General features: G+C 38.9%; 1 long non-coding RNA gene across 11 annotated transcripts; it reads left to right on the top strand.

Annotated features, from left to right (window-relative positions):
- The first annotated feature begins 11,812 nt into the window (after nt 1-11,812).
- LOC129657650 (uncharacterized) lies at nt 11,813-64,381 on the top strand. Of its 11 annotated transcripts, XR_008716936.1 has the most exons (8): nt 12,107-12,720; nt 15,133-15,234; nt 39,770-39,912; nt 46,183-46,338; nt 52,893-52,983; nt 53,797-54,038; nt 55,255-55,303; nt 63,951-64,381. It is a non-coding gene; the product is annotated as an uncharacterized LOC129657650 (long non-coding RNA). The 11 variants fall into 11 exon arrangements; XR_008716941.1 differs by lacking the exon at nt 52,893-52,983 and having other exon boundaries at nt 12,113-12,720; XR_008716940.1 differs by lacking the exon at nt 39,770-39,912 and having other exon boundaries at nt 12,115-12,720.
- Nucleotides 64,382-144,179: the final 79,798 nt, after the last annotated feature.

Genomic DNA, 144,179 nt, shown 5'->3' on the forward strand with positions numbered 1-144,179 from the left:
TTATGGCAGAAAGCAAAGAAGAACTAAAGAGCCTCTTGATGAAAGTGAAAGAGAAGAGTGAAAAAGTTGGCTTAAAGCTCAACATTCAGAAAACTAAGATCATGGCATCTGGTCCCATCACTTTATGGCAAATAGATGGGGAAATAGTGGAAACAGTGTCAGACTTTATTTTTTTGGGCTCCAAAATCACTGCAGATGGTGACTGCAGCCATGAAATTAAAGGATGCTTACTCCTTGGAAGGAAAGTTATGACCAAACAAGACAGCATATTAAAGAGCAGAGACATTACTTTGTCAACAAAGGTCCATCTAGTCAAGGCTGTGGTTTTTCCTGTGGTCATGTATGGATGTGAGAGTTGGACTGTAAAGAAAGCTGAGTGTGGAAGAATTGATGCTTTTGAACTGTGGGGTTGGAGAAGACTCTTGAGAGTCCCTTGGACTGCAAGGAGATCCAACCAGTCCATCCTAAAGGAAATCAGTCCTGAGTGTTCATTGGAAGGAGTGATGTTGAAGCTGAAACTCCAATACTTTGGCCACCTGGTGTGAAGAACTGACTCATTGGAAAAGACTCTGATGCTGGGAAAGATTGAAGGTGGGGGAAGAAGGGGACGACAGAGGATGAGGTGGTTGGATGGCATCACCGAATAAATGGACATGAGTTTGAGTAAACTCCGGGAGTTGGTGATGGACATGGAGGCCTGGCGTGCTGCAGTCCATGGGGTCACAAAGAGTTGGACACGACTGAGTGGCCGAACTGAACTGAACTGATGAATAAGTAATATAAACAGAAGGTTAAAACCTAGAGTTACTGAATTCTATTGACAATCAAATCCTCCTGAAGTTTCCCCAGGGCCCCTGAGATCATGAATTATATTTCAGATATTGGTCCATTGAAAAACAGTGACAACATGTTAAAACAGATTTTCAGTGGTGATCCCTAGGGATCAACAAAGACTGATTTTAGGGTGATGAATATGTCACTGACAGAACACCGTAATTCTTCTTCATCTAATAAGATAAGGGGCATACTCAAGAGTGCATAAATCTCTTTTTGGCTGTTTCATTTTTATTATATCTCCTAGGATAGAAGTAACTTGGACAGTGTTTATGTCAACCAAAGTAAGTATTACAGTAATTAAATTATGAAAGGGAATATTTATTTGACAAAAGGAAGGTATTAACTTATAATAAACTATTATCAAATGCAAACTCCAAATGGTTTTTGGAATTAGAAAAATCAGTAAGATAGAAAATAACATTAAAAATTTACTCATAATACATGCCTAATATTGCTTACAATGTGGCAGAGTAAATATAGTAAAAGAAAATTGTTTCATATTCTGCTGCTGCTGCTGCTGCTAAGTCGTTTCAGTCGTGTCCGACTCTGTGCGACCCCACAGACAGCAGCCCACCAGGCTCCCCCGTCCCTGGGATTCTCCGGGCAAGAACACTAGAGTGGGTTGCCATTTCCTTCTCCAGTGCATGAAAGTGAAAAGCGAAAGTGAAGTTGCTCAGTCGTGTCCGATTGGCAGCGACCCCACGGACTGCAGCCTACCAGGCTCCTCTGTCCAGGGATTTGCCAGGCAAGAGTACTGGAGTGGGGTGCCATTGCCTTCTCCGTTTCATATTCTAGCTGTTCTAAATGTACCAAGAGTAATATTCTCATCAGATAATGTAATAGCATTGAGAAATTCATTTATTTTCTCTGGGTGGAAAGTTTAAATTATGTTCTCTGTATTACATATGCAATCAAAGATTAGAAATTAATGGATTCCATGACAATTTATTTGGAACTGTAAATTAAGTATGTTTTCTTTTCCTCTTTTCTTTTTCTTTAATTAGACTTCTTTCCTTTGGTTAACATACTCACTGGAGATTAGTTTTAAAGCTGTTATGGTAACTACTGAATAGAAAGAGATTCACTGTAAAAAGTATCTTATGTCTGATAAAGAAGTCATGTAGATTGATTAGCACTTTAAAAAGGGCATTTGGAAAATTTACCTTGTTGATTTACTATGTTGATTATTTAATCTGTCCTGCATATTTACAAATACTTGGCATTATTTGTATAAATAATTTCATGATTCTTCTAAAAAATAATTAATCCCCCTATCTGTTTACTTTTGACTATTCTATAGTCACTCTAGAATTATTTATATTCTTAAGTATGTTTGATAAGTGCTTAATAAGCCAATATTTAATTAGTGAAAATTATACTTGGAAATATTGTAAGGAATCTTCTGTATTCAGATTTTAACTTTCTTATTTTAATAAGAATTTTATCAGTTGATGGAAATAATTTTTACCTATATTCAAAGTCAGGAAATAAAGTGCTTTTCTTCTGTACCAAAATTTTGTTAAAGAAAACCTGATTCTATAATTATTATAGTAATTTTTGCAATCTGTAAGAAATCTGTAATTTGTGAGAATATATCCTTTATCTTCATTATACATCTTTTTCCAAGGGTGGATTGTAAGTACAACATAGTTTTATGGGAAACTATTGTTGACAGCAAGTTTAAAAGCCAGGAGTAAGAAAAATTACACAGCACTAAATTATTCTGAAATTTTGTGTCAACATGGTGCAATTAAATATACATAAATGTATGGTAGCTACATATCTTTGCCATAAACAGATTATTACTGTACATAACTCTGGTTTCAGTTTGGTTCAGTCACTCAGTGGTGTCTGACTCTGACTCCATGGACTGCAGCACGCCAGGCTTCCCTGCCCATCACCAACCCCTCAGAGATTGCTCAAACTCATGTCCATCAAGTCAGTGATGCCATCCAACCATCTCATCCTCTGTCATCCCCTTCTCCTCCTGCCCACAATCTTCCCCAGCATCAGGGTCTTTTTGAATGAGTCAACTCTTTGCATGAGGTGGCCAAAGTATTAGAGTTTCAGCTTCAACATCAGTCCTTCCAATGAACACCCAGGACTGATTTCCTTTAGGATGGACTGGTTGGATCTCCTTGCAGTCCAAGGGACTCTCAAGAGTCTTCTCCAACCCCACAGTTCAAAAGCATCAATTCTTTGGCACTCAGCATTCTTTATAGTCCTGGCCTCTTTTTCTTTGGAGACCAGTGGGATTTGATTACAGAACTTCCACAGGACTAGGGAAACAGACTCTTGCAGGGCACCAACAAAATCTTGTGTGCACCAGGAGCTGGGAGAAAGGAGCAGTGTCCCCACAAGAGACTGAGCCAGACTTGCCTGTGCATCCAGGAGTGTCAGGTGGTACACATACTAGTATATGTATGTATACTCATAAATGTATACACATATATTTAAATGTATCTATATCTCTGTATCTGTTAAACTAAACATACATTTGTATTGACATGTCTGATTCTAATGCAGAACTTTCATATATATTTTAGCATTTTATGGTACTTTATTGTAAAAAAGAAAACTGGCTTCCATCTGCAATATTTTTTTAAATACTATTTGAACCATATTATACATATAAAGTAGAATCAGAATTGCTAAATCGTAGCCCTGTGATGAATAACTTTTCCAACTAGAGTACAAATTTTGCTCATAGTATTTTATGTTTTTAACCTTATAATACCTGAGAAAACTTTTCCAGAGTTGTGTAGTTTAGCTTATTTACTCTCCATCCACTTCTGTGAGGTTATGTTGTATATTTGCAATAGGGTTAAATTTATTTGTCACAATCTGCATTCCATCCTGCCTTCCCTACATCCTGATTTTTTTTTTCATTTTATATACTGTAAACGTCACTCTTTGGGGCTTCCCTGATGGCTCAGCAGGTAAAGAATCTACCTGCAATGCAAGAGAAACACGAGAAACACAGGTTCGAGCTCTGGGTTGGGAAGATCCCCTGCAGAAGGAAATGGCAACCCACTCTAGCATTCTTGCCTGTAAAATCCCATGGACAGAGGAGCCTGGTGGGCTATGGTCAATGGGGTCACAAAGATTTGGACACGACTGAGCAACTAAGCATGCAGGGCTTCCCTGGTAGCTCAGTGGTAAAGAATTTGTCTGCCAATGCCAGAGACAGGATTTCGATCCCTGATCCAGGAAGATCCCACATGCCCTGGAACAAATAAGCCTGTGTACCATAATTACTAAGCCTGTGTTCCAGAACCCAGGAACAACAACTACTGAGCCCACATGCCCCAAGTGCCACACCTCCTGAAGCCCATGCCCTAGAGCCTGTGTTCTGTAACAAGAGAAGCCACCAAGATGAGAAGCCCACACATCAAAACTAGAGAGCAGCCCCTGCTCTCTTTAACTGGAGAAAAGCCTGCACAGCAAGGAAGACACAGTACAGCCAAAAAAACAAAAAACAAAAAACAGAGAGAGAGAGAGAAAAAGTCACTGTTTATAGTGTACAGCTCTATGGGTTTTGAATGACGAACCATCATACATCCATAGAGTAATATAATGGATAGTCCCCAAACCCTACAAATTTCATTTTGAGCCCACCTTGCATAGATATAATCACTTTCCCCCACCCCTTGGAAACCCCTTATATATTTCCTTTTCCTGCATTTCTGCCTTTTCTAAAAGGCCACATGAATGAAACAATATAATATGTAGTATTTGGGGTGTTTATAATTCTTGTCTAAACTTGCAAATTTTAGGGAAGTTAGACAAAAAGCGAACTGAACTTCTAGGCTACTGTACATTCAGGACATCATCTTGCCTACATCATCTGTTTTTGATCAGAATTTTCTTTCTACTCTCATTCTACTATCTCTTCTTTTTTCAAAAAAGTTGTGATAGTCAGCATGTTGCAGGAAGTTAAGTTTCTGTTTGACATGTATGCTGTTGAGATGAGATTAGAGGTGATGAAAAATGGCACAAATTAATTTTTTCCAAGCAATTTTGTGCATCTTCTCAGAAATTTCAAAACCAGAATGAATTTTTTTCCTAAAACTTTGATAAAATTGGGATTTCTTTCCACTTTCAAAATTTTGATCATCATGGATGATCTTCTACTAGTAGCAGAGGTCACATTTTCTTATCTCATATTTTCAATCAACCAGAGTTTAAGAGTTTGTAAGATAAGTCCCACCAAGTGATGGTAATATTCTAATTAATGAGCTAACTGAACAAATGAGCCAAACAAGTGGGTGCTGCTCAATTAATGAGGCTTCTCTGTTTCTAATTGAACTAGAGGCTGTGCTGGCTACAGTGGTTTAGAAGAATGCCATGTTCCTATACACCCTTCTATTATGTACCCCTCCCACCAAGTTCAGGCCTCCTAGTCTGTGGGGAGTCTGGACACAAGGCTCTGAGTGTCAGAGGAAAACCTGTGATAGTATTCCTGAGCTGTTAGCTCCCAGGGGAAATAGATTGGGGATCATGCCCTTTTATCTAAGTGACTTCTTTCAATTTCCTGTTTTTTCATTATTATGTTTTCCTTTGGTTGTAGATGTTATGTAGTACCATATTGGCTGTTGACCTTTTCTGTTCTTAAGAACCATGTTCTGTTCACAGTTTTAACTCCCTGTGTGTCACCCTCTCTTGACTGCTCCTCAAACCGTAACTTTCTGTCTTCTGGTGATTAAGTAACACCTCCTGGCCTCCTGGCTAGGCTACCATCCTCAGATATCAATAAGCCCAGCTCTGTGTTCACCTCTGCTGCTACTAACACATGTCTATAGAGGATCCAATAAGCATCTCAGTGATGTTAGTGTTCCTCTCACTGTACATTCCTGATGGCCTTCATTGAGTAGCGCTTTGTCCAGCCCTCAGATGGAACACAATTCACTGGTGGGTGTTCTGGCCTCAGATTCACCCCAGCACAGCAATCCCATCTCCTTCAACCTCTTTAGTTCCTTCTCTGAATCTGCCAGAGCAACCTAGGTATTCCCACTTGACTGAACATTCAGTTCAGTTCAATTCAGTCGCTCAGTCGTGTCTGACTCTTTGTGACCCCATGGACAGCAGTACACCAGGCTTCCCTGTTCATCACCAACTCCCAGAGCTTGCTCAAACTCAGTCCATCAAGTCAGTGATGCCATCCAAGCATCTCATCTTCTGTCGTCCCCTTTTCCTCCTGTCTTCAAGCTTTTCCAGCTTCAGGGTCTCTTCCAATGAGTCAGTTCTTTGCATCAGGTGGCCAAAGTATTGGAGTTTCAGCTTTAGCATCATTCCTTCCAATAAACATTCAGGACTGATGTCATTGAGGATTGACTGATTTGATCTCCTTGCAGTCCAAGGGACTCTCAAGAGTCTTCTCCAACATGATAGTTTAAAAGCATCAATTCTTCAATGCTCAGCTTTAGTCATCACTTTCTAAGAGACATGCTAGCAATGAGTTCACCTCTCCCCTTGGGTTCTTCCTAGGATGGTAAATCTTATGTCCCAAGAAACTGCCTCCACGTCAATGAATTCTTATTCGGTCTTAGATGTTTTGGCCGCCGTGATCAAGCACCTGGATGAACTCACTTGGCTTCTGCCTGTTGATGCTGATTCTTTCAATTCCTCTAGTCTTTCAAATCAGGTGCAACATGCCTCTTTCAGGTTATGGTGGGATTTATTCTGAGATAAGGGCCTTTACAGCCAAAACAGTAGGTGAGTGAAACTTCTAAAGGGGTACACGTTCACTGGTAGAGGAGAGACTCTGCAGTATTTTCCAGTAGAGGTGAAGCATACTATCTTTTCTTTCAAAAGGGAGGACTTCCCTCACAGCTCAGTTGGTAAAGAATCCACCTGCAATGCAGGAGACCATAGTTGGATTCCTGGGACAGGATGATCTGTCAGAAAACTGATAGGCTACCCACTCCAGTATTCTTGGGCTTCCCGTGTGGCTCAGCTGGTAAAGAATCTATCTGCAATGTGGGAGACCTGTGTTTGATCCCTGAGTTGGGAAGATCCCCTGGAGAAGGGAAAGACTACCCACTTCAGTATTCTGGCCTAGAGATTTCCATGGACTATATAGTCCATGGGGTCACAAAGAGTCAGACAGGATTGAGCAACTTTCACTTTTCACACATGGTGGTGGGCACCTTTGTAAGATCTGAGGGTCCAGGTGGTTTACAAAGCCAATATCCTCAGGAGCAACCATCTACATTTCAGGATCTATATTTGAGGATCCCCAATTTTTTCCCCTCCTGGTACCCTAATACAGACATGCAGTGGCTAAGATTTAAACATCTCTGTGTCATTTCAGTATTCTTGCCTTGAGAACCCCATGAAAAGTATGAAAAGGCAAAATGATAGGATAATGAAAGAGGAACTCTCCAGGTCGGTAAGTGCCCAATATGCTACTGGAGATCAGTGGGGAAATAACTCCAGAAAGAATGAAGGGATGGAGCCAAAGCAAAACAATACCCAGTTGTGGATGTGACTGGTCATAGAAGCAAGGTCCGATGCTGTAAAGAGCAATATTGCATAGGAACCTGGAATGTCAGGTCCATGAATCAAGGCAAATTGGAAGTGGTCAAACAAGAGATGGCAAGAGTGACATTGACATTCTAGGAATCAGCAAACTAAAATGGACTGGAATGGGTGAATTTAACTCAGATGACCATTATATCTACTACTGCGGGCAGGAATCACTCAGAAGAAATGGAGTAGCTATCATGGTCAACAAAAGAGTCCAAAATGCAGTACTTGGATGCAATCTCAACAATGACAGAATGGTCTCTGTTCGTTTCCAAAGCAAACCAATCAATATCATGTTAACCCAAACCTATGCCCCAACCAGTAACACTGAAGAAGCTGAAGTTGAACGGTTCTATGAAGACCTATAAGAACTTTTAGAACTAACACCCAAGAAAGATGTCCTTTTCATTATAGGGGACTGGAATGCAAAAGTAGGAAGTCAAGAAACACCTGGAGTAACAGGCAAATTTGGCCCTGGTGTATGGAATGAAGCAGGGCAAAGGCTAATAGATTTTTACCAAGAGAACACACTGGTCATAGCAAACACCCTTTTCCAACAACCCAAGAGAGGACTCTACACATGGACATCACCATATGGTCAACACCAAAATCAGATTGATTATATTCTTTACAGTCAAAGAAGGAGAAGCTCTATACAGTCAGCAAAAGCAAGACTGGGGGCTGACTGTGGCTCAGATCATGAACTCCTTATTGCCAAATTCAGACATAAATTGAAGAAAGTAGGGAAAACCACTAGACCATTCAGTTATGACTTAAATCAAATCCCTTATGATTATACAGTGGAAGTAAGAAGTAGATTTAAGGAAATAGATCTGATAGAGTGCGTGATGAATTATGGATGGAGGTTCTTGACATTGTACAGGAGACGGGGATCAAGACCATCCCCTTGAAAAAGAAATGCAAAAAAGCAAAATGGCTGTCTGAGGAGGCCTTACAAATAGCTGTGAAAAGAAGAGGAGCGAAAAACAAAGGAGAAAAGGAAAGATATAAGCATATGAATGCAGGGTTCCAAAGAATAGCAAGAAGAGATAAGAAAGCCTTCCTCAGTGATCAATGCAAAGGAATAGAGGAAAACAATAGAATGGGAAAGACTAGAGATCTCTTCAAGAAAATTAGAGAAAGCAAGGGAACATTTCATGCAAAGATAGGCTCAATAAAGTACAGAAATGGTATGGACCTAACAGAAGCAGAAGATATTAAGAAGAGGTGGCAAGAATACACAGAAGAACTGTATAAAAAAGATCTTCAAAACGCAGATAATCACAATGGTGTGATCACTCACCTAGAGCCAGATATCCTGGAATGTGAAGTCAAGTGGGCCTTAGAAAGCATCACTACGAGCAAAGCTAGTGGAGGTGATGGAATTCCAGTTGAGCTATTTCAAATCCTAAAAGATGCTGCTGTGAAAGTGTTGTACTCAATGGCCACAGGACTGGAAAAGGTCAGTTTGCATTCCAATCCCAAAGAAAGGCAATGCCAAAGAATGCTCAAACTACCACACAATTGTACTCATCTCACATGCTAGTAAACTAATGCTCAAAATTCTCCAAGCCAGGCTTCAGCAATATGTGAACCGTGAACTTCCAGGTGTTCAACCTGGTTTTAGAAAAGGCAGAGGAACCAGAGATCAAATTGCCAACATCCGCTGGATCATGGAAAAAGCAAGCAAGTTCCAGAAAAACATCTATTTCTGCTTTATTGACTATGCCAAAGCCTTTGACTGTGTGGATCACAAGAAACGGTGGAAATTCTGAAAGAGATGGGAATACCAGACCACATGACCTGCCTCTTGAGAAACCTGTATGCAGGTCAGGAAGCAACAGTTAGAACTGGACATGGAACAATAGACTGGTTCCAAATAGGAAAAGGAGTACATCAAGGCTGTATATTGTCACCCTGCTTATTTAACTTATATGCAGTGTACATCCGAGAAGGCAATGGCACCCCACTCTAATACTCTTGCCTGAAAAAGCCCATGGATGGAGGAACCTGGTAGGCTGCAGTCCATGGGGTCGCTAAGAGTTGGACACGACTGAGCAACTTCACTTTCACTTTCCACTTTCCACTTTCATGCATTGGAGAAGGAAATGGCAACCCACTCCAGTGTTCTTGCCTGGAAAATCCCATGGACGTTGGAGCCTGAAGGGCTGCCATCTATGGGGTCACACAGAGTCAGACACGACTGAAGCGACACAGCGGCAGCAGCAGTGTACATCATGGGAAATGCTAGGCTGGAAGAATCACAAGCTGGAATCAAGATTGCCGGGAGAAATATTAATAACCTCAGATATGCAGATGACACCATCTTTATTGCAGAAAGTGAAGAGGAAGTAAAAAGTCTCTTTGAAAGCGAAAGAGTAGAGTGAAAATGTTGGCTTAAAGCTCAACATTCAGAAAATGAAGATCATGGCATCTGGTCCCATCACTTCATGGGAAATAGATCGGGAAACAGTAGAAACAGTGTCAGACTTTATTTGTGGGGGCTCCAAAATCACTGCAGATGGTAACTGTAGCCATGAAATTAAAAGACGCTTACTCCTTCGAAGGGAAGTTATGACCAACCTAGGTAGCATATTAAAAAGCAGAGACATTACTTTGCCAACAAATGTCTGTCTAGTCAAGGCTATGGTTTTCCCAGTGGTCGTGTATGGATGTAAGAGTTGGACTGGGAAGAAAGCTGAGCACCGAAGAATTGATGCTTTTGAACTGTGGTGTTGGAGAAGACTCTTGAGAGTCCCTTGAACTGCAAGGAGATCCAGCCAGTCCATTCTAAAGGAGACCAGTCCTGGGTGTTCATTGGAAGGACTGATGCTAAAGCTGAAACTCCAGTACTTTGGCCACCTCATGCGAAGAGTTGACTCATTGGAAAAAACCCTGATGCTGGGAGGGATTGGGGGCAGGAGGAGAATGGGACGACAGAGGATGAGATGGCTGGATGGCATCACCAACTCGATGGGCATGAGTTTGGGTAAACTCCGAGTGTTAATGGACAGGGAGGCCTGGGGTGCTGCCATTCATCGGGTCGCAAAGAGTTGGACATGACTGAGCGACTGAACTGAACTGAACTGGTGTGACTTTAATTTGTAGGGCATACAGAGTTCCAGAACTAAATGTTTGTATTTAATATCCCAGACTTGGAACATATTAGTATCTCTGAAATAATCCCTATTACTAGGAAAACTAGGTACTTCCACTGAACAGGTCAGGGTCATGTGCACTGGCGTCAGAACAGTAGTTAGCATCACTTGAAGCATATATGCAGAGAGCGGGGGATGAGTCCTTATTTCCAAGGAAAATCTAGATATTGTTTCCATAAAAGGAGGTTAGTGCTAAGCAGCAAACCTACAAATGTCAAAAGAAAACCTTACCGCAGGTTGATTCCTATTTATTAAATATTTATACCTTCAGAGTTATTTGGAATCAAAATGAGAATTAAAAAAAGAAAGATGCCTAATGAAGCACAAATCTGGGGCAGCAAAACCTCATGTTTTAGATCCAAAAATGTTTTTTCAGTTGCAGTCCTTCCACTTATCTTCTAGAGCCTGGAACACCTGACTCTTCAGGAAACTGGAGAATAGAGGGAAGAGCCTCATTTATAGACAGACTCTCACCAGTGGTTCATCCATTAATTCACGGCGACCATCAGCTCTGAGCCTACAATGGGATGGCGGTGCAGAGCTCAATTGGTACATCTAAACTCACCTCAGTCCCAATCCTGGTGGAGCTCTCAGCCTGTCCAGAAGTTGTGCACGAGGAAAGAAAAGGTCCAGAAAGGAAGTGAAAGCAGACAGGAGGCAGTAATTAAGGATAAATTATGCCGAGACCAAGTGACAGAATCTCTATACTGTGCTGCTAATTGTTACATTACATGAAGCATAGGAGTAATTGTGACTATCCCACCCACTGTGCTGAGGAGCTAGGTGGGAGTAGATATCCTTGTATGTGAACAACTTTGGAGCCCTCCGAAAAGCCGCCCTTCATCGTCTGAGACTCGCACCCACTTTCCAGGAGGCGAGACCTGGCTTTTACTTCGCGGCCACCACCAACATGCCTGCAATCTGGTCGGATCCCGCAGGCCAGAGTGGGACGCCCGCGACCCGACACCCAGGCTGGAGACAGGAGGATCGGCGGGGCTAACCCGGGTGGGAGGCTTGGGAGGATGGAGGCGCCCCCCGACTGCCGCCTCCTCCCCTTCCCCGGGTGGGCGGGCGCGCGCGGGCCTGGAGCGGGGAGGCGGCGTGAGGGCAGCAGCGTCGCGGGCGGGCGGGTTCCGGGGCCGCGGAGCGCGTCGGGCGCTCCCGCCGCGATCGCCCCGCGGCCGCTCCTGCCCGGCGCCGCCCAGGCTCCCGGACCCGCGAGGCGCCCGTCAGTGGCGGCCGCGGGGACCCGGGCGCGCGAGGGGAAGGGCCGCCCGCGCGTCGCCCCCGCCCGGATCATGGCCCTGCGTGGCCCCCGAGCGCCGCCCTGACGGGGCTACCGCGAGGAGCCGCGGAGGCCGAGGACCCGGGAAGCAGGATCCCGCGGACGCCCGCAGCCCGAGGGAATCGCCAGAGACCAGGCGGTCCTCGCCCAGACACCCTCCCCCTGAGACTTGGAACGCGGACACCAGAGGCGGCGCGCAAGGTCAGGACAAGTTTCTCGCGGTTTAAAGGGGTCCTGAGACTGACTCTCATTAAGCTTTTCCTTTCTTGTTTAAATAATTCTGTTTAGACCAAGAGGAAATGCTTCCTTGAAGTATTTTGGGTTGAAAACATTGTCCTGAAAGTTTTTGTTTGTTGAGGTTGTGTATGTATGTTTGTTAACTTTCTATGTAATAAAAACCCTTAAAATATTAAAGGCACATTACAGCATCACTGTGGCGCTTGGGCATCTTCTTAGCAAGTTAGGCCTTCTCTTTCCAGGTGTGGGATCAAAGCCAGTCCCTCACGGAAAGGTTTTGCTTGTTAGCTTCTGGGCCCTGAGTCTCACCAGGTGCTTGAACCTCGTGTGGCTGATTTTAGTAACATATTACCTCGAGGTTCTGGGGTCCCGTGGAGCTGCTTGTGAACTTTGTTTCCAAAGGGCCTAGGCCGGTGGGGGCGGATAGTGCAGCTGTCTGCTCTGTTTTGCATGGCTTACAATTTACTAAAGTGCCAGTATCAGCTGCGTGAAGTTTAGCTTCAATTGCGTGCTAAGTCTCTACAGTCCTGTCCGACTCTTTGCGATCTCATGGACTGTAGCCTGCCAGACGCCTCTGTTCATAGGATTCTCCAGGCAAGAATTCTGGAGTGGGTTGCCATTCCTTTCTCTAGGGCATCGTACCGACCCAGGGATCACATCCGAGTCTCGTAGGTCGTAAGTGTGCCCATTTATTTGGTCTTTCCAATAGTAATGACTAGTAAGCATGTTAACTTTTGAAAGAAGTGGAGTACCTGTGTTTTTCTTGTTTAGTTACTGAGACAATTTCCAAGTTGACCAAATAGCTAATCCTGTTCTCTTAGTTGAAATAGTTTAAATTACATCAAACAAAATAAAACAAACACCTCTTATCTTAGTGAATTATCTGTAAGTTTCTCTTTTTGCACCATTCCAGCCTTGTGAAGAGGGAGGACCCCCTTTTAATTAAGAGCTTTGTCAAAAACTTGTAATTATCCCTTAATAAGTTTGTTAAACTAAGTCCTCTGCCACTTGAGGGTCTCGAGCTGTGTAACAGATACCAAGGATTCCTGCTTGACACTGCATTTTAAAATCTTTTTCAATTAGTTCCTCTTACAGGGAACTCATTTGAATCTCAAATTTAGTTAGGACTGAACTTCTACTTCTCTTTTTATAAACAATTGTAATATAGCAACATATGCAGTCTGGAAGGATTTTGAGGAAAGTACTTTTAAAAATTGGAAATCAGATCAGATCAGTCGCACAGTCGTATCTGACTCTTTGCGACCCCATGAATACCAGCACTCCAGGCCTCCCTGTCCATCACCAACTCCCGGAGTTCACTGAGACTCATGTCCATTAAGTCAGTGATGCCATCCAGCCATCTCATCCTCTGTCGTCCCCTTCTCCTCTTGCCCCCAATTCCTCCCAGCATCAGAGTCTTTTCCAATGAGTCAACTCTTCCATGAGGTGGCCAAAGTACTGGAGTTTCAGCTTTAGCATCATTCCTTCCAAAGAAATCCCAGGGCTAATCTTCAGAATGGACTGGTTGGATCTCCTTGTAGTCCAAGGGACTCTCAAGAGTCTTCTCCAACACCACAGTTCAAAAGCATCAATTCTTCAGTGCTCAGCCTTCTTTACAGTCCAACTCTCACATCCATACATGACCACAGGAAAAACCATAGCCTTGACCAGACGAACCTTTGTTGGCAAAGAAATGTCTCTGCTTTTGAATATGCTATCTAGGTTGGTCATAACTTTCCTTCCAAGGAGTAAGCGTCTTTTAATTTCATGGCTGCAGTCACCATCTGCAGTGATTTTGGAGCCCAGAAAAATAAAGTCTGACACTGTTTCCACTGTTTCTCCATCTATTTCCCATGAAGTGATGGGACCGGATGCCATGATCTTTGTTTTCTGAATGTTGAGCTTTAAGCCAACTTTTTCACTCTCCACTTTCACTTTCATCAAGAGGCTTTTTAGTTCCTCTTCACTTTCTGCCATAAGGGTGGTGTCATCTGCATATCTGAGGTTATTGATATTTTTCCCGGCAATCTTGATTCCAGCTTGTGTTTCTTCCAGCCCAGCGTTTCTCATGATGTACTCTGCAGATAAGTTAAATAAGGAGGGTGACAATATACAGCCTTGACGAACTCCTTTTCCTGTTTGGAACCAGTCTGTTGTTCCATGTCCAGTTCTAACTGTTGCTTCCTGACCTGCATACAAATTTCTCGAGAGGCAGATCAGGTGGTCTGGTATTCCCATCTCTTGAAGAATTTTCCACAGTTTATTGTGATCCACACAGTCAAAGGCTTTGACATAGTCAATAAAGCAGAAATAGATGTTTTTCTTATGTTAAAATGCTAATACTTAAATATTGAGACAAATGAAACTGATCACAAACATTCTTTCTTTGCCCTAAGCAAGCCATACTATAATAGAATATTTTTTAAGAGGATTTCCCAAAAGTCTACATAAAACATGCATGTTCACCTTTCCTGGACTTCAAATATGAAATAGATATCCTTAAAAATAAGATTATGCCAAGAGGCTTCTCTACCAGAAATCTCTTTTATTCCCGTATTCTTAGAGTATCTACCTTCCCCATGATATGCTTATTATTTGTCTTAAAAACATTTAACAACAACAACAAAAAAGAATAGGCTCTCTTCTCAAGTATGTAAAATCTTGACTCAGAACTCAAAAAGTATTTAAAACTTTTATTTGGCTTGTTTAAAAAGAAGGAATCTTAAAATAATAAAATATCTTAGGAGAGCACTTGTGTTTTGTGAAGGGATTTGTTATTATTTAATTTTGCTGATTTACAATATTGCATTTTCTTTTAGCTATTTCCTGGGAGTGGGAAGTAGTATTTCTGAGAACTATAGCAAATACCTGAGTAATTTTGATAAAATTAATAGCGAGTTTTAATGATAGTTGGGAAAGTATTTTAATTTTTTTCCTGGACCACATGTCATACAGATGAAGTTTATGATGAATTGGAATTGAAATATCCAATGGTTGATGTCATTTTGGGGAAATTGTAACTTTAGTTGTTTTTTTTTTTTTTTTTTTTTAATTAGGGGATTGTTTGACTTTATAACTTTCTTGCAGTTGCACTGTGCCTTAGCAGCCCTTTGGTGCTGAAGACCAATAACTTACAGCTGCAATTCTTCTGACACCCACTCCACAAACAAACTTCAGGTCTTTCTCAAGGTAAATTGCTGTTTTTGTTCCAGTATTTGTGTGTGCCAGTTAATTAATGTGTTTAATTATTTAGTGTGATGCTATATTTGGTTCCTAGCTTTACTTTTTTTTGTTTATTTGTCACTAACAAAGTTTCTGAGTGATGTTTGCCAAACTCCATGTTTCCCATAGGCCTTGTAGTTTATATTGCAAGATTTTGTAGTTTGATGATTTTTTTTTTTTTTTTTTAGCATTGCATGTGTCAGATTCTGGCAGAACTGACTGTATATGTTTACACAGGTACTTTATATGATCTGAAATATATAATTTGTGGAATAAATGATGTAATTATACCCATTGTAATGCTGAAATGTAATATCTGTTTTAGTTAGCATTGTATATCAAACAATCCTAGAACTTGGTAGCTAAAATTAAATTAAAAGTAAATGAAAAGCTTAGTAGCTTTCAGTATCTCCTGGTTCAGTGGCTTGGCTGGGCTCAGCTGGGCAGTTCTGCTGCTGCTCTCCCTTGGGATCTCATATGGTTATAATCAGATGGTAGCTGGGGCTGGAGGCATCTGAGGGCAGCCGGCAGGTTATAATGACAGTGTGTTCCTCTTTCTCTCTAAGTAGCCCACGGGCCTTTTCTGTCCGTCCTGTGTTTCCCTGTGTTACCCTTGACAGAGTAGCCACATTTCTTACTCAGGGTAATCAAGAAGCTACAGAAATGGGAAATGGCAGGCATTCTTAAGCCTTAGACCTTGGATCAGCACAGCATAACTTTCCCCACCTCAATCGGCTAAGCAATTACAGGGCCTGCCCCAACACCAGAGAGGAGAAATCATCGCTGTCTTTTGATGGGGAAAATAGCAAAGTATCTGTGACTGTCTTTAATCCACCACAATATTCTTCACTAATAGTTTTTTAGAGGAATATTATAAGATTTTAGAACCAGAAAACTCTTAGGAATTATTTCATCTAACATCATCAATTTACATGAAAGGGTATAGGAGCAAAATAAAAGACCTGGAGATGTAACCCTTTCTTATTGTTTTAAATGTCTCAGAACCCATAGAAATCTGCTGGGATATGGTTTCTGACTAGCTTGTTAGAAACATGCCTGCATTTTCCAAAAGCCACTAAGACTTGAAAAATATTTTAAATCATGACAGAACAAGATATTTGTGGATATCAAGAAAGATTATTTTCAAATAATTATTTTGCCTTCTTTAAAAACACACACATCAACACAGAGAGATAGAATTTTCTGAGAGTGAATCTAAAATAAATCTTTTATTCCTAAGGAATATGTGACACCTTCATGGTGTCACAATACCAAGTTCATTGTGCCTTAGGTAATGTTTGACCCTTCACTTCATCTCACCCCAAAAAATGTCTTTAAGAGACATTTTTGTAAATAATGTGTAAATATACACTGTGTACATATGTACTTAAACAATAAATTAGGATGAAGAACCTGTTTTTATTACCAAAAGTTACTTTTCTAATTAAAGCAATCAGGATGATACTTTTTTTCATGCCTGAAATTAAAAATACATGTACTGAAATAGCTCACTGTATATACAAATTAACAGGAAAAAATTCTGTTGGTTTAAGTGAGGCACATAATGAAATGTTTTCAGACCTTCCTGATCTTCAGTATGTCTATCCATTTCAGTTTAGCTCTCTCTGCCCACCCCTCTTTCTTAAACTGGTGTAATCATCTTGTAACTTTTACATCAATTATGCCAATTTTAAAACACCAGTGGAATTCTCCCCTTTCTCTGTGTTTCTCTTTAGCTCCCTTCTTTCACTCCCAGGTGTTTTAATTCTGACAGCAGTTCTTCCCTTTCTGCTTAGACTCCTCTTCCTTATTTATGTTTATTTACTATATTCCATTTGTTTCTCAAAAAATCAAAATATATTTGTTACCTTTTTATTTTTGGAACTCTTAATTGTCCATTTTTCTGTTTGGGTTTTTCTTTTTCTTATTAGTTTGTTAATCTATTCATGAGGAAAAAAGTACATTAATTGAAATAATAGTAGTTGCTTACTTTTCCTAGTATTTTTCTTCATTCTTACAAGTAAATAATTCTTATGAATTCAGATCTCTGCTGTTAATAATTAGTGTTTCTTTTTTATGTGTTATACCATAAATAGAATGGTATGATTTTCAGCTAATAAATGAAGCTCTAATGCCTGTGCCTTCAGAGAACTCTGCAAATCTGCATATTTTGTAAAACAAAATAGATGTAAGGACATCTCACTGATGTTGTAGAGAAAGGCTTAGGGAACCTGACTCTGTGACCCCATGGACTGTAGCTCCTCTGTCCTAGTATTCTCCAGGCAAGAGTACTTGAGTGGGTTGCGATTTCCTTCTCCAGGGGATCTTCCAACCCAGGGATGGAACACAGATCTCCTGCATTGCAGGCAGATTCTTCACCATCTGAGCCAGCAGGGAAGCCCCCATGTAAAACTGTACATTATGCAAAACAAGCTAGATGTAAAGAAATCTCACTGATGTTACAGAGAAAGGCTTAGGCAACCTATTTTAGAAATGCTAGGTCTCAGATCTTATGTTCCTTTTCCACTTGTGTTCCTGTTTGTAGCACCTCTATGATGGCAGTTTAATGGTCCTGTGACTTTTCAGACAGTTATAGTGCTGGGTCTGATCCCTTTGTGAAAATGGAAATGTAAATAGTCTTACCTCCTCCAATCTGCCCTTTGTATCCCTGGTACCCCATCTGCAGCATATGGAAAATATTTGAAAAAAATTCCAAGAAAGTTCCAAAAGGCAAAACAAATTTATAACCAGGTAACTATTTATTTTGTATTTACAATTATTTACACAGCATGTATATTGTATTAGGTATTATAATCTAGAGAGATTTAAATATATGGGAGGATGTATGTAGGTTATATGCAAACATTGCACCATTTGAGACTTGAGCATGTGTGGATTTTAGTACCCTTAGAGGCTTTTGAAACCAATTCTTCATGATTACTTAGGAACTACTGTACTTCACCTAGTTCATAAAAGTGTAATGAGCCCATGGTTGGGAAAGCACTTTATAAATTAAAGGCCATCATTCATGTCATTTTCAATTCCTTTGCTTACAAGATGTGAACAATTCTATATAATAATTTCTAAAGTTTCTACCAATTTACACTATGTGAAATTCTCTAAAATGTTACTAAGGGAACCCAGCACACATTCATTTGAACTTAGTAATTGGATGGTAAATTCGAGTGAGCAGAACACCTTCTCTGAGAGTTAGAATCCCCATTATCTACGTGATAATACAATTATCTACCCCAAAGTTCCATGGTAAGCTTTGCCTAAACAAAGGACATTTTGTGACAAGAATGGTTGGCCTTCTCAATTTCAGCCTCTTCATTATGCAATGGACATAATAGTAAGACTGTTTTCTCTGAATAACTTATCATCTGTCAGTATTAAGACCTTTGGGCTTACCAGGTGGCCCTGGTGGGAAAGAGCTGCCTGCCAGTGCAGGAGACATAAGTAGACAAGGGTTGGATCCCTGGATCTGGAAGATCCCCTGAAGGAGGCCGTGTCAAACCACTCCAGTATTCTTACCTGGAGAATCCAAACGACAGAGAAGGCTGCTAGACGGTAGTCCATAGGAACACAAAGAGTCGGACACAGCTGGAACAACTTAGCACATAACACACAATCAGTTCAGTTCAGTTGCTCATTCATGTCCGACTCTTTGCCACCCCATGGACAGCAGCATGCCAGAATTCCCTGTCTGTCATCAACTCCTGGAGCTTGCTCAAACTCATGTCCATTGGGTCAGTGATGCCATCCAAGCATCTCGTCCTCTGTCATCCCCTTCTCCTTCCTTCCTTCCCAGCATCAGGGTCCTTTCAAATGAGTCAGTTCTTTGCATCAGGTGGCCAAAGTATTGGAGTTTCAGCTTTAGCATTAGTCATTCCAATGAATATTCAGGACTGATTTCCTTGAGGATTGACTGGTTGGATCTCCTTGCAGCCCAAGGGACTTTCAAGAGTCTCCTCCAACACCACAGTTCAAAAGTATCAATTCTTTGGCACTCAGCTTTTTTATAGTCCAACACTCACATCCATACATGACTACTGGAAAAACCATAGCATTGACTAGGTGGAACTTTGTTTACAAAATAATGTCTCTGCTTTTTAATATGCTTTTTAGGTTGGTCATAACTTTTCTTCCAAGGAGCAAGCGTCTTTTAATTTCATGGCTGCAGTCATCATCTGCAGTGATTTTGGAGCCCAAGAAAATAAAGTCTCTCACTATTTCCATTGTTTCTCCATCTATTGGCCATGGAGTAATGGGACCAAATGCCATGACCTTAGTTTTCTGAATATTGAGTTGTAAGCTAGCTTTTTCACTCTCCTCTTTCACTTTCATCAAGAGGCTTTTTAGTTCCTCTTCACTTCCTGCTGTAAGGGTGGTGTCATCTGCCTATCTGAGGTTATTGATATTTTTCCCAGCAATCTTGATTCCAGCTTGTTTTTGCTTCATCCACCCTGGCATTTCTCATGATGTACTCTGCATATAAGTTAAATAAGCAGGGTGACAATATACATCCTTGATGTACTCCTTTTCCTATTTGGAACCAGTCTGTTGTTCCAGGTCTGGTACTAACTGTGGCTTCTTGACCTGCATACAGGTTTTTTAGGAGGCAGATAAGGTGGTCTGGTATTCCCATCTCTTCAAGAATTTTTCATGGTTTGTTGTGATCTCATAGTCAAAGGCTTTGGTATAATCAGTAAAGGAGAAGTAGATGTTTTTCTGGAACTCTCTTGTTTTTTTCTGTGATCCAGTGGATGTTGGCAATTTGATCTCTGGTTCCTCTCCCTTTTATAAATGCAGCTTGAACATATGGAAGTTTATTGTTCATGTACTGTTGAAGCCTGAGTTGGAGAATTTTGAACATTACTTTGCTAGCATGTGAGATGAGTGCAATTGTGCAGTAGTTTGAGCATTCTTTGGCATTGCCCCTCTTTGGGATTGGAATGAAAACTGACCTTTTCCAGTCCTGTGGCCACTGCTGAGTTTTCCAAATTTGCTGGCATAGTGAGTGCAGCACTTTCACAGCATCATCTTTCAGGATTTGAAATAGCTTAACTGGAATCCCATCACCTCCATAGCTTTGTTTGCAATGATGCTTCCTAAGGCCCACTTGACTTCTCATCCCAGGATGTCTGGCTTGAGATAAGTGATCACACCATTATGGTTATCTGTGCCATGAAGATCTTTTTTGTTTAGTAGTTCCGTGTATTCTTGTCACCTCTTCTTAATATCTTCTGCTTCTGTTAGTTCCATACCATTTCTGTCCTTTATTGAATCCATCTTTGCATGAAATGTTCCCTTGGTATCTCTGATGTTCTTGAAGAGATCTCTAGTCTTTCCCATTCTACTTTTTCCTCTATTCCTTTGCACTGATCACTGACAAAGGCTTTCTTATCTCCCCTTGCTATTCTTTGGAACGCTGCCTTCAGATGGGTGTTTCTTTCCTTTTCTCCTCTGCCTTTTGTATCTTTTCTTTTTTTAGCAATTTGTAAGACCTCCTCAGACAACCACTTTGCCCTTTTGCATTTCTTTTTCTTGTGAATGGTCTTGATCACTGCCTCCTGTACAATGTCATGAACCTCCATCCATAGTTCTTCAGACACTCTCTATCAGATCTAATCCCTTGAATCTATTTGTCACTTGCACTGTATAATCGTAAGGGATTTGATTTAGGTCATACCTGAATGGTTTAGTGGTTTTCCCTACTTTCTTCAATTTAAGTCTGAATTTTGCAATAAGGAGTTCATGATCTGAGCCACAGTCAGCTCTCAGTCTTTTTTTTTGCTGACTGTAGAGAACTTCTCCATCTTTGGCTGCATAGAATACAATCAGTCTGGTTTGGGTTTGAATATTGACCATCTGGTGATGTCCATGTGTAGAATCTTCTCTTGTATTGGAAGAGGGTGTTTGCTATGACCAATGTGTTCTCTTGGCAGAACTCTATTAGCCTTTGCCCTGCTTCCTTCTGTACTCCAAGGCCAAATTTGCCTGTTACTCCAGGTATCTCTTGACTTCCTACTTTTGCATTCCAGTCCCCTATGATGAGAAGGACATAGTTTTTGGGTATCAGTTCTAGAAGGTCTTGCAGGTCTTCATAGAACCATTCAATTTCAGCTTCTTCAGCATTACTGGTTCGGACATAGACTTGGATTACTGAATTGTTTGCCTTGAAAATAAACAGAGATCATTCTGTCATTGTTGAGATTGCATCCAAATACATCATTCCGGACTCTCTTGTTGACTATGATGTCTACTCCATTACTTCTAAGGGATTCTTGCCCACAGTAGTAGATATATGGTCATCTGAGTTAAATTCACCCATTCCAGTCCATTTTAGTTCACTCATTCCTAAAATGTCGATGTTCACTCTTGCTACCTCCTGTCACCACTTATAATATACCTTGATTCATGGACCTAACATTCCAGGTTCCTATGCAATATTGCTTTTTACAGCATCAGACTTTGCTTCTATCACCAGTCACATCCACAACTGTGCATTGTTTTCACTGTGGCTCCGTCTCTGTATTCTTTATGGCACACTATATGACCTTTAAAATATTTGAAGATATTTATATAATTACTCTCTGTCATCTGTTGTAAGAAATTCCAAAAGCTTCTGGTAAACATAATCTTACCCACCTCTCACCCTTAACGAAATATGACACATTTCTGCTTGTATCCTTGTAGACTACAACTATTTTCTTCTTTCTTTTGTCATACTGAAAAACTCTTCTTAACCCTTTTAAAATATTTACCTTGTCAGATTCATAACTGGAAATGTTTGAAAGGACTTGAGATTTTGAGTGAGAGAAACTCTTACTGTTCTGAACTCAGATCCATTTACCCAACCCGCAGCAAAGCCTATCTACTGACATTGGGTTGTGGTAAAAGAAAGTACAGCACTTACTGTAGGACACGAAGCAAGGAGACTGAAAATGCTGAGAAGACTCGATCTCCCCGATGGCTTTTAAAGCCAACAGTATATGTGATGGTTGTAGGGTTTCTGATTAGCTCATGGACATTCTTCTTATTTGTTAGTCATGAGATAACAGTCATGAGGTTTGGGGAATCTTAATCATCAATCTTCTTGTTCAAACCATTCTGAGATCTATGTGTTTGTGGTCATTGGATACTCAACATCCTCCAGCAGTGGGGGTCTTCATTTCTGCAGAACCACTCCAAGATACATATTAGATTGTTAGTTATATCCCTTTCAGGAGGAGGTAGGAGTCCTGTGACTGTTGTTCAAGCTGTTATTACCTACTTTTCTTTGTTCCTGAATTTTCTACTTCTCTAATCATTACCTGTTTGAGTCTGCTCTTTCAAACCCTGGGGGAGCCTCAGTGTGTGTTTCTTTGCACAAACAAGAATTGGGGAGACAGTGGATTGTAGTCACTTGACTGCAAGAGATTAATAGCTGTGAAAATGGGGAGAAGTAACCAGATTTGAGATATATGGGAGAGACAGTGCTGAGGGGATCTGCTTAATGATTGTATGTTGGGAAGAATTAAGTAGTAAAATTGGGTAATCAGAGATAAATCCCAGAGATTTTTGCTGGGAGGGGCTAGAAATGCATTCCTTTGGCAGGAAAACCCAGAGAGGAGTTATGTCATGCAATGGATGTGAAAGCATGAGACAGAAAGTGTTTGTTTCCATCTTTATGACTTCATCACATGGGCAAGTATCTTAAATTCTGTGCCTTTGTCTCCTCATATATGAAATGAGAATTATAATACCTAACTCATCACTTGCCCTAAGGATTGAAGGAGGTGCTTCATTAAAATTATTTAGAACAGTGTTTGACACATGGTGAGCTCTATCAGAGAAAAGAGAGAGAAAAAAAAAAGTTCTGACATGTATAGTTTGAGATACGTGTTGGACCTCTGAGCAGAGATGCTTGTGTATGTCACAGGATAGTTGCAGTGAAGATGCAAAGTGATTCAGTGTGAGATATATGCTGGAGGTAGGTCTGAACAGATGTGGCACTAGAGGGTCATGGTTGATTGTATGGACTCCAAAGACAGACTGGGTTTGTATCCACTTACTAGCTATGAGCATGTACTATAACCTGAGTGCCTCAGTTTCCTCCTGTTTGAAAAGAGAACTTTAATGGAAACTATCTCCTAGTTTTGTTCTAAGGATTAAAAATCTAATATACCAAATATATATATATGTGCTAGCTATTAAGGGTGAAGGATTGAGTCACATTTCACATGTTGAAATGGGTTTTCAACATACAGGTGAAGATATGTTGAGTAAATGAGCTCAGAGATCAGGAAGACCCAGTGTTCATGATATCAATTGGTCATTTGTCAGCATACTCGAAGGAAAGTTACACGGCTCAAAATTAGCCTGGAATTAAAACTCCCCTCCAGGTTCTCTCCACCATTCTATGCAAAACAAAGAACTCTCTCACTCGAAGAAAAAAATGGACATTAATGTTGATCACATCCAGCACTCAGCTGGTCCCTCTGGCCGAATTCCTTGCTCCTGCTGTTTAAGAGATAACTACTCCGAACAACCTTGGAGAAGAGCAGGCCCCCTTAAGACAGTAGTTTTCCACATACATGCCTATATATACTTACTCTTTTCCTGGGTTAGTGCAGCAGCTCACTAATCTGACTGCTGCCCCTTCTCACCTCATTAAAGGTGATTTGTTCCTGTCAAGTGCTGGTCTCGTTCTTTTTCTGAACCTCACCTTCTCTGACTCCCTTACCCTACAGTACTGATGGTACTTAAAGCTCCAGGGTGGGATGAAATCTCACACATTTACTCTAAGGATCGAAGAACGAATGTGTGGTTTTGTGTGTGTGTACTCAGTCGTGTCCAACTCTTTGCCATCCCATGGACTGTAGCCTGCCTGGCTCTTCTGTCCGTGGTATTTCCCAGGCAAGAATACTAGAGTGGGTTGCTGTCTTCCTCCTCCAGGGTATCTTCCCAGTCCAGGGATTGAACCTGTGTTTTCTGCATTGGCAGGCAGATTCTTTACCACAGAGCCATCTGGGAAGCAATGGTATGAACTGATTATTATTAAAGGGAAAATGATACAGCAAAGTAGAAGAAGAATGAGATCAGAAGCACTTCACAATTAAGGTCATTGCTCAGGTATTCTCAGATGACACAGAAGTGGCAGGGAGTCAGAAATAATTGTATACCTCACTAATTTTTAGGGATAACCTCTAATTCCTAAATTAACTCATGGAACAATCTCATTTGAAGTTCAGTACCACAAACTGTCCTTCTTTTAATATTTCATTTAATGCCTTCAAATGAGATTGTAGGTTTCTATGGCTCATATAAAGTGGTGTATTTTTTTTTTTTTTTTGGTATGTCGCTGACCCTTGCATGGTATAATGCAATCAAAGGTGCTCATTTTAAATACCCTGTTGAATTAATCATTTAATGTGGTGACTAGCATATCATTTCCTTAGCACCACATGGTAGACTAGCCACTGGGGCCCTGAATCTTTTCGTTCTAAGGAAGACATTTAAGTGGAGAGCTAGTTTTGCTGCCTGCCCCACTTCCCACCTCCAGGTATTGACTTTGAAAAACTGTTCAAATGTCGATGGTCAGGGGTCAAGATACACCTCGATTATGCATGTAGAATTCAGAAATTGTCTGTTCCCTCCTACAAAAACCTAGATGGAAAGAATAGATTTGGGATTTGAGCAGATCAATGCTGAAATTTTGGATACTCTCTAGAGCAGAACCTTTGCCAGTTTCATAACCAGTTTCACAACCAGTTTCAAAAGCCATAGTCTTTTTTTTTTTTTTTTCATTTTATTTTATTTTTTTTATTTTTTATTTTTTTTAAATTTTATTTTATTTTTAAACTTTACATAATTGTATTAGTTTTGCCAAATATCAAAATGAATCCACCACAGGTATACATGTGTTCCCCATCCTGAACCCTCCTCCCTCCTCCCTCCCCATTCCATCCCTCTGGGTCGTCCCAGTGCACCAGCCCCAAGCATCCAGTATCGTGCATCGAACCTGGACTGGCAACTCGTTTGATGTATAGAACAGTCTTATGGACTCTGTGAGAGAGGGAGAGGGTGGGAAGATTTGGGAGAATGGCATTGAAACATGTAAAATATCATGTATGAAATGAGCCATAGTCTTGTCATACATAAAATGGACATGATGACATCTACTTCATAATACTCGAAGGTGCTGAATGAGGCATGTTGTCACATGATTGTTTAATTATCTTTCCTGCAACATGTGCTGCATCTCAGGTATTTGGGATGTTTACAAATTCCTGTTTAACTGTGTGCACCAACTACAGATACACTCTTCATCAATTCATTGTGTGCTCAAAAAATTCAACCAATTTTGAAAGGGAGGTTTATAGCTTAAGTAGTGAGTGTATCGGAGAAGGCAATGGCACCCCACTCCAGTACTCTTGCCTGGAAAATCCCATGGACGGAGGAGCCTGGTGGGCTACAGTCCATGGGGTCGCTAAGCGTCAGACACAACTGAGCGACTTCACTTTCACTTTTCACTTTCATGCATTGTAGAAGGAAATGGCAACCCACTCCAGTGTTCTTGCCTGGAGAATCCCAGGGATGGGGGAGCCTGGTGGGCTGCCATCTATGGGGTCGCACAGAGTCGGCCACGACTGAAGCGACTTAGCAGCAGCAGTGAGTGTATATATATTTTTGGCTGTGTGATCACAGAGTTATAGAAATGTACTGTTGACTTTTACTGACATAAATTACTTTCCTTATTATTTCTAAATGGTTCTGCAAGTGTAATAGCTGGGGATTTTTTTTTTTTTTTTGAAAAACAAATAAACAAACAGGTTTAGCATGTTCTTAGGGCCTGTCACGGTCTCATTATTTCCTGGCCCGCAGAGGAGAGCTGTGCTAATTAAGTACATTTAATGAGGAAAATTAATGCTTCTTTGGCTGTGTTCTCCTTAAGCTATAACTGTTTCTTTACTTATTAGTGCTTGTTGTAATTATTAACTGTGAACTATGCATTCCAGGAAGGGAAATCTTTCTTCTCTGCCCCTGCCCCGCCCCAAGACTGAAATTACCAGGTAGAAATTTGCATAAAATTACAAGCCAGTCAATTAGCTCTTGAGGATAAAGTTACCACTGAACAGTTTCCTGTAGTGCTGGAGGTCAGAAAAGTTCAGCAGCTTTTGTGGAGCCAATGCTGATTGTGTACCTGTCTTTAGAAAGCTGTTGACAGTCATGTATATTTATGAGTTTTCCTTGGTTGAGAGTTTCATGTTTTCTTTGTCCTTCTTCTCTGTATCTTTGTATCTACCAAACAATGTTTGTACATACACACATAGACACACACGCACACACACACACACACACACACACACACACACACACACATTCACTCACACTCCTTGTTACAAATATGGTGCATTTTTATGACATTTTATGGCATGATTATTTTTCCACCTTTAGCTCCATACCATTGCTTCATTAGTATTTTAAATAAACTGGATTTTTTGCTGTATGTTGCTGTTTACAAGTTATCATTTTGTTTCTGGAGGGTTTTTTTTTTTTTTTTCCCCTCTCAATACATTGTATGACAGATTAATACTGCTGTCAATACATGTGAATTGACTTATCCTTTATTTGTGGATTTGTAGAGCATGTATTTCTCTTCTGAAAGTATACCCCTGATTCCCTGGTTTCTGTTTTTTCAGTGGAATATCCCAGATTGAAGTCTCACCCAATTTATTTGATCTCTGTGCCTTCATTTTTGGTGTATAAAATGGACTTTATGAATGAATTGAGGGCGGTGATTTGTGCATGGTACTTAGCCCAGAGCTTGGTTCGTCTCTTGGCACTGGCTATGGCAGGTACCTCATGAAGATGGGGTCCTGATATGTCTTCTTGAGCCTTGATGGGCTTTGTTATGGCTTTTGCTAACAGGAATGATTCTTTATCCAGCACGGGTAGTTTCCTCCAATCTCTCATTACGCTGTGACTCTGAACTCAGAGTTGACATGTAAATCTTCTGACTACCCTTGAATCTGTGATGCTGGAAAGGTTAAGTGTAATTTTCATGGTCCACTGTCTCAGCTGAGCCTGGGATTCTATTCATTTCCATCAAGACAATCTGTTAGCATCAGTCTTGGATCTTCCAGATTTTCCCTTCTAGCAGCAGAACACCACAGAAAACCCTGCTCATGTTTCACGCCACAGAGGAATTTCTTACCCAAGCTTTGCATGAGTTCCTAACCCACAAAACCTTGAAATTTAAGAAAATGGTTGTTGTTGTATAAGCCACTATGTTTTAGGACAGTAGTAGATAACTGGAAAACTTATATATATATATATATATACACACACACACACACACACACATAAAAGCCACTTATTTATATATAAATATAAATATTTATAAATTTTATAATTTATAGATATAAATTTTATAATTTATAAATATAAAATTATAAATTTTACAAATAAAATATAATTTATAAATATAAAATTATAAAATTCATTTATAAATATAAAAATTTATTTAAAATTTATAAAATTATAAATTTATATATACATTATATAAATATATAAAAATATTTATATATAAATAAGTGGCTTTTGTATGTGTGACATTACTAAAATCAGCTCTTAATACCTGTGGCACTCATGTGAGTCTCTACTACCTGTGGCAAGTCCCCATAGATACTTCCCCTTTTGGAGTCAGTGTTGTGGCTGGACCAGGCCTTGTGGTTCTTACAATGATTGCAAGATGCACGTCAGCAGCAGCCTTCAGAGAGCTTTGAGAAAACATCTGTTACTTCCCAGTCCCAGAGGGTATACCAGGCACATGAAGAGCTACATAGTTAAGGTTTGAGTAGATACACAGGGAACATGGACCTGGGGTTCTGCCTTGACTGGGGTCAAAGGTGGGGTGCCTAGGGTTTTGTGAATCTGCTCTTTATTGGCAAATTTTAAATAAATATAAAATATAAGAGCAGAAATTAGGGCACAGGAGTGGGAAAGTACCAGAGTCCAGCTCCAGCAGCCAGGCATTTAACCTGAAGAGATGGATGGTGTCAGCGAATGAGACAGCCTCTCAAAAACTCTCACAGTTTTTTGGACTGCCTGCTTATTTCAAGCTTATGATTCTCTTTTATACTTTTACAAAAGCATTAGGTCAGAGGTTTGATATTTTCAGTTCCCACTGACCCAGATTTATTTTCTCCATAAATCGTTATTGCTCTTCAGAGTTCCTGCTTCAGAGATTCTCTTGGAATCAGCCTTATCATCTATTATCTACCTCCTCTAATGTGTCCTATAGTTAACTTGTGATTACATTGTAACTCATGCTACATTCTTCAGTTTACTACTTATCTTCCTAAATCCTGTTTGCCCTTAACATCCTGAGCTCACTATCTCTTAAAAAGGCTTCTGGCTCTAATGTCTCTAAAAATTCCTAACTTCTATAAGCTATAGTAAAATATGCTAACTTTACAACATCCCTTAAATCTTTAACTTCTAACTATTTTAATTATTTCTAAGCCCTAAATTCAGTAAACTCCTTTGCCATAAACATTTTCCTCACAAATAGGCTTCAGATAGCAATCCCTCCCATGGCCTCAAGCTATGGCCTATGTGCTCATCCTGGAACGCTCTTTTGTAAAAGTCCTTGAACAAATGTCAGTGATTATATGAATTATTTTCTGTGCACAGCTGCAGAAGGCTTTGTGCCTTCTCATGCTCCTCTCAAGAACAATAAGCACCTTAATATTCCTTTTTCAGTCAACTCAGCAGAGGAGAGGAAAAGACAAGTCAGAATTATAAGGCCTAACTCCTTCATCCTGAGACCGTGCCTGTGGAATGAGGAGAGGGGTCTGGGGCCGTGCCTCCATTTTGTCAGTAATGCCTAACGCGGCTCCCGACAGGAAAGGGGTTCTCAAGCAGGTGTCTAAGTTACTCAGGGCTTTCTAAAATTGGGCTCCATATCTAGTTGTTTATTAGTAGCCATTTCATACACTGGCAATATGCTCATTCAAGATGAAGGTGCTGGAGATGGACTCCTCAGGGTTATCAGACATGTTACAAAAACAAAAGCTTTCTGTCAGTCACTTTCACTGTCCTCTTATCTGTGGTTTACTTTTAGGTTTATGCTTTTTCCTAAGCCACTGAGAACCAATAGTACTTGTAAATTCTAAGTAGAGTTGTGAAGTAATTGAAATTTAAAAAAAATTATAATTAACTTAAAATGCAAAAATTTCTAAAATCTGAGTCATTAAATACACAAGTTTAAAGTTACGCTTCCCTCATAGCTCAGTTGGTAAAGAATCCACCTGCAATGCAGGAGACCCCGGGTCGATTCCTGGGTTGGGAAGATCCGCTGAAGAAGGGATAGGCTACCCACTCTAGTAGTCTTAGGCTTCCCTTGTGGCTCAGCTGGTAAAGAATCCGCCTGCAATGTGGGAGACCTGGGTTTGATCCCTGGGTTGGGAAGATCCCCTGGAGAAGGAAAGGGCTACCCACTCCTGTATTCTGGCCTGGAGAATTCCATAGATTTTATAGTCCATGGGGTTGCAAAGAGTCTGACATGAGCGACTTTCACTCTCACTTTCACTTAGAGTTATGCAAACTAGATTTGAATTTGAGTTCTTCCCCATAAGCTCTGTTGACTTGTGGAACTTCTGCTCTCTTTGACTCATCTGCAAAATGGGGCTACTAGTGACTTACTATGTGGGGTTATATATAAGAATTAAATGAGATAATCTTACAGTGTTAGCATAATGCTTGACACAAATCAGTGGTAATTTTTATATCATGTCAAAGTAGGAAATACTGATGAGATATGTCATAAAAATGTAATATTAGTAAGTGATAATTTATAATTATATCAAAAACATAGTCTATTAATAACTCAGATGAGAGCACTTAAAATTGAGGAATTTGAGTTTTATCCCTTATCTCTTCCTCTGCTTCTGACAAGATTGGGGAAAATGGGGAAATGAAGGGACCAAAAGATAACTAGGATAATTCAGCCATGAATAGTCAAATTCCAACTTCATTTTATCATCCATGTATAAATTAATAAGCGATGGGCGCTTGTAAAGATTATAGTCAATTCTGATGAAATAAAAACAGTGACAAAATCAGATATAAGGAAGTCAAATAAGAAAGCTATGGAGAATTAAGGAGGGCAGACATAATTTAACTCCTTCATGATTCAAATGCACGTTTTTTTCACCTCAAATTTAACTGTGATATTCTGGAACGGGAAAGAGATGTCCCAATCACTTCCCCCCCCTAAAAACAGACAAACATACAAGATCTGTGTCTTGATAAACAAAGTTTAGGCTAGGCTAGGACAACTGGAAAAATGAATAAAGGAGAGTTTGGAGGAAAGATGCAGGAAAAGGTGAAAGTTCAGTTGACCAAGCATAGAATATCAGGGAGGGTGCCTGTTCATAAATCAGCCCAGATTAATCATACTCAATGCAGGGAAGGGCAAAAGCAGAAAAAGTGATTATGATACATGGTTACTAGGGACCTCCATGCTGAAATTTCTGCCTATTTACAGTTTCAGTTCAGTTCAGTCGCTCAGTCGTGTCTGACTCTTTGCGACCCCATGAGCTGCAGCACACTAGGCCTCCCTGTCCATCACCAACTCCCGGAGCCTACCAAGACTCATGTTCATTGAGTCGGTGATGCCATCCAACTATCTCATTCTCTGTCATCCCCTTCTCCTGTCCTCAATCTTTCCCAGCATCAGGGTCTTTTCAAATGAGTCAACTCTTCTCATCAGGTGGCCAAAGTATTGGAGTTTCAGCCTCAGCATCAGACCTTCCAATGAACACCCAGGACTGATCTCCTTTAGGATGGACTGGTTGGATCTCCTTGCAGTTCAAGGGACTCTCAAGAGTCTTCTCCAACCCCACAGTTCAAAAGCATCAATTCTTAGGCACTCAGCTTTCTTTATAGTCCAACTCTCACATTCATACATGACTACTGGAGAAACCATAGCCTTGACTAGATGGACCTTTGTTGGCAAAGTAATGTCTCTGCTTTTGAATATGCTGTCTAGGTTGGTCATAATTTTCCTTCCAAGGAGTAAGTGTCTTTTAATTTCATGGCTGCAATCACCATCTGCAGTGATTTTGGAGCCCAGAAAAATAAAGTCAACCACTGTTTCTACTGTTTCCCCATCTACTTGCCATGAAGTGATGGGACCAGATGCCATGATCTTAGTTTTCTGAATGTTGAGCTTTAAACTAACTTTTTCACTCTCCTCTTTCACTTTCATCAAGAGGCTCTTTAGTTCTTCTTCCCTTTCTGCCATAAGGGTGGTGTCATCTGCATATCTGAGGTTATTGATATTTCTCCTGGCAATCTTGATTCCAGCTTGTGCTTCTTCCAGCCTAGTGTTTCTCATGATGTACTCTGCATATAAGTTAAATAAGCAGGGTGACAATATACAGCCTTGATGTACTCCTTTTCCTATTTGGAACCAGTCTGTTGTTCCATGTCCAGTTCTAACTGTTGCTTCCTGACCTGTATACAGGTTTCTCAGGAGGCAGGTCCGGTGGTCCGGTATTCCCATCTCTTTCAGAATTTTCCACCGTTTCTTGTGATCCACACAGTCAAAGGCTTTGGCATAGTCAATAAAGCAGAAATAGATATTTTTCTGGAACTCTCTTGCTTTTTTGATGATCCAGTGGATGTTGCCAATTTGATCTCTGGTTCCTCTGCCTTTGCTAAAATCAGCTTGAACATCTGGAATTTCACAGTTCACCTATTGCTGAAGCCTGGCTTGGAGAATTTTGAGCATTACTTTACTAGTGTGTGAGATGAGTTCAGTTGTGCGGTAGTTTGAGCATTCTTTGGCATTGCCTTTCTTTGGGATTGGAATGAAAACTGACCTTTTCCAGTCCTGTGGCCACTGCTGAGTTTTCCAAATTTGCTGACATATTGAGTGAAGCTCTTTCACAGCATTATCTTTTAGGATTTGAAATAGCTCAACATCACCTCCACCAGCTTTGTTTGTAGTGATGCTTCCTAAGGCCCCTTTGACTTCACATTCCAGGGTGTCTGGCTCTAGGTGAGTGATCACACCATCATGATTATCTTGATCGTGAAGATCTTTTTTGTACAGTTCTTCTGTGTATTCTTGCCACCTCTTCTTAATATCTTCTGCTTCTGTTAGGTCCCTTCCATTTCTGTCCTTTATTGAGCCCATCTTTGCATGAAATGTTCCATTGGTATCTCTAATTTTCTTGAAGAGATCTATAGTCTTTCACATTCTATTGTTTTCTTCTATTTCTTTGCACTGATCACTGAGAAAGACTTTCTTATCTCTCCTTGCTATTCTTTGAGCCCTGCAATCAAATTGGTATATCTTTCCTTTTCTCCTTTGCTTTTCACTTCTCTTCTTTTCACAGCTATTTGTAAGAAAAATAGGGAAGTAACTCATTTTCATGCTATCTGTTGGTGTTCTGAAGAAACTATAAAAAAAAAGTCTAGCAACAGGAAGATAGCATGGACCAATAAAGAGATATTCATTTAGGAGGAAACTAAACACTACTCTCCTGTTACCATGTCTTTAAACATGTTCACGCACATCTGTAAAACACATAGTTACTAGACCCTTCTTCCTTTCCCCTCCAAAGGTAGCAAAAACTTAAGCCCTTTCTGGATTGCACTTTGCAAAGATACTATAGACACTCGTTTGCATTTTCCTTGGACTTGCCATTTCATAATGGGTGGCTTTTCTGAGCTGTAAAATAAACACTGGTAAGTCCCAGGAATGTGAGAGTGGGTTTCATTGATTATAGCATTGGGGTCATCATGATGGTTTGGTCAATCAGTTAAATTCATTGTTCCCTCTACCAAATAATACCCTGTCTCCCTGAGGGACAGAGGTAGTGACAAAAACACAAGGAGCTTTGAAAGAGACCTGAGGAAACAAGAGTGGTGGAACCTACAAATGAGCTACCATTTTTCAATGTCACTGGCTATATTTTTTCACTGCACTGTGGTACCTATAGCATCTGATGTAGAAGGGAAAGCAGAGTGAAAAACACATTATTTTGAAGGTTGTTGTTTAATTGCTAAGTTGTGTCCAACTCTTTTGTGATCCCATGGACTGTAGCCTTCCAGGCTTCTCTGTCCATGGGATTTCCCAGGCAAGAAGTGGATTGCCGTTTCCTTCTCCAGGGATCAAACTCACATCTCCTGCATCGGCAGGCAGATTCGTCACTGCTGAGCCACCAGAGAAGCCATGTTGAAGATACCCTTTATAATGTTCCTTTTAAAAATAATTTATCTTTGTTGGAATATAAGTGACACATAACATTATATTAGCTTCAGGTGTCCAAATGTAATGATTCCTTATTTAACATATTGTGAAATTATCACCAGAAAAAGTTTAGTTAACATCCATCACCACACATAGTTAGAATTTTATTTTTTTGCAGTGAGAATTTTTGTTTTAAGAGCTACTCGCTTAGTGATTTAAATATATAATTTAGTATTATTGACTACAGTTACTACGCTGTAGCATGGTCTATTTATTTTATATAGTGTTTTTTTGAGGAATTTTATTAAGTCCAAAATGGACAAGTTATATTTTCCAGGCAAATCCTGTAGATTTAGTCCGGGGCTAAATAAATTAAAATATCTTCTGCTGATTGATTTGGACCTGACTTAGGAAAACTAAATATGAAAGTTTCCTTGGTAGACAGAAAATGGTTTATTTTAGATTTATGTTCTCACAGTAACCCTGTTACTGTTTCTTATATAAATGACTGATTTGATGTCTGCTCAGCTCTGCTTGATTCTTTGTAAAGGATATTAATTGGAGATATCGCCATGATACGTATGCTCTTCCCTAAATTAATTACTCAAATTCCAAAATGTACTGTTTATTTACACACCTGCATTTAATACATTTTACTTAAAAAAAAAAATAAAATACAGAGTTTTAGCCCTGTTCCATGGAAATAGCAGCAGTGCTTCATTTTCCTATGTCTGATTGCCTGGTTGTACAGCTGATGGTCAGGGTTTTGTTGTTTGTTGATTCTGGCTGATAAGAATATTGTAAAGAGCACCGATGCCCATTTAACTGTCCTGGCGTTCTGTGTGAAATTAATAGAACTAGGGTGCTGAGGCTGTTGACATTCACTGTACCCTTTTCAATTTTCCTCTTCCAATTTTATGTTTTTGTTGTCTCCAATTTTTCTTTTTTATATTGTGAGTTTATTAACAAATTGAGGTGGGTATAGTTATTTTTCCGCTTTATTTGTCTCTTTAACCTTTATGGTATAATAACATGTTTGAAAAGCTCTTCTTATAAAGAGTTACAGTTTTTTGGTTCTGTTTATCACCTTACTCAAAGTTTTGTGTATTTTTTTTTGTTTCTGGTAGAATTATTTTCAACATTTCTTGTAAGGCACATCTAGTATTGATATATCCCCTCAGCTTTTGTTCGTCTGGCAAAGTCTTTGTTTCTGCTTTGTATCTGAATGACAACTTTCCTGGATAGAGTATTCTCTGGTAACAGTTTTTATCTTTTATAATTTCAAGAATGTCGTTCCATTCTCTCCTGGTCTGTAAGCTTTCTGATAAGAAATCTGTTGCGAGCCTAATGGGGGTTCCTTTGTAGGTTACTATCCTTCTTTTCTCTGGCGGGCTTTATATTTTTTTCTTTGTTATTGACTTTCAACAGTATTAATATAAAGTTTTTTTGGAGAAGGTATTTTCGCATTGAGGTAAGTAAAAGATGCTTATTCCTTGGAAGGAAAGTTATGACCAACCTAGATAGCATATTGAAAAGCAGAGACTTTACTTTGCCAACAAAGGTCCATCTGGTCAAGACTATGGTTTTTCCAGTGGTCATGTATGGATGTGAGAGTTGGACTGTCAAGAAAGCTGAGTGCCGAAGAATTGATGCTTTTGAACTTGGTGTTGGAGAAGACTGTTGAGAATCCCCTGGACTGCAAGGAGATCCAACCAGTCCATTCTAAAGGAGATCAGTCCTGGGTGTTCTTTGGAAAGACTGATGCTGAAGCTGGAACTCCAGTACTTTGGCCACCTGATGTGAAGAGCTGAGTCATTGGAAAAGACCCTGATGCTGGGAGGGATTGGGGGCAGGAGGAGAAGGGGATGACAGAGGATGATATGGCTGGATGGCATCACCGACTCGATGGACATGAGTTTGGGTGAACTCCGGGAGTTGGTGATGAACAGGGAGGTCTGGTGTGCTGCAATTCATGGGGTTGCAAAGAGTCGGGCACGACTGACTGACTGAACTGATTCAGTTCAACTTTCACATCCAACTCTCACATCCATACATGACCACTGGAAAAACCATAGCCTTGACTAGACAGACCTTTGTTGGCAAAATAATGATTAGATGTTCACTCATCTTCATGGATTTGTATATCCAGTTCCTTCCCCATTTCTCAGCTTTCATTTCTTTAAACTCTCTGCTTCCTTCTTTTTCTCTTCTTTTGGAATATCCGTTACCCTAAGATAGCCCTTCCTGAGAGTCACATGGCTCTCATAGAATTTTGTTTTCTATGTCTTATTTCTTTTTCCTCTCATAACTTGTATCATTTCTATATTTCTGTCCTGTGAAAGTGTTAGTCACTCAGTCGTGTCCAATTCTTTGCAATCCCATGGACTGTAGCCTGCCAGGCTCATCTGTCCATGAGATTCTCCATGGAAGAATACTGGAGTGGGTTGTCATGCCCTCCTCCAGGGGTTCTTCCCAACCCAGGGATTGAACCCAGGTGTCCTGCATTGCAAGCAAATTCAGATTTGCCATCTGAACAACCGGGGAGATTTTTTGTCTTAGAGCTTGATGATTCTCTCTTCAATGTGGTCTTCTTAATTTCCACTGCTTTCTAAAATATTTTTCATCTTATTTCTTGAGTTCTTCAGCTTCTGAAGAACTTTTTGGTTTTGAATTTCTGTTTGATTATTTTTTAGAGTTTCAGTCTCTTTGGTAAAGTATTCCTCTGTTTATTACTTTTATTCCCAACCTCTTTAAAATGCCTTTCTGCGTTTTTCTTGTTGCTCACTGAGTTTCTTCCTGACAGCTATTTTGAATTCTCTGTCAGCTTTGTTGGTTTCTGGAGAATTGTCATTTATTTTCTGTGGTGCAGTGTGACTGCTTCCTCATGATACTTAATGAATTGTCCTGTCTCTGCATTTGAAATGAAAGGTTAGATGTTACAGTTCTTTCTTTTGTTTGTTTTTTTTTTTTTTTTTTTTTTGGTAGGTGGCACTATAACACAGATTTTTGGTTTCTCTTACTGAGTGCCTCTGGTTATATTTGAGACCTGGCATGTTCCAGCCTCCACAGTCTGTCTAAGAACTGTGGCTCTGGGCCTTCCTTGCAGCTTCTTCTGCATCTGGGGTCATTGCTGCCTTGCTTCTGCTGTAGCTGCTGTTGTCACTGGGATGGTGGGCTCTTGCCTCATGTCCAGGATCCCCTGAGTCACAGGCTTGGCTGCTGTAACAGGAGGAGGGTGGCCAGGGATATCCCGATTGTACAGCTGCCTCCTCTCTGTGTCTGGTGTGATGGCACAGGATCTGCCATCGAAAGTGGAGGGGCAGGGGCTGGAGTCATGGGCATGTCGGCATGGGAGGGACTGGATCCAGGTCCCACTGCCCCATTCCCTGTGGCCAGGGTGTGGCTGTGGAATGGACGCTGGAGCTGTGTATGCCACCTGCCCTACTGCTCCTGGTTCTCTGAGGCTGTGGGCTCAGCTGCCATGGTCAGAGGGCTGGGACTCCAAGACACTGACTCTGCTGCTCCCTTGGTTCCAGCTCATCGGTGTGTTTCAGTCCTCCCACCTTTGGATGTGTAGGGGTCGATGCATTGGGAAGTTCTCTGGCCTCCTGTTGTGTTGGGTAGAGGCACCTTTTAGATTCGGGGATGTTTTTCTGGCTATATATTGAAGAGGATATTTAAAGGTAGTGTTTTACTCTGGCATGTTGCTCACCTCCCTGGATAGAGTATTCTTGGTTGTAAGGTTTTGTTTTTCCTTTCATTGCTTTAAATATATGAATGACCTGTGAAGCTCCTGTTGAAGAGTCAACTGACAGTCTTGTGGGAGTTCCCTTTTCCCTTGCTGCATTTAAGATTCTCTCTTTAATTTTTGTCATTTTAATTGTGGTGTGTCTTGGTGTAGATCTGTTTGGGTTGATCTTGTTGTGACTGTCTGTGCTCCCTGGTCCTGAACGTCTGTTTTTTTTCACCCCCAGGTTCGGGAAGTTTTCAGCTCTATTGCTTCAAATAATTTCTCTGACCCTTCTCTCTCTCTCCTCCTTCTGGGACGTCTATGATGTGAATGTTCATATGCTTGATGTTGTCCCAGAAGTCTCTTAAACTTTCCTTTTTAAAATATTTTTTTTCTTTTTTAAAATTTTTTCTTTTTTTTTTTTCTGTTCAGCTTGGGTGATTTCCACTATTTTATCTTCCAGTTTCCAGATCTATTTCTTGGTATCTTTTTCACCTGCTGTTGATGCCTTCTATTATTTCAGCGGTTATATTCGTCAGCTCTGTTTGGTTCTTTCTATTTTCTCTTTGTTAAACTTTTCACTGTGTTCGGCCATTCTTCTCCCATGTTCATTGAGCATCTTTATGATTATTACCTTAAACTCCATATTAAGTAAATCGTCTATCTCCACTTACCTTAGTTCTTCTAGAGTTTTATATTGTTCCTTCACGTGGAACATATTCCTCTGTTGCCTTAGTTTGCCTGAGTCTCTGTTTTTATTTCTGTCTGTTAGGTATGTTGGTTACATTTCTTAACCTTGGATATACAGCCTTATGTAGCAGACGTCCTATGGTGTCCAGCGGCGCAGTCCCCCCCTGTCAGCAGAGCTATATGATCTAGGGATGCTCCTATGTGGGGTGCTGCTGCCTTCTGATGTGTGGGGCTGGGTCTTGGCACGACTGATTGCAGTGCCCCTGGTCTGATCTGATCCTGATACTCTGGTGGGCATGGCTGGGTCCTGGCAGCTGCTGTCATATCTGGGGGGTCTTGATTCTGGCCTGCTGGTGGGTGGGGCCAGGCCCTGGGCAGCTGCTGGCTCTGGGACCTGGGGCTGTGCCAGTCAACTGGTACATGGAGTCTTTCCAGCACAGTAGGCTATGAAGCCAGGGGTGTCTGAGCCTATCCTTGCCAGTTGGTGGGCAGTGCCAGGTCTCAAGGCTGCTTGCTGGGAGCCCAAGTGTAGAGTCGCCCTGGTGGTAGGTGGGACTGGGTTTCCACTTAGCTGGTTGCGGGGCTGAGGGTATCAAGGACTTGGACTGACTGGTGGGCAGTTAAGCTTCTTTTCCAATAGGCTAGAAGGAACACTCCAAAATGGTACTTGCCAGCACCAGTGTCTTCCTGTAGAACGATCTCCCCCAGAAGGCTGCCACCAGCATCTGTGTCCCCCCAGGGACTCCCAGTTGCGTCTTGGTTCTCTGGAGGTTCCCCAAGATCAGCAAATGTGTTTAATGCAGGTTCCTTTCAAATTATTTCCTCTGCACCTGGTCTCGCGTGTATAAGAAACCGTGTGTGCCTTTTAAGAGCTGAGTGTGTGTTTCCTACAGCCCCCAGGCTCTGCTGTTTGTACACCCTGCTGGACTTCAAAGTCAGATATTCTCGGAGCTCATATTCCTGGTCTAGGTCCTCAGGCTGGAAAGCCTGATGTGGTCTTGGACCCCTCAGTCCTTGGGGAGAACCTCTGCAGTTATGACTGTACTCCCACTTATGGGTCACCTTTCCTGGAGGTGTGGCTCTTGACTATACTATACCTCTGCACTGCTACCTGTCTCACTGTGGCTCTCTTTTGATATCTGTTGGTGTGGGAAACGTTTTTGGTCAGTGTCACATTGTTCACCTTGATGGTTGCTCTGTAAATAGCTGTAATTTTGGTGTGAGAGTGGGAGGAGGGGAGCTCAAGTTCCTTCCACTCCACTCAGTTGGCCACTCCCCATTAGTTCTCAGAAATCTGAAACCAAGTGTTGGTCAGGGCTGCGTGCCTCCTGGGAGCTCCTGGGAAATAGTCCTTGATTTCCAGTGTCTGGATGCTGCCTGCATTCCTTGGTTCATGGCCCTTTTTTCACATCACTTCACTGTCTTGCTCCCAGAATCCTATCTCCTACTGTCTTTTGTAACTTTAAATAAGAGGCAGTAACAATGGGGAAATAAAAGGACATTAGCTTTAAACAACAATTTATATCATCTGGAGAGTGTATTCTCAATTGAAAAACTGCCTAAACTTTGGCAAATAGTTTTTAAAAATCATAAAAACAACTTTGCAGGTCTCAACTGATAAACTTTAATAATAACACTATTATTAGTAGAAATAAAGCCATGTTTCTAAAAAAAAAAAAAAATCTTACTAAATGTCCTGCTCTTTGATGACTTTATCACCATTCTTTCAAATAATGTTCTTTCTTGCTTGTTTCCAAGTTCAGCAGAATGTGATAATATACAGTAGCTGGAATGTCTATTTTCAGTTTGCATTTTTTTTTTTTTTTAAGATTACCGGGCACATTTACTCTTCTGACATAGAACGAAAAGTTCACAGCATCAATGTGCCATTTGAAATATGTTGAACGACTTGCTGACATAAGGAATGTACGATAATATTTTAATCAGTTTGCCTGCCAACTGGAGACTTTAGGTAAATGAATCCTATCAGTTTCAATTTAGTAGAGCTCTTTTATAAGGCATATTAAATTTACTTGAAAGTAATGACCAAATTTTTAAGGAGGATTCAGTGAAAGTTGCACACATTTCTCCCCCAAACAAGTTTTCCTTAGAAAGTTACAAATTAAAATAAAGGCTAAAGGATAGTAGTTCCTGAATATCTCTAATAGTTTATAGATGTTTTATAATATTTTCAAGTATGAGGTAAATGAATGTTCCAGAAAATATATTACTGTATATATAACATACAAATAATATACTATATTATATTATAATAGTCAAATGAATAGAAATATGGTTAGCATAGTGACTTTAAAATTTTACAGCTGTTTACTGTTTTAAATTTTATGTGCATTAGATTCAACTGTTTAATCAAAGAGAAAGAAGAAAATAATTCTGCTCTTGGTGGCCATACCAAGATCTCTAGTCACTCAGTTTTTTCTATCTCGCCCAGTCTTGTGTTTGCATTGAGCTCCTTCCAGTCAGCTGTTCAGTGCTTTATTTGTCCCTAGCCTAGATTCCCAAGCTCTTTGCTGTTCCAGTATATTCATGCCAGTCTCCAGCTCTGCATCCTTTCCAAGAGTATGGCACCCTGCAATAACTGGAGGGGCAGGCAGAGATCCCGTCTCTTTCTAAGGCACTTGTTTGGGCAGCTGAGGCAACTGGGCTCCATCTGTAGTTTCTGCCTTGTCTCAGTCTCGTGAGGCAGGCTGCACTGAAGGAGCTTTAATTCTCTACAGTAACGTGGCATTCTTGGTTTGAGACCCAGTTAGACCTTATGCCCTGGGTCTAGTCTTTCAATTCTGATCTTACCCATTTTTCTCGAGTCGTTTTGGTACCCTGTTAGAAACCTCTGCTCTGTTCTTTATGTCTCACCTAGATTTGTGTCCTGTGCCAGATTCCAGTCTGAACTGATGTCCTGCTCTCTGCTGCGAGAATTATATGACATTTTCTCCATTTGTACATCCTCTCACATCTACTTCAATATCAGTGCTAGATTTTTAATGAACCTTGTACTCTTCTGGCGGGTTTCTGAAGAATTTGTCCAATAAGATTTCTATCATTTGAATAATTCACCTGTTATCTTCTAAACTAATAATTTTATGATTGCATTTACATGTTATAAGTCAACTATTTTGTTATCAAATTTATATTACATTTTTAGATTATAAACATTTTTGTTTTGTTCTGGATGAAGTTCAGCCTCTTCTGTGTGACAACCTGTGCATTCGGTCCCCTTGCTGGGCGGTCACTGCCAGACTTCACCTTCCCTGATCACGGCTGTTGCTTCAGGGAGCCTCCAGGTGTCTGAGTTATCACATTCTCTCGTAAGGTGACACAAGTATAACCGATCACTGTTTCAGCTTAAAGTAAAGTAAAGTAATGGCTTAGACGGTAAAGCGTCTGCCTACAATGAGGGAGACCCGGGTTCAATCCCTGGGTCAGGAAGATCTCCTGGAGAAGGAAATGGCAACCCACTCCAGTAGTCTTGCCTGGAAAATCCCATGGACGGAGAAGCCTGGTAGGTTACAGTCCATGGGGTTGCAAAGAGTCGGACACGATGGCATCTTAAAACATGCGCTCATAAATTAGTTATTTCTGTTATGTCCTATTTGTATTTACATACACACAAGTGCACGTATATAGATGCATATGTGTTGTTTATGTGTGTATTATGTTCTAAAGGCTCTGGTGTAATTTGTCAAACTTGCATTCTGCCCCTACCCCGACCCCATACAGCCAAACTCTGGAGAAATGTATTTTCTAATATATGTAGTTCTTAAATATGAAGTACTGATTCAAATGCCATCACTTTTATTTTTTATTTTTTTTTTTTAATTTTATTTTATTTTTAAACTTTACATAACTGTATTAGATTTGCCAAAATGCCATCACTTTTAGAGAAGTCCCATTGAAAATCAAAGCAAAATTTCTTGTATCTAGATTTAACTCCAGATTGTATCACACTGTGCAGACATTTAGAAAATCTATTTTGTGTTCATGTACTTGTAAAAGTAAATTGTCATTATTGTAAAATTGTTAACCAAGGCATAAATTTCAGTTTCCTTTACTTTTAGGAAATGGCTCAGTCTTCTAATACTTTTCATTTATATACTTCAATAAATCTGCTAAACTTTCTATCTTTGTGGACATTTTTAAATTAAATTTGTTTGCACACTTTCCGATATATAAAATACAGATATATTCAGTAGGTGTTATATTCATTAGTAAAAGTTTTAAGTTTTCTTGTTCAAAAAGTATGAAATGAAAAAAAAATTGTTAAAGTAAAATACTACTCTTCTTAATTACTAAAATGAATTCAAGCAAGTGTCCCCCCAAATTATTGATGTTAGTGACAAAAATGACTTATTCAATAATGAGGCTTAATGTGTTACTCATAACAGATTAACATTGATTCTTTTTTCTTTTGTGGAATATTAATAAACATATTATCAGAAAATAGCATCTTTTACTTTATAAAATTGTATTAGTCACAGTCCTCTATTTAGAAACTAGTTTACACATAAGGTAGTAAAATTGTGCAGTGTTTAATTTTGTATATTAGCTTAAATTATAAATGGATAAAAATTATAATTTGTGGTAAAAGGAACATTTTCAAGTACAGGGTTAAAGATGTTCTCCACATATTCGTTATACAAATATTAAAATTGCTCTGTGAGTTATCCAGTATACATTCAGAAGATTAATTGACAGTTTAAGAGAAAATTTAATAAAAGAAGAATAGAACAGTGGTATTAGTTTATTCAAAAATGATACTCGTTTATTCAAAAATATTTACTTATTGGTTGCTGTTGACCATGAACTGAGGTCATAACCACAAACAAAGCAAATGCATTATAAGCTTATGGTTTAGTGGGAACATCAAATAATTATAAAAATAAATATCCATTTACAGACTGTACTACATACTTGAAAGATAAGTTACAAATGTCATGAAAGTTGTAAGGCATTCAGTTAATTTAGAATGGGGTTGGTTATAGAGATATAGGAAGATTAGAAGACTCTTATTACCACAGCTGCTTTCATAAAAATCTTTCAGGATTAACTCAGTAATACATTTATATTTTATAATATCAATTTTATACTTGTATTTTGCATATAATAATATTTTTATTTTTCCATTACAAAATAAACATTCTCAAATTGGAATCAGAAATATATGTGTGTGCATGTATATATACATGCACTGCTGCTGCTGCTGCTAAGTCGCTTCAGTCGTGTCCGACTCTGTGCGACCCCATAGACAGCAGCCTACCAGGCTCGCCCCTCCCTGGGATTCTCCAGGCAAGAACATTGGAGTGGGTTGCCATTTCCTTCTCCAATATACATGCACACACACACGCATATATATATATATATATATATGCCTCATAAAACATGATAATCAGTGTTGTAGAATGGTCATCCTTCAACCTAGTTCAGGTTTTTCTAATGAGATGCTATTTAAGGTAATTCTGTCTGGTGCTATGTGCAAATTTGAACTAATTTGTGAAATTATTAACTGAAATTCATGTAAAAGTGACTTCCTCTTAACATTGTATTTTGACATACTGGGTCCTCATGATACTAGTGGAGGATTTGGAATCAGAGCAAGGAGGTAGCAAACGTAGGAAATGGCCACAGAAGTAGGAAAAGCCATGCAACTTGTAAGGAGAGTGGATCAATAATGTTTAAATACTCTCCTCATAGTGAAGTGCTAACACTTTTATAGGATATTAGTGAAGCAGTGGCAGTGAAAAAAAAGGAATGGAGCAAAGATGAAAATGACAATAGGCAATATTTATTGATATTTAACATGTGTAAAGAATTGTGTTTAATGCTTTATATTCTTTATTTATATCCTCACAAGGTTATTACTCTTATTTTTAGTCCATCAAGGAGAAAAGCACTAAGATTTAGAAAGTTTGAGTAACTTTCCAAAGTTGATTTAGATAGTTAGTGGATCTGGAGGGTAAAAAACATGTCCTTCCAAATGATACTCATCTCCTACTCTCAATCCCTGGAATTTTTGAATGCTACTTTAAATGGCAAAAGGGAGGGTCTTTGCAGATATTTGAAGTAAAGGACATTGACGTGGGAAGATATCCTCGGTTGTCCACATGCATCCTTATAAGAGGAAGGCAGAGTGGCATTTTACACAGTGGCTCATGGAAGAGAGTGTCATGGGACCACAGAAGCAGAGACTGAAAGAGGTATGGTCACAGAGAATGCTGGCAGCCCCTGGAAGCTGGAAGGTGCAAAGAGCAGGTTCTCCTCTGGAACTTTCCCAGGGAGCACAGCCTTGCTGACACCTTGGTTTTGGTTCAGTGACACTAATGGTGGATTTCTAGTCTTCAGAGCTGAAAGATGAAAACATTCTATTGTTTTTAGCTTCCAGGGTTGTGGTAATTAATTTGTTATGCCAGATATGGAAAACTAATAGAGTTATGAATCAACCAGGTATGTCTATCTCCAGAAATAAGCTTTAAGCCATATGCCAGATCATACATGTAAAGTATAACCATAAAAATTATCGTTTTTTTTTTAGCACCGCAAACTGGAAGAAAAAAGAAAAAAACTTCAGTAAAAGGGATGTGTGTATACATGTATGTCATATATGTATATGATCATTTATGAAGTTTAAAAGTCTTAAAAATAATATCTTAATTTTACAGTTTATACACACACACACACACACACACCTGTTCACAAGTATTGTTTGGCTAATTCAAAGTACAGGAAATGTTTGTACAGTGCTGTACCATACTTTTATTATACTATATTCTTAGAGATAGTTAACTTTTATTGATAATTAAAACTAGTTTTGAGTGTTCATCATTCCCTAAAGATACACTGCTGCTGCTAAGTCTCTTCAGTCGTGTCCGACTCTGTGTGACCCCATAGACGGCAGCCCACCAGGCTCCCCCGTCCCTGGGATTCTCCAGGCAAGAACACTGGAATGGGTTGCCATTTCCTTCTCCAATGCATGAAAGTGAAAAGTGAAAGTGAAGCTGCTGAGTCGTGTCCGACTCTTAGCAACCCCATGGACTGCTGCCCACCAGGCTCCTCTGTCCATGGATTTTCCAGGCAAGAGTACTGGATTGGGTTGCCATTCCTTCTCCAATGCATGAAAGTGAAAGTGAAAGGGAAGTCGTTCAGTTATGTTCAACTCTTTGTGGCCCCATGGACTGCAGCCCACCAGGCTCCTCCGTCCATGGGATTTTCCAGGCAAGAATACTGGAGTGGGGTGCCATAGCCTTCTCCAATGAATGAGTCTACCTATTTGTAAAAATATAACTGATGAAAACAGTGCAATCACCAGGTTATCACACTGTGAGAGTTCACTTGTCAAGAGGGAGCAACTCAAAGGACATCACACAATCTATAAACCAGCTAGAAGGGGCCATCCAGACTTTTCCCTGCTGAACTCTTTCTAAAGATACACACTTTCCTCCAAATTTGCATTTGTATTGCTGAAATTTTGAAATTATTTTACTCTTCTCATTTTCATTCTTTCACAGTCTTTTAAAAGATTAGTTAACATGATAACTGGGTTATACTTTCATTCATTTTCTATGGCTTATGTCCATTTTCTGTCATTCACTTCATTATCATTGAATGCCCTGCCCCAAACTATAACCATTTTAGGTGAATCCTGCACTCATCTTTTCTGAAACATATTATGTGTTTGTGCAGTTCTGAGCTCAATTTATCCTTTGTGTCTTTTAACAATTTTTGTGTGTGCTTAAGTAGCTTCAGTTGTATCCAACTCTTTGCAACCCTATGGACCATAGCTGGCCAGGCTCTACTGTCCATGGGATTCTCCAGGCAATAATACAGAGTGGATTGCCATTTCCTTTTTCAGGGGATCTTCCTGACCCAGGGATTGAACCCATGCCTTTTTCTCATGTGTCCTGCATTGGCAGGCAGATTCTTTACCACGAGCACCACCTTAGCCTAACCTAATGAATTCTCTCCTATGGTTTTACCTTCCAAACTTATATATATATATATATGAATAAAAGTACTGAAGAGGAAGGGCAAAGCAGTCCACTCCAATATTCTTGCCTGGAGAATCCCTTGGACAGAGGAGCCTGGTGAGCTAAAGTCCATAGGGTGGCCGAGTCGGACACAACTGAAATTACTGAGCATGCATGCAAAGGTACTGAAAGCTTAACAAACAAACAAAAAAAACTAGGACAAAATGAAACCTCCTTTTTATATTGGGCTTTTTCTATTTTAGAAATTTTTCAGTTCAGTTCAGTCACTCAGTTGTGTCCGACTCTTTGCGACCCCATAGACTGCAGCACACCAGGCTTCCCTGTCCATCACCAACTCCCAGAGCTTGCTTTAACTCATGTCCATCGAGTCAATGATGCCATCGGAACACCTCATTTAGGTATGTCCAAAACACTTTAAGTAAAATTACTTTAGGTAAAGGCAGTGTATTGAATTAAATGTATTGCCAGGAGGCTTAGAAGGAAAAGAATCTGCCTGTAATGCAGGAGACTCTGGTTTGATCTCTGGGTTGGGAAGTTCCCTTGGAGAAGGGAATGGCAACCCACTCCAGTAGTCTTGCCTGGAGAATCCTATGAACAGAGGAGCCCTGGCTGGCTACAGTCCATGGGGTTACAAAGAGTAAGACATGACTGAATGACTAACACTTTTTTCACTTTTCATCTTAGGAAAAAGCAGTATATTGAATTAAACATATCACCAATAATTTTAAGCAAATGTGGCAATTTTGCATGTTATTTTTCTTAAAGTAAGTTTTGACCATTCATGGTCTCATAATTGTGAGAAATGTATGCTCCAGTATAATTCTCTTTGGGAATTGTGTTAGCCAAGTAAAATAATGAGAACTGTAATAATGTAGAGAGGTTGGTAATGTCATAAAATTAGTTAGAATTAATTTTCATGGAAAAATAGCATTGCTTAAACTGTTGAGATTGGTGAGCACTATCTAGTTTATCTATAATTTCTTTCTTCAGGGACTTTCTATAGTGCTGTCATATTTTCTTAAAGGTGTCTTCGTAGATAAGCTCTGATTTACAGATAGTGTACATACCATTATGTCACATACATTATGTGATGTTATATTAGACATTGGTCACTGGGAATTTATTTGGTGGTTTCTTTTGTCTACATTTATTATGATCCAGATCTTTTTAAAATGCTACCTTAATTTTTTTTCCAAATGTATTTGTGATCCCTAAATAGATATGACAGTACGTCTCACAATAATATTACTTACAAGTTTGTTCAGTACTGTCATTTTCATATCAAACACTGAAATTTTCATATAAAGCTGAAATTTCTTGAAAGTAAATGTTTATTCCTAAAGTATGGACATTTTTTCCTTATCTAGTCTTAGAAATACCTACATATTTCTAGTAGAGACTTGGTTTAGTATATGTGTGTGTGCATGCTCAGTTGCTTAGTCTTGTCTGATTCTTTGTGACCACATGGACTGTATGTAGCTCCTCAGGCTCCTCTGTCCATGGAATTCTCCAGGCAAGAATCCTGGAGTTGGTAGCCATTCCCTTCTCCGAGGGATCTTCCAACCCAGGGATCAAACCCATGTCTCCTGTGTCTCCTTCACTGGCAGGCAGATTCTTTGCCCCAAACCACCTGGGGAGCTCAGTTTAATATATACGAAGGTTTTTAAATTAATTTTCAACTGTGGGTGTTGGAGAAGACTCTTGAGCGTCCCTTGGGCTGCAAGGAGATCCAACCAGTCAATCCTAAAGGAAATCAATCCTGAATATTCATTAGAAGGACTGATGCTGAAGCTTCAATATTTTGGTCATCTGATGCGAAGAACTGACTCATTGGAAAGGACCCTGATGCTGGGAAAGATTGAAGGCAGGTGGAGCCGGGGATGGCAGAGGATAAGATGGTTGGATGGCATCACCAACTCAATGGACATGAGTTTGAGCAAGCTCCAGGAGTTGGTAATGGACAGGGAGGCCTGGCGTGCCCCAGTCCGTGGGGTCGTGAAGAGTAGAACATGACTGAACTGAACTGAACATCAAAGGATGAAGAAACAAGAACAAGTACATGAAGAATTTCCTCCTTCTCACTGGTGAATGGTAAACTCTTACCTGTATTTGTAGCAGATTGCAGTTTTCAGAGATGACCACATATCACTTCTCTCATGCTATTCTTACAAAGCGATTGACACTCTTCCACCCAGGATGGGATCTGTGTTCCCTCCTCTGGAATCTGGTTATTGGGATGGGGTCTGTGTGAATCTATAGAAAATGGTGAAAGCAAATTCTGTGTGATTTTAATGCTAGGTCTTAAAAACATTAAGGCTTTTGTCTGGCTTTCTCTCTGTCACATTACCATGGTGTCACATTAGCCATGGCACCCCGTCACTGTGCTGGGGGAAGCCTGGACCAGGCTGTCAGGAGACCACATGGATCGGCACCGTGAATAAAAACTGAGGCTCTTATATGACAGGCAGTATCTATCACCACATTTGTCAGTAAACTATTCTTTCAAAGATTCTAGGCCCCAGTCTCTGGTGTTTCACACCCGAGGCCAGTAAGTGTGGAACAGAGGCAAGCTGTCACTTCTGTTCCCTGCCTGAAATACTGACCTCAGGATCAATGGCTGTTTTGTGCCAGTGATTTATATAGTAATATACTATAGAGCATTGGATGACTGGAGTAATATTTAATATTTTTTAAAGAAGTGGGTGTATCTTAGAATAAGATACACAATAGATTAGAAGTTTTTTTTTTTTTTTTGGCTGTTCATGAGATTTGGCCATAAAATTAACTTATATCTATATAGTTGACTTTGCTTCCCTGGTGACTCAGTGGTAAAGAAGCTGCCTGCCAGTCAGGAGATGTATATTTGATCCCTGGATTCTGATGATCCCCTGGAGAAGGAAATGATAACCCATTCCAGTATTCTTGCCTGGAGAATCCCATGGACAGAGGAGCCTTGCATGCTACAGTGCATGGGGTCGCAGAGTCAGACATGACTTAGTGACTAAACAACAATAATTAGGCTTTATCTCACTAAATAGAATAAACCATTTAATTCAATTTTATTGTTAGCATTTCTAAATTGCTCTTAGTGGTTGAGTTACCAGTGAGAAACCAGGTAGTAGAGTTTGCCCATCCCTGATCACATGAGCTGATAAGAGGGACCACAGTTAAGGGTCTTAGCCCTTGTTTGGTTATCTTTGCTTGGGTTGGCAGTTTCTTCCTTTTTCAGTGTTTTACCAAGATCACCAGTCCCCTCTGATTATGATTAGCTGGAGTCATGGTAGTAAAGTCACAGTTCAGGACCCTGAAATCCTGACTTTCCGGGAAGAGGCTGGCTGCTTTGTGAAAGCAAATTCCCTGTAATTGGAAGGAGGGAAGATAGAAATGGGAAGTTGAGCCTGCTTTGTTCTTTAGACTTATTTTGGTTTTAATGTTCCTCCAGTGGGAAAGTGAAAATATGCACAAACTAGTTCAAATACTTGAAGCCTCAGAGAAACCATCTTTCTTTTCCTGTTAATAGTTTTGTGATTCAAGGCCATTTATTTCACATATCTGAACATACATATTTATTTCATGTGGTTAGTAAACCAATCGTACAGAGATGTTATTGATTAATAAATGAGATTGTAAATGTAAAGTATCTAAGACAGTACAAAACTAGAATATATACACATGTGTGTACACACACACGTCTATGTGTGTGTGTATATGTATATATACGTGTGTGTGATTGAATGAGCTAGCTGCAAATAATAACACAAGGTGCACTCATTCCCTCTTCTCTGCATCTTTGCCTTTCTTTGGGAGATCTCATCTAGTCCTTCAGGTCTCATCTATATGGTAAATTTATACTTGTATCCCAGAATTATTAGACAAAAGCAAGAGAGTGTGCTAGAAACAGTGATGATATATCTTAGCTGAATACAAAAAAAGGGTGAAGAGAAAGAAGCTTGGACATAAAAATGATAGAGGATTCCATTGTCTTGCAAATAGGGCTTTGGAAAAACAAAATTCTGCGCATGAAAAGTATTGTAAGTTACTTAGGAACAGCAGTTTTAAAGGGCAAGTCAGTGGATTTGTACTGAAAAAGAGAAGCATTATGGTAGCGTAGGAAGGGAAAACAAAGCACCATAAACAGAAGAATGCAATGGGGAAAATTCTTGGCAAGGGAAAATGGTGCTGAAGTAAGTAGAGATGTGAAGCCTGGTGAATTTGGTGCTGTCATCACCTGGAGCCTGGTGAGTGTTCATGACTCAACAGTGTGCAGACAAGGCCTGTGGTCTGGGGACAGTTCTCTAGTATGGGTTGGTGTTCCTCGTCACTCTGGTTACAGTGGTGGGTACTCATAGCCTCAGTCGGCAGCCAGCATCAGGCCACAAGAATTTTGCGGCTTGGCACAGGGAGTTCAGGCTCTAGGAGGCAGCAGCTGTGTTGTGTGCCACATGCGGATGAGTGACAGAGTACCATGGTTGTGCTTGAAAAGATTCATTGTTAGAACCATTTAGGAAGATAGCTTGCATGTATAGTTTGTTTTGCAGATGGAATAATACCTACCCTTTAAGGTTTGATTTCTGGTAGAACTGCAGCATAGTCGTGGAAGATGGCAGAGTTTAACCTCACACTCATGAACATAAGTGGCTCCATCTTCCTATTATAGAGAGTGTGGAAAAAGGGAACAAATGACATTGTAGTCTGAAAATTGGGTAGCTTACATCTGGTCATACCTAGAAACAGTGGGTGGTGAGATGGGAGAAAAAGAGGTGGAGAAACTCAGAGGATGACATTGAAGTGGAGCTTCAGATCTAACAGGAGAGGGTGAGTCAAGACCTTTAAAATATTGTCACTTTAAAAAAAAATCTTAGGCTAGTTGGGAGCAGAAGTATGGGTAACATCAACAAATATTTGTTTCCAGTTTATTCTTAAGATTTACAACCCATCCTGCAGTTTCTGTTTATGTATTTTTTTATGCTTGTTTCTTCCTTTTCTGTAATCATTTTTTTCTCATTAATCTGTGTCTACAGTAGAAGATAAAACATTTTCCTTTTGCAATGAATGTTAGTTTTCTATTTATTAAAAGCTTTCTTGAGATTCTCCCATTCTAATTATGTAGCCAATTTGCATGTTAATCTTCCTTTTAATTATTCACAGCTAATATTTGAGGTTGTTTTAAATTATTCTCAAACAATTCTACGTTGTTCGTGTGTGTATGTTTCCTATAGAGTGGTAATTTCTCAACTCTGGCTATAGGTTGTGGGAATATCTGTGAGTAGTATTTAACCTCATCCTCAGAAATATGATTTATTTAGGAGATCTGCTTTCTGACAGTCTTGAAATCTCCACTAAGTGGTTTTAATATCATTTTAATGTACAGTGATGAGAATCATGAAATTAAATTCTTCTTATTTCTCAGTTTTACAGGCCCCCTAAGTGATTTAAATACAGCTTTAATGTTCAGATAGGGATAAGAATCATTCAATTAGAATATTTGATTGGAAAATATACATTATCTTAGACACTACACTTTTTATACAGATGAAAATTTCTGCAGTGGAATTTAGCCAGCACTCTTGCAAGTTTCACTGAAGGAGGTGTCGTGAGGATACCAATATCTGACCATGCTTGTCACATGGTCATAGCATTTCATGTATAAGCCACTTAGCAACAGCGTGTCAGAGCTTCATATGGCCTCTAACATCCCAAAAATTCTTTTCTGCATTAGGCAATCCATCTATGTATTTTGAGTGATGAGTCATAGGCAGCTTCTTCTTGAGCTCTTTCATCACTAAATAGAGGTTCTTGTCTCAGTAAGAATTCCTGGGATTTAAATGAATCTCTTTCATTCAGACACATGGTAGGGCTGATGAAAATCTTGGCTGTTTTGTTTATATGTAGTTATCGAAATGATCTTTGTATATAAATAGTCACAGGTGGCCACATTTATTGTGCATAAACATCTGGAGCAGTTGCAAGGAAAATTTCACTTATAACTTGACTTATTTCTGCATTTATTTAATACACCATCTGCTGATGGATAACATTAATAGATTTTCCCTTATAATGTGATTTGAGAATAACTAAATCTGTTTACTATTCCCAGCAAAGGCCATCATGAACATTTGAATATTGTTGCTTTTGATTGATATCTTTTAGAAAGTTACAATATCTTTTCATTCATTCAGGGTTATAATTCCTGTTTGTTTTGTTACTGTTTCATTTCTCCCTTTAGTGATTGCTTGCTTAAATTACTTATTCTCTCAATACTCACTATACAGATAGAGCCATGCAAGGTGCTATGAAGCATTTCTCTGATAGCTCAAAGACGTCAGGTCTATTCTGCCAGTACAATGTTTGCAAACTCCAGGCTGACTCTCCCAGACTGGCAAAGTACCAGATGCAGATTTATTCACTGTGGAAAGGAGGGATTTGTGTTCATGACAGGCTGTGTGCCTTGAGTTGATGTCCAGATACGAAAGTTGTGGCTAGTTAACTGAGATATAGTTGATACACAAGGGAAGTTGTATAAAGGAAAGAGTACCTATTTTCACTGTTTTGTAGTCAGATAAACATAAAGATGAATTCTGTTGCTAGCTTTAATATGCTGAATGGCAGTAGACTTGGCATTAATTCTTCCTAAACCTAAATGGTAGAGTTGTTTTGAGGATTAAATCTAGCAGTTTATTGAAATTTTCCAGTAGAATGCTCAGTAATAACAACTGATGTTAGAAATATCTCTTGATGGTGTTATTGGTATTAAAGGATAATCTAGGTGTGTTTTTCCATTGGATGTTTCTGCTCAAGTAAATATCCTGTCCTCAGACTTGGTGAACTGAGCTGAATTTTTATTAATATTTTGTTTTTTCTTTCACCATAGACAAAGGAGTATAAGCTCACACTCCAATCCCTTTCTTCCTCTCTGCAGGCTCAACATTGATCAGATTTCTTTGATTTTCAGATTTTGACTCTAGATTTGAGAGAGAAGGACAAGTCACTTCCATTGTCACCCTTAAGGCAGAAAGTAAAGAGGAACTAAAAAGCCTCTTGATGTAAGTGAAAGTGGAAAGTGAAAAAGTTGGCTTAAAGCTCAACATTCAGAAAACGAAGATCATGGCATCCGGTCCCATCACTTCATGGGAAGTAGATGGGGAAACAGTGTCAGACTTTATTTTTGGGGGCTCCAAAATCACTGCAGATGGTGACTGCAGCCATGAAATTAAAAGACGCTTACTCCGTGGAAGGAAAGTTACGACCAACCTAGATAGCATATTCAAAAGCAGAGACATTACTTTGCCGACAAAGGTTCATCTAGTCAAGGCTATGGTTTTTCCTATGGTCATGTATGGATGTGAGAGTTGGACTGTGAAGAAGGCTGAGCGCCAAAGAATTGATGCTTTTGAACTGTGGTGTTGGAGAAGACTCTTGAGAGTCCCTTGGACTGCAAGGAGATCCAACCAGTCCATTCTGAAGATCAGCCTTGGGATTTCTTTGGAGGGAATGATGCTAAAGCTGAAACTCCAGTACTTTGGCCACCTCATGTGAAGAGTTAACTCATTGGAAAAGACTCTGATGCTGGGAGGGATTGGGGGCAGGAGGAGAAGGGGACGACAGAGGATGAGATGGCTGGATGGCATCACTGACTCGATGGATGTGAGTCTGAGTGAACTCTGGGAGTTGGTGATGGACAGGGAGGCATGGCATGTTGCGATTCATGGGGTTGCAAAGAGTCGGACATGACTGAGCGACTGAACTGAAAGTCACTTCATATCTATTATTAATTGCACATTTTTTTTTCATTTCAACTATATTTAGACCTTCCATTTAAATTGTGTTTCTCTGTGGTTCCAAAATCTATATTTCAGTTTGCTCTTGATTCACAAAAGAAGAAGATGACTTATGCTCCACCTCCCCTGAGTCAAGAAGTGCCAAGGAGTTCTTCACTTCTGTAGTTGGTAGGACTTCTGCAAACCACAAGCTCTGGAAAAAAGCATAGGAACCATAAAGAGGACTGGTCCTGAAAAGCACTGTGAAATAAGCAGGATAATTAAGTAAAAGGAAGACCAGTTCTCAGTTTAAGGCTTTGGTCTCATCTCCAATCACAGAGGTGAGAAGTGTTGTTTGACAGAAAAAAAATGTAAGTTAAATCCTCTTTGGTGAAATAAAACTCTTTGGGGAGAAAAAATAGAACAGCTTATATGAGGTTAACTCATAATTTACTTAATACCAGACTATTTTTACAGTTTTCTGTGATGACTCCTCCATAGTCAGGATTTAGAAGCTGTAGGACCCTTACTGACACCTGTCTTAAAGCATTCTACCTTCAATGTAGTAGTCTGGAAGAAGGTTCCCCAGTATAAGGTCTTACTTTTAACGTGAAAAGCCTCTGCAATAAATAGACAATATGGAAAGAGAAACCAGGACATCTTTTCTTTAGGTTTGAGGGGTTTTTTAATTAATTTTTTTTAATTTATTTTTTTACAAAACCTTTTTTGTTTTGTATTGAGATGTAGCTGATTAACAATGTTGTGATAGTTGCAGGTGAACAGCAAAGGAACTCAGCCATTCATGTGCATGTGTCCATTCTCCCCAACTCCCCTCTCATGCAGGCTGCCACATAACATTGAGCAGAGTTCCCTGTGCTGTACAGTAGGTCCTTGCTGTTTAGTCATTTTAAATATAGCAGTGTGTACATGTCCATCCCAAACTCCCTAACTATCACCCCCCATCCTTACCCCCAGCAAGCATAAGTTCATTCTCTAAGTCTATAATCTTTCTGTTTTGTAAGTTCATTTGTATCATTTCTTTTTAGATTCCACATATAAGGGATGTTGAGGTTTCCCAGGTGGCATAATGGTAAAGAATCCACCCTCCAGTGTAGGAGATACAAGAGACGTGGGTTTGATCCCTGGTTGGGAAGATCTCCTTGAGTAGGAAATGGCAACCCACTCCAGTGTTCTTGCCTGGAAAATTCCATGGATAGAGAAGCCTGGCGGGCTACAGTTCAGAGGGTTGCAAAGAGTTGCATATGACTGAGCACACACGTACCCTTCTTGGGAGGAATAGCAAGGGATGTGCACACATCTTGATTTCTCACAACCCTTAGTGGTTTTTTCTGACCATGTTTTAAGTACTGATTCTGCTAAGTTTATCTTTTGAGAGATCAATAGAAGCACTTGAAAGGAAGACTTTACAATTCTTGTTTATGTTATATATTATTAATAATTCATTTACATCAGATAAACATAAGTAGACTATTTTCATTATAGTCACCATGGAATGTTCTTCTATGCAGAAGTAATATGTGTTCTATTTTGTTCCAGAATTCAGAGGAACTAACACATGAATTCCAAAGAAGCAGACTTCATTTAGGTAAGTAAGAAATTGAAATAATTAGAGTTTTCCAAAGATGAACAAACTGTTGCAGAAATTGTTCTTTTATTTATTCTTGTAGGTATCCAAATAAAATTTGGGTTACCCTCTATTAATGAGATAATGGAAGTTTGGCTTAGATAACTTTATAAATTCATTTTATCTGTATGGACTCATGACAGTAGGTGATAATTTACAGAAATATCATATATGGCATGTGTTTTTATTTAAACTTGTTTTATGGAAAGTTAGGCATTTTAAAGTCATTAAAAATGTTTTTTCAATTTTCTTTGATACATTTTGAAACACAGAAGCTGTAGTAATCTCTATAGATTTAGATTTAGTTGATAGCAGATAATCTAATTTGGAATTAATATGAAAAATCAGATATGTAACAGAAGAGCATCAATATTTATAATTAATTACTTAGAAGTATAGGATTTTGCCTTGGGAATTTTATAAACTCATGTTGTTATTAAAAGGATTCTTTAGAATGTGAATTTGATAGCTAATATAACAGAAACTAGGTTCTTAAAAAGTAACAGATAAAATTTATCACTGGTGTAGTTTCATTTATACTTTTTAAAATTAATAGTTGGAAATATAAAGCTGTAATCAGGTTAGTCATTATGATAGTTCTAATATGTCGGTCAAAAATGGCCCAAATGGATGGCAGAATAAGGACCTTTGGAAACCCTGAATTCCATCAAAAGAATGAGAACAATGGCCAAAAAATCAAAATCAAACTTTTCAGAACTCTAAATTAGTCAAAAGCTTGCAGCAATATAGTGAATATTTATTTGAGGGAAAAAAAATGTTAATGGTACACTAGTAAATAACTATTTAAAACAAAGGAAGGCCATAATTGAAAGTAAAGGAACTAAAAGAATAAGAGAAATATTAAATAAATCATAAAATGGCAGATAGAAATCAGCCATGTGAGCAATAACCCTCAATATAAATGGATTAGACATTCCATTCAAAAGGGAGAGATTGATAGAATGGATTAAAAAATCCAGTCCTACTATGTACTGTCTGTAGGGACACTTGAGGTTCAAACACAAATTGGTTGATGGAAATGGAAAATGAATGGGCAAAATGAACTGATTCTGTTGGAATGGAATGGAAAGATGTGGATGAGAACATTAATCAGAAGAGAGCTGGATTGGGTATACTAATATCAGGCAAAACAAACTTTAGTACAAAAATAACTAGAAACAAATAGAATATTTCATGATGAAAGTGTTAATGTATCAAGAAAACAAAAAATTAGAAATATATATGCACTTAACAACATATATATAAAGAAAAATTGACAGAATGGAAAATAGGCAATGCAATAATAGTTGAAGGATTCAATGCCTCACTTTCTATATTGATTAAGACAGCTAATTAGGAGATGAATGAGGAAACAGAGGATTTGAACAATAAACCAATTGAGAGTACTGCTATAGAACCCTCCACCAATAGCCCAACTAACTTACAACTATAGAACATTCTACCCATAACAACATACACATTCATTTCAAGTTAATGTGAAATATTTCCAGGCCAGACTATAAAACAAGCCTCAATATATTTAAAGCATTAAAATCTTACAAAATATATTTTCCAACCTTTATAGAATAAAATCAGTACCCAATAGCAAAGAAATTTGGGAAACTATATGTAGGAGGAAATAAAAATATCCACTCCTAAATTACAAATGCATCAAAGAATAAATCTCAAGATAACTTAATACTTAATCTCAAGATATGTAAACTAAAATGAAATACAATGTACCAAAACTTATGTGGTGCAGCTTTAAACACATTGTTTGTAAAAGTCTATTTAAAAAAGGAAATAATCAAAGATATTACAAGAAAAAAATACATGTTTGTGAATAGAATGAAAGCACATCCATCAATAAGGTAATGAATACTTTGTAAATGTTTTGTTCCTGTAAGAATCTCACCTACCTTATAACTCTTTGATAATGCTTTATATATTTATTTTATGCAGTTTTCACAGCCTTTCCTAAATGTTGGGTACAGTAGAAGCTTTAAAGAAATACAACATATTTAAATTCAGATGCTACTAATTTTCTCTTAATGGTTCCTTCTATGCTCAGTGTCTGTTCATCATATAATTTAAAAAGATATTTCTGAATATCTCTACACAGTGACTGCATTTATAGTAGCTTTCATTTACTGCATTTGATTACTGTAGTCAGCTTAAGACCTGAAGAATCAAAGTAAAGTGTTATAGTATTTAGATGAAAAATTGTTATCATCTTTGAAGTCCGATAGACCTGAGTTACATCCTGGCTTTATTCCTTAATATTTATGTGACTTTGGCTACAATCTTTTTTCACCATAGTTTCTACACCTGCAGCATAAGTATAAGAATCTCTACATCATATGCTTATTTTGAGTAGTGAAATAAGTGAGATTGAGAGACATTTGCACAGAATGTATGTCAAAGGTAGCAGTAGATATAAAATAAGATATAAAAATAAGCACTTGATAGTATATCAACATAAAAACATTCATTTATAAGTGCTCTATTTTACAAAATTATTTGAGTATTTAGTCAATCAAATTCTGGACTTGCTTCCTAGAAATGTACATCATTACCCCTACTTTCTAAAATCCTGATTCACTGGGGGAAGGAGGAATAGAATAGAACGTTGTATTTTGCATAAATATCTCTGAGACTAGTTAATGTTTATGGAAGCCCACTTCTTATCATTCCTTTAAGACTAAAAAAGATAACCAACCATATAAAAAATGTTGTTTCAAAATATTTCATTTTTTCATTATTTGGAAAAGGATCACTGGTGTGTTTGTTTGATAGTATCTAAGGTATTTACTTGGGACTTCCCTGGTAGCACAGTGGTGGGGTCACAAAAGAGTCAGACAAGACTTAGCAACTAAACAACAGTGAATTCATTTAGATGACTTTATCGTTAATAAATTCCTTTAGAATGATAGTTACAAAACCTAGAACTCCTAGCTTTTAATTAGCAATACATTGTTACCAACATGTTGCTTTGGCCATCTGAATTTTTAGTAAATTGGCCACTTATTTTTTTAAACTCATCAGTATTTACAAACAACATGTGCATGTGTGCATGTTACATGTTAAGTCACTTTAGTCGTGTCCAATTCTTTGCGACCCTATAGTTTGTGGCCTGCCAGGCTCCTCTAACCATGGAATTTTCCAGGCAAGAATACTGGACTGGGTTGCTGTGCTTTCCTTCAGGAGATCTTCCTGATTTAGGGATTGAACCAGTATCTCTTAAGTCTCCTGTATTGGCAGGCAAGTTCTTTTTTTTTTTTTTTTTTAAATTTTATTTAATTTTATTATTATTTTTTAATTTAAATTTATTTATTTTAATTGGAGGTTAATTACAATATTGTATTGGTTTTGCCATACATCAACATGAATCTGCCACGGGTATACACGTGTTCCCATCCTGAACTCCCCTCCCACCTCCCTCCCCGTATCATCCCTCTGGGTCATCCCAGTGCACCAACCCCAAGCATCCTGTATCATGCATCGAACCTGGACTGGTGATTCGTTTCTTATATGATATTATACATGTTTCAATGCCATACTCCCAAATCATCCCACCGTCGCCCTCTCCCACAGAGTCCAAAAGACTGTTCTATACAGTCTGTGACTCTTGCTGTTTCACATACAGGGTTATCATTACCATCTTTCTAAATTCCATATATATGCGTTAGTATACTGTATCGGTGTTTTTCTTTCTGGCTTACTTCACTGTGTATAATAGGCTCCAGTTTCATCCACCTCATTAGAACTGATTCAAATGTATTCTTTTTAATGCCTGAGTAATACTCCATTGTGTATATATATACCACTGCTTTCTTATCCATTCGTCTACTGATGGGCATCTAGGTTGCTTCCATGTCCTGGCTATTATAAACAGTGCTGCAATGAACATCGGGGTATATGTGTCTCTTTCAATTCTGGTTTCCTTGGTGTGTATGCCCAGCAGTGGAATTTCTGGGTCATAAGGCAGTTCTATTTCCAGTTTGTTAAGGAATCTCCACGCTGTTCTCCATAGTGGCTGTATTAGTTTGCATTCCCACCAACAGTTTAAGAGGGATCCCTTTTCTCCACACCCTCTCCAGCATTTATTGCTTGTAGACTTTTGGATCGCAGCCATTCTGACTGGTGTGAAATGGTACCTCATTGTGGTTTTGATTTGCATTTCTCTGATAATGAGTGATGTTGCACATCTTCTCATGTGTTTGTTAGCCATCTGTATGTCTTCTTTGGAGAAATGTCTATTTAGTTCTTTGGCCCATTTTTTGATTGGGTCTTTTATTTTTCTGGAATTGAGCTGCAGGAGTTGCTTGTATATTTTTGAGATTAGTTGTTTTCAGTTACTTCATTTGCTATTATTTTCTCCCATTCTGAAGGCTGTCTTTTCACCTTGCTAATAGTTTCCTTTGATGTGCAGAAGCTTTTAATTTTAATTAGGTCCCATTTGTTTATTTTTGCTTTTATTTCCAATATTCTGGGAGGTGGGTCATAGAGAATCCTGCTGTGATGTATGTCAGGGAGTGTTTTGCCTATGTTCTCCTCTAGGAGTTTTATAGTTTCTGGTCTTATGTTTAGATCTTTAATCCATTTTGAGTTTATTTTTGTGTATGGTGTTAGAAAGTTCTAGTTTCATTCTTTTACAAGTCGTTGACCAGTTTTCCCAGCACCACTTGTTAAAGAAATTGCCTTTTCTCCATTGTATATTCTTGTCTCCTTTGTCAAAGATAAGGTGTCCATAGGTGCATGGATTTATCTCTGGGTTTTCTGTTTTGTTCCATTGATCTATATTTCTGTCTTTCTGCCAGTACCATACTCTCTTGATGAATGTGGCTTTGTAGGAGACCCTAAAGTCAGGCAGGTTGATTCCTCCAGTTCCATTCTTCTTTCTCAAGATTGCTTTGGCTATTCGAGGTTTTTTTTTTTTTTTAATTTCCATACAAATTGTGAAATTATTGGTTCTAGCTCTGTGAAAAATGCCGTTGGTAGCTTGATAGGGATTGCATTGAATCTATAGATTGCTTTGGGTAGTATACTCATTTTCACTATATTGATTCTTCCGATCCATGAACATGGTATATTCCTCCATCTATTAGTGTCCTCTTTGATTTGTTTCACCATTGTTTTATAGTTTTCTATATATAGGTCTTTAGTTTCTTTAGGTAGATATATTCCTAAGTGTTTTATTCTTTCCGTTGCAATGGTGAATGGAATTGTTTCCTCAATTTCTCTTTGTTTTCTCATTATTAGTGTATAGGAATGCAAGGGATTTCTGTGTGTTGATTTTACATCCTTCAAATTTACTATATTCATTGATAAGTTCTAGTAATTTTCTGATGGAGTCTTTAGGGTTTTCTATGTAGAGGATCATGTCATCTGAAAACAGTGAGTGTTTTACTTCTTCTTTTCCAATTTGGATTCGTTTTATTTCTTTTTCTGCTCTGATTGCTGTGGCCAAAACTTCCAAAACTATATTGAATAGTAGTGGTGAGAGTTGGCACCCTTGTCTTGTTCCTGACTTTAGAGGAAATGCTTTCAATTTTTAACCATTGAGGATAATGTTTGCTGTGGGTTTGTCATATATAGCTTTTATTATGTTTAGGTATGTTCCTTCTATTTCTGCTTTCTGGAGAGTTTTTATCATAAATGGATGTTGAATTTTGTCAAAGGCTTTCTTCTGGCAAACAAAAACCCAGGTCCAGACGGCTTCACAGCTCAATTCTACCAAAAATTTAGAGAAGAGCTCATCTATCCTACTCAAACTCTTCCAAAAAATTGCAGAGGAAGGTAAAGTTCCAAACTCATACTATGAGGCCACCATCACCCTAATACCAAAACCTGACAAAGATGCCATGAAAAAAGAAAACTACAGGCCAATATCACTGATGAACATAGATGCAAAAATCCTTAACAAAATTCTAGCAATCAGAATCCGACAACACATTAAAAAGATCCTACACCATGACCAAGGGGGCTTTATCCCAGGGATGCAAGGATTCTTCAATATCCCCAAATCATTCAGTGTAATACACCACATTAACAAATTGAAAAATAAAAGCCATATGATTATCTCAATAGATGCAGAGAAAGCCTTTTTTTTTTTGTATTTTAATTGGAGGCTAATTACTTTACAATACTGTGGTGGTTTTTGCCATACATTAACATGAATCAGCCATGGGTGTACATGTGTTCCCCATCCTGAAACCCCCTCCCACCTCCTTCCTCATCCCATCCCTCTGGGTCATCCCAGTTCACCAGCCCTGGGCACCCTGTCTCATGCATCAAACCGGACTGGTGGTCTGTTTCACATATGATAATATACATGTTTCAATGCTATTCTCTCAAATCATTCCACCCTCGCCTTCTTCCACAGAGTCCAAAAGTCTGTTCTTTACATCTGTGTCTCTTTTCCTGTCTCACATATAGGGTCATGGTTACCATCTTTCTAAATTTCATATATATGCGTTAGTATACTGTATTGGTGTTTTTCTTTCTGGCTTACTTTGCTCTGTATAATAGGCTCCAGTTTCATCCACCTCATTCATTAGAACTGATTCAAATGCATTCTTTTTAATAGCTGAGTAATATTCCCTTGTGTAGTTCTTTAACCACTAACACCTTAGGTATGATACCACCTAGGCAATATCTATAAAATGTGATCCCATTTACCTCCTAATATTATAGAATGAGCTTCCCTGATGGTTCAGACAGAAAAGAATCTGCCTGCAATGCAGGAGACCCAGGTTCAGTCTCTGGATTGGAAAGATCCCCCAGTGAAGGGAAGGACTACCCATTCCAGTATTCATGCCTGGAGAATCCCATGGACAGAGGAGCCTGGCAGGCTAAAGTCCATAGGGTCACAATGAGTTGGACACGACTGAGTGACTAACACACACACACTCACACACTATAGAATATTTATACTTGAGTAGATATCTGTATTTTAATACAATCTAAGCATTCTATCAAACTTATTCTTCATAAATTAAACAAAAGAATTAGCAAATGTTTAAATCAAGAATAATCAGATTAAAAGTTATTTTATTGCCAAGAAATTAACTAACACACACACACACACACACACACACAAAAGAAATTAACTAACAGAACCCGGCATTGATATTTTAAGGTCCTATGGTTAAAATGACATTATCTGGTTAGCATAAGAAACAGCTATATACTAATGTTCTTTATAAGCAATTTCAAGGGGAATACTATCAAAATTCAATTTTGAAATGATTCTGTTAACTTATTAATGAAAGGATTTCAATTTATTTCCCCTGAGGAGGTCAGAAACACTGGTAGGATGTTAGATCCAAGAGTTGTAATGTTTTACGATGGTTTTATTTTCAAATCACTGTGTGCCAAATTAAACCTTGGAAGGAAGTTGATGTACCATTTGATTCTATAATTACTGACTTGGCCATGGACAAGCTGCTTACTCTAGATAGTAACAACTGAAAGTAGATTGCCCAGCTGTTACTGATGCTTTAAGGGACTGTATAACAGAACAGTGGTTTCAACCTGCATTTCAGGTTCTCTATTCTAAACAAATATGATAGCTTGATGACTTTTACTTTTTTTCAACAGTCCATGAGGAAATCCTTAAATATATGTTTAATAATGCATTTATATTCAAAATTAGGCACTGCTAATCAAAAGTAATAAAATAGAGTATACTACTTCAAAATAAGAAATTCAAGGTTATTTCAGACTTCTTATTGTAATAACATATATTTAAAGTATCAAGTTATCAAAAATGATTGATTTATATGTGCAGGAACTAAAAAGCAATCATGTTAAAATTAATTGAAGTAAATAAATATTCCTTAAGTTTAATTTTTATGATTCATTTACGTGAGTGTGATAAATTTCTCATGCTGATCTTCTCAAGTGGAAGCTTAACTGTGATGAAGTAGTTAAAAGGAATTAAATTTGAAGTAGTATTGTATCTAATGTACATAGCAGCTTGAGGATTGTGTCACACTGAAGAATTTAAAAGTCTATCATATGTTATTGTGTGGCTTAATATCAATTATTCATTTAGAGTACCCTTTACATTTGGTTGTTTCAGTTAGCTCTTGCTGTGTAATAAACTACCTAATAGTTTTAAACAATGTATTTGGCTTCAAATTTTGTGACTGTAATTTGGGTTGACATAGTTGGGTACTTCTATTCGCCTCCTTTGATTCACCTGTGTATGTATTTGCTGTCAACTACCAGTCAGCTGGGGAAGTCAACACTGTTTAAGGAATTTTGAAATCTGGCTAGGCACATGTTACAAGGTCTGCTTCTCTGGTGACAAAGAATTATCTTCATTAGGCCTAGATTTTGCTCCTTGGAAGTGTCAGCAGTTACTTGTAACACTGCTTTGGTGAAGCAAGAGAATAATATGATACTTTCTCACAGGCTTTACAGAGCTCAGAAGAATATGCCTCATTAACATATGATTTAGATATTCAAATATTTTGGATTAGAAATTATAATTTTTTACGATGTTAAGACCATTTGGAGTTGAATATAACTTAAATGTCATTTTCTTAGTAAGGATTGACATTTTCAATTTTGCTTTTATTTAATTTTGTCTTTACAACAGGAGAGCTCCTAAATTCTTGACAGAAGTCTCTGAAGACAGAGGCAGCTTAGATTCTCGTCTGTTTATGGAACTTTTTGAGAAATGTATTCATGAGTTGGCAGAGAGAGAGCCTTTAAAGCTTGGCATATCTGATTATCATGTCATAGCACAGGAAGAGAACCCTAAGGCATTAAGAATTCTCAAACATTAGTAGTGGTTTTCCCTAAAGGTAGTTAAGTACACTGACAATTTAGTAAAGTAGCACATCTTCGTGATTATCCTTTCACTGACTGACTCTGAAATCTCATCACAAATGCAAAGTATTCTCACTTCCTCACCTTAGATTTAAAGTTCCAGGTTTCCATTTTATATAGAAAAATGTACAGAGTGTGGGCTGATAATAACATGTTTTTCATTGTACCTCAAATAATAAAATTATGTTCTTTAATTTATAGTTGTGGAATATTGTGAAATGGGTGGTTTTATTTCTTGAAACTGTCAGCTATTCAAATACCTATAATCTTGCTTGTAAGCATATAACTTTATTAGTCTTGAAAGTGTGTAAGTGAAAGTGAAGCTTGCTCAGTTGTGCCCGACTCTTGGTGACCCCATGGACTATACAGTCCATGGAATTCTCCAGGCCAGAATACTGGAGTGGGGAGCCCTTCCCTTCTCCAGGGCATCTTCCCAACCCAGGGATCGAACCCAGGTCTCCCACACTGCAGGAAGATTCTTTACTAGCTGAGCCACAAGGGAAGCCCAAGAATACTGTAGTGGGTAGCCTATCTATCCTTTCTCCAGTGGATATTCCCGACCCAGGGATTGAACTAGGGTCTCCTGCATTGCAGGTGGATTCTTTACCAACTGAGCTATGAGGGAAGCCCAAAGTTATTAGTTATTAGTTAAAGTTACTAGTCTTATAACTTTTATAAAAAGGAAATTTTAATACTCATAAGTATTATAAGACTGTTACTCCAAATTGCCTATAACCTCATAGTGTGGTGCTTGCAAATATTTTAAGTGATTTTGTAGGTGAATTTTACAGAAAATGAAACTATTTCATGAAAATCACTGTGATTCTTATAGAGGAACTGGAATTTGAGCAGTAGCCAGTATAGGGAGACTCTGTTACAGGGTTTTAGTGACATAGCCTCTTTCAATCAGAGAAGGCAATGGCACCCCACTCCAGTACTCTCACCTGGAAAATCCCATGGATGGAGGAGCCTGATGGGCTGTAGTCCATTGGGTCGCTAAGGGTCAGACACGACTGAGTGACTTCACTTTCATGCATTGGAGAAGGAAATGGCAGCCCACTCCAGTGTTCTTGCCTGGAGAATCTCAGGGACAGGGGAGCCTATTGGGCTGCTGTCTGTGGGGTTGCACAGAGTCGGACAGGACTGAAGTGACTTAGCAGCAGACTTAGCAGCATCCTCTTTCAATAATTTGACTCAGAAGCATTTTAGACAGACTGAATTGATGCTTTTGAACTGTGGTGTTGGAGAAGACTCTTCAGAGTCTCTTGGACTGCAAGGAGATCCAACCAGTCCATTTTGAAGGAGATCAGCCCTGGGATTTCTTTGGAAGGAATGATGCTAAAGCTGAAACTCCAGTACTTTGGCCACCTCATGCGAAGAGTTGACTCATTGGAAAAGACTCTGATGCTGGGAGGGATTGGGGGCAGGAGGAGAAGGGGACTACAGAGGATGAGATGGCTGGATGGCATCACTGGATGGATGTGAGTCTGGGTGAACTCTGGGAGTTGGTGATGGACAGGGAGGCCTGGCGTGCTGCACTTCATGGGGTCGCAAAGAGTCGGACATGACTGAACTGAACTGAATTGAATATTCTTATGAGTTGTATCAGACATGAACATATTCCAACACATTGATCCATAATGTTTTTATAAGTTCAAACTTTTTTTTTTTTTACAATGGCTTTGGCATACAAACCACAGGCATACTGATCAAATTATTCCCAGAGTATGTTGGGTAGGTTGGATAACAGAGTCAAGTTTCAGATCAGTGTCTCTTGCTTAGCATAAGTACTTGCATTAAAAGTAACATACCTGTGTACAAGACAGGAAGAGTATCACGTATGATAGCATGTGTAAAATAGGTACATGTTGGTATACTGAAATACTCTTATTAACTTAAATGTAGATTAAGAAACAATGAGGTAGAAACAGGAAAACAATCTTTGCTTCTACTTTCCATTTAAATTATTTCTTTAAACCCTTTATTTTCTTAATCCTAGATGAAAACATAAGAAATTTCCTTAGGATTCTGTTCAGGTAATATGGTGTCCACATATGCCCCCCTGACTTTCCATGGAATACAATGATAAGATCTAGTCAGAATGCATGGGGAATGTATTTGAGGATTGAAAGTAAATAGGAACTGCTTGACCAGATTCTAAGTAACCTATGTGATCTGAATTTTTTATTTTCCTCCCTGTTTGCTCTAGCCCCAACACATGAACTTAGCTTAGTGGTAAACCTGGATAGAGCATGATAGTGCAGACAGAGGGCTCCAGGAGAAGCTTTCTGCTTCTGACTTAAAGAGCAGGAACCTCAACTTCTAAAGCTAAGCGTAAGTTTTAAAAAAAAAACCTATAACTTGTTTTTTCTTTTGTCTTTTTCTGTTCTCTCTGTGCCCTGGACCATAGATAGTTCACTGACATTGGTAACTACAGTGGCAGCAGAGAGAGAAACAATGCATTACCTTTAGGGTAACAATAATTCAGATGTTAGAGATTAATAATTAATCTTTAATTAATAATTAGAAAATTTTCACCAGAAGCCATGGAAGAAGGAACTTGAGCAACATTTAAAGTATTGAGAAAAAAGAACTGTCAAATGCTAAATTATATAGCCAGTGAAAATATCTTTCTGAAATGATGATGAAATAAAGATATTTTCAGATGAAGAAAAACCAAGAAAATTCATCACCAACAAATAAGCTCTAAAATTGTTGTTAAAATTTCTTCAGGCATAAAGGAAATGATACTAGAAGGAAACCTAGAACACCGAAATATCAGGAAGAAAGGAAGAACAACAGAAATGATATATATTTAAGTCAATATTTGCAATTGTTTGGCAATTGCCTTATATATATACACACACATATATTGTATACATACATGCACATACTTGCTAAACATGCTCTAAGAACTCTAGAGGATAGTTTATAGTATATGTGTATAGTTTACCTATATGTGTGTGTGTGTGTGTATATATATATATATGTATATAATTTTACTTGAAGTAGAAAGATGTTGATTTTAAGTAGCCTGTGAAAAGTATGCATTTTAAATCCTAGGGTTTTTTTTTCTTTGCAAAATAAATTTTTCAAAGATATATATTTAAAATTACAATTGATACATTAAGCTGGAACATAATATTCAAATAACCCAACATAAAAGAGAAAAAGGGAAATAAAAAGCAGGAAAGAAGACAACAAAAAAGAGTAATCCAAATCAGTCAATAACTACATTTCTGGAAGTTTATTTTAAGGCACCTATTAAAAAATATAGCTTGTCAAAAGGTATTAAGAAAACAACACAACTATATATTGTCCATAAGAAACTCACTTCAAAATTAATGATATATATATTGGTTAAGGTCAAAAGGATAGAAAAAGTAATGCTCTGCAAAAGCTAATCAAAGAAGGTTTGAGTGGCTACGTTACTCTCTGAAGTAGATCTCAAAGCAAATTACCAGGGATGAAAGAAGATATTATATATCGATAAAAGTATCAGTTCACCAAGGGGAAATAATAATCTTAAATATTTGTATACTTAAAAATAGAACCTTAAAGTACACAAACCAAAAACTCAAAGAAATGAAAGTACCCTGGAAGCTCATCCATCCTTAATTGCATCTGCCACCCCTGTCTCTTGCAGTCACATCGTTTGTTTTTGTTTTTATTTTTTTAATTTCACTTTTGCTTTCCCATTGTCACCACATATGCTGTCTTATCCCCACTTCAATTAAAACAATATTTTCTTGACCTTACATCGCTATAGAAACTATCATGTTTTTTTTTTTCCTGTTACAGTAAAAACTTAGGAGTTGTCTGTGTTCCCCCTGTCTTCACCTGCACTCCTCTGACTGCATATTGTACACATTTTATATGCCCAGAATTCCATAAAAATTGAAGTTCTCAAGGTCATGAATGCCTCGACATTGCCTAATCTGATAATCATTCTTCTTTTCTCACCTTCCTGAACTTTTGGCAGCATTTGACAGTGCTGATCATTCCCTCTGTGGAGTATTTTCGAACTCCATCCTTTGACCTCACTGGCTGTTTCTTTCTCCCCGTTTTTGGATCCACTTCAGGTAACTGACCTACGAAAAGGAAAGACTCTACCCACCTCCCTAGTAGCAGCTTTTTCTAAAATTGGTCAATTTGCTGTATCTTCTAGTTGCTCAAGCCAAAACGAACAAACAGAAAAGCACAATTTTGTCCTGAATGTCTGTTCATCTTTCGCATGAAATTCATTAGCAGATCTAGTTTGAAATTTTTGCATTGGCCTCCAAGAAATCGCCCTCTTTTTTTTTTCCTTGTTTCCATATGCACCCACTGTATTTTCCACACTACTCTGAGAGTGATCTTTCTGAATGTGAAGTTAGATCATGTCTTATCTCTGGTGTTCCACTCTCACAAGGAAAGCCAAAGAATTTTTATGTCCAACAGGGCTCTACATAGTCTTCCCCTCCTGATAAGCCATCCTCAATTCCTTCTCCTAGCTCATTCACTCAGCACCATCCAGGCACTTTGATCTCATTCTTTTTTCAGTGCACGGAAAATGTTCTGTAGGTCATCTGTAACTGCTCCTCTACAATCTTACTGAGCTGTTCCTCTGTTATATCTATGGCTTTTACTAGCAATTCTATTATAAATATCGTATCTCCCATCACTTTATGACCCTTAACCTGTTTTTTCCCCTCATTCGTAGTTCTTTCTACCACTTGCCATAATGTGTATTTATTTGTATCTGTTGTATTTCCTGTTTTCCACTTAAAACTGAGTGATACAAAAACAGGCCTTTTCCCTTTTAAAATTTTTAATTGATCTATAATTGATATCATATTTATTTCAGGTATAACATGATTCATTATTTGTACATATTATGAAATAATCACCACAGTGTCTAGCTACATTCTTTACTATACGTAGTTAATTTTTTCTTTTTTTTTTTTTTTGGTCATAATAAGAACATTTAAGATCTGCACTGGAAGCAAGGTTCAAATACACAGCACACTATTGTTAGCTATAATTCTCATGCTGTATTTTACATCCTATGATGTATTTATTTTATAACTAGCAGTTTGTACCTTTTGACCACCTCACATTTTTTATTGGCAGTGTTTCTATCAGTGAAAGTAAAGACTGACACGTAATAGCTGCTCAGTAAACATTTGACAGATGACTAGTGGAATGTAAAGGTGACCGTTGTGCCTGAGAGACAGTGATTATCAGGAGGAAGACTGGATAATGTATAAAAGGAAAGCAAGGACACTGAGGAGCCACTCTGTGGCTTGAAAAAGAAAAGTGATAGTACCTGCATTGGAATGGTGAGTGATCACTGTGTCTGCTGTGGCAAGAATGGATTTTAGGGAAACAGGACTCAGGAAGTTAGGTGCCTAGTGAACAGTCTCAGAGAGAATTGTGGCCTAGACATGTACAGTAGGGTATTCCAGCATTAGCCACAGAGTGGGTGGTGGGGATGTGACCACTGAAAATGGGTTGTTTTCAAGCATCCAGAAGGCCGTTTAACATGGGCATCTAAAGATGGTGCTGACAGTATGTAAGTGGGAGGCCACACCACAGTAGGTGAAAAGAGGGACTGGATGAGATTATTTAGATAAGAATAGATGAATGCACAATGTAGTCCAACAAATACATTTAGGTATTTGAACAGGGCCCAGAGAACAACAACAAAGAATGGAAAAGAGAAGCCAATATCATGAGGTTAAGCCCATAGTATAATGGTATAAACTAGGAGAGAGTGGTAAGCCTAAAGAAGCCAATAGTATAAAATGTCTCAAAATGAAAATGATAGTTAATGGTACCAAGTGTTCCAGACAGAGAGCATGTAGGTTGAAAATATATAGGCCTAATAACCTATAAGCAATGTGAAATTCCATAAGGTTCATAGAATTCATTCATTCAACAGCAACATACATGTAGCAGAACAGTGTTTTTGTAATGGCACTAAATTTTATCAAAGAAGACAGAATTACAGTGTTAATATTCTAGTGGTTGACACAGGTGTTAAGTAATTGATAGCAAATAAATCACTTTAAAATTTTATTTTTTAAACATGCCATTATATAATCATTTTCCCTGGTAATTTTCATTCATGGAGTTGATTGTACAGGTATATTTGTATGTACAAAAAGTAATATATGTAGGGCTATTTATTGCACTATTGCTGATTGTACTGCTACTTCTCATAGCAAAATAATGTTGAACTAAGGTACTTATTCATTTATTGATAGATAAATAAGAAATTATATAGCACTAAGGCTTCTGTGTAGCTGAACTGTGAATGAAGAATGGGTTTATGCACTGATATGAATTGACCACTGAGATACAGACATAAATATATGACATATATAAACAGAAGAAATTGCTGAATATTGTTAATACTATAATGTTATTAGTGTAAAAAATCAGAAAAACTAATACTGTGTTATCTTGAATATGCATGCAGTATTTTCAGAATTTTCTTCAAGATGCTGTTTTTTAATCCTCATTTAGGTACAAAACTACTTATTTGAGGTACAGCGATGGGAACTAGATTTGTACAGTGTACTGTTTTGTGAATTTTAGGTTTCAAAACAAATGTTATGCTATACAAAATAAACATTTAAAAAGATTTCTGAAAAGGGGTTTGCTCCTATTTAAAAAGTGATTAGTGTTCATTTCTTTTTGTTGTTGATTTTATTTTTATTTGTTTTATCAGTGATCTAAAACATATACATGGAAGGACACCCCAGTGGGAAATGGAACAGGATGCTTTGTCATGAATCTTTCTAATTACATCCTATTCTGCTGCCTCATATCCCAGATGATTTATAGTTAATCTCTGGTCAGTGATGTTGATGCAGGAGAAAAAACAGTTGCAATAGTTAGGCTCAGAAACATCTTTGAAATAAAATACACAAATCACTTCCTGAAGAAAAGTCACCATCAGTAATTGTTACATCATTTCAGTTAAGTCTCTCAGTCCTGTCTGACTCTTTGCAACCACATGGACTGCAGAACGACAGACCTCCCTGTCCATCACCAACTCCTGGAGTTTACCCAAACTCATGTCAGTTGAGTCAGTGATGCCATCCAACTATCTCATCCTCTGTTGTACCCTTCTCCTCCTGCCTTCAATCTTTCCTAGCACCAGGGTCTTTTCAAATGAGTCAGCTCTTCACATTAGGTGGCCAAACTACTGGAGTTTCAGCATCAGTCCTTGCAATGCATATTCAGGACTGATCTCCTTTAGGATGGACTGGTTGGATCTCCTTGCAGTTCAAAGGACTTTCAAGAGTCTTTTCCAACACCACAGTTCAAAAGCATGAATTCTTCGGCACTCAGCTTTCTTCAGAGTCCAACACTCACATCCGTACATGACTACTAGAAAAACCATAGCCTTGACTAGACAGACCATTGTTGGCAAAGGAATATCTCTGATTTTTAATATGCTGTCTAAGTTGGTCATAACTTTCCTTCCAAGGAGTAAGCATCTTTAATTTCCTGGTGGCAGTCTCAATCTGCAGTGATTTTGGAGCACCAAAAAATAAAGCCTGCCACTGTTTCCTCATCTATTTGCCATGAAGTGATGGGAACAGTTGCCATGATCTTCATTTTCTGAATATTGAGCTTTAAGTCAACATTTTTACTCTCCTCTTTCACTTTCATCAAGAGGCTCTTTAGTTCTTCTTCCCTTTCTGTCATAAGGATTGTGTCATCTGCATATCTGAGGTTATTGATATTTTTCCTGGCAATACTGATTCCACCTTGTACTTCATCCAGCCCAGTGTGTTCTCATGGTGTACTCTGCATATAAGATAAATAAGCAGGGTGACAACATACAGCCTTGATGTACTCATTTTCCTAGTTGGAACCAATCTGCTGTTCCATGTCCGATTCTAAGTGTTGTTTCCTGACCTGCATACAGATTTCTCAAGAGGCAGGTCAGGTGGCCTGGTATTCCCATCTCTTTCAGAATTTTTCACAGTAGATCTACACAGTCAAAGGATTTGGCATAGTCAATAAAGCAGAAATAGATGTCTTTTGGAACTCTTTTTTTCCATCATCCAGCAGATGTTGGCAATTTGATCTCTGGTTCCTCTGGCTTTTCAAAACCAGCTCGAACATCTGGAAGTTCAGGTTCATGTATTGTTGAGGCCTGCTTGGAGAATTTTGAGCATTACTTTACTAGCGTGTGAGATGAGTGCAATTGTGTGATAGTTTGAACATTCTTTGGCATTGCCTTTCTTTGGGATTGGAATGAAAACTGACCTTTTCCAGTCCTGTGGCCACTGCTGAGTTTTCCAAATTTGCTGGTATATTGAGTGCAGCACTTTGACAGCATCATGTTTCAGGATTTGAAATAGCTCAACTGGAATTCCATCACATCCATTAGTTTTGTTCATAGTGATGCTTCCTAAGGCCCACTTGACTTCACATTCCAGGACGTCTGGCTCTAGGTGAGTGATCACACCATCATGATTATCTGGGTCATGAATACCTTTTTTATACAGTTCTTCTGTGTATTCTTGCCACCTCTTCTTATATCTTCTGATTCTGTTAGATCCATACCATTTCTGTCCTTTATCGAGCCTATCTTTGCATGAAATATTCCCTTGGTATTTCTAATTTTCTTGAAAAGATCTCTAATCTTTCCTGTTATATTGTTTTCCTCTATTTCTTTGCACCAGTCAATGAGGAAGGCTTTCTTAACTCTCCTTGCTATTCTTTGGAACTCTGCATTCAAATGAGTATATCTTTCCTTTTCTCCTTTTCTTTTTGCTTCTCTTCTATTCACAGCTATTTGTAAGGCCTCCTTAGTCATTTTGCATTTTTGCATTTCTTTTTGTTGGGGATGGTCTTGATGCCTGTCTCCTATACAGTGTCACGAACCTACATCCATAGTTCATCAGGCACTCTGTCTATCAGATCTAGTCCCTTAAATCTATTTCTCACTTCCACTGTATGATCATAAGAGATTTGATTTAGGTCATACCTGAATGGTCTAGTGGTTTTCCCTACTTTCTTCAATTTAAGTCTGGATTTGGCAATAAGGAGTCCATGATATGAGCCATAGTCAGCTCCCGGTCTTGTTTCTGCTGACTGTATAGAGCTTCTCCATTTTTGGCTGCAAAGAATATAATCAATCTGATTTCGGTGTTGACCATCTGGTGATGTCCATGTGTGGAGTCTTGTGTTGTTGGAAGAGGTTGTTTGCTATGATCAGTGCGTTCCTTTGGCAAGCCTTTGCCCCGCTTCTTTCTGTATTCCAAGTCCACATTTGCCTGTTACTCCAGGTGTTATTTGACTTCCTACTTTTGCATTCCAGCCTCTATAATGAAAAGGACATCATTTTTGGTGTTAGTTCTAAAAGGTCTTGCACGTCTTCATAGAACCGTTCAACTTCAGCTTCTTCAGCATTACTGGTCGGAGCATAGACTTGGATTACCGTGATATTGAATGGTTTGCCTTGGAAACGAACAGAGATCATTCTATGGTTTTTGAGATTGCATCCAAGTGCTGCATTTTGGATTCTTTTGTTGACTCTGATGGCTACTCCATTTCTTCTAAGGGATTCTTGCCATAGTAGTAGATATCAGGGTCCTCTGAGTTAAATTCACCAATTCTAGTCCATTTTAGTTTGCTGATTCTTACAATGTCAATGTTCACTCTTTCCATCTCCTGTTGACCACTTCCACATTACTCTGATTCATGGACCTAACATTCCAGGTTCCTACGTGATATTGCTCTTTATAGCATCAGACCTTGCTTTCATCACTAGTCACATCCACCACTCGGTATTGTTTTTGCTTAGGCCCTGTCTCTTCATTCTTTCTTGAGTTATTTCTCCACTGATCTCCAGTAGCATATTGGGCACCTACTGACCTGGGGAGTTCATCTTTCAGTGTCCTAACTTTTTGCCTTTTCATACTGTTCATGGGGTTCTCAAGGAAAGAATACTGAAGTGCTTTGACATTTCCTTCTCCAGTGGACCACATTTTGTCAGAACTCTCCACTATGACCCGTCCTACATGGCATGGCTCCAGTTTCATTGAGTTAAACAAGGCTGTGGTCTATTTGATTAGATTGGTTAGTTTTCTGTGACTGTGGTTTTCAGTCTGTCTGCCCTCTGAGGGAAAAGGATAAGAGTCTTATGGAAGCTTCCTGGTAGGAGAGACTGTCTGAAGGGGAAACTGGGTCTTATTCTGATGGGCAGGGACATGCTCAGTAAATCTTCAATCCAATTTTCTGTTAATGGGTGGGGCTGTGTTCCCTTCCTGCTATTTACCTGGGGCCAAACTATGGTGGAGGTAATGAAGATAATAGTGACCGCGTTCAAAATTTTACGTAAATTGTGTATATATCCTGGAGGTCATTTCTTTTGTATTGAATTCTCTCCATGGTCAATGTAAGTATTAGATTTTGTTTCTCTTGTAAATAATGAAATACCTAATGCCATTCAGTTTTTATTTAAAGATACCTAAATTTAAAAGTATTTAGTGTAGCACAAAGCTACTAGTGATACATTTAGCAAAATTTAAGGTCATTGGCAGAATTCAGAAAAACATATTTAAAGCACATAATTTTCTATGTATCAGATTTCTCTCTGATGTGCTGGTGTTGTTGTTGTTCAGTTGTTCAGTCTTTTCCGACTATTTGCAACCCCATTAACAGCAGCATGCCAGGCTTCCTTCACTATCTCCCAGATTGCTCAAACTCATGGCTATTGACTTGGTGATGCCACCCAACCACCTCATACTCTGTTGCCCACTTTTTCTCTTGCCCTCAATCTTTCCCAGCATCAGGGTCTTTTCCAGTGAGTCAGGACTTCACATCAGGTGGCAAAAATATTGGAGCTGAGCTTCAGCATCAGTCCTTTCAATGAATATTTAGGATTGATTTCCTTCAGGATTTACTAGTCTGATCTCCTTACAGTCCAAGGGACTCTCAAGAGTCTTCTCTAACACTGTAGTTCAAAAGCATCGATTCTTCCACATCAGCCATCTTCATGGCCCAACACTCACATCCATACATGACTGCTGGAAAAACCATAGCTTTGACTATGCAGACCTTTGTTGACCAAGTAATGTCTCTGCTTTTTAATACACTGTCTAGGTTTGTCATAGCTTTTCTTCCTAGGAGCAAGCATCTTTTAATCTCATGGCTACAGTCATCATCTGCAGTGATTTTGGAGCCCAAGAAAATAGTCTGTTGCTAGTTTCCATTTTTTTCCCATTTATTTGCCATGAAGTGATGGGACTGGGTGCCTTAGTCTTAGATTTTTTAATAATGAGTTTTAAGCAAGCTTTTTCACTCTGCTCTTTAACCTTCATCAAGAGGCTCTTTTAGTTCCTCTTTACTTTCTGCCATTAGAGTGTTGTCATCTGCATATCTGATGATTCCAACCTGTGCTTCATATAACCTGGCATTTTGAATGATGTATTCTGCATTTCATTTAAATAAGAGGATGACAGTTTATAGCCTTGACACACTCCTTTCCCAGTTTAGAACCAGTCTGTTGTGTTGTTCCATGTCTGGTTCCATCTGTTGTTCCATGTTGCTTCTTGACCTGCATACAGATTTCTCAGAAGGCAGGTAAGTTGGTCTGTTAGCCCCATCTCTTGAAGAATTTTCCATAGTTTGTTGTTATCCATGCAGTCAAAGGCTTTAGTGTAGTTGATTCAGAAGTAGATGTTTCTCTGGAACTCTCTTGCTTTTTATAGGAGCCAACATATGTTGGCAGTTTGATCTCTGGTTCTTGTGCCTTTCTAAATATAGCTTGTATATCTGGAAGTTCTTGGTTCACATGCTGTTGAAGCCTAGATTGAAGGATTTTGAGCTACCATGTGAAGTGAGCACAACTGTACATTAGTTTGAACATTCTTTGGCATTTCCTTTCTTTGGGATTGGAATGAAAACTGACATTTTCCAGTCCTGTGGCCACTGCTGAGTTTTCCAAGTTTGCTGGTATATTGAGTGAAGCACTTTGACAGCACCATCCTTTAGGATATGAAATAGCTCAACTGGAATTCCATCACCTCCACTAGCCTTGTTTATAATAATGCTTCATAAGGTCCACTTGATTTCACACTCCAGGATATCTGGCTCTAGGTGAGTGATCATACCATCATGATTATCAGGGTCACTAAGACCTATTTTGTACAATTTCCCTGTGTATTCTTGTCAGATCTTCTTAATATCTTCTGTTTACATTAGGTCGATATTGTTTCTATCTTTTTTGTGCCCTTCTTTGCATGAAATGTTCCCTTGGTGTCTGTCATTTTCTTGGAGGTCTCTAGTCTTTCTCATTCTATTGTTTTCCTCTATTTCTTTGCATTGTTCACCGTGATATATGGGAATTAACAGTTGGTCAACTCTTCACAGAGTGGTTGCAAGAAAACATAAGTTTTGGTTTTGAGCTGCTAGGTGCAGAGGTGATCAATTAGGAGAAGGAACCAAAGTGAAAATAAGAACCAAGACTTTATTCATTTACTACAAACTTGTAGTAAAGTCGCTCAGTCGTGTCCGACTCTTTGTGATCCCATGGACTGTAGCCCACCAGGTTCCTCCATCCATGGGATTTTCTAGGCGAGAGTACTGGAGTGGGTTGTCATTTCCTTCTCCAGGGGGCCTTCCCCACCCAGGAATCGAACCTGGGTCTCCTGCATTGCAGACAGACTCTTTACCGTCTGAGCCACCAGGGAAGTCACAGACTTGTAGGCAGGAAGGCAAAACAGGAGGCAGGAATGTTGCATTTTCCCCTGTATTGGTATCAGGAAGTGTCAGTCTGATGACACAGCACAAGCAGTGTAATCCTCTCACTGCCAAGGAGCCTTGAATGAAAGTTTTCTGATGTTTTAGGGACCCAGGGAGCTTGGTGGTTGGAGTGAGGGACGGGCTAGGAGTAGAAAAGTACTGAGTGGAGAATTATCTTAGTCAAGCTCTGTGCCCCCAAAACGAGTTGTCAGGAGGAGCTCCTGAAAAGTGCTCCAGCCTAAACTTGCATCCCCTTTACTGAGAGGCCTCTGACTGAAGGCACTTGGGCCGGGAATAGAAGCAGGCCTGGAGCATGGCTGGCGGGGAGGGAGGAACTCAGAAGGGACCAGTAGGCCTGTGTTTACATCTCTCTCCGGAAAACGGTAATGCACTGGCTGTGCACTCACTGTGGCACGCAGAGGGCTACTGTCTTCCTGTGAGACTTGACAGGTAAAGCCGTGTGCTCACCTGTGGTCAGGATCAAAAGATCACACACAAAACTTGGGCCTGGCGCCAGACTTTTTAATAAGCTATGTGAACGTGTTTCTAAAGCTGTAAAGTATTATTTATATTTAAGATATACATATTATTAATGCAATTAAAAGTATGAGTGTACAAGCAGTATTTCCTTATATAGAGAAAATAATTCCATAGAACGTTTAAATTTAAGACAAATGTCACGTTACTCTCCCCTTGCTCTAACCTCCTGTTGTAGGTGACTACTGGGAAGAAATTGTTAATGCTACTGCTAAGCTGCTTCAGTCGTGTCTGACTCTGTGTGACCCCATAGATGGCAGCCCACCAGGCTCCCCTGTCCCTGGGATTCTTCAGGCAAGAACACTGGATTGGGTTGCCATTTCCTTCTCCAATGCATGAAAATGAAAAATGAAAGTGAAGTCGCTCAGTTGTGTCTGACCCTCAGCAACCCCATGGACTGCAGCCTTCCAGGCTCCTCCATCCATGGGACTTTCCAGGCAAGAGTACTGGAATGGGGTGCCATTGCCTTCTCTGTAATTGTTAATATGATAACAAAATATTTTGAGAAAGAATAATTATACTGATTAAAATGCAAAGAAAACTTTTCCTTGTTGAGGACAATGGATATTGGATTGTGAAAATATGATTTAAGATCCAAGTATACTGAAAAATTTGAAGTGACTCCATGAGCAGGTTGTACATAATGATATTGTATGAATATATTAACATTTTAGATACTTCTGATAGAATTTGGTTTGGATTGATTTTATCTTTACTGTATTATGGATGTCTGAGTCTAGTTGGAAATAGTATTTGGCTTCCTTATACTGCAACAGATGCATTATTTGCATAAGTAAGATGTTATACGTGGGCTTGTTTTTTTGGCTGCCTCTAGATTTATGACACCAAATTATGTTTTATGCATACAGAAGAAAATCTGATAAGGTAATGGATGTCAGTGGAAAGAAGAGTTAATTTAGTTCCTCTTACAAATAATAAGGACTTCCATGGTGACCCAGATGGTAAAGCGTCTGCCTGCAATTTGGGAGACCTGGGTTCCATCCCTGCATCAGGAAGATCCCCTGGAGAAGGAAATGGCAACCCACTCCAGTACTCTTGCCTGAAAATCACATGGATGGAGGAGCCTGGTAGGCTACAGTCCATGAGATCGCAAACAGTTGGACACAACTGAGCAACTGTACTTAACAAATAGTAAATGTTTTTACAGTCACTCTGATATAATTTTGGGTATGTGAATTAATTGCTTCATTCATGGATGTATATATCTTACATAGAAGGTTTTTAAAGTTAAAAAATGGCTATAATCTTTAGAAATCATCTGTAACTTTATTTCTAATTGTATTGTTTGAATACTATGTTTGAACTTTTTAGTAACTATGTATTATTTTTCACTAAGATTTCAGATTTTATCTGCCAACTCTACAATTATATATCAGTTTAAATAATTTAAGCATAATGACATTTAAATCGTTTTAGAATGTGTAATAATCATATATTTAGATATGAAAATGCTTTAGGGGAAAAAAGTTAAAAAATAACTTCTTGTTTAACATATGATAGGGATCCATTTTTCTTATGACTGCATCTTGTTTAATTCTGATACATCAGTTAGAAACATGTAACATTGTGAAATAAGCATTAGCTTATTTAGCTCAAGTATGCTTAGGCTTAAATCTGCTCTCTATTATATAGCTAAACAGAGACAAATTAATGAGCTCAGTTTCCTCAGTGGCATTTATATGGGTAATAAAACTATCACACACTAATGTTGAAACATATTAAATTATATATTCATGTAGGTATTCATAGGTATTTATGTGCAATTCTATATACACACACATGCAAAACATTTTTAATATTGTATGTGACTATCTAGGTTGTTCTTAACTTTCCTTCCAAGGAGTAAGCGTCTTTTAATTTCATGGCTGCAGTCATCATCTGCAGTGATTTTGGAGCCCCCAAAAATAAAGTCTGACACTGTTTCCACTGTTTCCCCATCTATTTTCATGAAATGATGGGACCGGATGCCATGATCTTCGTTTTCTGAATGTTGAGCTTTAAGGCAACTTTTTCACATTCCACTTTCACTTTCATCAAGAGGTTTTTTTAGTTCCTCTTCACTTTCTGCCACAAGGGTGGTGTCATCTGCATATCTGAGGTTATTGATATTTCTCCCAGCAGTCTTGATTCCAGCTTGTGTTTCTCCCAGTGCAGCATTTCTCATGATGTACTCTGCATAGAAGTTAAATAAGCAGGGTGACAATAAACAGCCTTGACGTACTCCTTTTCCTATTTGGAACCAGTCTGTTATTCCATGTCCAGTTCTAACTGTTGCTTCCTGACCTGCATACAGATTTCTCAAGAGGCAGGTCAGGTGATCTGGTATGCCCATCTCTTTCAAAATTTTCCGCAGTTTCTTGTGATCCACACAGTCAAAGGCTTTGGCATAGTCAATAAAGCAGAAATAGATGCTTTTCTGAAACTCTCTTGCTTTTTTCATGATCCAGCAGATGTTGGCAATTTGATCTTTGGTTCCTCTGCCTTTTCTAAAACCAGCTTGAACATCAGGAAGTTCATGGTTCATGTATTGCTGAAGCCTGGCTTGTAGAATTTTGAGCATTACTTTACTAGCATGTGAGATGAGTACAATTGTGTGGTAGTTTGAACATTCTTTGGCATTGCCTTTCTTTGGGATTGGAATGAAAACTGACCTTTTCCAGTCCTGTGGCCACTGCTGAGTATTCCAAATTTGCTGACATATTCAGAGCAGCACTTTCACAGCATCATCTTTTAGGATTTGAAATAGCTCAACTGGAATTCCATCACCTCCACTAGCTTTGTTCATAGTGATGCTTTCTAAGGCTGACTTGACTTCACATTCCAGAATGTATGGCTCTACGTGAGTGATCACACCATCGTGATTATCTGGGTCGTGAAGATCTTTTTTGTACAGTTCTTCTGTGTATTCTTGCCACCTCTTCTTAATATCTTCTGCTTCTGTTAGGTCCATACCATTTCTGTCCTTTATCGAGCCTGTCTTTGCATGAAATGTTCCCTTGGTATCTCTAATTTTCTTGAAGAGATCTCTAGTCTTTCCCATTCTGTTGTTTTCCTCTATTTCTTTGCATTGATTGTTGAGGAAGGCTTTCTTATCTCTTCTTGCTATTCTTTGGAACTCTGCATTCAGATGCTTATATCTTTCCTTTTCTCCTTTGCTTTTCGCTTCTCTTCTTTTAACAGCTATTTGTAAGGCCTCCCCAGACAGCCATTTTGCTTTTTTGCATTTCTTTTCCATGGGGATGGTCTTGATCGCTGTCTCTTGTACAATTTCATGAACCATGGTGACTGCAGCCATGAAATTAAAAGACACTTACTCCTTGGAAGGAAAGTTATGACCAACCTAGATAGCATATTCAAAAGCAGAGATATTATTTTGCCAACAAAGGTCCGTCTAGTCAAGGCTATGGTTTTTCCTGTAGTCGTGTATGGATGTGAGAGTTGGACTGTGAAGAAGGCTGAGCACCAAAGAATTGATACTTTTGAACTGTGGCGTTGGAGAAGACTCTTGAGAGTCCCTTGGACTGCAAAGAGATCCAACCAGTCCATTCTGAAGGAGATCAGCCCTGGGAATTCTTTGGAAGGAATGATGCTAAAGCTGAAACTCCAGTACTTTGGCCTCCTCATGTGAAGAGTTGACTCATTGGAAAAGACTCTGATGCTGGGAGGGATTGGGGGCAGGAGGAGAAGGGGACGACAGAAGATGAGATGGCTGGATGGCATCAATGACTCGATGGACGTGAGTCTGGGTGAACTCCGGTAGTTGGTGATGGACAGGGAGGCCTGGCGTGCTGCGATTCATGGGGTCGCAAAGAGTCGGACACGACTGAGCGACTGAACTGAACTCATAGACATATATTTGTGTATTCTTATATTTATATTCAATAGCTGGGATATATAAATTATCTACCCTTCATATAGTTTATAATCTGATGATGCAGATAGAGAAAAATAAATATATAGAAATATAGGGTACCGTGGAGCACAGAGTAGAGGCAGTCTGAGCTGAGTGAAGGATATATTTGGGGAAAAAAAACCAGATTGAATACGGTTAGGCTTTCTAGAAACAAGTGATAAATTAAGAATAGAATGAAAAATAAAATTTAAGGAAAAAAGGAAAAGGGTCATTCATGTAGGAAGCATAAAGAGAGACACAGAAGAATAAAATAAAGTTGTTTAATTAGAAAGCACTTTTTATTGTTGATGATGTTTAAGCAAGAAGGGAATAGGTAAATGAGTGGCAGATTTTGTGTGTTATGGAAGAAACTTTGGACTTTATTTGGTGACACTGTATTAATCTAATAATTAAATTCCTTAAAAGATCCATCTGACAGACTGGTGGATAATGGATTGATTGGATTAAGTTTGAAATAGGAAGAAAAGTTAGGTGATTATTGGCTTTTTTTTTTTTTTTACCATGAACAAGGTGGAATTCTGAACAAAGTATAAAATATAGATAGAAAAAAATAGAAAGCATCAGTAAGTCAGTTCAGTCACTCAGTCATGTCTGACTCTTTGCGACCCCATGGACTGCAGAATACCAGGCTTCCCTGTCCATCACCAACTCCCAGAGCTTGCTCAAACTCATGTCCATTGAGTTGGTGATGCTATCAAACCATCTCATTCTCTGTCAACCCCTTCTCCATCTGCCTTCAGTCTTTCCCAGCATCAGGGTCTTTTCTAATGAATCAGTTCTTTGCATCAGGTGCCCAAAGTATTGGAGTTTCAGCTTTAGCATCAGTCCTTCCAATGAATATTCAGGACTGACTTCCTTTAGGAGGGACTGGTTGGATCTCCTTGCAGTCCAAGGGACTCTCAAGAGTCTTCTCCAACACCATGGTTCAAAAGCATCAATTCTTTGGCACTCAACTTTCTTTATAGTCCAACTCTCACATCCACATGTGACTATTGAAAAAAAACCATAGTTTGGACTAGCTGGATATTTGTTGGCAAAGTAATGTCTCTGCTTTTTAATATGCTGTCTATGTTTGTTATAGCTTTTCTTCCAAGGAGCAAGCATATTTTAATTTCATGGCTGCAGTCACCATCTGCAGTGATTTTGAAGCCCAAGTAAATAAAATCTGCCACTATTTCCATTGTTTCCCCATCTGTTTGCCATGATGTGATGGGACCAGATGCCATGATCTTAGTTTTCTGAATGTTGAGTTTTAAGCCAGCTTTTTCACTCTCCTCTTTCACTTTCATCAAAAGATTCTTTAGTTCTTCGCTTTCTGCCATAAGGCTGGCGTCATCTGCATATCTGAGGTCATTGATATTTCTCCTGGCAATCTTGATTCCAGCTTGTGCTTCATCCAGCCTGGTATTTTGCATGATCTACTTTGCATATAAGTTAAATAACCAGGGTGACAAAATACAACCTTGATGTACTCCTTTCCCGATTTGGAACCTGTCTGTTGTTCCATATCAGTTTCTAACTATTGCTTCTTGAACGGCATACAGATTTCTCAGAAGGCAGGTCAGGTGGTCTGGTATTCCCATCTCTTGAAGAATTTTCCACAGTTTGTTGTGATCTACACAGTCAGTAAATTCTTAAACTATTATAAAATGCATATTTTAATATATTTTAAAATCTCACATTCTTTTAATTTTGTTAGACATTTCAAAGTAGATATGACCAAATAAACTGAAGGAATGCTAATTTTAGAAGTTTATCATGCAGATTGATAGCTAGATGGATCTGGGTGCACATGCGCATGTGCAGTATTCATTTGTATATGTCTGTACCAATTTCAATCTGGAGTGGACTGAACATGCATGCTAGAACACAAGCTCACTTTCTCAGTTGAGCCTGCAGTACAGAAAAATAGTGGAAATAGGGAAATTTACATCAGATTTATTTAGTCATTTCAGGTTAAAGACACATTTTATTCAAAGTTATTGTTGGAGCATAAATATAGCTTCAAATTTTATGTTTTGAAAAGGTCCAAGGCACTTTTAATTCCAAGTTGCATAAGCTGCTTTCAGGAAAAAATAGAACTTAGTTACATAAGACAGAAAGCACATTAAGGTTTTGATCTTGGTGTAGGGAGCAAAGGTTTAGCTCTAGGTAAAAAACACTCAGTTAATGGTAGCTTCAGAGATATTTAAAAAATAAGTACAGTTTATGAGCCATCACTGTCCCCAAAGTAACCATGTTTCCCTGACTCCTGTGATCGTTTAAAAATATTTGTCATTCTGTGATGTCTCTATATATTTAATGCTGTGTGATTCTAAGGGGTAAAAACTTTCTTTATTAAAATATTTTGTGGAGAAAAAAGTCTTTGTTGTTTGATTAAATGGCAGAAAAATGCAGCAGAGATGTTTGTGATTTATGGTAGAGTACTAAGCCAGATTTACATTTTTATTCATCCAAAAACTTATTAAAACATTTCAAAGACACACAAAAAATACTAAGAGAATACCATGGAGGTCTAGTAGTTAGGACTCAGTGTTTCCACTGCAGGGGACACAGTTTGATCCCTGGTCAGGAAACTAAGATCCCATATGCCTTACTGTGGGGCCAAAAAGAAAAAAGGTAATAAAAAATTAAAAAATAAGAGTGAATAAAGAACATTAAAAAATATATTTAAAAAGGTATCCATAAATTCATTCCTTAGATACAGCCAGTTTCAAACTATGTCATATTTGTTTTATATGTTTTAATTATTAAAGGCAAAAATAGAGAACTAGATGAAGGAGATTAAGAGGTACAAACTTCCAGTTATAAGATATGTGTCCTGGATATTAAGTGTACAATATGTAATACAAATGTACAGTGTGGAATATAATCAACAGTACTGTAATAACTTTGTATAATAAAAGATGGTAACTAGACTTACCTTGTTGATCATTTGATAATATACAGAAATATATCATTTTGTTGTATACCAGGAAATAACAGAATGTTGTAGGTCAATTATATATCAGAAACAAACAAACCATTCATAAAGATCAGATTTGTGGTTACCAGAGGAAGATAGAGGAAAGAGAGGATAGAATGAAGGCAGTGAAAAGGTACAAACTTACAGTTATAAGATAAATTAGTACTAGGGGTGTAACAAACAACCTGATAAAGATAATCAACAATGCTCTATGTTATATATTGGAGAAGGAACTGGCAACCCACTCTAGTAGTCTTGCCTGGAGAATCCCAGGGATGGAGGAGCCTGGTGGGCTGCTGTCTATGGGGTTGCACAGAGTCAGACATAACTGAAGCAGCTTAGCAGCGGCATGTTATATATAGACATAGATGGTGTTATATATATATCAGTTCGGTTCAGTCGCTCAGTCGTGTCCGACTCTTTGTGACCCCATGGACTGCAGCACGCCAGGCCTCCCTGTCCATCAGCAACTCCCCAAGTTTACTCAAATTCATGTCCATTGAGTCGGTGATGCCATCCAACCATCTAATCCTCTGTCGTCCCCTTCTCCTGCCTTCAATCTTTCCCAGCATCAGGGTCTTTTCCAGTGAGTCAGCTCTATGCATCAGGTGGCCAAAGTACTGGAGTTTCAGCTTCAACATTGGTCCTTCCAATGAACACCCAGGACTGATTTCCTTTAGGATGGACTGGTTGGATCTCCTTGCAGTCCAAGGGACTCTCAAGAGTCTATTCCAACGCCACAGTTCAAAAGCATCAATTCTTTGGTGCTCAGCTTTCTTTATACTCCAACTCAGATCCATACATGATTACTGGAAAAAACATAGCCTTGACTAGATGGACCTTTGTTGACAAAGTAATGTCTGCTTTTTAATATGCTAAGTTGGTCATAGCTTTTTTTCCCAAGAAGCAAACGTCTTTTAATTTCATGGCTGCAGTCACCATCTGGAGTGATTTGGAGCCCCAAAATATAAAGTCTGCCACTGTTTCCATTGTTTCCCCATCTATTTGCCATGAAGTGATGAGGCTGGATGCCATGATCTTAGTTTTCTGAATGTTGAGTTTTAAGCCAACTTTTTGACTTTTCTCTTTCAAATTCATCAAGAGGCTCTTTAGTTCTTCTTCACTTTCTGCCGTAAGGGTGGTGTCATCTGCATATATATGTGTATATACATAGATAGTGATTGCAGCCATGAAATTGAAAGATGCTAACTCCTTGGAAGAAAAATTATGACCAACCTACTGCTGCTAAGTCACTTCAGTCATGTCTGACTCTGTGCGACCCCATAGACGGCAGCCCACCAGGCTCCCCCATCCCTGGGATTGTCCAGGCATGAACACTGGAGTGGGTTGCCATTGCCTTCTCCAATGCATGAAAGTGAAAAGTGAAAGTGAAATTGCTCAGTCGTATCTGACTCTTCGCGACCCCATGGACTGCAGCCTACCAGGCTCCTCAGTCCATGGGATTTTCTAGGCAAGAGTACTGGAGTAGGTTGCCATTGCCTTCTCCTGACCAACCTAGACAGCATATTAAAAAGCAGAGACATTACTTTGCCAACAAAGGTCCATCTTGTCAAGGCTATGATTTTTCCAGTAGTCATAAATGTATGTGAGAGTTGGACTATAAAGGAATCTGAGTCCTGAAGAATTAATGCTTTTGAACTGTGGTGTTGGAGAAGACTCTTGAGAGTCCCTTGGACTGCAAGGAGATCCAAAGAGTCCATTCCAAAGGAAATCAGTCCTGAGTGTTCATCAGAAGGACTGATGTTGAAGATGAAACTCCAATACTTTGGCCACCTGATGCAAAGAGCTGACTCTTTTGAAAGGACCCTGATGCTGGGAAAGATTGAAGGCAGGAGGAGAAGGTGACAACAGAGGATGAGATGGTTGGATGGCATCACCAACTCAATGGACATGAATTTGAGTAAACTCAGGAAGTGGGTGATGGACAGGGAGGCCTGGTGTGTTGCAGTCCATGGGGTCGCAAAGAGTCAGACACAACTGAATGACTGAACTTAACTGATGTTATATGTGAATATTGTTAGCAGAGTAAATCCTAAGAGGTCTCATCACAAGGGAGATTTTTTTTTTTTTTTAATTTTCAGTCTATGTGTGAATGTTCACTGTTGTAATCATTCCATGATTCATGTGAATCAAAGCATAATCATGTACACCTTAAACTTATACAGTTGTTTGTGAATCATATCTCAATAAAACGGGAGGAAAAACAAAGTTAAAAAAAAAAAGCAAAACACATACACAGAGAAAGTGGAAGCACTCTGTCCTGTTTACTCTTTCCTTGCTGTTTCGTATTTTCTTCAGACTTATTTTATAACTTTTTCTTCATTTCTTGATTTGAAAATAGTATGTTTTGCAATATTTTAAAATGTCTTTATTAAAACTTCAAGATTTCATATCAGCACTCAGAAGACTTGAGACAGCTTTTTTATGATCATTAATATTTTGCATGTTTCACTTAAAGCCCTTTACAGACTATGAAGATAGTCATATATTTATAACAGCTAGTAGACATTTGTATTATCTTTCAGTCATAATTTTATTGTATGTAGAAGAATAACAGGAGAAAATTAAAAAAAAAATTCTGCATCTCTATTTCTACATGTCGAATAAACCCGTAAAATCAGCACCACAGATAAAGAGAACATTAGCACACCCTTGAAGGTCCCTTGTGTTTCTCCTTCCAGCCATTGTTCCCTCTGGTATAAGTACTATCCTAATTCCTAATAATTTTTCTCATTGTTTAATTTTTGATAAAAAGGAATTACATAATCTGTATCCCTTTATGACTGGCTTTCTGCTTGTAATGCTGTGTATTTGATACCTATCCACTTTGTTGAGTTGGATAGATTTTACTCAGTTGCTGTATACTAAGTTGTATGAATATACTTCAGTTATACTTATCTAAATAATTGCCAGTGGACACATGATTTTACTTCTACATAAAGTAGGATTATGCCTTAAGACACACTAGAAATACAAATGAGTGTCTTTAAGGATTAGTGCTACTATGAATATCTTCAACATGTGTATTGATGCACATGTGAATGTATTTCCACCTTGAAGTGAAAATACTATACAGTTTTGTTTGCAGATGTTTTGTTGTAGTTCAGTTGCTCATGATGTCCAACTCTTTGCAACCCCATGGACTGCAGCACTCTGGCTTCCCTGTCCTTCAGTATCTCCCGTAGTTTGTTCAAGCTCATGTCCATCGAGTTGATGACGCCATCCAGCCATCTTATCCTGTGTCATCCCCTTCTCCTCCTGTCCTCATTCTTTCCCAGCATCAGGGTCTTTTCCAATGAGTCAGATCTTTGCGTCAGATGGCTAAGGTATTGAAGCTTCAGCATCAATCCTCTGAATGAGTATTCAGGGTTGATTTCCTTTAGGATTGACTGGTTTGACCTCCTTGCTGTCCAAGGGACTGTCAAGAGTTTTCTCCAAAACAAGTTTGAAAGCATCAGTTCTTCAGTGCTTACCCTTTTTTATGGTCCAAATCTCACATCTGTACATGACTACTGGAAAAACCATAGCTTTGAATATAAGGAACTTTGTTGGCAAGGTGATGTCTCTGCTTTTTAATATGCTGTCTAGGTTTGTCATAGCTTTTCTTCCAAGGAGCAAGTGTTTTTTAATCTCATGGCTGCAGACACTGTCCATAGTGATTTTGGAGCTCAAGAAAATAAAATCTGTCACTCTTTCCATTTTTTCCCCATCTGTTTGCCATGAAGTGATGGGACCAGATGGCATGATCTTAGATTTCTGAATGTTGAGTTTTAAACCAGCTTTTTCACTCTCCTCTTTCACTTGCATAGAAGTTAAACAAGCAGGGTGGCAATATAAAGCCTTGATGTACTCCTTTCCCAATTCGAAACCAGTCCATTGTTCCACATCCAGTTCTAACTATTGCTTCTTTACCTGCATGCAGGTTTCCTGGGAGGCAGGAAAGGTGGTCTGGTATTCCCATCTCTTTAAAAAATTTTGACTGTTTGTTGTGAACCCCACAGTCAAAGGCTTTAGTGGAGTCAATGAAGCAATTGAAGGAGTTTGAGAATTCCTTTGCTAGCATGTGAAAAGAGTGCAATTGTGTGGTAGTTTGAGCATTCTTTGGCATTGCCTTTCTTTGGGATTGGAATGAAAACTGACCTTTTCCAGTCCTGTGGCCACTGCTGAGTTTTCCAAATTTGCTGGCATATTGAGTGTAGCACATTAACAGCATTATCTTTTAGGATTTGAAATAACTCAGCTGGAATTTCATCACCTCCACTAGCTTTTTTCATCATAATGCTGCTAAGGCCCACTTGACTTTGCACTCCATTGTGTCTGACTCTAGGTGAGTGACCACACCATTGTGGTTATCTGGGTCATTAAGACCTTTTTTATACAGTTCTTCTGTGTATTCTTGCCACCTCTTCTTAATCTCTTCTGCTTCTGTTAGGTCCTTCCTGTTACTGTCCTTTTATATGTCTATCTTTGCATGAAATGTTCCCCTGGTATCTCTAATTTTCTGAAGAGATCTCAGCTTTTCCCCATTCTATTGTTTTCTTCACTTTCTTTGCATTGTTCTCTTAAGAAGGCTTTTTGTGTTTTTTTTTTTTTAATCTTTCCTTGCTATTCTTTGGAACTCTGCATTCAGATAGGTATATCTTTCCTTTTCTCCTTTGTCTGCACTTCTCGTCTTTTCTCAGCTATTTGTAAGACCTCATAAGACAACCATTTTGCCTTGTTGAATTTCTTTTTCTTGAGGATGGTTTTGGTCACTGTCTCCTGTACGGTGTTATGAATCTCTGTCCATAGTTCTTCAGGCACTCTGTCTATCACATCTAATCCCTTGAATCTATTGGTCACTTCCACTGTATAATCGTAAGGGATTTGATTCAGGTCATACCTGAATGGTCTAGTGGTTTTCCTTGTTTCATATGGTCCTATTGCAGATGTTTGGTCTGAGTTAATTATTGCTAAATGGTTTTCTAAAGGATATGTATCAGTTTACCCTTCCATCAGCTCTATGAGAATTCCACTTTCATCATTTCCTCATAAAAATGTAGTGTTGTCTGTATTTTCGTTTTAACCACTCTAATATGCTGTAGTGATGCAGAGGTTTAAATTTGTATTTCCATGATGTTAATGAATTTAAAAATATCTTGACATATTTACCTGTCATTTGGTGATACTTCATTAGGAAGCACCTACATAATTCTTACCAATTTTTTTGTTTTTTCTTTTTTTGTTGTTGTTTATATATATCTCCTGTATACAGTCCTCTTTTTGATATATACATATTTACAATATTGTGTCTCACTGTGTGATTTGATTTACCTTTTCATTGCTTATAGTTTCTTTTTGAATAACAAGCTTATAATCTCATCAAATTTATCAATATATTTCCTTTATGATTAGCAGCACTTTTGTGTCCTATTAATAAATCTTTGCTTACAACAAGTTCAGAGCAATAATTTATTAAGTTTAAGTAATTTACTTTTCTAGTTTAATATACAGTTCATTAAGAATTAATGTTTGTGTGTTAAATTAATATTTAATTTATCCATATGTACACTTAGCTGACCCAAGCAAAAGAATTGCAAAGACCATCTTCTCCTCACTACACTGAAATGTGATCAGCTAACTGTGCATGGAGGTCGGTTTTGAGACTTTCTGTTCTCTTCTAGTCTGGTACCTTGGCATCTTTACCACATTTTCTTGGTTTCTATATGTTTTTTGAGGGTTTTTCTTTTAGTGGCTCCTCATAACTGTTTGGAGAAGGCAATGGCACCCTACTCCAGTACTCTTGCCTGGAAAATCCCATGGAGGGAGGAGACTGGTAGGCTGCAGTCCATGGGGTCATAAAGGGTCAGACATGACTGAGCAACTTCACTTTCACTTTTCACTTTCATGCAATGGAAAAGGAAATGGCAACCCACTCCAGTGTTCTTGCCTGGAGAATCCCAGTGACAGCGGTGCCTGGTTGGCTGCCGTCTCTGGGGTTGCACAGAGTTGGACACAACTGAAGTGACTTAGCAGTAGCAGCATAACTGATAGAAGAAATCATGCATCATTATGCTATTTCAAGATTGACATTTTTGACACTTTTTATTTTTGTATAAATTTTTACCATTTTTTTTTTTAAATCAGAGAAAGAGCATGCACTACTGGTATGTTGTCAGGGAATGCATTAACAGTATTAACATCTTTAAAATGTGAAAAGTTCCCACCAAAAATATGGTGTATCCCTCCACTCACTTGGTTTTCTGTTCGCTATTGTCTAAATGTTCCTTTAGGGTGATACATTCACTGATGGTAATAATATTTTTTTAAATGCTGTCAGCATGACTGTGATATGAATGCTGGTGAAAAATTTTGTTTGCAGTATAGCCTCTATTTCTCCTAGAATTTTAGAGTGTTAATACCTATGATGTGACATTTATCTCTATTCATCTAGTGGTAAATTAAATGGCAAATGAAAGAAATTTAATGATATCACCAGATATTCTCAATAGTGAACTGTTTGCCTTCCTAGACCTTGACATTCTATATTCAAACCAAGTATAATTTAAAAATTTGAAATGATAAATATTATGAAATACTACTAAAACAATCTCATGATCATAGTGAAAGTAAATGACATACAGACTAAAAAAGCAATAGAAAAGATTGATGAAACTAGGAGCCGTTTCTTTGAAAAGATACACAAAATGGAAAAACCTTTAATCATACTCATCAAGAAAAAGAGAACCCAACTAAATAAAAACAAAAATGAAAGAGGAAAATTTACAACTGACACTACAGAAATACAAAAGATCATATAAGATTACTAGAAAATATGTGCAAACAAATTATATAACCTAAAAGAAAAGAGATAAATTCCTGGAAGCATACTTTTCTAACATGGATTCAGGAAGAGAAAATTGGACAAGACTGATAATTAGTAATGAAACTGAATCAGTAATGAAAATTTCCCAACAAACACAAGTCCAGGACATGGCAGAATTTTCACAGGGAAATCCTAGCAAATATTTAAAGAAGAATTAAAACCTATTCATTTTAAACTGTTCTAAAAATTGAAGAAGAAAAAACACTTCCACACTCCATTCCAGGAAGCCATCATTATTACCCTGATAATAAAACCAGATGCAAACTGTGAAATAATAAAATTACAGGCCAATAACCGCAATAAAGATAAATGCAAAAATTCTGAACCGAACTAGAAAACTGAGTTCAACAACACACTAAAATGATCATAATCAAGAAGGATTTATTCCAGGGATACAAGGATGGTGCAATATCAACTAATTAAACTGTATGATACACTAATTTAGAAAATACACAAAAATCACATGATCATTTCAATAGATGTGGCAAAAGCATTTGGCAAAGTTTAATATTCATTTATGATAAAGTTCTCAACACAAGTGAGTATAGAGGGAACATACCTCAACATAATAAAGGCTGTATATAATAAGCCCACAGCTAACATAATCACAGTGCTGAAAAGCTAAAATTTTTTCCCACTAAGATCAGAAGACAAGTATATCCACTATTGTTTCTATTATTCAACATGGTATTGGAAGTCCTGGTCACAGCAATCAGACAAGAAAAAAGATGGACAGCAGAGGGGAGCTTGTGGGGTTTGGTTAAACTAGGTCAAGGGGATTAAGAGGTACAAACTACTAGTTATAAATAAGTGAGGGTAGATGTAATGTATTGCATATACATTATATATAGTTAATATATATATATTAACTATATAGTTAATATAGTTAATACTTAATATAGTTAATATAGTTAATACTTAATAACATTGTATAGTAACAACATTTCTAGACTTATGGTGAACAGTGTATAGTACATATGAATATGAAATCACTATGTTGGACACTGAAACTAAACGATAAGTCAAATATATTTCAACTAAAAAACATCCTGTATTATGAAGGTCAGAGGGATCTGTGTCAGCTCTTTAGAAATGCTAGACCTGCAGGGATGCACATCAACACATGTGGATGTGGAAGAAACGGATAAAATTCAGTGACAGAGCATTTTTCTTCAGGCCAAAGCAGACCACTAACCATAAACATATATTATCAGAAGTTAACACCTGTGTTTATCTCAGACCTAGACTTTCCAGAGGATATGATTTCTTGAGGCATTTGTGAAAGCTGTAATGGATTTGAGTAGTGGCTGCTGTGCAGCGCTGGAGAGACTGTGAGGAGATAGCCCACATCCAAGGGCAGAGAAGCCCCAGAAAGACTGTAGGCACTGGAGCAGCAGCTGCGTGGCACTGGAGTGACTTTGAGGAGATACCCAATGTCCAAGGGCAAAGGATAAGCTCCAACAAAATGATAGGAGGGGTGAAATTGCATTTAAAATCAACCCTCATACCCGCCAGAGATGCTCAGAGGGCTCAAACAAATCTGTGTGCACCAGAACCTAGGAACACCACAGAGACTGAGACAGAACTGTGTTTTAGTGTCTCATGTGGAGGTAAAGGTCAGCAGTGGACTATTACTGGGGCAGGGGCTCTGGGTGAAGCAGACCTGGGTATGGCATAAGCCCTCTTGGAGGAGGTCACCATTAACCCCACCAAAGAGCCGCCAGAACTTACACAGGACTGGAAACAGACTCTTGGAGGGCACAAACAAAACCTTGTGTGCACCAGGACCCAGGAGAAAGGAGCAGTGGCCCCACAAGAGACTGACCCAGACTTGCCCGTGAGTGTCCAGGAGTCTCTGGTGGGGGAAAGGTTCCGCAGTAGGCTGCTGCAGGGTTGGGGGAACTGAGTGTAGCAGTGCCCGCATGGGACCTTTTGAAGGTCCATCTTCATTACCTCCACCATAGTTTTGTCCCAGGTAAAGAACAGGGAGGGAACACAGAAAATTGTCAACAGAAAATTGGATTAAAGATTTACTGAACATGGCCCCACACATCAGAACAAGACCCAGTTTCCCCCTCAGTCAGTCTCTCCCATCAGGAAGCTTCCATAAGCCTCTTATCCTTCTCCATCAGAAGGCAGACAGACTGAAAACTACAATCACAGAAAATGAACCAAACTGATCACATGGACCACAGTCTTCTCTAACTCAGTGAAACTAGGAACCATGCCATGTAGGACCCAAGAAAGACGGGTTGGTGGAAAGTTCTGACAAAATGAGGTCGACTGGAGAAGGGAATGGCAAACCACTTCAGTATTCTTGCCTTGAGAACCCTATTAACAATATGAAAAGGCAAAAAGTTAGGACATTGAAAGATGAACTCCCCAGGTCGGTAGGTACCCAATATGATACTGGAGATCAGTGGAGAAATAACTGCAGAAAGAATGAAGAGACGGAGCCAAAGCAAAAACAGCACCCAGTTGTGGATGTGACTGGTAATGAAAATAAACTCCAAAGCTGTAAAGAGCAATATTGCATAGGAACTGAAAATATTAGATCCATGAATCAAGGTAACTTGGAAGTGGTCAAACAGGAGATGGCAAGAGTGAACATTGACATTTTAGGAATCAACAAAATAAAATGGACTGGAATGGGTGAATTTAACTCAGATGACTGTCATATCTACTACAGTCAGCAAGAATTCCTTAGAAGAAATGGAGTAGCCATCATAGTCAACAAATGAATCCAAAAATGCAGCACTTGGATGCAATCTCAAAAACAATAGAATGATCTCTATTCATTTCCAAGGCAAACCATTCAATATCACAGTAAACCAAGTCTATGCCCCGACCAGTAATGCTGAAAAAAATGAAGTTGAATGGTTCTATGAAGACCGACAAGATGTCCTTTTAATTATAGGGGACTGGAATGCAAAAGTAGGAAGGCAAGAAATACCTGGAGTAACAGGTAAATTTGGCCTTGGAGTACAAAATGAAGCAGGGAAATGACTAATAGAGTTTTGCAAAGAGAACACACTGGTCATAGCAAACACCCTCTTCCACCAACACAAGACTCTACACATGGACATCACCAGATGGTCAACACTGAAATCAGATTGATTATATTATTTGCAGTCAAAGATTGAGAAGCTCTATACAGTCAGCAAAAAGAAGACTGGGAGCTTACTGTGGCTCAGATAATGGACTCCTTATTCCCAAATTCAGACTTAAATTGAAGAAAGGAGGTAAAACCACTAGTCCATTCAGGTATGACCTAAATCAAATCCCTTACAATTATAGAGTGAAAGTGGCAAATAGATTCAAGGGATTAGATCCGATAGACAGAGTGCCTGAAAATCTACGGATGGAGGTTCATGACATTGTACAAGAGGCCAGGATCAAGATCATCCCCAAGAAAAAGAAATGCAAAAAAGAAAAATGGTTGTCTGGCAAGGCCTTACAAATAGCTGTGAAAAGAAGAGAAGCAAAAAGCAAAGGAAAAAAGGAAAGATATACCCATTTGAATGCAGAGTTTCAAAAAATAGCAAGGAGAGATGAGAAAGCCTTCCTCAGTGATCAGTACAAAAAGAAAAAAAAAATAGAGGAAAACAATAGAATGGGAAAGACTAGAGAGCTTTTCAATAAAATTAGACATACCAAGGGAAAATTTCATGCAAAGATGGGCTCATTAAAGGACAGAAATGTTATGGACCTGACAGAAGCAGAAGATATTAAGAAGAGGTGGTAAGAATCCACAGAAGAGCTATACAGAAAAGATCTTCTTGACCCAAATAATCACAATGGTGTGATCAGTCACCTAGAGCCAGATATCCTGGAAGGCAAAGTGAAGTGGGCCTTAGGAAGCATCACTATGAACAAAGCTAGTGGAGGTGATAGAATTCCAGTTGAGCTATTTCAAATCCTAAAAGATGATGCTGAGAAAGTGCTTCACTCAATATTCCAGCAAATTTGGAAAACTCAGCAGTGGCCACAGGACTGGAAAAGGTCAGTTTTCATTCCAATCCTAAAGAAAGGCTATGCCAAAGAATGCTTAAGCTGCTGCACAATTGCATTCATCTCACGCCCTAGCAAAGCAATGCTCAAAATTCTCCAGGCCAGGTTTCAACAGTACGTGAACTGTGAACTTCCAGATGTTCAAGCTGGATTTGACAAGGCAGAGGAACTAGAGGTCAAATTGCCAACATCTCTTGGATCATGGAAAAAAGCAAGAGAATTCCAGATCATCTACTTCTGCTTTATTGACTATGCCAAAGCCTTTGACTGTGAGTATCACAAAAAAGTGTGATAGATTCTTAAAGAGATGGAAGTACCAGACCACCTAAACTGCCTCTTGAGAAATCTGTATTCAGGTCAGGAAGCAACAGTTAGAACTGGACGTGGAAAAACAGACTGATTCTAAATAGGGAAAGGAGTACCTCAAGACTGTATATTGTTTCCCTGCTTATTTAATTTATATACAGAGTACATCATGGGAAATGCTGGCCTAGATGAAGCAGAAGCTGGAATCAAGATTGCCAGGAGAGATACCAATAACCTCAGATATGCAAATGACACCATCCTTATGGCAGAAAGTGAAGAACAACTAAGGAGCCTCTTGATGAAAGTGGAAGAGGAGAGTGAAAAAGTTGGCTTACAACTCAACATTCAGAAAACTTAGATCATGGCATCTGATGGAATCACTTTATGGCACTTAGATGGGGAAACAATGGAAAAGTGATAAATTCTATAAAGTCTATGAAGTGATAGACTTTATATTTTGGGGCTCCAAAGTCACTGCAGATGGTGACTGCAGCCATGAAATTAAAAGATGCTTGCTCCTTGGAAGAAAAATTATGACCAACCTAGACAGCATATTAAAAAATAGAGACATTACTTTGCCAACAAAGGTTAGCTAGTCAGAGCTATAGTTTTTCCGGTAGTCATGTGTGAATGTGAACAGTGGATTATATAGAAAGCTGAGCACTGAAGAATTGATGCTTTTGAACTGTGGTGTTGAAGAAGACTCTTGAGAGTCCCTTGGACTGCAAGGAGATCCAGCCAGTCCATCCTAAAGGAAATCAGTCCTGAATACTCATTGGAAGGACTATATTGAAGCTTAAACTCCATACTTTGGCCACCTGATGTGAAGAACTGAATCATTTGAAAAGACCCTGATGCTGGGAAAGATTGAAGGCAGGAGAAGAAGGGGAAGACAAAGGATGAGATGGCTGGATGCCTTCACTGACTCTATGATCATGAGTTTGAGTAAACTCTGGGTGTTCATTACGTTCAGGGAGGCCTGGTGTCCTGTAGTCCATGGGGTCGCAAAGAGTTTAACACAACTAAGCCACTGAACTGAACTAGCAATGGTAAAGAATAAATATTTTTTGCTAGAACATGAACAATCTACCTGGGTTTGAATGAAATACAAGTGTAGAAGCTGAATCTTACTAGGAAAAGAAAAAAACTCAAAAGCTCTAACCCTAAATTATTAAACTATATGTTGACTATTAGACTGTATCCAAATACAGTATGGCTGAAGGTCTGTAACAGTGACCCACAGTGGGCCTATATGTTACCAGCATTTCCACAGTCACCATTAGCCTGGAGGGATAAGTCACAAAGCCTGTATTTGATAAACTTTTTCAGCAGCAACTTGGCCTTTTGATGGAAAAAGTACATCTGCATACATACCATCTTCTTACTCTCAGGAAGAAGATAAATTGCTGTGGATATTGATGATTGAAGGGAAGAAGAAAGCAATGATGATCACCAAGGATTTTAAGGTAGGTATCTATCACCTCAAAGTTTCAAAATTTTTTTATTTCTCTGTCTCATATAAAACATGTCAGATATTATACTTCTGTCTGAATTATGAAAAATGAAGGCAGTATCAAAGCATATAGTTGTTATCATTAACATTTTACTGTATATGGATTCACAGTTATAATTTGACACCATTAAAAAAAAATACCTTTTAAGAAACTATTAAAAGGTAACATTAAAGCATGTTACTTGTCTAATCAGCTTAACTATGAAATCAGTATGTCTTAAAATTACTTAATTTTTTATAAATTAAAGTTATTTTATGTGGCGATCAGATTTTTTTTGGATAGCCAATTATGCTATTTATTTTTGTCACATTATTTTAGAACTCTGAACATTAGCTTAAGCAGGGAAAGAGAGGCTACACAAAAACACATTTGTACAGCTATAAACTTGATTTAATTTGACTTTCCAAATTTATGAAACACTCTGTGGGTACACATATGGAGAGCATTGTGCTGTATTTAAATTACATTATGTTTCTCATCGTGTAAAATTGTTCCATGCAAATATAGAAAGACAAATGTTTGAAGATGTTTAATATTTTTAATTGTTTGTGTTGCATATTGAATCATTGTTTATTATTAAAATATAAATAAAAGTGACCTACAGTTATTTTACTTCTAAATCAAATCCCTGGATAGTCTTATCTCTTTTAGATTATATGCTGATTACTCCCAAATGAAAACAGATACTCAGTTCCTAGTTTTATTATGTACAGCTCTTTCAGTTTTAGAGAATATCTAGGATCAAACTGGAAAGCAAAATGATATTTTGCTAAAGATGTATTTTTTACTCTCAAGTATTGAATATCTCCCAAATACTAGTGATATGAATTCCTTTTTTAAGTAAGTTAAGAATACACTAAATTCTACCAATCGAGTGTACAGAATGAAAAAAAAATTCATATACCATGCATTATTTTAGTTTCTCCCTTTCAACATAATAGAAAGTAATTAATAATAGTTATCTTCAAGTTTCTATTTAGTTATTTTTGAAATCTGTTATTGTATATACAGCCAAATTAAAGGTTCAGATTCATCATGTGTAGGGAAAAAACCAGTATACATAATTATTAAACTGGTATACATAATTATTCTGTTCAATATTCTTATTTCAAAATGTTATGTTGAAACCTTTAAAAAATTTTATTCACATGCTTTTATTTGCCAAAATGTTAGAATATGGTATTTTGGTCATTAATGAGTTTTGTGCACATGCAGCTGTATTCAAAGTGGACAGTGCCTTTGTGATCTTGATAGGAAGCCCTTTCCTAAGAGTGTACAGTGGGAAAAGCCATTAAGCACACTCAGGAGGAATTGACCTAGGGTCACTTACTTTATCACTTGCTCATCGCTAGCTGGAAATACACCTTTTAAATTGCATAAAGACTGAAACGATGGTTTAAATTATTTGAGCTTTGATCTCATTCTTAATTGAAATAATTCTAATTATTTCATCTAACTCTAAATCTCAGATTGTACTGGGAGAGTTAGTTCTTAGGTAGGTTGATTAGAAGTCCAGGGAGTCCAAAGAGGAGCAGAAAGCTGTCTGGGGCTCTTGAGGAGGAGAAAAGGACAAACTTTTTTTTTTTCTCTACATTCCTTCATCTTAGTCACATAACAGGGTGGTATATTGATGGATGGTAGATGATGAATGGATGGATAGATGGATAGCAGAAAAGTGAATAGATCAGTTAGATTGCATGTGCAGCAGTGAAGATGTCCTTTAGTTTTATTTAAGGACAGGGTTTTGGAGGAGGTAATGCTTTGGGGAAAAAAGTACAATTCTTGCCGTGTTCTAGAAACTGTGTGAAGGATAGAATTTGAATACAAAACTACAGTAATCTGATGAGTCAGAAATCCATCACATATATCAGACAAAAAGGATAAGGTAAAACTAAAATACAGTAGGAAGAGAGGAAAGAACAACTTGAAGAAGGATTTGTGTAGTATATTGGAAGAACATGTCAGTGATTGTGTGGATGAGGTTTGTGATAAAGAGTGAAACTCCGTTATGACATTTGGTTGCAAATAAATTTTAAGACTCACATCTGCTTCCTATGCTTCTCACCTGGGCACAATGAGAAAGGAGGCCAGGTGTTGCCCCTTTAGCATGTGTAGGAGATTCAAACCACACAACCACCTCAGTTCCTGGGGGAATCCTCACCCAGGCCCACCCCTAGCCACAATAAAAGCCTCAACCCAGATTGCTCTCTTTGTTCTCTCATGCCATTTTGGATGTGCCTGAGACAGCACTACTCATCCTGGAGATCTCAATTATGTAAGTCATAGCTCTTTTCCTACCTTCTTGGTTTATGCGTGTCATCATCTGTTGCCACATTCAAACCAAGTTTTGGGTGGAGGTTCTTTCTGTTTTGATTAAATGGCCTGGGTACAACAATGTTGAAAGGAATTTAATGGAGTAGAACATGCAGATTTTTACTGTAGGTTCCTAGGCACTGATTGTTTTTTTTTTTCATTCTCAAAATAAATAAATAAATAAATAAATCAGAAGGGGATAGGTCATCATGAACTTCATTAGGGGTCATGATTTTTCACTTTTATGTTTATTGAATTTAAGGTTGCTGTTGATGTTTAGTTGTTTAGTCCATTTTTGGCTTGGGAAATTAAAAGAGACTATAGAAATCAGTCATTCTAATATAAGGAACAGTTGAAAGCATGTGAAATGAATAGTTGAAAATGATGTTCAGCATTAGCTTAAAAGAAATTGCAGCAACAGATACATTTTCTTATAAATATAGCACTTTTCAGATCAGATCAGATCAGATCAGTCACTCAGTTGTGTCCAACTCTTTGCGACCCCATGAATCACAGGACGCCAGGCCTCCCTGTCCATCACCAACTCCCGGAGTTCACTCAGACTCACGTCCATCGAGTCAGTGATGCCATCCAGCCATCTCATCCTCTGTTGTCCCCTTCTCCTCCTGCCCCCAATCCCTCCCAGCATCAGTCTTTTCCAATGAGTCAACTCTTCGCATGAGGTGGCCAAAGTACTGCAGTTTCAGCTTTAGCATCATTCCTTCCAAAGAAATCCCAGGGCTGATCTCCTGCAGAATGGCCTGGTTGGGTCTCCTTGCAGTCCAAGGGACTCTCAAGAGTCTTCTCCAACACCACAGTTCAAAAGCATCAATTCTTTGGCACTCAGCCTTCTTCACAATCCAACTCTCACATCCATACATGACCACAGGAAAAACCATAGCCTTGACTAGACGAACCTTTGTTGGCAAAGTAATGTCTCTGTTTTTGAATATGCTATCTAGGTTGGTCATAACTTTCCTTCCAAGGACTAAACGTCTTTTAATTTCATGGCTGCAATCACCATCTGCAGTGATTTTGGAGCCCAGAAAAATAGAGTCTGACACTGTTTCCACTGTTTCCCCATCTATTTCCCATGAAGTGGTGGGACTGGATGCCATGATTTTCATTTTCTGAATGTTGAGCTTTAAGCCCACTTTTTCACTCTCTTTTTTCACTTTCATTAAGAGGCTTTTGAGTTCCTCTTCACTTTCTGCCATAAGGGTGATGTCATCTGCATATCTGAGGTTATTGATATTTCTCCCGGCAATCTTGATTCCAGCTTGTGTTTCTTCCAGTCCAGCATTTCTCATGATGTACTCTGCATATGTTAAATAAACAGGGTGACAATATACAGCCTTGATGAACTCCTTTTCCTATTTGGAACCAGTCTGTTGTTCCATGTCCAGTTCTAACTGTTGCTTCCTGACCTGCATACAAATTTCTCAAGAGGCAGATCAGGTGGTCTGGCACTTTTAATGCCTTTTAAGTTTTAAAAAAGACTTCAGAACTAAACCAGGAGCTTCTAGTAGTTTCAGAAGCAGACTTCTACCACATGTGTGATTGTTTGGGGAGTTTGTAATTTCCTCGGTTCTGTCTCTTTGCAACAAAAATTTGAAGTGACAGAACAGCATTGCAGCCCTTGGATGGACCAGTGTTACAGCTCCGTGTTATGGCTCAGTTTTATTTAGAAAGTAAAGGAAAATACATCCTCGAGGTGTGAGGGCATGCCAACCCAAAAGACATGAAGAGAAGAGAGGACCCCAGCCCAATGTTGGCTTCTCTTTTTATATGATTTTTCTTCTCCCGCTGGGCTTGCCTTATGTAAACTGGGCTAGCCAGGAGTCGGAGAAGGCAATGGCACCCCACTCCAGTACTTTTGCCTGGAAGATCCCATGGATGGAGAAGCCTGGTAGGCTGCAGTCCATGGGGTCACTAGCATCAGACACGACTGAGCGACTTCACTTTCACTTTTCACTTTCATGCATTGGAGAAGGAAATGGCAACCCACTCCAGTGTTCTTGCCTGGAGAATCCCAGGGATGGGGAAGCCCGAAGGGCTGCCACCTATGGGGTCGCACAGAGTTGAACACGACTGAAGCGACTTAGCAGCAGCAGCAGCAGCAGCAGCCAGGAGTGCTGTTTGTTCTACCTGAGGTCCTCACTCCGGTCCTTAGACCTTCCTTTGTTCTATTTTTGTGGGCTTTTCCCTTCCTTGTCTTTTAGCCCCACCATTCTGGACTCGTTTTTGCTATTGCAACTACCTAACATCCCTGCCTCAAGAGATGGGAGGCCCAGTTCTTTGAGAATAGGGGTGTTGAGGTCTCTCTGGCTACTTCTTGCTGAACTGAGAGGGCGAGGGGCATTGGGCCTCCCCCTTTTGCTAGTCTCAAGCCTCAGAGTCCTTACAGCAGTGTCCATCCAAGGGTAAGTGATATTTTACATGGTAGGCTGTAATTTTATATATTCTTGTTGAACTGGAATTGCATATTGTAGCTTGTTGACCTGGGCAGAGACAAAATGTGTTAGACAATTGATAATACATGGGTCAATCATAGGCAACATCAGTATGGTATAACAAGGACTAGTAGGGGCACTCAGTTCAATTCAGTCGCTCAGTCATGTCTGACTCTTTGCGACCTCATGAATCGCAGCACGCCAGGCCTCCCTGTCCATCACCAACTCCCAGAGTTCACTCAGACTCACGTCCGTCAAGTCAGTGATGCCATCCAGCCATCTCATCCTCTGTTGTCCCCTTCTCCTCCTGCCCTGAATCCCTCCCAGCATCAGAGTCTTTTCCAATGAGTCAGCTCTTCACATGAGGTGGCCAAAGTACTGCTTTAGTTTCATGCTTTAGCATCATGCCTTCCAAAGAAATCCCAGGGCTGATCTCCTTCCCCCTCACCAGGAGAATCCCCTAAAGAGAGATTGTAGCCATGCTGAGAACTCTCCAGTTTGTCCTTTGAGATCCTGTAGGGTCTGAATGTTTTCCTCGAAGACTGTGACACTTTCTTTAACTTAGCTGGAGGTATTTGCCCAGAAGCAACACATCTCATTCAAAATGGCTCAGTCCCTCCTTGTTCAGGGATCAGGAGTACTGTCTCCTGTCTTTTTTGGAGTAGACCCCCTGCCAAGCGGTGTTGACACTTTAGAGTTGTCCTAAGAAATCTTATTCCAAGAAACTTAATTTTGGGGGTGTTAATTAGAATGACACTCATTTTTAGTTCTGAATAGGCATCTAAGATCTCCCAGGAGCCCATAGGTGTATTGAGTGTCTTCTTCTGTTGTCTTCCATGACTTGACTCCTCAGTAGTGAATCCAGGAGTCCTGGTACCTTATTACAATGTAGGGGCCCTTCCATGTGGGTGGAGTTGAGCCTTTGGGGACCCATCTTTCCAGACTTTAATTAGGACTTGAGTCCCTGGAGCATATAGTGATGACTCCTTAGAATCTTTTGGGTCCTGGTTGACAGCCCACAAGCATATATCCTATTGGAATTGCCCAGTGGCCATGGTGTAAGACAGAGAGGTTATTGACATAAACAAAAGGTCTCCCATATAGTATCTCATAAGGACTAAGACAAACCTGTTCCTTAGGGGCAATACGGGTGTGAAGGAGAGCTATTGGTAAAGCCTCCTTCCATCCCAGAAAGGTCTCTCCTCGGTCATCTTTTTTGTCACTGATTTTAAAAATTGGTTGGCTCTTTCTCCTTTTCCTAAAGACTGAGTCCTCCAGGCACAATGGAGATAATAAGTAATGCCCAATGCTTTAGCGACCCCTTGGGTGACCTTAGAAGTAAATGATGTTCCATTGTCACTTTATAATGACTTAGACACACCAAATCTTGAAATGATTTCATGGACCAGTTTTTGTTTTTGTTTATTTTTTAAGCACCTCCTCAGCCTTCTCAGTGTGGGTGGGAAAGCCTTCAATCCATCCTGTAATGTACCTTCATGACTAATAGGTATTTATACCCTTGACAAACTGGCATCTGGGTGAAGTCCATCTGCCAGTCTTTTCCTGGGTAGGTCCCATGTTGTTGGACGGGCTGAGCCAGCTGGGGTCTTTGAGGTCCTTGGGGGTTGTTGAATTGGCAAGTTGGACAAGAGAAGACCACTTGCCTTATAGTTGTTTGGAGGCCTGTTCCTCTGAAGGACCTTTCTAGTAATCTTTGGAGGGCCTTTTCCCCTAAATGAGTGGTGACATGTAAGGAGTTAACCAACTTCCACTGGAGCTTTCCAGGCAGAAAAAAGAGTCCCTCCTTTGGAAACCACCCCATATGATCTTCGCGAAAGCCCTCACACTTAGCTTTAAGAGTCTCACCTTCAGTATATGAAGGAGTTTCTGGCAAATTAGTCTGTGGAACTTAGGTGGCAACCCCTATTAGGTCATTGTTCTGTAATGCTGCTCTCTTAGCTGCCTGATCAGCCTCTTGGCAGAGAAGGAAATGGCAACCCACTCCACTGTCCTTGCCTACAGAATCCTATGGACAGGGGAGCCTGGTGGGCTGCTGTCTATGGGGTCGCACAGAGTCAGACACAACTGAAGTGATTTAGCATGCATGCATGCATTGGAGAAGGAAATGGAAACCCACTCCAGTAGTCTTGCCTGGAGAATCCCAGGGATGGAGGAGCCTGGTTGGCTGCCATCCATGGGGTCGCACAGAGTCAGACACAACAGAAGCGACTTAGCAGCCACAGCAACAGCCTCTTGGTTCCCTCATGCCACTTCCGTGCTCCCTTTTTGGTGTCCTTGACAGTCATAGACTGAAAGCTCAGCGGGCAGATGGACTACATCCAAGAGTCTAAGAATTTGGTCACCATATTTGATTGGGCATCCTAGGGTGGTCAAGTGGCCTCTTTCTTTCCAAATAGCAGCATGTGCATGTAGCACCAGAAAGGCATACTTGGAGTCAGGGTAAATGGCTACTCTTTTTCCTTTTCCCAGCTCTAAAGCTTGAGTCAGGGCTTTGAGCTCAGCTAATTGTGCTGAAGTACCTGGTAGCAAAGGTTTAGCCACTACGGTCTAAAAAAGAGTACTACATATCTGGCTGTTCTTTTTCTATCCAAGACAAAGCTGCTTCCATCAGTGTACCAGATTCCTTCAGGATTGGTCAGAGGATCTTATGACAGTCCTTCTCAGGGTTTTGTCCAGTGGTCCAAGGTTTCTAGGCAAGAGTGAAAGGGGAGAGAGCCCTTGGGAGTAAGCAGGAGGGTGGCTGGGATGAGAACCTCACAAGGGGATGTAGTGGTTTTCCATCATCACTGCTTAATATCTGAGGATTCTTTGATCAGACATCCATAAATGGCCTCTCCCATTTAGGAGTTGTTTCACTTGGTGGCTGGTAAAAATAGTTAGTTTGCCCCCAAAAGAGAGTTTTAAAGCATCTTCTATCAGGACTGCAATAGCTGCAAGATTTTGAAGGCAGGGAGTCCAGCCTCCGGCAGTTGGATTGAGCCTCTTGGATAAGTAGGCTACATGCTGGGGCTCAGGTCCCAGCCTTTATGTTAACACTCCCAAGGCTATTCCTTCTTTTTCATGGACATAAAGTTGGAATGCTTTTTCTGGGTCTGGCAACTTCAAGCCAAGTGATTTAGTGAAGGCTTGTTTTGGTGTAGCCTCTACTTTCTTGAGAGTCCCTTGGACTGCAAGGAGATACAACCAGTCCATTCTAAGGGAGATCAGTCCTGGGTGTTCTTTGGAAGGAATGATGCTAAAGCTGAAACTCCAGTACTTTGGCCACCTCATGAGAAGAGTTGACTCATTGGAAAAGACTCTGATGCTGGGAGGGATTCAGGGCAGGAGGAGAAGGGGACGACAGAGGATGAGATGGCTGGATGGTATCACCGACTCGATGGACATGAGTTTGAGTGAACTCCGAGAGTTGGTGATGGACAGGGAGGCCTGGCGTGCTGCAGTTCATGGGGTCGCAAAGAGTCGGACACGACTGAGTGACTGAACTGAACTGAACTGCTTTCTTTTGAGGAATTCCCCACATCAATTGGATTGAATCATCCCGTCCCTTCAAGCTTTCATATAAGCGCTGGGCAATTAGATATGGTTGGGTATCCAGATTCTACAGTACTCAGTTAGCCCCAGGAAAGTTCGCAATTGTTTTTGAGTCATGGGGGAGGGCAACTGGAGGATTCCTGTACCTAATCAGAGGACAGCCTCCTGGACCCGTGTGTAATCTGAACCCCCAGGTAGGTGACCTTTGTCTTGACCATCTGTGCCTTAGCACGGGAGACTTTATATCCCCTCTCTGCCAAAAATTTGAAAACCTGAATTGCATAATGTTGGGCATTTTTCTCATCTGGAGAGCAGATTAGTAGGTCATCTATGTATTGCAATATTTTCCCATTAGCTCCCAGGTCCAGACCTAGGAGATCCTGGCTAAGAGCCTGCCTGAACTGGTCAGGGCTATCTCTGAACCCCTGAGGTAATATTGTTCAAGTCATCGGTTGGTGTCTTTCTTCTGGATCCTCCCGCTTGAAGGCAAAAAGGTGTTGGGATTCTTTAGCCAGTGGTATGCAAAAGAATGTATCTTTGAGATCAAAAACTGTAAACCACTTGGCACTGGGCAGGATTTCTCCCAAGATTACATAGGGATTGGGTACTGTGGGATGGATGGGGACTACAGCTTCATTTGTGATCCGGAGATCATGAACCATTCACCAGGTTCCATTCTTTTCCTTTACAGGGAGGATTGGGGTGTTACATGACTAATTGGTGGGGACCAATAGCCCACACGGCAAGGAATTTATTTATTAGAGGCTGTAGTCCTTCCTGAGCTTCTCTTCTGAGGGGATATTGTTTCTGGTTAGGAAACCGAGTGGGATCTCGGAGGACAGTGATGACTGGTTCAACTTGGTGGGCTTGTCCAGGAGTCCCCTGCTCCCACACCTAGGGGTTAATTTTGTCTTCCAATAGCTTTTAGTCTCTCTCTATTGGAGAGGGTGTATTGGATTCTTCAGTAGTAACCAGAAGCTGTAGGGCTCTAGGGGCTGAAAAGCTTCCCATCACAAGGGTAGTCCCCAGTTTAGTAAATATAGCTCATCCCAATAAGGGAATAGGACACTCAGGGACCACCAGAAACTGGTGAGAAGGTATTTGTCCATCCCAGCAACAAAGCAGTGCTTGGGTGAATCTTTAAGTTTTTCCTGTAGCACTCAAAATGGTACAGGTTTGGGATTAGAAGGCTCTTGAGTAGGAGGTCAGGACAAAGTAGGTAGCCCCTGTGTCAACCAAGAAATTCTTGGACTTAACTGCCACATCCAGTTGCACCCTTGGCTCCAGCCCCGTGATGGTTATCTGTGACAGGCGGGCTGGCTGGAGTGGGCAGCTTCAGTCCTGTTGAACCATGATGAGGAAAGGCATGGCTCTTGACCTTGAGGCTCTTGGGTCCCAAAGGCCAAGTGCCACCCAGTGTCCTAATTGATGGCATTTGTAGCAAGCCATTTGAGGAGACTTGTCAAGATTTGGACACTCTGGCCCAATGCCTCTCCTGTCTAGAGATAAGGCATTTGCCTCCTGCCTAATCCTTCAAGGACTTGAGGTTTGCCATAGGGCTTCGCTGGAGGGGGGCCAGCAACTGGAATGCCTTATCTCTTTCCTTTCCTCCGTCTCCTGGGCCTTGGCCTCCTTCTCCTGTTTTCTGTTATAAAAGGTATTGGTGGCTGTCTGAACCATCTCATCTAAAGAGGCAGCAGCGTCCTGCTGCTGTAGCTGTTGTAACTTTATTCTGATGTCTAATGAGTATTGGGACAGGAATTTGTCCTTTAAAATCACCTGTCCCTCGTAAGAGTCTAAGTCCAAAGTGGTAAACTTTTAGAGGGCCTCTTTTAGCCTTTCTAGAAAGGCAATGGTGTTCTCGTTGGGCTCCTTAGTTATTGCTGAGACCTGATTACTTTTTGCTGGGCTGCTTTCAGTCCTGCCTTCACACAGATCAGGAAATGATCCCTTTCCTAGATGTGCTCAGGGTCATTATAATTCCAATTAGGATCAGAGGAGGGGACTGCAGTTTCCCCATTTATCACTTGACATGTGAAGCCCTGTAGCATACTTTTGGGTTTCCTTAAAGGCTCAGGGTCAGATAAAGTTTGACTAAATATGACCATGATGTCCTTCCACATCAAGTCAAAGGTCAAGGTAATGTGTTTGAATGCATCAATATATTTGCCTGGGCCATCTGTATAGCTTCACAGGTCTTGTTTGATCTGTCTTAGTTCTAAGAGGGAGAAGGGCTTATGGACCCAGGTTGGTCTGAATTTTCCTCCAGTTTCGACGAAGGGACTTTTGTGGAGGAGGTGCTCCCAGATATGGGGGCATGTTTGAATACAAAGAAGGGAGCATCAGGCAACTCAGGAGCTGTGGGAGGTGAGCCTTCACAGGGAGGTTCCTTCTCTTGTTGTCTGTACCTAACATCATTTGCCTAGTACTCTCACTTTTAGGGCATACAACAATCCCATATTTATGACAGAGTTCCTTCATATCTCTTAGTTGGAAGAAAATTTGGACGTAGGGGATCTCTGTCCATTTCCCTTGTCTTTTGCAGAATAATTCTAGCTGCAGGATGGTATTGTAATTTTAAACTCCTATCCTCAGGCCAGTATTCCTTGCCCCAAGAGGATACCATGGCAAATCAGTGGCACAAAATAATTTTAAGCAGTGTTTCCTTAGAGTTAGAGGATCGAAGAGCTTCCCGTTATCAAGGATGCATCTCAGTGGTTTCTGTCGGGGAGTGGATTGGTTATTTCCCATTTGAAAGACAGTGATGACAGGGAGGAAAAGCAAAAAGAAAAAACTAATAGGCCTCTTCAATTTCCATGGGTGGACTTCCTTAGGGATGAGTTTTTCTGAAGCTTATCCTACCCAGTACTGTTGCAGCCTGAAAGCCAGGTGTCCCTGGTTCAGGATGCAGATCCCCAGGCCGGCTGAGGTGTGACAGCCTCCTGGAGATTGAATCCCCAGGCAGGTCAAGGCATGTCGACCTTCTGGGACTCCTGGACTGGAGTTGGGTATCCCCAAGGTCTCCATTGTGACCAGTGCTGGGTAGGATTAAGGGGTTGTAATTTTAACTCATTGCCAGTTCACCACAGATGGGAATAGATATCATGATGTAAAGCAATCCAAGCCTATGCCCTGAGACTGGGAACCTGGTGAAGCAGCCATAAGCCTTATCCTCTTACTGCTCTAAGGGATTTTAAGTTAATGATTTCCTCCTCTACTCCTCTATAAGAGCTGGTTAGGTTGTCTCCAATGGTTGATATTTCATTGTCATAGACCCACTTTAGGTAATATCAGAAGTAACAAAGGAGTAGGTTATCTAGTCCTGTTAGGGGCATTAAGAGTATTTTAATAATAATTGGGGTGGAGCAATGTTCCCTGCAAGGGGGCAGGGTCCTGGTTGTAGGAGTTAGTAAGTGGCTTAAGAATAAATTGATAAGAGGCAACAGATTTTCCATAAAAGTGGAGTGGAGATTTGATCCTAGGGTATGTTTGTAACTTTAGGAGAAGGGTGGTAAGGGTTTGGGCCCAAACAGCCTGTAGGGCTAACTCCCAAAGTGGCAAACATTATCCCTGGAAGCCCAACTGCGTTTGAAGGGATGCCAACAGATGGATTTCTAGCAGGCATTGTGTGCCTGTCACCTGCCCTAGTGGGTCCACTGAGATATACTGTTGTTGCACATGTTGTAGGAAACATGGAAGATGAAGGCTTGATATCTAGAGGGATTGGATATTATATAGTATTTCTCTCCTAAGGGCCAGTTATTTTCTGGTTGTTCCTACAGAAGATTGTAGAGGCAAGATTGTGGGTCCATATGGGGTGTCCCTGCAGAAGATTGTAGAGGCAAGATTGTGGGTCCATATGGGGTTCAGGGAAGAGCATGAAACAGGAGGGAAGGGGGCAGGGCACAACTTTTGAAAGAATGACATAGCCCAAGGGCATAACATAAACTGATTAAAATCAAATGGGTCCAAGATGACAAGTCAAATTCAACTAAACCTTGATCCCCAAACTGCAAGCTAAATGACACACCCAAAGATGGCAGGGAAGTTCCAAGGCACTGTCAAAAGAAGGAGGAGTGTGTGGTTCCCCAATGGTTGGGGTGATCCTCCTACTCATTAGCATATGAGTTTACCTAGCTTGAAAAAACTAGCCACACCACATTCCACAGCCAAAGCACTTGCCCTCTGTGATGGCCCACATCTTGTGGACAGTGCTTCTCTCTGAATCCTAACAAATCCACCTCTTAACTATGGCTGTGTCTCTCACTGAATTGTGTTTTTCAGTACACTGGGCTTCTTGTCACTTCCCCTGCACTGGCTTTTCTTCTCATTCTGCTTCCACTGTGAGAGCTTTCACTGAGTTGGGCTCCTGCTGTGCTTGGCCTCTTCCTTGCTGGGGGCCAAGCCAAGGTTGTTTCAGCCAGGTTAAATCCAAGTCATGGCACCAGAGATGTCGGGGGAGTTTGTAATTTCCTCGGTTTTGTCTCGTTTTAACAAAAATTTGAAGTGACTGACCAGCATTGCAGCCCTTGGACGGACCAATGTTATAGCTCTCAGATGGATGAGTGTTACAGTCCTTGAATGGACCAATGATACAGCTCAGTGTTATTTAGAAAGTAAAGGAAAATACAACCTTGAGGGCATGAGAGCATGCTGACCCAAAAGACCTGAAGAGAAGAGAGGCCCCCAGCCCAATTTTGGCTCCTCTTTTTATATGTTTTTTTCTCCTCCCCCTGGGCCTGCCTTATGTAAATTGGGCTAGCCACGAGTGCTATTTGTTCTACCTGAGGTCCTCACTCTGGTCCTCGCACCTTCCTTTGTCTATTTTCATGGACTTTTCCCTTCCTTTTCTTTTATCCACCACCATTCTGGACTCCCTTTTCCTATTCTAACTACCTAACATGGTAATTATAAGTACTTTTTCACTTAAAATGTCTGAATAGATGAACTTACGCTAGTTTTCTCACAAATTCATGTCAAGACACATCCATTGTTGACATAAAATAAGAAAAAAGTCACTGGAGACTATTTCCTGTTTCATGCCTACTGGACTCCTTATTTCACCAAACCATATTAAAAGGTAGAAGATATACCGACTTTTAAAGCTTTCAGGTAAAGCTTTGTTTCCAGACATTGCTTTCCTATGTAAGACTAAATATGTTTAGAAGAGAGAGCCTTCCTCCTTGTTGTGTGAACCTCTGTTCAGCTGATTTTATTCTTCTGTAATTATTTTGGTCACTGATGTGTTACCATTATTTCAGCTACTTGATACCAGAGCACACCATATTTTAGACATTATTATACTTGATTTGAGTAACCCAGAATTCTATGCTCTAATTAAGTTATTCAGATGGATAGATAATTACATTTCTTTGGGCAATGAGGTCCTTTCAATCAACCAGGGAAGCACAAACAGCCATTTAAGTTAACTTTTAATTTTGTTACTTGTTAATGAACATTTATAAAGAACATGAAAATGTAAAATTCATTTACTCTGAGGGAAAAAATGTGAAACTTTAAACCTAATTCCTATTATCATTAAATATTTAGATTTATTAAAATTCTTTTGTAATTAAATGGCTCACTTCTCCTGTACTTATATTAACATTCATATTTCTCTACATCTTATTTGTATGAAATTGTCTTGAAGTTCAGAAGTAGATTCCCTATTCTTTTTTCCTCCTTTTAAACTCACTTTCTTAATTTTTATGAACTCACTGTACATTCATGCTCAGTCATATCCAACTCTTTTCAACCTCCATCCATGGGATTTCCAGACAAGAATACTGGAGCGGGTTGCCATTTCCTTCTCCAAGGGATCTTCCCAACTCGGGGGTTGAACCTGTATCTCCTACATTGCAGGCAGATTCTTTACTGCTGAGTCATCAGGGAAGCCCATTATAAACCTAGCACCTCTATTTAATCTGAATATTTAGGATCAAATTTTTACAAGTTTTGTATATAAATTTAGCCAATTGTTGAGAACATTGAAGTTTGACCTAATCAAACACAGTCGTTCACTGTTTTCACCTGGAATTGTGTAATCTCTGTGACACTACAAGGCTCTATATCTAAGCCATTACTCACTTTGGTATATGAGATTAAAGGTACTTGTTCAATTATCAAGATCATGTGCCTGTTAACTCAGAATAAATGAACAGAGTTAGTGTATCATTTGCTGTCCCAGGGACACTGGCACATATATCCTATCCAATTTGGGTTTTAAAAAGCAACAGTTTCAGAAACCATTGTATAACATTATAACTAAAATCAACTGGCAGTATACTTAGAAAAAAATATCACAATACAGTTCAAGTTGCTCAGTCGTGTCTGACTCTTTGCAACCCCATGAACCACAGCAGGCCAGGCCTCCCTGTCGATCACCAACTCCCGGAGTTCACTCAAACTCATGTCCATTGAGTCGGTGTTGCCATCAAGCCATCTCATCCTCTGTTGTCCCCTTCTACTCCTGCCCTCAACCTTTCCCACCATCAGGGTCTTTTCCAATGAGTCTGCTCTTTGCATCAGGTGACCAAATTATTGGAGTTTCAGCTTCAGCATCAGTCCTTCCAATGAACACCCAGGACTGATCTTTAGGATGGACTGGTTGGATCTCCCTGCAGTCCAAGGGACTCTCAAGAGTCTTCTCCAACACCACAGTTCAAAAACATCAATCTTCTGCACTCAGCTTTCCTTATCGTCTAAATCTCACATCCATACATGACCATTGGAAAAAATATAGCCTTGACTAGATGGACCTTTGTTGACAAAGTAATGTCTTTGCTTTTCAATATGCTGCCTAGGCTGGTCATAACTTTCCTTCCAAGGAGTAAGTGTCTTTTATTTATTTATTTTTAATTTTATTTTATTTTTAAACTTTACATAATTGTATTAATTTTGCCAAATATCAAAATGAATCCGCCACAGGTATACATGTGTACCCCATCCTGAACCCTCCTCCCTCCTCCCTCCCCATACCATCCCTCTGGGTCGTCCCAGTGCACCAGCCCCAAGCATCCAGTATCATGCATCGAATCTGGACTGGCAACTCGTTTCATACATGATATTTTACATGTTTCAATGCCATTCTCCCAAGGAGTAAGTAATTTCATGGCTGCAGTCACCATCTGCAGTGATTTTGGAGTCCTCCTCTCACCAAAATAAATTCAGCCACTGTTTCCACAGTTTCCCCATCTATTTGCCATGAAGTGATGGGACTAGATGCCATGATCTCAGTTTTCTGAATGTTGAGCTTTAAGCCAACTTTTTGACTCTTCTCTTTCACTTTCATCAAGAGGTGCTTTAATTCTTCACTTTCTGCCATAAGGGTGGTGTCATCTGCATATCTGAGGTTATTGATATTTCTCCTGACAATCTTGATTCCAGCTTGTGCTTCCTCCAGCCCAGCATTACTCATAATGTACTCTGCATATAAGTTAAATAAAGCTGGGTGACAATATACAGCCTTGACATACTCCTTTTCCTATTTGGAACCAGTCTGTTGTTCCATGTCCAGTTCTAACTGTTACTTCCTGACCTGCATACAGGTTTCTCAAGAGGCAGGTCAGGTGATTTGGTGTTCCCATCTCTTTCAGTATTTTCCATAGTTTATTGTGATCCACACAGTCAAAGGCTTTGGCATAGTCAATGAAGCAGAAATAGATGTTTTTCTGGAACTCTCTTGCTTTTTTGATGATCCAGCAGATGTTGGCAATTTGATCTCTGGTTCCTCTGCCTTTTCTAAAACCATCTTGAACATCTGGAAGTTCACTGTTCATGTATTGCTGAAGCCTGGCTTGGAGAATTTTGAGCATTACTTTACTAGCATGTGACATGAGTACAATTCAAACATAGCTTAAATACATTGGCTTTCTTCTTTGTATTCTGATTTTCCTGAATGTGGACATGTTGAAGAGAACAGAGTGTTGTTCTCTTGGGTTTCAGAAGGGTTCCTTTCCCCATCTGCCTGCTGGAAGTGTGAGGTGATTCTAGTCTGACATTTCCCGTGAGAACATGGTACCACTCTTGGAGATGAACCGCAGAAACTTGTTTTGGCCCTCATGACTGGGTGCCCTTCGGGTTTTACATTGGTTTGCCTACACTGAGCCACCAGCAGCGTGTCAGTTATAGTTCAGGAGTTCCTACACTGGCACAGGTTACCTCCGTGAGCTCTACCATGCTCTCAGGAAAATAACAGAAAATAACACCTCATGCTTCCAGCAAGGGTGAGAAAGGGCAACCTTTTTGAAGTACATCAGAATACACCATTCTCCTTAAGGAGGACTGACCTCAGGATAAAGTAACTAGAGCCTAACCTTTTGAGTTTTATCAGACTGTAATTGAATTGAGGGAAGGGATACTTCTAACTCCAGCCTGCACTACCCAGAATGTCCCACCTATAGGAGGAGAAAAAAATTAACATTTGTGGAGCTTTCAGACCAGAGACATAGGCTCACCAACAGACTGAGACCTAATCAAAGAACTATAATATGCTTCCCCTCTCCCAGCTCCTCAGCACCCTGTTACTAAAGGTCTGTTTGCAGCAGTTCCTTTTATGTATGGATATCAAGAAATAATTATAAGGCATAATGAAAGGCAAAGAAAAAAAATAAAACACTGCCCCCCCCCAAAAAAAAATCTGAAGAAACAGAGCACTAGAACCAGACATGGCAAAGATGTTGAAATTATAATATTGAGCATTTAAACTACTATGATTAATTAGCTCTATGAGAGAAGGGCTCTCATCGATAAAGTAGATAGCAGGCAAGAACAAAAGGGGATTGTAAACAGACATGGAAATCCTAAAAAAAAATAAAAAAAAAACTTATTAGAAACAAAATACTGTAACAGCAAAAGAATTGCTTCAGTTTTAATGATACACTGGATGTAACTAATGAAAGAATCTCTGAATTTGAAGATACATCAGTAGAGACCTCCTCTACTGAAAAGCAGGCTTCTCAAGTGGCTCAGTGGTAAAGAATCAGCCTGTCAATGCAGAAGACTCTGGTTCAACCCCTGGGTCGGAGAGATCCCCTGGAGAAGGAAATGGGAACCCACTCCAGTATTGTTGCCTGGAAAATTCTGTGGACAGAGGAAACAGATGCGCTACAGTTCATAGGGTCGTGATAGAGTTGGACTGGACTTAGTGACTAAACAACAATGATAACAACAACTTAACTACAGGTTCAGGGGGATCAGAGAAAACCAAACAATATAAATGGCAATAAATTTACACTTAGGCATATCACTTTTTAACCATTGAAAATAAAAAACAAAGACAAAATACTGGGTGCTAAAAAGCCAGGGTTTGGTCAGGGAAGGGTACTTTTTATAGAAACAAAGATAAGAGTTACAATATGACTTATCTTTGGAAACCATGCAAGCAAGAGAGTGGAATGAACTATTTTAAATGGTCAGAGAAAGACCCAACAGCCTGGAATTGTGTACCCTGGAAATTATCTTTCAAAAATGAGGGGAAGAAGACCCTTCCAGACAAACAAAAATTTAGGTAATTTGTTGTCAGTAGATTGGCCTTGTTTAAGTGTTTAAATGTTTAAAGTAACTCTTTAAAGAAATGTTTAAAGGAGCTCTTTAAAGATAAGAGGAATAATACATGTCAGAAACTTGGAACTCTATTATAAGAAAGTAGCATCAAAGAAGAGATAATGAAAGTAATATACATTTATCTTTCTTGTTGATCAAGCAGATAAGTTCAAAATAATAGCAATGTACATGATTATGTGCTTATTATACAACTTATGTGTGTATATATGTGCTTGGGTATGAATATAAGTGAGCTGAATGAAGCAGTGCCAAAAGGGATGGCAGGAAGGAATTAGGGTGTTTTTTGGTGGTGTTATTTTAAGGTACTCTTCTCTACTCCTGTAGTGAAAGTTAAAGTGAAGTTGCTCAGTCGTGCCGGACTCTTTGCGAGCTCCTACATCCATGGGATTTTCAAGGCAAGAGTACTGGAGTGGGTTGCCATTTCCTTCTCCAGGGAATCTTCCCAACCCAGGGATTGAACCCAGGTCTCTCACATTGTAGACAGACGCTTTACCGTCTGAGCCACCAGGGAAGTCCTATAGTAGTATAGTGTTATTTGAAGGTAGACTAGGATTAGCTATAAATGTGTATTTCCAGATTCGAGGGCAACTATTTGAAAAGTAAATAATATCTCTATACATACATTATATAAACAAACACGTATAGGCACACATGTGCATATATATATATATATGTGTGTGTGTGTGTGTGTGCACGTGTGTGTGTGTATGTATTGATGCTTTGGAACTGTGGTGTTGGAGAAGACTCGTAAGAGTCCCTTGGACAGCAAAGGGGTCAAATCAGTCAATCCTGAAGGAAATCAGTCCTGAATATTCATTGGAAGTACTGATACTGAAGCTCCAATACTTTGACCATCTGATTCAAAGAACTGACTCATTGGAAAAGACCCTGATGCTGGAAAGATTGAAGGCAGGAGGAGAAGGGGATGGCAGAAGATGAGATGGTTGGATGGCATCACCAACTTGATGGACATGAGTTTGAGCAAGCTCCAGGAGTTGGTGACGGACAGGGAAGCCTGGTGTGCCACAGTCCATGGGGTCACAAAGATTCGGACATGACTGAGTGACTGAACTGGATATGTATATCCAGTATACTTAAAGAGAAAATGGGATCATATATAATATTCCTTTATAATCACTAAAGGTAAAAAGAGTGAAAAAATAGGAACAAAACCAGAAAAGAGTAATGGATATGTGAAATAATATTCTAGCTGTACCAATAAAGACTTTGAATATCAATGGTCTAAATGTACCAATTAAGAGACAGGGATCGTCAGAATGAGTCCCAAGTACATGCTGCTTACAAGAAACTCATTTTATACATACACACACACAGAGACACACATAGGAACATACTCTCAGGAATGCTGAGATGCACATACCCCCAGAGACTCAGAAATGTACAAACCGAGAGACACCCAGAATAACCCAGGCAGAGAAATATAGATACACACAAAGACATGTACAGATACAGAAATGACACACCCCAAGAGACACTCAGACACATCCCCAACAAACCCCCAGAGGTATTGCCTGAGACAACCACACCCATCCAGAGCCATAGAGACCAGTTACCCACAGACACCCACACAGACTATAATTAAATGGGTTTGAGATACACCATGCTAAGTGTAATTTTACAACAGAGAAGTAGCTATATTAATTTCAGACAGTCCCAACTTCCAATAAGGAAAGCTGTCAGCTACATAATGATAAGCAGACCAGGTTTCCAACAAGACATCACAATCCTTAACATGGGTACACCTAACAACAGTGTATGTGAAGGAAAAACTAATAGAGCTTCAGGGAGAAATCGATTAATCCACTATCCTAGTCAGATATTTCAACACTTTCTATCCAAAATTAACATACCTGGAAGGCAGAAAGTCAGGACTTGATATGTATTATCCAAAATACATAAAGAACTCTTAGCAATAAGAAAACAAGTAACGTAACTAAAAACTAGTCCAAAGACAGAGACAGACAGACATATCACTGTGCTCTGGGATGCTGATAACAAAGGCGCCTCTGTATGTGGGGGTCAGGGTCTATATGGGAAATCTGTTGACCTCCCTCTCAATTTCCCTTTGAACAAAAGCTGGCGTAAAAATTGTCTTAATAGAAGAAACAATTTTTAAAATGCCTACTCATGGTATTTCAAACCAGCTTAATTTTTTGTGGAATCAAATAGGTACACCAAATAGGTTATGCTCTCTCAAGAAATAGCTGATAAAATTGTGGCTTAGCCAAAAACTGCCATTTCAAAGTAGCAAGAATTTTCTCCCCCAAATATTGTAACTTGGTGTTATCTGAAGAAACTTTAAAACAGGCTGTTCTGTATTCCATGGTGGGGGAAGCACGAAATTTTGTCCCTTTTCTTAGGCGTTGTAAGCCTGACACCTTTGATAACTGGGCTGTCAAGAAGCATTGAAACATATACATTACCATATGTAAAATAGATAGAAGTTGCTGTATAGCACAGGGAGCTCAACCCAGTGCTCTGTGACAATCTAGAGGAGTGGGATGGGGTGGAGTGAGGGGGAGGTTCAAGAAGGAGGGGTTGTATGTATATATACAGCTGATTCATGTTGTTGTGCAGCAGAAACCAGCATAACATTGTAAAGCAATTATCTTCCAATTAAAAATGTAAAAAGAGCTACCTGGCCCAGTGGAACAATGAGAAAGGTCCTCAGAGGTAGACAAGCATCTTACCATGCAGTGTCACCATGAAGGTACTATTTCATTGCTGAGTGGGACCTGCTTCTTGCTAAGTCATACAAGAGGGCTTAACTTTTTTCCTCAAGATATAAGTTCAGCCTTGATGCTGCCTTAATTGGACCCTCATTGAGATTCAGAGAGGGCAGTGGAAATATTTTATATGAAGTATATACTGGAGAAGCATCAGAAGTAAATACTGATCTTACTCAGGGTATGAAGTTGTTGTAGATACGTGGGCCACCCCAGTGAACTATGTGGAAGAAAACCAGGCTTGAATATTATGAGCAAAGGAAATTAAAAGATTGTAACCAAACCTATTAAAAGAGTAGAATATTTGAGGGCCACAGATTTATATTGTGCAACCTGTATCTTGAGTTAGTAGAAACATTTCTTTTGTCTTTCAGAACTTTTATGTATGGGGGACAAAAGAAAGTTCAACTCGGGTGTGCAGCTGAATGCAGAGTTTGATTACACTATTACTAATTTTACTAAATTTGTATATGTATTTAGATAGTCATTTTTGTGCTGCTTATTACACATTATGTATAAACCATACATGTATAGACTATACATGGTCATGTGTAGACCATGAATAGTTCAGTGGTTTGCCCTACCTTCTTCAATTTAAGTCTGAGATTGGCAATAAGGAGTTCATGAACTGAGCCACAGTCAGCTCCAGTTCTTGTTTTTGCGGACTATATAGAGCTTCTCCATCTTTGCCTGGAAAGAATATAACCAATCTGATTTTGGTGTTGACCATCTGGTGATGTCCATGTGTAGAGTCTTCTCTTGTGTTGGAAGAGAGTGTTTGCTATGACCAGTGCATTCTCTTGGCAAAACACTGTTAGCCTTAGCCCTGCTTCATTTTGTACTCCAAGGCCAAATTTGGCAGTTACTCAAGGTATCTCTTGACTTCCTACTATAGCATTCTAATCCCCTATGATGAAAAGGACATCTTTTTTTGAGTGTTAGTTCTAGAAGGTCTTGTAGGTCTTCATAGAATGGTTCAACTTCAGCTTTTTCAGCATTACTGGTTTGGGGCATAGACTTGGATTGCCGTGATATTGAATGGCTTGCCTTGGAAGCGAAGTGAGATCATTCTGTTGTTTTTGAGATAACACCCAAGTACTGCATTTTGTAATGTTTTGTTGACTGTGATGGCTACTCCATTTCTTCTAAGGGATTTTTACCCACAATAGTAGATATGATGGTCATCTGAATTAAACTCAGCCTTTCCAGTCCATTTTAGTTCACTGATTCCTAAAATGTCAATGTTCACTCTTGCCATCTCCTGTTTGACCACTTCCAATTTACCTTGATTCAGGGACCTCACATTCCAGGTTCCTATGCAATATTGTTCTTTACAGCATTGGTCTTTGCTTCCATCACCAATCACATCCACAACTGGATGTTGTCTTTGCTTTGGCTCTGTCTCATAATTCTTTCTGGAGTTATTTCTCCACTCTTCTCCAGTAGCATATTGGGCACCTACCGATCTGGGGAGTTCATCTTTCTGTGTCCTATCTCTTTGGCTTTTCATACTGTTCATGGGGTTCTGAAAGCAAGAATACTGAAGTGGTTTGCCATTCCTTTCTCCAGTGGATCATGTTTTGTCAGAACTCTCCACCATCACCCATCTGTCTTGGGTGGCCCTACATGGCATGGCTCATAGTTTCATTGAGTTAGACAAGGCTATGGTCCATTTGATCCTGTTGATTAGTTTTGTGTGATTGTTATTTTCATTCTGTCTGTCCTCTGAAAGATAAGGATAAGAGACAATGAAAGATTCCTGATGGGAGAGACTGACTTGGGGAGAAACTAGGTCTTGTTCTGATGGGAGTGGCCATGCTCAGTAAATCTTTAATCCATATGTCAACTTTTAAATTGCCTTCTTGTTTGGGAAAGACAATTTGTTTCTTGATATTTAACTCTGATAATTCATTAACTTTTGAAGCTGAAAATACATCTATTTTGCATAAATTTAGTTAATGGACAACTAGTAAAGCTAAAATAGATTTTTAAAAAATTGCATGTCAAATACTAAAGAGAATTTAGAAAATAAAGTATTAACTGGATACCATCTTGCATTTTTGGTAGCAGTTGTACAGTGTTAATACAGTATATTCTTGCATCAAGGAACAAAATTCTTTTTTTTTTAATATTTATTTATTGTTGAAAGCTATGTGATTAATATTTTAGGTCATGAAAGACAAGACTTTGAAATAATAGGCAAGATTATGGAACTCGGTCTGCAAGTTAGTGGAGGCTCACAATCCTAATAGTTCCCCAAATATCAAAAAAAAAAAAAAAAAAAATGGAGGTGTTGAAAATTAGCATAGAAGTAATAAGTAGTCAAAGTAAAAAGAGAAAGTCATTGCTTTTCAGCAAAGCTTTAACAAATGAATATAACAAAAGAAAATGCTGCAGCTTAGAAAGTAATTTGGTATTCTACCATTGCATTTCTAGTGTATAATAGGTTTTATGTCCTTTATTCTTTGTAATATGTTCATTATGCACCCAACTTAGAGCAAAGTCAGCCAGAGTGTCTCTTAAAAGTATGAAAGAGGGATTTCCCTAATGGTCAGTGGTTAAGACTCTGAACTTCCATTGCAGGAGGCATGGGTTGGATCCTTGGACAGGGAACTAAGTTCCTGCATGCTGTGCAGCCAGAAGGGAAATATATATATACACACACACACACACACACGCACACACACACATATATATGTATGTTACAATATATATACATATGTAATAGGGTTATAGTTATATGATCTTTTGAACTACAGAAGCCTGGCTTTAGGTTATCTGCTGCCGCTGCTAAGTCATTTCAGTTGTGTCCGACTCTGTGTGACCCCATAGACGGCAGCCCACCAGGCTCCCCCGTCCCTGGGATTCTCCAGGCAAGAACACTGGAGTGGGTTGCCATTTCCTTCTCCAGTGCATGAAAGTGAAAAGTGAAAGTGAAGTAGCTCAGTCGTGTCTGACTCTGTGCGACCCCATGGACTGTAGCCCACCAGGCTCCTCCATCCATGGGATTTTCCAGGCAAGAGTACTGGAACAGGGTGCCATTGCCTTCTCCGATTAGGTTATCTAGAGGATCATAATTCAATATTAATATAAAATGTGAGTAAGAATATTTAGTTTCCTGTTGAAGAAAAACTATTTTACCAACACTCAGTTTATTTCCCAACGGTTAAAGAAGATATGCTTTTTTTCTGTGTATATCACTCATATGTCTAAAGTGGAGAGTGATAATACCACTCTGCAAGCCTCATCTAATGCTGCATACACTCCATCATGTACTTGTTTGTGAGGAAACAAAACAAGCCCATCCATCAGTTAATGCCTATCAGTCAAATCTGAATTATAGCTGTAGAATGTGTTCTTGTAAAATGTGTTTCAAAAGATAATTTTTCCTTTAGTCCAGCAAGGGCTGACTTGGATAACACAGATATGGTATCTTATTTAATTGAAGGACCTTTGTTTAATTAACAGTGATATACGTAGGGCTGTTTAATGTTCATGGCTAGGAAGTAAAAAGCCACCATGCCTCTTAGTCTTCTTCATCTGGGTTATAAAGTCTATTTTACTCTTTTGTCTATATCAAAATTTGGGTTTGCTTTCCATCAGATTAACAGTGCTTTTTAAAAAGATGACTTTTTAAAATTTCTTTATCCACAACAGTTTGCAAATGCAGACTATGCAGCACAAAGGGGCACTGAATATTCATAGGATTAATAAACAGATAAAAGTGAAAAATGAACATAGTGATGATAATTAGTTTGGGATGATAAAGAACAAATAAGATAAAATAATTAAAACTAAATATTTCAGTTGCAATGCACATATTTTTATGAGCTTTGGCTGAAAGAGACAACAAAAATAATTTTAATCATAATAGGTAAGAATGTAAAATGAGAAGGGATAGCTTAAGAATAGGTTCCTTTTTTCTCTTTGAAATTTAAAATTTCCTTAACAGGTTTTTATTTGATTCTTCAATGAGAAGTGTCAACAGTTTCTTCCCTTCTAATCTTCTTTCTAACTGCTTTCTAATAGAAATAAGTGTTCCCCACTCCTAGTCTCCACGTGGGAAGGTGATCCCTGAGGAAGTTCTTCGGCTCTTATTTTCTTTGTCCATTTTTTCCCTCCATGAAGGGTAAGCAAGGGGCTCTGTCTTACCTGATACTTAATCTCAGACGAGCAATAGAACCTGACAGTCTCATGTCCTCCTCTCTGGGGCCAGCCCAGCCCACCCCTCCATGCAGTCATCTGGGCAGGACTCCCTAAAACAGGGTCCTCTCTGGTTGTTTATTATTTATCACACTATGATCACATAGTGGTCTGTCATTACTTTGCTCTCAGCCCAAACTGCCTCTTTTATTCCCAGGTTATTTCATTGCATGCTCTGAAATCTCTGCAAATGTTGGAAAACAGATTCTCACCCTAACTTCTCTCTTCTCTGTTCCCTTTATCGACTTGTACCAAAAGTGGAAATTTTCTGTTACCGCATTAGATGTGTGTGTGTGTGTATGTGTGTCTTAGTCACTTAGTTGTGTCTGACTCTGCAACCCCATCGACTGTAGCCCACCATGCTCCTCTGACCATGGGATTTCCTAGGCTACAAATTGGGATATAATATTACTTTAAAAAACTTTGCTTATTATAGATTTAATATCTAACTTGAATTGTGAGAAAATACCATTTTTTAACAATTTCTAGCTACACTACTAATATCCTTTTAGTTATTTTAAGTTCATGACTTAAAACTACTTCAAGATCTGGTAAAACCTGAAATGACTTGTGTAGTTTATAAGGCCACTTAACAGATCTATTTTAGGAAATTCTAGATATCTATGACACTCAAGGAGAATTTTAAAGACCATTATTGCTTTATTGAAACTGATGATGTTCAGTTGCTCAGTCAGGTCTGATACTTTGCAACCCCATGGACTGCTGCATGCCAGGCTTCCCTGTCTTTGACTATCCCCTAAAGTTCTCTCAAACTCATGTCCATTGAATTGGTGATGCCATCCAACCATCTCATCCTCTGTCACACTATTCTCCTCCTGCCCATAATCTTTCGCAGCATCAGGGTCTTATCCAATGAGTCTGCTCTTCCCATAAGATGGCCAAAGTATGGGAGCTTCAGCTTCAGCATCAGTCTTCTCCAACACTATAGTTTGAAGCATCAGTTCTTTGGTGCTCAGACTTTTTATGGTCCAACTCTCCCATCTGTACATGACTACTGGAAAAACTGTAGCTTTGACTAGATGGACCTTTGTTGGCAAAGTGATGTCTCTGCTTTTTAATATGCTGTGTAGCTTCATCATAGCTTTTTCCCTAAGGAGCAAGTGTCTTTTAATTTCATGGCTGTAGTCTCCATCCACAGTGATTTTGGAGCCCAAGAAAATAAAGTTTGTCACAGTTTCCATTGTTTCCCCATCTATTTGCCAACTTTTTCACTCTGTTCTTTCACCTTCAAGAGACTCTTTAGTCCCTGTTCACTTTCTTCCATTAAACTGGTATCATCAGCATATCTGAGGTTGTTGATAATTCTTCCTGCAATCTTGATTCCAGCTTGTCCTTCATCCAGCCTGCCATTTCGATGATGTACTCTGCATATAAATTAAATAAGCATGGAGACAATATACAGCATTTACCAACTAGTTTCTCAATGGTATTCCCATCTCTTGAAGAATTTTCCACAGTTTCCTGTGATCCACAGAGTCAAAGCTTTAAATGTAGTCATTGAAGCAGAAGTAGTTGTTTTTCTGGAATTCCCCTTCTTTGTGATCCAACAGATCTTTGCAATTTGATCTCTGGTTCCTCTGCATTTTCTAAATCCAACTTGTGCATTTGGAAGTTCTTGGTTCACATATTGTTGAAGTTTCCATTCGGTTCATTTCAGTTGCTCAGTCATGTCCAACTCTTTGCAAACCCATGGACTGCAGCATGCCATGTCCATTACCAACTCCAGCAGTTTACTCAAACTCATGTCCATTGTGTCAGTGATGCCATCCAACCATCTCATCCTCTGTTGTCCCCGTCTCTTCTTGCCTTCAATCTTTTCCAGCATCAAGGTCTTTTCTAATGAGTCAGTTCTTCGCATCAGATGGCCAAAGTATTGGAGTTTCAGCTTCAGCATCAGTCCTTCCAATGAATATTCAGGACTAATTGCCTTTACAATGGACTGGTTGGATCTTCTTGCAGTCCAAGGGACTCTCAAGAGACTTCTCCAACACCACAGGTCAAAAGCATCAATTCTTAGGCACTCAGCTTTCTTTATAGTCCTACTCTTACATCCATACATGACTACTGGAAAAACCATAGCTTTGACTAGGTGGGCTTTTTGTGCAAAGTACTGTCTCTGCTTTTTAATATGCTGTCTAGGTTGGCCATAATTTTTTTTTTCAAGTGCAAACATCTTTTAATGTCATGGCTGCAGTCACCATCTACTGTGATTTTGGAGCCCAAGAAAATAGTCTCTCACTGTTCTACTGTTTCCCCAACTATTTGCCATCAAGTGATGGGACCAGAAGCCATGATCTTATTTTTTGAATGTTGAGTTTCAAACCAACTTTTTCACTCCCCTCTTTCACTTTCCTCATGATGCTCTTTAGTTCCTCTTTACTTTCTGCCATAATGGTGGTGTCATCTGCATATCTGAGGTTATTGATATTTCTCCCAACAATCTTGATTCCAGATTGTGCTTCACGTAGCCCAGTGTTTCTCATGATGCACTCTGCATATAAGTTAAATAAGCAGGGTGACAATATACAGCCTTGATGTACTCCTTTCCCTATTTGGAACCAGTCTGTTGTTTCATGTCCAGTTATAACTGTTCCTTCCTGATATGCAGATTTCTCAGGAGGCAGGTCATGTGGTCTAATATTCCCATATCTTGAAGAATTTTCCAGTTTTCTGTTATCCACACAGTCAAAGGCTTTGACATAGTCAATAAAGCAGAAATAGATGTTTTTTGTAACTCTCTTGCTTTTTTTATGATCCTATGGATGTTGGCAATTTGATCTTTGGTTCCTCTCCCTTTTCTAAATCCAGCTTGAACATCTGGAAGTTCACAACTCAAGTACTGTTGAAGCCTGGCTTGGAGAATTTTGAGCATTACTTTACTAGCATGTGAGATGAGTATAATTGTGTGGTAGTTTGAGCATTCGTTGGCATTGCCTTTCTTTGGGATTGGAATGAAAACTGACCTTTTCCAGTCCTGTGGCCACTGCTGAGTTTTCCAAATTTGCTGGCTTATTGAGTGCAGCACTTTCAAGGCATCATCTTTTAGGATTTGAAATAGCTTAACTGGAATTCCATCATCTCCACTAGCTTTGTTCGTAGTGATGCTTCCTAAGGCCCACTTGACTTAGCATTCCAGGATGTCTGGCTCTAGGTGAGTGATCATACCATCGTGATTATCTGGGTCATGAAGATCTTTTTTGTATAGTTCTTCTGTGTATTCTTCCACTTCTTCTTAACATCATCTGCTTCTGTTAGGTCCATACCATTTCTGTTGTTTATTGAGCCCGTCTGTGCATGAGATGTTCCCTTGCTATCTCTAATTTTCTTGAAGATATGTCTAGTCTTTCCCATTCTATTGTTTTCTTCTATTTCTTTGCAAACGGAAGCCAGTAATTCACCTTTGTCTTTTTCCATTGAAATACTGAATAATATACATGTATAATACTGAATGTTTATTTTGACTCTTTCCTAAGGTAATTTCCTTTAAATAAGACTAACGGTTCCTTCAAAAGTTTATTCCTTACCCTGGGTCAGATTACTTTGCTTATTTTAAAATTGAATTTCTCACTTTTTAGATGGAATAATTTCACATATTACTGTGTGGTATATATGCATTTTTAAATAAGAAGTCACTTAACCTATTTTGAAATGCTATTCTATTAGAATTGTATATTTTACAAAGAAATCAGTATATTTATCATATGCAGAATAAATCTACAAATACATATACCTACATAGGAAAGCTAAACCTGCCTTAATGAATTGAGTATGACAATGACTTAATGATTCTACCTTTTTAATTTGTAATATGAGAATTGTATATAAAATAGTTGTGATAAGAGAAATCTATATTGAATATTTCTTTGATAAATAATACTCCCTGTACATCATTATTCATGTGCAGACTGAATTCCTAGCAAGGTATAACTGCTTTAAAAGCCATATATCAAATGTGTTAATGGCAAGTACTGTTAGAGGCTGAAGAACTCCAAGAACTTCTTTTGCCCTCCACTAGAACTGGATACTTAAAAATCTGAGAGTACTCAAGTAATGGTAAAGATATATTTTTCCTTTTATACCCTTGAATTGTGTACCACCTTTAATCTATAAACCATTAATAATATATAAACTAAACCCATTTAAGTGTTCTTTGTATATAGAATTCACACATACAAAGGGCTTCCCTGGTGGCTCAAATAGTAAAGAATCTGTCTGCAATGCCAGAGATATGGGTTTAATCCCTAAGTCTGGAAGATCCCCTGGAGAAGGAAATGGCAACTTGCTCTCGTATTTTTGCCTGAAATCCCATGGACAAGAGGAGCCTGGTGGGCTTCAGTCCATGGGGTCACAGAGTCAAACATGACTGAGCAACTGACACACAGAATTCACACCTTTTTAGTACTAAACACAGTAAGGAATGGTGAATTACCTATACAGTTGCTTTATGACTACAAGTACAGATGTTTTTTAATGTTTTTTAGTTTTTCAAGTTGAAAGGAATATAGTGCATAGTCAAGTGATTCAATATTGGTGTAGAATGTTTTCCCAAAAGTTGGTGATATGAAAAATAATACATAAAATGATAGAATATTCATTTCTAATAATACAAAAAGTATAGAAATATATACATATATATGTATAAATATAATTAATAGAAGAAAAGCATGACTGTACCACAGATCTTATTTGACACATTAGTGATTAGCTTAAATTATAATCCAAATATAATAAACAAATACAATATGCATATTGTTTGCAGTTGACTTATTTTAAAAATATATGGCATCTTCACTTTCAATATCTGGAAGTTATAATTGAATGTAGTACAGAATTATACTTTACTTTTTATTAAGCATTTTGGAGTTTTATGTTTAATTACCTAAAGTTCATCCTTCAGAGATAGCATGTAACTTTTACTGTGGGGAAAAAAATTATATTAAAGACATGACAATGAAATAGGCAGAGATGATGTCATGCATGTACATTTTTTCAAAAGGGCAAGGTTCCTTTTTGCTGCAAATGGGATCTGAGGAAGACAAAATCAGAAAATTAAACTATATCATCAGAATTTTGGACTCATGTGGTTACACTATTATTGAGGGATAATCTGAATAATCAGTTCACCTCAAATACAGCTCCCAGGAGAAGGCATTTTCATTTACATAACAAATAAAAAAATCCAGAAGGAATATAGTGCCTTGATCATCTCAATTTGGATATTACCATAAAGACAAATGCATTTCATTTTCTGGTAATTGAAAGTGGATATCAGTTATACATACAGTTAAATGCAGAATATCTGTTTAAGAAAAATATTTTTCTTCTTCTTATAGCTTAATATTATTAAGAAATATTTTTCTTAAATATTTCTGGTCCTAATTAAAAACCAAGGTGATTAACTTGCATCAGCTAAAATAATGTGAGGCAAGGTTTACCTCACATACTTATATTGCTATTTTCAGTGTTTTCCTCCCTGTTTCTCAAAGGTCACTTTCTGTTTTGGACACCAATGCATAGACATATTCCAAGGATACTATTATTTAGGTACCAGATGTCTTTAAAAATGAAACATACCCAACAGAAGAGGGCCTAGTAAAAATTCCTAGTAGTCCAATTAAATTTATATAATATCTTGAAAGAAATGCACACAGAATACAGAAATATAGTATATATGTCTCCTTTTTCAGATCTTATTTTACATATTTCAATATCATTTTATACTATACAGGATCATTTCACAGATCTTTTCATTTATACATGTTTCTTTTTAATGAAACATGTATACATGTTTCATTTATACATGTTTCTAAGTATGTTTCTAAGTATACATGTTTCATTTATACATGTTTTTAAGTACGGTTTTTAGTCTGAAATTGTATTGTCAGACTAAATTGTATTTAGTCTGAAATGTATAAATGTTTCATTTATACATGTTTCTAAGTATGTTTCTAAGTATACATGTTTCTAATGTATACATGTTTCATTTATACATGTTTCTAAGTATGATTTTTAGTCTGAAATTCTCATTTTTATTTCTATGTACTATTCACTCAAGTAAGCAAAATCTGATTTTATAGATTGTTTTTATATCTAGTCACTTTGCCAAGTTTTACAAGCTATCCCAACTTATTAAAAAAAAAAAAAAACTATTGGATTTGTTCATTACCTCGTTATTTTGTGTGTTTACATAAATTTTCCAGAAACATAGGCAGTATTAAATAATGATGGCCATATATGGCATCTGTCTCTAGTAGAACAGTTTTTAACTTTCTGTTGGTCTTTGGTAACTATTTAAATATCATTATATATGATTATACTCATTTTTTTGAGTGTTTACTAGACATTTACATTAAAAATGCTGCCAGAGATTATGTAACTTTTTAGTATATACTGATGTTGTTAACGGAGAAGGCAATGGCACCCCACTCCAGTACTCTTGCCTGGAAAATCCCATGGATGGAGGAGCCTGGTAGGCTGCAGTCCATGGGGTCGCTGAGTCGGACATGACTGAGTGACTTCACTTTCACTTTTCACTTTCATGCATTGGAGAAGGAAATGGCAGCCAACTCCAGTATTCTTGCCTGGAGAATCCCAGGGGCAGGAGAGCCTGGTGGGCTGATATCTATGGGGTCACACAGAGTCGGACACGACTGAAGTGACTTAGCAGGTAGCAGGATGTTGTTAAAAGTTCCATAAATTTTATAATGATCTTATTTCACTTGATTCATTGCTAAATAAGATATTATTTTTTGGATATCAGAACATTTTCTTTATTATTAGTTATTCAAATGAAAATTTTCCCTGTAATAAAAAAGGTTAAGAAAACCTTATGCCCTGAATAAGGTTGGCCTCATATTACCTCCCAAGTTGATAGTATACAGGGTCCAGGCACTTGAGCACTGAAGGAGCTACAGCAGTCTTTTCTTCACTCCAGCCAGCCTGATCCAGGCTGTACTGTTGGGGGAGTATATAATCTCCTCAGTTCTGTCTCACTGCAGCAAAGATTTGAAACAGTGGACCAGTGTTACAGCTCTGTTACAGCTCAGAGTTTTATTTGACAAGCAAAGGATAGTGCACCCTCGAGGCATGAGAGTGGGCCGACCCCAAAGGGAGGCCTCAATCCATCTTGGTTCCTCTTTTTATATGTTTTGTCTTCTCCCTCTGAGCCTGCCCTGTGTAAATTGGGCTAGCCAGGAGGGCTGTTTGTTTCACCTGAGGTTTTCACTCCATCCTACCATCATTTTGGACTCCTTTCTCCTATTCTAACTACCTAACAATACTGTGGCCCTTACCTTGGATACCTGGTTAGCTCTCCATATTCTTAATTGAAAACCAGGCTCAGAACTGAATCTCAGTCTGCCTCTTTGGGTCCTCAGTACTTTCAGGACCTGTGTGCTCTCCCAGGAGGCTGTGGTGTAAGTCCTTAATCCCTCAACTACCACTCCTGATGTGATGATGGATTGCATCTAAATTATACCTTCAATAAGCCTCTAATACGCCCACTAACCCAATGAAAAGACCATTATCTGCTCTGTCTTCATTGTGCCTTTCAGATCACATTACTTTTAACTGTCACTTGAACAAAATTACCATCTTAGAGTTTCTACTTACTTGACCCAATTCATCTAGTCTTCCTTAACTTTTTCAGTAACAATGTTTCTGAGATTTCCATATGTTAGATTAATGGTGAAAAGGAGTTTCTGTGAAAAGTAAAAATGAAGAATTTCTTGGATATAAAGGAATGCATAGATTTGTTCAAGGGCTTTCCTTGTAGCTCAGCTGGTAAAAAATCTGCCTGCAATGCAGGAGACCTGGGTTTGAACCCTGGGTGGGGAAGATCCCCTGGAGAAGGAAAAGGCAAACTACTCCAGTATTCTGGCTTGGAGAATTCCATGGACAAGGGACCCTTGTGGGTTATAGTCCATGGGGTTGCAGAGTCAGACACAACTGAGTGACTAACACATAGGTTTGTTTATTTTATGTAAACAGAATGTTAAAGTATTCCATTCCAAACACATGGTAAAAAATCTAATTTATGATTTGCATATGCACGCTTTTTATTAAGCACATACCATATATTTTGTAGTGTTACATGTTAGGCACTTATGTTAGAGTAGTGTATATCTCCATCATGATACTTAAATTTGGGAATGGAAGACATGGACATGTAAATAGATAAATTGTCATTATTTCAGATAGTGAGAAATGCCATGAGGACAGGAAAGTGACAGTTACTGAGATTAGTTAGTTGGTCTAATCAAAATTGTTTTTTTCAAAGTAGTGACCTAAGAGCTAGTACTTGACTGACAAAATGAAGTTAACCGCATGTAGGTATGAGAACAAAGAATTCCAAGATGAGGAAAACAATCAATAAGTGTATTGTGTAGAAACAAAATGAAGGCCAGGGGCTGATTTAGAAATGGGGGAAAGAGGTAGGCCCACCCCTATCAGAACATTTAGGTCAGTATAGGGAGTTTGAATGTTTTTGTAAGTCTTAACAGGTATTCTTTAGGTAAAAGGTATATGATATTTTATATCTAAATGCTCAACAACTTTATTTGGAGAAACACAATACAGCAAAATATCGCATACAATTTTCCATATTTTCGCTGTTTTTGAACAAGGAACATTTTTATTGTAAACATCAATTGTGTATCGAAAGTGAAATACTTTTGATATATTGAGGGGGAGACTTTATAGCATTGTCAAAGCAAAATAGTATTTCCTGTTGTAATTAGCAAGTTATTGTGAAAAAGTTTATGCAAAACTTGCTACTTAATATCATTTCTAGAACATGCTTGAAAAGTTGAGACATCTCAAAAATATTCAAATAGTGTCTCAAAAATCTATAAATTGCAAAATTAGTCAAACTGAAGTCATTATATGGAAGTTTATTCTTTCTTTATATGCCAGCTAGGAAAAGCTGATAAACCTGATTTGGGGCAGATCTGCTTGAAATGGTTTCTTGTTATCTATGAATAGGAGTGTGATTTAGGTGGGAGAATATACTTCACAATGCTAATATCTACTTGGAAATATTTAATACAGTTTAGCCTTTGTCAACGTGTATATTTAATTTCTGTGATTTTAGACACTCTCTTGTGTCAATATATAACTCAGTATATCATATCACTGAAACTTTTGAAAAAGTGAAAAATCCTCTTTGGGTTGTTTTCACTCAGCAAAAACAGGTGTAAAGTGAACTTTAGAAAAGAGGAGATACCTGTATAAATATGGAGCATCTACCCCTTTATTTTTTTGCCAGATTTCAGTCTAAGTGGAATGAGTGAAAGGATAATATTCATTTATGTGTGTATGTATGTACCTATCTATATAAGTGTGCACACACACTGATGAACACATATGGATGAATATGTAGGTAAGAATGTGTGTCTGCTCCAAGTTCCCAAACCTGAACATCAATATCTATAAGGTTTATCCAGTTGCTACCATTCCTCATTCCAAACATCTAAAGATCTAAAGAAGGTAAAGAAGGAAAATAGATGAAAATTTTCTTGGTTAAATCTAACTAGATTCTCTGAAATCTGGGTCAGTAGCCTCTGTTTAGATACCGACAGCCTAAACAGATATGCCTCTGTTTGCAGTGACAGGGGAAAAATTTTTTTTAAGATTAAGCTTGTGATTTGAAGCTGGACCAACCATCTTCTGGTTAAAAACAAGTAATTCCTTCAACCCTGATTTTTGACATTATAGTAGATGTTGCAGATAGACAAGACAGACTTTGCCCTCAAGAAACTCATATTCAGTCATGTTTAAAAACAGTGAAGTTTCCTGGAATAGTAGTCTACCTTTCTAATTCCAGAAGATAGTCTAAAATTTCCTTTGGAAACAGCTTTTATTGTTAGTATCACATTTATTCTGAGTAGGAATGACCTCTCCCTTTCACATTTCTAAGTATAGCTCCCATTTCCTGGAACAACAAATGTATTGGTTCACTGAGCCACAATGGATGATTAAAGAATGCCTGTGTGAACTAAGTTGGTCCAATTTGAGTGAAGAAGCTCTATCTTTATAAGGGAGGTACAAATTCCTCTTCACTTAGGGGCTTATTGGCATAAGGCTGTAGATTTCAAACTGTCTTGGCTGTGAAAAATGGCCTTGGATCTCCTGGAAAGTCAGAAAGATCTAGCTTCAAGCCTATGGAGCTGATAGTGGGTTTGGTTTAAAGATATCAACCTTCCACTGAAGTATTCATTTCTTGAAAAAACAGATTTTCAGTAGATGGGTTTCTATCATGCATGTCTAAAAGAATACTGACAAAATTTTATCAGATCTAGGACTACAGAAGTTAGACATAAAAAATAAGCAATTGAGTCACTTCACAAGTGGTAAAAAGTGAAGACTTGGATCCATAAGTGAATAGAAAACCTATATGCTATAATATAATAAACTGAAATTTGGACGGAAAACACTATCAAGATGTCTAATAATTTTGGAGTTCCTGATCTGAAAACACCAATATATAAATAGATAGCTAGTGATCACAGCCAGAGAAGGCAATGGCACCCCACTCCAGTACTCTTGCCTGGAAAATCCCATGGATGGAGGAGCCTGGTAGGCTGCAGTCCATGGGGTCGCTAAGAGTCGGACACGACTGAGCGACTTCCCTTTGACTTTTCACTTTCACGCATTGGAGAAGGAAATGGCAACCCACTCCAGTGTTCTTGCCTGGAGAATCCCAGGGATAGGGGAGCCTGGTGGGCTTCCATCTATGGGGTCGCACAGAGTCGGACACCACTGAAGTGACTTAGCAGCAGCAGTGATCACAGCAACAAGACTTCCTACCACTGGTGCAAAAAATAAAACAAGTAATAATGATAGGTTAAAAAAAAGAAAAGAACTAGACCACACAGAAGAAGATCTAGTAGAGAGCAAAATACTTTACTGCAAGGTATTTCAATATCTATGATATAAGGGAAATTTAAAAAGGTTATAAAATTTCAAATTTAGAAACAAGATTATGGAAAACATTATACTGAGATAAATAACATATGGAGGAGAGAAGAAATGATTTGGCCCTCCAATTTTCTAGATTCATGGCTGAGATTCCCCTTCTAATAAAAGACAGATAAATGGAGAAAAATATGAGTTTAATAATATGTATACCTCCTGTATACATAGGAGATACCCAACAAACTGAGTAACTCTTCAAAATGGCCCAGGACTCTACTATAAATATCATTTCCAGCTACAGATAAAAGAATGATATTGGGGATGGGGCAAAGGCCAGTTAAAGGAAGTTACCAAGAAAAACACAGGAATATGGTTGTTATTCAGCTTTAAGTCATGTGCTTTCTCCATTGATGAGAGTTTCTAGAGTTTTATTCATTTTTCTCAGTGTGGTACAGAGAGGGAGAAACCCTTAAAAAATTAACTTTCCTTTATAAATGTAAATGGTTCATAAGAGAATAATGTTCACTCTGTTTTCAGAGGTTTTCTTGTATCAGCTTTTTTTTTTTTCTCAATAACTTCAAAATAATTCGTTTTTATGATAAACTGTCACATTGGGAGGTAGCATATTTTGCTCCACTTCAAAGCTTCTCTGAAACTTCCAAAAAATTTGAAAGTCTGGAAGCTGTGTTGGTAGATCTCTCCATTATTTCATTGAATAAGTCTCTTAGTTCTGAGAAGAGGACATTTCAAGTAAACATTTGAGAATCACTTCAGAAGGTGGTGATGCAGATTGGAACCCAACGTTAGGTCTGTGTGGTGCAAGCAATCAGTTGTTGTTGTTGTTTTTGTTTTTGAGTATTGTTGATTTAGAATGTTGTGTCAATTTTAGGTATAAAGCAAAGTTAATCAGTAATCCATATGCATCTATCCACTCTTTCTTTAAGATTATTTTCCCATATAAGCAATTACAGAGTATTACATAGAGTTCTCTTTGCTATATTGTAGGTCTTTATTAGTTACCTAATTTATAGTAGTGTGTATATATATGTCAATCTCAGTCTTCCAAGTTATCCCTTCCCTTCTTTACCCCCTGGTAACTATAAGTTTGTTTTCTACATCTGCAAGTGTATTTTTGTTTTGTAGATAAGTTCATTTGTACCTGTTTTTTCAGTTCAGTTCATTTGCTTAGTCGTGTCCAACTCTTTGTGACCCCATGGACTGCAGCACGCCAGGTTTTCCTGTCCATTACCAACTCCTGGAGCTTACTCAAACTCAAGTCCATTGAGTCGGTGATGCCATCCAACCATCTCATCCTCTGTTGTCCCCTTCTCTTCCTGCCTTCAATCTTTCCCAACATCAGGGTCTTTTCTAGTGAGTCACTTCTTTGCATCAGGTGGCCAATTGGAGTTTTATCTTCTGTATCAGTCCTTCCAATGAATATTCAGGACTGATCTCCTTTAGGATGGACTGGTTGGATCACCTTGCAGTCCAAGGGACTCTCAAGAGTCTTCTCCAATGCCACAGTTCAAAAGCATCAATTCTTTGGTGCTCAGCTTTCTTTACAGTCCAACTCTCACATCCATATATGACTACTGAAAAATCATAGCTTTGACTAGACAGATCTTTGTTGGCAATGTAATGTCTCTGCTTTTTAATATGCTATCTAGGTTGGTCATAACTTTCCTTCCAAGGAGTAAGCGTCTTTTAATTTCATGGCGGCAGTCACCTTCTGCAGTGACTTTGGAGCCGAAAAAAGAAAGTCTCTCACTGTTTCCGTTGTTTCCCTATCTATTTGCCATGAAGTGATGGGATCAGATGCCATGATCTTAGTTTTCTGAATGTTGACTTTTAAGCTAGCTTTTTCACTCTCCTGTTTCACTTTCATCAAGAGACTCTAGTTCTTCTTTGCTTTCTGCCATAAAGATGGTGTCATCTGTGTATCTGAAGTTGCTGTATTTCTCTCAGCAATCTTGATTCCAGCTTGTGCTTCATCCAGCCCAGCGTTTCTCATGATGTACTCTGCATATAAGTTAAATATGCAAGGTGACACTATACAGCCTTGATGTACTCCTTTCCCTATTTGGAACAGTCTGTTTTCCCATGTCCATTTCTAACTGTTGCTTCTTGACCTGCATACAGATTTCTCAGGAGGCAGGTCAGGTGGTGTGGTATTCTCATCTCCTTCAGAATTTTCCACAGTTTGTTGTGATCCACACAGTAAAAGGCTTTGGTGTAGTCAATAAAGCAGAAGTAGTTGTTTTTCTGGAACTCTCTTGCTTTTTCAATGATCCAACGGATGTTGACAGTTTGATCTCTGGTTCCTCTGCCTTTTCCAAATCTAGCTTGACCATCTGGAATTTCATGGTTCATGTACCGTTGAAGCCTGGCTTGGAGAATTTTGAGCATTACTTTGGGGACTCCTGAGGAGGTACGGGTCAGCAGTGGACTGCTGCAGGGGCAGGAGCTCTGGGTGCAGTAGACCTGGGTATTGCATAAGCCCTCTTGGAGGAGGTCGCCATTAACCCACCATGGAACTGCCAGAACTTACACCAGTTTTTTAGATTCGGCATATAAGTGATATATGATATTTACATTTCTCTGCCTGACTTACTTCATTCAGTTTGACAGTCTCTAGGTCCATCCATGTTGATGCAAATCTCATTTTTTTAATGGATGAGTACTACTCCATTTATATGTGTGACACTTCTTGTTGATGGACATTTAGGTTATTTCCATGTACTGGCAATTGTAAATAGTGCTACAGAGAACATTGGAGTGCATGTGTCTTTTTGAATTATGGATTTCTCCTGATATTCTCAAGAGTGAGATTGCTGGATCATATGCTAGCTCTGTTTTTTAGTTTCTTAAGGAACCTACATTCTATGTTCCATAGTGGTTGTACCAGTTTATATTCCCACTGACAATGAAGGAGTTCTCCCTTTTCTTCATACCCTCTCAAGCCTTTATTCTTTGTATATTTTTTGATGATGGTCACTCTGACTGCTGTGAGTTGATATCTCATTGTAGCATTGATTTACATTTCTCTAATAAGTAACAATGTTGAGCATCTTTTCATGTGCTTTTTAGCCATCTCAATGTTGTCTTTGGAGAAATGTCTAATTATATCTTCTGCCATTTTTTTTGATTGTTTGTTTATTTGTTTGTTTTTTTTTTTTTTTTTTTTTTTTGATACTTAGCTTAATGAGCAATTTCTGTAGTTTGGAGTTTAACCCCTTGTCGGTTGCTTTGTTTGCAAATATTTTCTCCCATTTGGAGGGTTGCCTTTTCATTTTGTTTGTGGTTTCCTCTGCTGTGCAAAAGCTTGTAAGTATAATTAGGTCCAATTTGTTTATTTTTGTTTTTATTTTCATTACTCTAGAAAGTACATAAAAAAAAGATCTGGATGTGATTCATGTCGCACAGTGTTCTGCCTATGTTTTCCTCTAAGAGTTTGTTAATATTCATGCTTACATTTACGTCCTTAGTCTGTCTTGTGTTTATTTTTGGATAAGGTGTTAGGAAGTGTTCTCATTTCATTTGTTTCATATAGAAGGCCAGTTTTCCTACCACCACTTATTGAAGAGACTGTCTTTTCTCCATTTATATTGTCGCCTGCCTTTTCATAGATTAGATGACCATAGGTACATGTGTTTATCACTAGACTTTCTGTCCTGTTCTGTTGAGCTATATTTCTGTATTTGTGTCAGTACAATATTGTTCTGATGACTATAGCTTTGTAGTATAGTCTGAAGTCAAGGAGCTTGATTCCTCCAGCTCCATTTTTCTTAAGACTGCTTTGATTATTTGGGGTCTTTTGTGGGCAGAAAGTGGAGAAGAACTAAAGAGCCTCTTGATGAAAGTGAAAGAGGAGAGTGAAAAAGTAGGCTTAAAGCTCAACATTCAGAAAACAAAGATCATGGCATCCGGTCCCATCACTTCATGGCAAATAGATGGGGAAACAGTGGCTGACTTTATTTTTCTGGGCTCCAAAATCACTGAAGATGGTGATTGCAGCCATGAAATTAAAAGACGCTTACTCCTTGGAAGGAGAGTTATGACCAACCTAGACAGCATATTAAAAGGCAGAGACATTACTTTGCCAACAAAAGTCCATCTAGTCAAGGCTATAGTTTTTCCAGTGATCATGTATGGATGTGAGAGTTGGACTATAAAGAAAGCTGAGAGCTGAAGAATCGATGCTTTTGAACTGTGGTGTTGGAGAAGACTCTTGAGAGTCCCTTGGACTGTAAGGAGATCCAACCAGTCCATCCCAAAGGAGACCAGTTCTAGGTGTTCATTGGAAGGACTGATGCTGAAACTGAAACTCCAATACTTTGGCCACCTGATGTGAAGAGCTGACTCATTGGAAAAGACCCTAATGCTGGGAAAAATTGAGGGCAGGAGGAGAAGGGGATGACAGAGGATGAGATGATTGGATGGCATCACTGACTCGATGGACATGGGTTTGGGTGAACCCTGGGAGTTGGTGATGGACAAGGAGGCCTGGCGTGCTGCAGTTCATGTGGTTGCAAAGAGTCAGACACGACTGAACGACTGAACTGAACTGTGCTTCCATATAAACTATAAAATTCTTTTTTCTAATTCTGTGAAAACTGCCATTGGTAATTTGATAGGGATTGCACTGAGTCTGTAGTTTGCTTTGGTTAATATAGTCATTTTCACAATATTAATTCTTCCCATCTCACAATATAGTATATCTCTTCATCTATTTGTGTCATCTGTGATTTCTTTCATTAGTATCCTATAGTTTTCTGAACATAGGTCTTTTACCTCCATCACTGAGTTTATTCATAGGTATTTTATTCTTTTTTGATGCAGTAGTAAGTGGGATTGTTTGCTTGATTTCTGTTTCTGATCATTTGTTTTTAGTGTGTAGGAATACAAGAGATTTCTCTGTGTTAATTTGTATCCTGCAAGTTTACCAAATTCATTGATGAGATCTAATAGTTTTCTGGTAGCATCTTTAGGATTTTTCCATGTATAGAATCATGTCGTCTGTAAAGAGTGAAAGTTTACTTCTATTCTAATTTGGATTCATTTTATTTCTTTTTCTTCTCTGATTGCCATGCCTAGGCACTTCAAAAACCATGTTGTATAAAAGTGGCCAGAGTGTACCTCCTTGTCTTGATCTTACAGGAAATGCTTATAGTTTTTAACTGTTGATGTTTGCTGTGGGTTTCTTGCATATGACCTTTATTATGTTGAGGTAGGTTTCCGCTGTGCCCACATTCTGGAGAGATTTTATCATAAATGGATGTTGAATTTTTTTAAAAGCTTTTTCTGCGTCTATTGAGATGATCGTATTTTTTTGGATCTAACTTTTTATTTCTCTATTTGTTGATGTGATGTATCAAACTGATTGATTTGCAGATATTGATATATCCTTGCCTTTCTGGGATAAATCCCAATTTATCATGGTGTATGATCCTTTTAGGCTTCCCTGGTTGTTCAGTTGGTAAAGAATCTGCCTGCAATGCAAGAAACCCAGGTTCAATCCCTGGGTGGGGAAGATTTCCCTGGAGAAGGAAATGGCAACCCACTCCAATATTCTTGCCTGGAAAATCCCATGGACAGAGGAGCCTGCTGGGCTACAGTCCATGGGGTCACAAAGAATCAGACAGGACAGGACTGAATGACTAAACCACCACCACCATGATCCTTTTAAGGTTTTGTTGGAATTGTTTTGCTAATATTTTGTTGAGCATATTGCCATCTATGGTCATTGGTGTTATTTGTCTGTAATTTTCTGTGTGTGTGATATCTTTGTCTGCTTTTGATATCAAGGTGATAGTGGCTTCCTAGTATGAGCTTGGGAGTGTTCTTTCCTCTGTACTTTTTGGGAAGAGTTTCAGAAGGCAAGGTGTTAACTCTTCTCTAAATGTTTGATAGAATTTGCCTGTGAAGCCACCTGGTCCAGGATTTTTATTTATAGAAAGATTTTTGATCACAGTTTTAATTTTAGAATTTGTGATTGGTGTGTTCATATTTTATATTTCTTCCTGGTTCAGAATTGGAAGATCATTTCTAACTTTGTTTTCGTATTTTCTTGATGCTGTCCATTTTATTGGTGTATAGTTGCTTGTAGTAGTCTTTTATGATCCTTTTTATTTCAGAAGTGTCTCTTCTAACTTCTCCTTTTTCATTTCTCATTTTATTGCTTTGAGCCCTCTCCCTTTTTTCTTGATGAGTCTGGCTAAAGGTTTATCATTATCCTCTCAAAGAACCAGCTTTTAGTTTCATTGATCTATGCTATTATTTTCTTTGTCTCTATTTGTTTCTGCTCTGATCTTTATGATTTCTTTCCCTCTAATAACTTTTGGGTTTTGTTTCTTCTTTCTCTAGTTGCTTTAGGTGCAACATTAGGTTGTTTATTTGGAATTTTTCTTGTTTCTTAAGATAAGATTGTATTGCCATAAACTTCCCTCTTTGAATACTTTTGCTACACCCCTTTGGTTTTTGGGCTTCCCTTATAGCTCAGTTGGTAAAGAATCTTCCTTCAGTGCAGGAGACCTGGGTTTGATTCCTGGGTCAGAAAGATCTCCTGGAGAAGGAAATGGCCACTCTAGTATTCTTGTCTGGAGAATCCCATGGACAGGCTTGGTAGACCAGTAGGCTAGTCTATGGGGTCACAAGAGTTGGAAATGACTGAGTGACCAAGAACACAATAAGTCTTGGATCATTGTGTTTTTGTTGTCCTTTGTCTCTAGGTATTTTTTTTAATTTCTTATTTGATTTCTTCAGTGATCCACTGTTTATTTAGTAACATATTGTTTTGCATCCATGTGTTTGTTTCTTACAATTTTTCCTATAATAACTGATTTCTAATTTCATAGCATTGTGGTATGAAAAGATGCTTCATATGATTTCAATTTTCTTAAATTTACTTTGGCTTGATTTGTGACCCAAGATGTGCTCTTTTCTGGAGAATGTCCCATGTGCACTTGAGAAGAAAGTGTATTCTGCTGCTTTGGATGGAATTTCCAATAAATATCAATTAAGTCTATCAGGTCTAATGTGTCATTTAAGGCTTGTGTTTCTTTATTAATTCTCTGTCTAGATGATCTGTCCATTTGTGTAAGAGGGGTGTTAACCCCCCACTTTTATTCTGTTGCTGTCGATTTCCTCTTTTATGGCTGTTAGCATTTGTCCTATATATTGAGGGGTTCCTATGTTGCATGAATATGTATTTACCATTGTTTTATCTTTTTCCTGAACTGACCCCTTGATCATTATGTAGTGTCCTTCCTTTTCTCTTATAATAGTTCTCATTTTAAAGTCTATATTGTCTGTTATGAATATTGCTACTCCAACTTTCTTTTAGTCTCTGTTTGCATGGAGTATCTTTTTCCATCCCTTCACTTTCAGTCTGTATGTGTCCCTAGATCTGAAGTGGGGCTCTTGTGACAGCATATAATATACAGGTCTTGTTTTTGTCTCCATTCAACCAGTCCATATCTTTCGGTTGGAGCATTTAATCTATCTACATTTAAATATTTATATCATCCATATGTATGTTCCTATTGCCATTTTAGTTATTTTGGTTTTTTTTCTCTTTTGTTATCTTCTCTTGTGTTTGCTGCCTAAGAACTTCCTTTATCATTTTTTGTAAAGCTTGTTTAGTGGTGCTGAATTCTCTTGGATTTACTTGTCTGTAAAGGTTTTGATTTTTCTATCAAATTTGAATGAGAGCCTTGATCTATCTTGTTCTTGGTTGTAGGTTTTTCCATTTCATCATTTTAAATACATAAATATATCATGCCATTCCTTTCTGGCCTGCAGAGTTTCTGCTGAAAAATCAACTGGAAACTTCATAAAGATTACTTTGTATGTTATTTGTTGATTTTCTCTTGTTGATCTTCTTTCTGCAGGTTGCAGGATCATAGTTTCTTGCTTCTGGTGTCTGCCTTCTGGTAGGTGAGGTTGTTCCAGAGGCTGTGCCATTATAGCCTTAATCGAGGGTTTAAAGAGCCTGCCCTAGATATTGAGCGGGGCCTCCCTTTTGCTCTGTGATTGTCATCACCTTGTCAGGGGCAGGGTCTGCTCACTAGTTGGAATAGAGGCCTCCAGATCTATTTCTTAGTTGTGTTTCTGATCTGTGGTGTGAGGTTGGCAGGATTGGAGCACTTCCACTGGTGGAGAAATCACTGAGTGTCCCTTCTCTGGAGCTGTTCACTTGTGGATACACTCGGTTTGTCCCCTTCTGCTGTTTGTGTGGACTCACAAAGTACACTGTTGTTGGCGCTGCTCTCAGTCCCACCTTAATCCCACCTTAATGGGTATGCTGGCAGTTGGCCATGCTGACTTTTCAAGTGTCGTTTTCACTGGGCCACCAACACTCATCTACTGAGCTCAGGCCCCAGGACTGCAGTGTTATTTACCTGGACCCTCTGTGGGAGCTATGGAGACAGTTCAGACTCTGGCCTGGCCCAGCCCTCATGTGGACATGTCCAGAAAGCCTACAGCTACTAAAGCCAGACCCATCCCAGCTGCAGGATCACTTGTTACCCTTTCAGATGTTTCCCAGGCACTGAATTTGGGAAGTGGTCAGCAGAGGTATAACTCCATGGTTTGTGCAGCTACAAGATTTCAGCTCTTCTTCATCAGTCACAGGACCCTTAGGGCTCAGCTATTGTTGCGGCCCCACCTCTGTGTGTATTCTTCCAATGAGTCTGCTCCAGAGGTTGCCAGAGCACACCAGCCCATCAGGCAGGAAGAGCCCAAGGCTGCGATTGGGGCGCCCAGGTGGGCTGGTTCTTGGGTATGGTTGGAATGCACAAACTCATCAGGTGGTGAGCAGGACAAGTGTCACCCAGACTGGGGTGGGGTTGGTGATGGCAGGGGCACATGAGACAGCTCCAGGAGGAGCCCTCCCTAGTGTCTGTGGAGGCAGGAGCCTGTGCCTGAGGAAAGAAGCTTCAGTGGGAGCCCCGGCCTTTGCACATCACTCAGTAATGGCACTTTGCTTCTGTGGTGGTCCAGGCTTCTTCCACAAGCATTTCCACTTGTGGAGCTCCTCATCTCCATCCCCTCAGGCTGTGGTCCCCTCCCTGGGTCTGTGTTCCCACCCCCATGGTCCAGCATCCATCCCTGATCTGCACTCATGGACTCATGTCTCAGGCTGGGGCACACGGGGCTGTGGCATGAACCGCCTGTGTAGGTGCCATTCTGTGCTGCCTGTCCCCAAGGCTCGTCCTCTGTCCCCACTGATCTCCTTACTGGTGAGGGGGCTTCCCCAGATTCAGGAGCCACTCCTCACCTTCAGTTCCTCTCCAGGGGTGCATGTCCCATCCAACTTCCTCTCCTCTTTTTCCTTCCTTTATACTTTGGTCTTACCCAGTTCTGTGGGGATCTTTCTTGTCCTTCTAGGTGTCCGAGGTCCTCTGCTAGTGTTCAATGGGTGCCCTGTAGAATTGTTCCATTTATATATGTACTCTTGATGTGTTTGTGGGGAGAGAGGAACTCCACATCCTCCTATTCCTATGCCATCTTGAAAAGTCCACGATCAGCTGCTTAATAAAAGGCATTTCTTTGAAAACAAAAGAAAAACAAAGGTTAATGGTTGGAGCAAATTATAACCCCAGTTTCTGAGTTCTGAGGGAAGCCAGATGTCTTGCTTGATGACATCTTCAAATGGAGTAAGTGGCAGTCTGACAGATTTATTTTTCTGGTTTGCAATTTGAATGTCTCTGGTGATCTTTTTGAGTGGCCCACACAGCAACAGGCAGAAAGTTTGTCCACAAAGGTGCTGTAATTTCTGTGAAGTGCATATGAAGTTGTTCACGTTCATTTTGCAGGACCTTAGCAAAAGGGAAATTTTGTTCTCTGTGATTCTAGGTTAAGGGTACGTGCAAGTTGAAACATTACCGTGGAGAGTTGTAGCTAGATACTGGAGGAAACTAGAAGAACTCAGGATCCAGTCCATTTTCCAAGTAGATTAAAAAACTTGAAAGGCAATTAGTAGGACTAAAATCTGCTAGCCACAAAGTTGTGCTAATGAAACATAACTTTTTCTCTCTATTATCACTTTCACTTTTACCAAAGGTAATTATAATAAAAGTAATTTGATTGCATCAAGGTTGACCTATTTGTGTAAGTGTAGCAAGAATAATGATTTATAAACTCTTTTAAGTTTGCTTTGCTAGAATCTTTATAAGGGATCTCAGACTGGACTTTTAACAGCCTCTTGAAGCTAGGAAAACAATTCAAAAATCACTATTAGACTTTACCTGCAATACCTATAAATTTTGATAAATTTCACTTTTCTCAAGGTCCCCAAAATTTTCTGTGTCCTGCACCTGCTAGAACATAACTTTCTTTACCTTGTAAGGCTGTTGGCAACCTTGTAAGCAAGGTATTAGACTGTGTCCCTTTTTCCCCAAGGGACTTTATTGGCTCCATAAAGTCAATGTTAGTTTCTTAGGATTGTCTTATCATATTAGATTCTGTGTACATCATTCTCAAATTGGACATTCTAGTCAAAACCTTGGTAATATAGTCAATATTTCCCATTGTGTCTTGGAGAACAGAGGGTTTTTTTGTTTTGTTTTGTTTTTTACTGAATTTATAAAAATAATTATTTGCTATGAAAATAAGAATACCCACTAAATTTTTGAATGATGAAATATGAAATAAAAGTAATTGTTAACCAAAAATATGCTTTAACAAGTTGCTACAAGTCATAGATAGCTTAAGAGAAAAGATTTTCTTAAATCTGAAAAAACACAGTGAAAAACCAGTGATATTTTAATTAAAGTGTCATAAAAATTATAATCATCATTGATTCACTCAGTCCCATGGAATTCTTATTTTGATATTTTGTTAGTTTTATAAAAGCATCAGTTTCTATATTAGAGCTCTGTAAATTCTTACCCAGTTCAGAAATAAAATATGAAAGTTATCAGAAAGCTCTTTTGGTCAGTCTTTTTAGTCAATTTCTTTGAAGATGAAGAAATTTTGCAAAAGCAACGGGGTAAAACAGTCGCTTTCTTTAAATGACAAGCACTTTTAAAAGGCGAAGTTTAAAGAACTGATATGAGTTCATGATAAAGCATTTGAAAAGGTAATTTGGTTATTTCTATGACAAATATGTTAGGATAACTAAAATTACAACTGAATTTTATAAAACTTCTAAATTAATTACATATATCCATGTATTGGTGGCTCAGAGGGTAAAGAATCTGCCTGCAATGCAGGACACCCAGTTTCAGGCCCTGAGTTGGGAAGATCCCCTGGAGAAGGGGATGGCTATCCATTTCAGTATTATTGCCTGGAGAATTCTATGGACAGAGGAACCTGAGGGCTA

This window comes from Bubalus kerabau, chromosome 7, assembly GCF_029407905.1.
Source record: "Bubalus kerabau isolate K-KA32 ecotype Philippines breed swamp buffalo chromosome 7, PCC_UOA_SB_1v2, whole genome shotgun sequence".
NCBI lineage: Eukaryota > Metazoa > Chordata > Mammalia > Artiodactyla > Bovidae > Bubalus > Bubalus kerabau.